The sequence below is a fragment of the Acipenser ruthenus genome, chromosome 17 (assembly GCF_902713425.1).
Source record: "Acipenser ruthenus chromosome 17, fAciRut3.2 maternal haplotype, whole genome shotgun sequence".
Classification (NCBI taxonomy): Eukaryota; Metazoa; Chordata; class Actinopteri; order Acipenseriformes; family Acipenseridae; genus Acipenser; species Acipenser ruthenus.
In genome coordinates, this window is record NC_081205.1 from 19,669,977 (window position 1) to 19,786,420 (window position 116,444).

The window sequence follows — 116,444 nt, forward strand, 5'->3', positions numbered from 1 at the left end:
TTCATTCAGTACAGGTCAGGCATGTCTTCACATTATAAAGGACTGACAAAATGTGCTCTTGTGTGTATATGGACTGGTCACATGGGTACTTATGTTCTTTGGTTGTTTAGACTTCTGTGCACCTACTTCATCAAAAACAAGACGTCTGGGCTTTCCAGTTAGTTTACAAACATTAAAAGGTAGTTTCAGCTGCAGGAACACCTATTCCTGTCTACTAAAACTTGTCATGTTATCAGCTTGCTGTCCTCTGCAAGCTTAGCTGTGTATTACTGTTAAATCAAAAGAAATGATACTTGCTGTATTGTCATTTTCATAGCTTTTGTTTTGATGATTTATTCAAAAGAAAAAAAAACAGTATTTGCCATTTTATTTCTCATACTACACATTTAAACCAGATATTTTGAGATTTCCCCACAAGATATGTTACCTATTACATAGATATGTACTTGTGTTGTTATTATTATTATTATTATTATTATTATTATTATTATTATTTATTTCTTAGCAGACGCCCTTATCCAGGGCGACTTACAATCGTAAGCAAATACATTTCAAGTGTTACAATACAAGTAATACAATAAGAGCAAGAAATACAATAACTTTTGTTCAAGTGTTAAATTAAGAGTGAAATGGAAAATGAAAGACGGTCATGCTTAGAGCGTTTGGTTAATAGCTCAATACAGATTTGTAATTTAAAAAAGGAATTAAACACTAGGGGCTCTTTGAGCCAAAATAAACTTCAATTGACTAAAAAACGACATCCCCCAGAAAGCTTTACAAATGTCGACGTGATTGGGCGGGTGTCCCAAATAGTGTCCAATCGCGTTCCTGTTTTAGGACTGTTATGTTACCGAGGCGACCGGTGATCTATCCAATAGAGTAACGGAGAAGGAACAAAGCAGGTGGCTTTGCTTTCAGGCTGAAGAAAGCACCACATGACACAGCAGTCAGAGAACAGGTTTCCCTTTCACTGTATTAAAATAATGTAAGGATTATATTGTCTTGATATACATTCCATAGGAGAATCTAACTCTTCCCAAATACATCATTCCGTTTCTCTAGCGCTCCCGTGTTACACTTTCCTAATGCACAACATGTTCTGTGTAAATAAACACAAGTTTATCATATATAATAAACTCATAGAAAACTTAATTGGCTGTGATTACTGACGACTTAGTGAACTCAACATGTATGTGCAGCTTCACCAGCCAAATATGCAATGATGTCCAGCTGCAGTTGTCCTGCACTGTCAGGTTTCTGCTGTGTCTCGGGGCGGGGATCCATACAGGAAGGACTCTTGAAAGTTCACGAAATCGTGCGATCTTATTGGTTCTGTCCGAATGCGATCTTTTGCTGAAAAAAATTGTAATTGAGTTGTCCATTGGCCGTGTTCAGCCTGGTTCCTGAGATGCTGTTTTTGATTGGCGGTTTGTTTGTGGTCTCTCAAGTGATTGGTTTACCAGAGCTGTGAGGCTGACTCCTCCTCTTCCGGACTGACGCGCGGTGGTTGTTGAAGAAAGCTGATTGTGGTTAATAGTACTGAGTGAGTTTTGTATTTTATAGTTTTTCTAAATCGCAAAAGCTATTTAAATAAACGCTTAAAATTGTGTTCACGCAGAAATATACGTTGTAGTGTCTTGTTCGCATTTTGTCTGAGTAGAATTTTGATGTGACGAAACCCTACATCTCTTGAGTAAGGTAGGGAATGTGTTATTATTTGTTATTTATTTTCCAGCCTACGGTACATAAATCTATATTTAAAAAAGTAGCCTTTCCGTTCTCAAAATATAAGGTTTTATTGACTTTAACAAGGTTGCAAACAAATCTACTCGTAAGCACTAGGGTTGCTTGGTGTGTTCTGTAGAAAATAAAATGTTTACATTTTCTCCCTTGTTTTTTTTTCTTTACCATGTCGCATTTTTAATGATCGCTGAACTCAAATATTTCATCATACTGCTAATGTTTGCAGTGGTTATTTCAGGGACCATTCCATTTCACTTAAGTACAAAATAAAAATAAAAAAATGCTGCCGGCACTGGCGCCAATGCTGGGTGAAGACTCTTGTTGTGGTTCAATATACAGTATTGCCTTGTAGTATCGGTCTGCCTAGTAAAAATCTAATCCTTTCTTGCTTAGAGGAAATGTTAAACAACCGTCCTCTTTCAGGTTCTAGCCTTTGTAAATTTTGTATTACAAGGACATTTTAATTGGTTCAGAAAACATCGCAAGCCCAAACGAAAATACACAATTTAAAAACACAAACAAAAAAAACGTACGCTGCTTTCTCACCAGCAACCACTTTATGTAGAAGCGCCGGATTGTGTCAGAAAAGCCCCAGTAAATGTAGATGATTGTGAGTAAACGGTGTGAAGGAGTTAGGCATGTTTTGGTTTTATAGGTGTGGCCAGCTCCCCAATAAGAGGCACCCATGCAAAGAGACAATCCCATTCAGTTTTGGTTTGTTTAGGACTGTAATTTAGTCTAATGTGAAATCCAACAGATTGCGTTAAGAATGCTGGTCTGAGATTGTGGATGGTGGCAGATTTAAAAATATTAACAACAAAATGTGTTTTGCATTAATATATAAATTAATGTATACAGAGAAATGGAAAGTGGAACTGCTTGATATGGAACAATATACAATCTGTGCACTGTTTGCCAAAACAGAATTGGGATTTCACAGTAATTCAATAAATGGCTAAAATCATGGTTTTTAACTGAAATCTTGCACTTCAATCTATATATATATATATATATATATATATATATATATATATATAATATATATATATATATAATATATATATATATATATAATATATATATACTGGTGGTTTTACAGACCCTGATAAGCATGTATATTGGACTATCTATATTAGGTAAAGTAGTCTAATGCTTGATTTCCACAGGACTAAAATTCACCACATAAACAGGTGGTTTCGGAATTTTTACTGACAAAGGTGAAATTTAGTTCTGTGCGAACCGTCCATTTATTTTCATCCCAGATAATTCTGAGGTTTATTTATTTATTTTTTAAACAGGACATCGGGACTTCTGTAAAATTTCAGACTCAGGTGTCAAGTGTTTTTACTATCTTGCGATTCGACCATGACGTTGTTGTTGTTGTTGTTGTTGTTAATTTTAGCAGATATCATAGACCGCATTTACACTTGCGATTTAATGTGGCCCAGGGATGCCTTTTCTCATATGTGAACGCTCCAAAAAAAGAAAAGGCTGCCCAGGGCCGGCCTTTACAGTATGAATGCAAAGCAGACCAAGAGGCCGCCTTTTCGTATCACATGACCAATGTGGTTGCATAGCTCAGTAGACACTCCCATACTTTCATGTGTGCGAAAGGTAAATAGAAAGGTGCCAGCTGTGCTAGCCTTGATGGCAGAGGATCAGTATTGAATGGTAATTATTTCTACATCATACAACTTTAATTAAAAAAATATTAAATAAAAAAAAAATAGCGTGTTAATGTTCAGGTTGTTTCTTTAACATATGAGCTGCAGTGCATTTTTAAATAAGCTTAACTTGTCACAATTACCTTTTCTTCCTGTTATTTAGTAACTAAGCGATAAATATAAAAACTGCAGGATTGTACATCTCAGTAATGCAGCGACTTGGCATATTCAGCCACCATTGTTTATTTTGCACGCAAAGATATACATAGCTACAGAAGTGTGGGTCTGTACATTAAAATGACGATCATTTCTTTTACCTGCTTGCTTTTACACATACATACAATACTGTTCTCATCCACAAATATTAAGATCGTTGATGTACCATAACATTAAATCAAAACGGTCTGATATAACATGAAATTGCTACTGTACTGCATTGAAAAAATATATATTAATAAGAAACATCTGCTATAAATCAAGGATTACTGTATATCCCGGTAGCTCTTCCATTCAGAGTGTAGGCTATCATTCCATAAAGAAAAACGAGCAATTCACCACATTTTAGGCCTCCTTTCCAGTCACATATGTGAACATGAAAAAGGTTGCGGACCGAAATATGCGGTGGCCCTGGGCCAGCCCAGTAGTGTGAACGTGGCCATACTAGATTTGTGCTAATTGGGGACTGTGAAACGAGTAGATAGTGATATAGCTCATATGGGAGGTGTTTGGTTGCTGAAGTCAAATACTGGAAACCAAAGAAATTACATTTTTGCCTCAAAGATAATACATCTACGACTAAACTATTTTAAAAGAGAAATACCTTGGTTGCCAGAAGAATATTTAAATTAACCTGTAAGTTTAAGTGTTTTTAAAAATAAGGCTCCTATTACATAGCGGTTTTACCCGTCCCTGGTTTTGCTGTGAGCGTGATTAGCCACAGTATATAGGTAACAAGCTCAGGTGTGTCTTCTTAAACTCATAGTAAAACCATGAATGGATCAAACTGCTATGCTGTTTTCATCCCTGACATCCTTAGCTCTTATTGATGATTCATTTGTGTATCTGTTTTGCAGGTTTTCTGTCACAATCTGAAGATGAGCTCCCAGCAATTTCCAAGGTCTGGAGTTCTAGCTTCTGGTTTGGGGTCAGCACAGACAATAGGGGCCAACACTGGCCTGGCCCCTGGAAACCCTCAGAGCACAGGTAACACCCTCACACCTGCCTTGCTTAACAGGATTGGCTCTCGTCCTGACCAGTTTTGAGTCAAGCTTATCTTGCTCAGGGGTAGGATCAGAACTTCATTCAATATATAGAACACCTCACAGGGACTGAGCATACATTTTGTAATTTGAGATCATGTGATTTTCTAAGTTACAGCTGCATAGAGACAGTACAGGTGGTGTCCAGTGAACAATGCAACATCATTTTCGTTTTTCCATTTGTATTTTATTTTATGGTTCCAGACCACTCAATCTGATACAACATGACCCTAAAGTTATGCTACTGGAAATGCTTTGTTTTTGTTCACAAAAAACATTTGCAGTTTAGATTAGTGGGGGGATGAATGTCACTTACAAACTTGTTTTTTTTTTGCTTCTCTGTCTCAGGGATGGGTGACGAAGGTAGCCGGGATTCAGATCATGGTCCTCGTGATCACTCTTCCACTGGCGGGGGCTCCCTACCGTTCCGAGATGAGAAGCAGGAGACGGTGGTGGTGAGACCCTACCCACAGGTTCAGACTCATGGACAGCCTCTAACACTGGCCCAGCACCACACATTACCAACAGGGACAGCTGTCACCGTCACTGCCCCTCCTGCTCACCTCGCTCAGGCCATGCCCCTGTCCTTCCCTGAGGGGCTCATGAAGGTAAGAGACTTGCTATTATAAACCACTTCTGGGAATCTGGTACCATCTGAATAAAATGACATAACAATTTAATGATTAAGCTTAAAAGAATATTCAAATCCTCTTTTGCTGTCTGACTGAAAGCTAGAAGTTTGAAATATAAACACATCATCTTGGGATTTGGTACATGCATCACTTTTATGTGCAGAGCGTATTCCATATTCAGTATTCAACAAACCGACTCTATAAACTCATTCAGCATAAATTGAACTATGAAAAGTAGTTGGGCTGGACAGTTTACATTTTTAAAATTTTATTATGATGAATAAAAATGCAATTATCGAAACATGATTATTTATACTGATATTTTAGTAATTGCAAATCCTATGACTTTTAAATGGATATTAATGGCTTAATGCCGGTCAATTTATGCAGGCAAGCTGTAATTGATGTTGCACCTGTATTTGTGGCAGGGGATATGAATGTTGCTTGATAGTAGCATAAGCATTCATTGGAAAAACAACATTTGAATGCACTGTTAAATTACAGAACGCCCTGCATTATGCAGTGTTTATCGCAGCATTATATTTTTTAAACATATTGCTGACTTTTTCAAATTAATAACACATCATAGTTCATAAATCAACTGGGGAATACATTTCTGAACATTTACTCGGGCGTGTTCGCTAGGAGGAAAAACAATGTCTTGTAAGGATCGCAGTGTATCCAGATCACACTCCCTCTTGCAGCAATGCTCGTCTTCTGCTCCCACAATAAGCCACTCATTTCAGTTGGAGCACCAGCAGTGTTGCATCCAAATTTGTTGTAGCCTCTGGTCATACCTTAGAAGCCATTTGAGATTCATACTTCATATTCATACTTCTGTTCTTTCAAGTGTACTTGTAAGAAAATGTTTCCTTTTCACACTGGTGACTGTAAGGACCCAAAACCAGACTATTTTGCGGTAAACTGTACATTTAGGACCAAAAATATGACTGAGTAATAATTTGCATGATCATCATAGGCGATCAGTATGGAATATAGTATAATTTTACCAATACAAAATACTGCACAAGCAAGGAAGTAATGTGCAAAACTGGTTTGCTTCACTAGACTGATGTTTAAAAACTTGGGCTCACTTATAATATTGCAAAACATAAAATATTCAAACATGGATATAAAAGAAAAAGTAGTCAAGACTAGAATTACTGTACCTGCTTTCAGTGAATTTATTACTTTGGAATCTAGATTGGAGCATCAGTTTGCTTAACACAAATAACATTCTTCAAAGCACAGCATGTATTCATTCTACATTAAATGCTGAAATTTAAACCCGTGATTAAGTCAAGTAACTTGTTGAGCTAGGATAATATAAAACACACAAAAAACAACCCCATCCCTATTTCTACACTTAAGGGCAATTAATAAAAAATAAAAAATCTACAGTCGATGCAGTATCTAAGTGTAATTTCAATAAAAAAAATTAAAGAAATAATGAGAGGTAGCACGATGTGAACCCTGCATCTCTACCACAGAAAAATGATTTGATAGTATCTCTAGTATTGCACATTGCTACCAGGGAACTCAAAAACCTGGTATCTGTAGATGTTGTAAAATAAATGGGCTTTGAAAAGGAAACAGCAAATAAAAAGTCTGTTAATTGCAGTTCGATAGGAAAAGGTATGAAATTAAGTGGAGATAGACTTAAGATAGAGGTAAGGTGAGGGTATGGAATGGGTTACCTAGTCATGTTGTTGAGGCAGTCTTTTAAGACCCAACTTGACAATGCAGTTTTGCATTTATACTGTCTCTTTATTAATCCAAAAATACCTTTAATTTCAAGTACATTCAAACACACTGTCTGCTAAAACAGTATCTCATTCACAGTAACCCATTATAGCACCTACAGCAACTTGGACAACAAAGTAGCCTTCTAAAAATTCAGTTGCAGTATTTATCGTTCTTATAGGAGGTATTTAAAAAAAAAAATAAATAAAAAAAAATATATATATAATAATAATAATAATAATAATAATAATAATAATAATAATAATAATAATAATAATAATAATAATAATAAAATAAAAAATAAATGCCTAATTCGTCCCTTGTAAAAAAAAACCAAATAGAATAAATAAATAATTATAAGCCGAAATTTAATTAGTGATCAGTTACCTAATCCTCTGGAAGAAGCACGAGATGGTCAGTCGTCAGAAGGACTTGGAGTATTTTTCTTGAATGCATCTTTAAGTGCCTGCTGTGTTAAACGTTCTCTACACCCATTTGCTTGCACACCTTAAGTGCTTTCTTATCTCTGTTTTAGAAACATTTTGACCAGACCACTGCTACTTGCACCAGGTCAGGGAGGTCAGTTCTGTTCATTTTATAACCCCATACCCAGTCGGTAACAGTTTCCCTGATAGCAGCATACACTGCCTACGTAACAGCAACACAGTTGCATCGCAATCATAGTTTTGTATTTCTTTTGATTGAACTCTTTCCTTGCAGCACAATCCAGCAAGCACTGATCATCACTACCCTTCTCATATCCACTTTGACTTCTGACACATCCTTTCCCTTGTGCAGTGCTTCTTTAACCTGTTCTACATGCCAGTCTTGGAAACGACTTTTCATTTAATCCTTTAGTGGCTTGTTCACACTAAGATCTTGTGGCTGTAATTTGTCAGTGGTTTTTGATGGGATGTTGTATTCTTGCAGCTTTACCAATACAGATGGGCTTCTCTGCTTGACACACATCAGTGCTAAAGCTGAGTGTGTTGAGCTTAAATTCAAACTATCTGAGAGAGCTCACATACGGCACAATGTAACAAGGCATGGTTTTTTTGTTACTCCAATGCGCTGGTGTATACCATACATCAAAGTCTGGTGGAAATGTGTAACGTGGGTGGTATCCAATGGTCTTCCCCTTATACAGTAATTGTGGAGGTGGAAATGACCCTGTCATCGAAGATGGAGGTTGAAGTTGATACGCCCTCTACTGGAGGTGGCACTTGAGATTTCATCCAGGCACTTAAGAATTATGAAAGTGGAACTCAAGCCTTCACTGCATTTGCCACTCGTGGTGATAGCCTTGTACAGTCAAGTTACGTTCTTTCACTGAATGCGGCTCGGAATGGTAAACCATTTACTGATGATCTCCACTTAAAGTACTTTGATGGGGAAAAATCATTGAACATGTTCTCAGCTGCTATCATCAAAAATAACAATATTGAAAGCCGAGTGTGTTGGTGACCAATTAAGAGAGTTATGTGCACGAATACCAATGCATGGAACAACTCGTGGATAGGATGTGTGTGATACTAGTATGAAACATTTTGATGAAAGAGTGATAGACATGAAGAAATTGGTATCCTTTTGATGCAGTTTTAATTTTATAATTCAGCAGGAAGCTCTCTGTGCAACGATGGCAGGGAATGATCTACAGCCAGTGATGTATCTTGCGATAAAAATAGTGGACTTTACCTGTGCCAAGGCATTAAACCACAGTGAGTTTCAAGAACTACTGCAAGAAATAGGCAATCTGTTTCTCCACAATAATGTTAGGTGGCTAAGTTGTGGAACCGTCCTTGCAAGTTTCATAAGCTGTTTGGCAGAGATCAAACTTTTCCTGGCTGAAAAACAGCACCCTGAATTGGAGGATCCAAACTAGTATCTGGCTGATATCGCATGAACAGCCTAAACATCCGAATGCAGGAGCTGAGTCAAACTGAACATTCTGTACCAACAAATACAAACTGATTTGATTTTTTGCCAGGATATCGTTGAGAAAAAACTGAAATATTTTCCACATTTTAGAAATCATTTTTTGACCAGGTACTCACAAAGACTTCAACCCTGACTGTAAGAAGCATCTGACTGAGACCTTTGCTGTAGGTTGTTTCTTTGTTAATTCTGCATTCTTGTTGTTTGCTAAGTTTAAAAGGAGGTGTGTAGTGACTACATCCTCTTTACACAGTCAAGTGATCCGTTTCACTTGATCTCGTTTTTATATCATGAGATAATAGTAAGAAACGGTCATGGTTCAGCGTTGCTTTTTTATAGCTTTATTAAAGTTAGAGTGGGAATAGAATTAACTGAACAATAATTAAATGTAGCTTGCTTACTTCAGGAAAGCCCCGCCTTGAGCACAGGACCTTTTTGTTCTAATTTTTTCAGCATAGAAGAATACAGTGCTTTGCCATTTTGCTGTTTTTTTTTTTTTTTCGTTCTCTACATTTTTATGACTGGCAATATGATCTTTAATGGTATGGACTCGTACATGATCAATCGAATGACAGCAGAACTTGCAGAATTTAGCAAAATTCCATTCCCAGTGCCTATTTCCGCGATCACAGAAAACCAGTATCCCTATACAAATCTCACTTAAGTTCCTGTGGGGACTGGCACTGGAGACACTGTAACACTCTCAGTGAGTAGAATTTTGGCACCTCTGCCCCAATATGGTTCCATGTTGAGGTCATGTGACTACGTTTCTTATAGTACAGTTAATTATTGTCTTAATGATTTGGTTCAACAGCTATATTCTTTTGATTTGTTAACATAAACTCCCATTTCTAGTTGTAGTCTCCATACAACACGTTTTAATCATGCCTGAAAACATTTGGCGCTTTCATATTGGTGTTAAATTCTGTTCACAGGTGTGTTCTGATTATCTCGCTCAGCCAAGATCTGAATTTCTTAACCTCACCATATTTTTGAAAAGCTAACCGTGGATATTGAATGCAAATTAGACTACAACACATTTTTCCACATATACATTTCCCCATACACAATAACCCTCAGATGGTTTACTTCCTTACTCACAAAAAACAGTGATGTCTGTATTGTGCGGTATAAATGCATTAGTGGCTGGGGCAGAGGGGTATGTATTTATGTAGACAGACTTAAATATTCAAGTTCTCAGTAAAACCAGGTAATGATTTTGGTTAACCACCAGTCCTAAATTCATTTTTTACATTTTTATTTCTATCACTTACGCACGTTTCAAAATGTTAAATTACGTTGTCCTTCAACAAACTTCAAACATCTATTCCCTTACACCTTCACAATGACATCATTTTGAATCTTTGTACGGGCTCCAAATTGCTGAGGTGAGGATGTTGCTAATTTGTTTTAACATTGTTCTTGCAGTCTCGTTTTTCAAAATGAATTTAAACTGATGATACTAATTTAAAGGGGGCCATGGCACCCACCCCCTGCACACAAGGAACAAGAGTACATTTTCAGTCCTTTTTCTTCATTAGCTTTGGCATACTGGACAAGAGCTGTCTGGGACAAGGACACTGTCGTACGATTCTGTGAGTGTCCCAGTGAATGAGGATGGGCGGTTACCCTATCAGGTGAAATATTCCCTTTGAAAGCAACACTGTCATCACTGTACACATTGTAATGCTGAATTGAGACTATTTATTTAGGAGTCTTATTTTTTGGAATACTGAATACCCTCTGCATGGAAACATAGTTTTAAATCAGGGGTTCTCAAACTGGGAAAAGGGGAGTGCGAAACATCCATAGCACAAGCAGGCTTCCTTTAACACATGCTCAGTTAATTAGAGTTGGGTTCTAATGCAGAATGTTTATTCATGTATTTCCTCGTAATACTATAAATTTTCATCGACATGTATCTCTGGTGTACGTAATGGCTTTTGGCAGAAGTTTGAGAACCACTGTTTCAAACAATGTTTTGATCAGTGTAGCAAACCCAGTAAATGTAGATTTTCTTGGATTCCGTGTGACCCTGTTGAAATGTATTACTAGTAAAAAGAACACAAGTTACACATAGTGGAACACATCGTACAAATGATACAAACCTCTTAAATGTAATACCTACTGGATTTTCATATTACAGGGCTTAGGCCCAAATCTCTAACCCCCACCCAAAACTCCCCCCTGAATTATATTTCAAACCCCTGCCAAATTGTTGTTCCCCCTACATTAGCAATAAATCCCTCTGGTCAAGGCATGTCCCACACTTGTTTGGAGGTCTGGCAGTTCTTGTTGGAGAGAGTTTATTTTGTTTGTTTCAGCCTGCCCTGAAGCCTACAGTGCCTAGCCGCCCCATTGCCCCAGCACCAGCCTCCATTCAGGGTCACCTTACCATGGAGAGCAGCATGCCTCAGGCCTCTGCCATTCCCGTGGCAACCATCAGCGGGCAGCAGGTGAGAGGCAGACAAGAAGGAAAGTGACTGGCGCAAGGAAGGACAGAATCAGCTTTAGTACTGCATGTGTAAATTCAGCTTGTACATTTAACGTATAATGGTGACACACCAACTGAATCAAACACATTCTTGGGGACCTAAAAAGTTATTTGAGCCCAAAAATACTACATTTTAGATCACTTTTTTACTTAATGTATATTTTATTAATCCTGGACACAATTGAACCTTTATCCACTAATCCCTTTCAAGACCTTTTAAACCTTATTACATTAGTGACACTGTTTGGAGACTGCAGAAGATGGCAAGTGTCCTACAGTTGCCATCTTCTGTGATGTTCTGAGAGACCTTTATTTAATTACCCTCTTTTTTTGTGTCCAATGTCCTCTGACACAGGGGTCTCTTGTTTCTTCCCAGGGTCACCCCAGTAACCTGCATCACCTTATGACAGCCAACGTGCAGATGTCCATCATCCGGAGCAGCACCCCTGGACCTCCTCTGCACATCGGACCTTCAGCAACACCCCAGCACACCTTCACCTCCCACTTACCCAGAGGTGAGCACAGTGGGGTATTAGTAACACATACTTTTACAGCACAATTTGGTTTTGCAATACTGTAGTATTTTATTTTTTCTGTGTTATTGTAGCATGTAAAGTAATTTATGAACTTCAGACTTTATCAGTCCTGGGAACTCAGGCTGGGTTTTTGATCCAACCAATGTTAAATAATTAGTTTTAAAATATGTAACAAATTAAAACAATGATGTTCTGGGTTCTAAATGGACTGTGGGAATTATTATGCATTGTAGTAGTTGTGTTTTTTTATTTTTCCTCACCTGTGCCATTTATAGAACCTAGCTCCACCTTTTACCAGTCTTCATTAGCTAAACAATTTCATACCGTTTTTACTTTTATATTTTTCAATGTTCATAAAAATATCTATAAAACACATAAGGACATTTTTCTCTTTACCCTGTGCACTCACACTCGCTGTATCCACTGCGCATTATCAGTAACTAAACTCTGCAAGTGTTGCATTTGTTTTAATTTTTGTTATTATACAATCAATATACAGTAGTACCGTACAAAAACTTGGTGGCCTAAACGTGTACACAATATAAACATGAGCATGGCTTTCTGCTGACTTAATTAAAACAACAATAACGTCAGGGTATACATTTAAAATAGTACAAATGCATTGCACACTTTATAAAGACATTACCATGTGAGGGGACTCCCTCACAATACCGTTAGCTAATTGTTCAGTTGGAAATAAAACAAAAATTAAATAACAAACCTTTATTAGCTTTCTACTGTGCTCGAGCTGCAGTGTCCCTGCACCTGGGCTCTGATTGGTTTGTCTGTCATGTCACTGATCTTGCAAGCAACTAATGCGCAATTTAAAAAAAAAAACAATCACGATTGGATCCGCTGGTTACTATAGCTACCGCTTCAACTGAGTAGGTGTGTACTAAACGGGAAGTAAACTGAGATGGTTTATCAGTCTGTCTGTACAAAGTAACCAAAGGTCTTTCTATATAGAAGATCTTGGAAGTAACTGCTTAAGAAAAAAATAAAATCTTGAGAAGCCGCCGGTAGTCCCGCGGGCTTTGGAAAATTACAGTTCAGTAATTTTCCGGACCCAATTTTTGGTATTTTCACCTGTGCAGGATTCTAAGCTTTTTTCGGGAAAGTATTTAGATACACCCTGATAAACATTAGGCACACATCAAAAATAAATCCAAAAACCAGTCTTAAAACAACAAAAGTATTTTTACAAACAGAGTTCAACACTCCCGAGTTTAGCCACATGCCTTGCTCTTGAAGACCAATATAATAAAATCTGTTTATTGAAATACAGAGACTGGGGCACTTTTCATCATCAAAATATAATCACCACTGATGCCGTTTGACTTATTTGCTGCAATTAATATTGCATTAGTCTGACAGTTTATTATAATGAAAAAACAACATTGGGTTCATTTTTATATCTAACAGTTCACTATGTTTGTATAGCACCTCACAGAAGTTTAGTTTTTATGTGCATTTATTTATTTAAACAAATGTTATTGTACCATGAATAAATGCATAAATGAGAATGTGCATGTATTACACATGCACAGCAGATGCTCGTTAGTAGCAACATAACGGTTCCCTTTACTATGTTGCTGTCACAAGGCTGGCTGGTAGTGACACGTCAGACCCGGAAGAAACACACAGACAGACGGTGGTGATGAGTGAAACTGAGACGCAATGGTAGCGTTCAGAAGGTTTATTGCAAAATAAAGAGGTTTTAAACACACAGAATACAAAACAGGACACGGCACTTACGCCAAAATAAATATATAAACAAAAATGGACTAAACAGTAAACAGACAAACGAACAAACACGGTGAGCAGATACTTTAACTATTCTTTTTATAATTCACAATTACCTCCGTCTCCAATCCCGTTCTCCACTCACCGAACACCCAACCCCGAGTGAATGAAATGTGCATCTATTTATACTGTTGTGCTGGGATTCAATTACTAATTAATTATTCATTTGAATCCCAGCACGTGAATTAATTATGTGCAACCTCGTGCGAGCATATTACTTACTTTAAATGCACGTGCAGTGATGTGCAATCCCGTGCCTAAAGACAATTATACATTTTTAAATACACGTGAAACACAGACCCGTTTATATCCTGTGTACCAATGACTATACACCAACATTAACACACCATATGCAACATACAACACAGAAATGCACACGGGCGGAGCACATTGCCACATATACCCCCCCTTGTGCGCAGCACACATGGCCTCAACGGCCACCTCCCCCCTTAAAAACCCAGCAGTCCAGGACAAAGTCTCGGGCTGGGAAGGGAGGCTTCAGTGGGCCCATGGCTGGCAATGCTGTCAGCACCCCTGCCGGTAGTGGCACGGCTGACAGCATGCTGGTCCACTCCTGCAGCGAAATTGCTGCGGGGGATGCTGGTCTCCTGACCTCTCCTCCTGTCTTTGTAGCCGGTAGCTCCCCTTGGTGGGGTTCCGGCCACAGTACTTCCTGCTGCGATGCGGAGCACCAGGCAGCACCAGGCAGCCCCAGGCGATGCGGAGCACCAGGCAGCCCCAGGCGATGCAAGGCAAGCATCCTTGGGCGAAGCGAGGCTAGCATCCTTGGGCGGTGCGAAACTCAGCTGCAGCTCCTCTTGTGGTGGAGGTGGAAGCAGCAAGCAGTCCTCCCATGTTGGGGAAGGCGGAACCAGCAGGCATTCACCCTCTGCTGGTGGAGGTGGCGGAGGCAGAGGCAGCTCCTGCTCCTCTGCTCCTGGCGGTGGCAGAGGCAGAGGCAGCTCCTGCTCCTCTGCTCCTGGCGGTGGCAGAGGCAGCTCCTGCTCCTCTGCTCCTGGCGGTGGCGGAGGCAGAGGCAGCTCCTGCTCCTCTGCTCCTGGCGGTGGTGGAGGCAGAGGCAGCTCCTGCTGCTCTGCTCCTAGTGGCGGAAGCGGTGGAGGTGGGAGCAGCGTGTAGTCTCCTGGCGACGGAGGTGGGAGCAGCGTGTAGTCTCCTGACGTTGCAGGGGACTGGTGTGGCTCTGCCTCTCTTGCAGGGGACTGGTGCGGCTCTGCCTCTCTTGCAGGGGACACTGGTGGAGGTAGTGGCGATGGGGCTGATGCTGGCCACTCAGAGGGAGGCTGTGGCGGTGCTGGCTCCCTCTGCTGTGGCGGCTGGGCTGGTGTGTGCCGTGCTCCCTTCAGCAGCATAAATAGAGGCTGCTGGGGGACACCAGCATCCTGCCCTTCTCCCCCCCAGAAAAATTCAGGGGGTTGAGCCTGTAACTCCTCCCCTTCTGGCTCTCGGGATGGCAGCGATGGCTCCTCCCCCTCTAGCTCTCGGGACGGCAGCAGCAGGTGAACCAACAGGCATGCTTCCTCTGCTGGTGGACACGGGGACAGCAGGCATTCTTCCTCTGCTGGTGGAGGTGGGACCAGCAGGCATTCTCCCTCTGCTGGCAGCTTGGGTCCTAGGGCTATGGAAGCCCCGACTTCCCTCTCTTTGGGCTGTGGACGCACCGACTCCTCCCTTTTGGGCTGTGGACGCACCGACTCCTCCCTTTTGGGCTGTGGACGTTCGGTCTCCTCCCACTCAGGCGTAGGACGTTCGGGCTCCTCCCACTCAGGCGTAGGACGTTCGGGCTCCTCCCCCATCTCTAGGAAAGTGCAGCTGGCCATGAATCCTCCTGCTGGAGACTCTGCTACCTGGGCTGCTGTTCCACTTATAGCTGCCTCCAGGTAGCTGAGGACCAACTCCACACCTTCCTCCCAGGTGCTTAGGGTGTGTTCCCTCCCATAGGCCTCCAATCGCTCCCTGTCTATCAGCCACAGGATCCGGGTGGCTATGGGCATAGACTGGGCCTCCAGCCCAGCATTGTCCAGGATCCAGTCCTGTAGTTTCCTAGCGTCTTCTGCCATTGTCATTTTTTTTTTTTTCAAAAGAAACTGCGGTACTCTTTCCGGCCTGAGTCTGGGGGGCGCTGTTATCCCACTCTGACACCATATGTCACATGGCTGGCTGGTAGTGACACATCAGACCCGGAAGAAACACACAGACAGACGGTGGTGATGAGTGAAACTGAGACGCAATGGTAGCGTTCAGAAGGTTTATTGCAAAATAAAAAGGTTTTAAACACACAGAACACAAAACAGGACACGGCACTTACGCCAAAATAAATATATAAACAAAAACGGACTAAACAGTAAACAGACAAACGAACAAACACGGTGAGCAGATACTTTAACTATTCTTTTTATAATTCACAATTACCTCCGTCTCCAATCCCGTTCTCCACTCACCGAACACCCAACCCCGAGTGAATGAAATGTGCATCTATTTATACTGTTGTGCTGGGATTCAATTACTAATTAATTATTCACTTGAATCCCAGCACGTGAATTAATTATGTGCAACCTCGTGCGCGCATATTACTTACTTTAAATGCACGTGCAGTGATGTGCAATCCCGTGCCTAAAGACAATTATACATTTTTAAATACACGTGAAACACAGACCCGTTTATATCCTGTGTACCAATGACTATACACCAACATTAACACACCATACGCAACATACAACACAGAAATGCACACAGGGGCGGAGCACATTGCCACAGTTGCTCTTAAGCTGTGGTTGCTGTTAAGGAGTGTGACGTCTGAACAAAGGCAGTCTGCTTTTTCTGATACTTAAAACAGCTACAGTACATGCTACATTCTCTTCAAGTATATTTGTAGCTAAGACACTTTCCAAAGCCTTTCTGGTACATTTGTTTTCTTTACTTTTTTAAATGTAGGCTACATGTTTAGAGATCAAATATTGTCATTATGAAGGAAACAATGGCCAACTGCACAAATAGATACTATATAATAGCATACAATAAGCAAGCTTTGTACAGTACTTACATTCACTTCCCTTGCTCTTTTTTGATGTCTGTTCTTTTGTATGGTCCTTATTCAGATGTATTTTCTTCTAGTTGCGATCACGTTAAAGCAAACAGTTTTTTGTTTTTGTTTTTACACATTGCGGGAAATAAACGCTGGAATGATCAAGCAGTGAACAAATTTGCCTTGTAAAACAATCTGATACGCGCACTGTACAGACTTTTGGGCGCATTCGTGGGCGATTTAATGGAACTTTTACGGTATCTGCATAAGGGCGACTGCTGAGGATGTGACGTCACAACGACATAAATGTTGCTGTTAAGCGGCAGCTATGCTACTGTTACTGAATGGATTTTTAATGGGAAGGAAAGTGTTCCCAGGGAAATGCTGCTGAAGCGGCGGTTGCTCATACCAGGTGTTGCTACTAACAAGCGTCTACCTGGAGACATGTACTGTACAATGTAAAATACTGTACATAAAATAAATTTGCCGATCATGACTAGATATAGGATTAAAAAACTAAAACAAAATCACTACATTTGAGTTTTTATACAATCTTTTGTTTGGTTCTTAATGCTCTTATAACTGAGCGTCTTGCCAACCACGAGTACTGAATGGTGATCAAAGTGCCGGAAACTACAGTGGTGTGTGGGATATGTCGTTTTTAGAGTCTTGCTAGCAATAGCAACTTCGCTTTGACTTGTGACCTAAGGTGGCTTACCGTGTCACCTGATCCTGTGTGGCTAGATTTAATTTAATCAGTGTAGAGATTGTATTCTTTTGTTTGGTACATTGCTGTATTCTTTTATTAACTCTTAGCTTAATTACCGCTGTTGACCAGTAAAAATAAACCATTCACTAGGGTTGGAACAATAATCGATTATCGTGATATTATTGATAATGTTTTTGCATCGATAATTGTATTGCGTTGAAAAATAATTATCAATAGTCATTTTATCGTCCGTTACCCACTATGATATGCTTGTGTGTAACAGTAACTCTGCATTGAAGCATTAAGACAGGACTTAACTGTCTGCGTGAGGCGCAACACGTGATCTGTGCGCGCTGCGTCTGTAATTATAAGATTCACTGAGTAAAGGCAAACGTTTGAGCTAATGGCGATGGCAACTGCAGAAACTACCAAATCTTCCGAAAACATTTTAGAAAAAAGAATCAGCATCAGTCCTGTGTGGCAGTTTTTTGGAGTGACAGAAAGTGATCTGCAAGGTAATAAGCCCGTCTGTAGGCAGTGTGGAAAAGTTGATATTTTTGAATCGCAATTTATAATTTGTTTGGTTTTTTTTAAACCCTTTCTTTAATAAGTAGCCTATATTTTAAAAGTTGAAAAGCAACCAAACAAACATTTGGTTATATTATTTGTGCTTTTTTATAACCAGCCATTGTTTCATAACTTTTATTAAAGATGCTGGTCTTTTTGAAAATGGTCTAGTTTTATTTCTTCTAAACTCGTAGAGGCAGTTGTCATATTGCTCAAGTATATATAGCTTTAAATTTGGTAAATTCCAAGACATTTTACATATGTTATTTTTTCAGCCGATAATCATGATTATCGTGATAATTTACAGCCGATAATTGATAACTGAAAATGTCATTATCGTCCAACCCTACCATTCACTGCCATTTGTTTTAGCCTCTGGACATATCAATGGTACAGATCCTATTATTTTTAAATTTTTTAACAATTATTTTTATTATTTTTTTCCAATTCTTATAATTTTGGAATGTCCAATTATTATTCAACCTGGCTCACCGCCTCAACTCCCAAACAAACTTGGGAGAGACTAAGACGAGCACTCTCGTTCTCCGAAACGAGTGCTGTCAGCCGTCCGCTTTTTTTCACTCTGCAAGCCCGCTGTGCAGCCATATTCAGAACTTACAGCGTCGGAGGACCATGCAGTTCTGAACTACGACCAGGCCTGCAGGCGGCCAGCCAGCCACAGGGGTCGCTGATGTGCGATGAGCCAAGGACTCCCCAGCCGACCTAACCCCTACCCCGCCCGGGCAGCGCTTGGCCAATTGTGTGCCTCCCCCTGGGAACTCCCATCCATGGTCGGCAGTGGCATAGCTTGGATTCGAACCGGCGATCTCCAAGCTATAGGGCGCATCCTGCACCCCGGGCGGAGTGCCTTTACCGATGCGCCACTTGGTAGCCCGATACAGATCTTTCTTCGCATTTCCATTTTGCTTCATGTTTACAAAATTTGAAACGCCCCATTTGTGGTTCACCTTGATGCCCCTATACTACCATTTTGTAAACTGACTTGTTCACCCCTGCGTTTCTGTTCTCAGGAGCGGCAGCTGCAGCAGTAATGTCCAGCTCCAAAGTGACGACAGTGCTGCGACCAGCCTCTGGACCCAGCAGCGGGACAGGACAAGCCACAGTGCAACACATCATCCACCAGCCAATCCAGGTACTGCTAGTTACTCCGCTGGAGCTGTGACACAGTTATTGACCCACCTGTTTGGTGAGGCCGCTGCAGGACCTGTTCAGAAATGTCCTGTTCGAAACCAATACAGATCTGGGATAATACTGAGTGTGTTTAAAAGTATACAGTTATTGGGTCCCCGAGGTGGCTCACCTAGTAAAACACTGTCCGCATGTTGTGCAGGGTGACTCGTATAGTTAGTGTGCAGGTTTGCATCCTGTCACTGGTCTTCCCTGGGGATTCCAGAAGGAGTGTCGTATTGACTGTGGTGCTCCTACAGGTTAGGGTGAACTGTTACTTCTCAATGTGCTGCAGCGGACCCCAGCGGTGCCTGGTGAGCATACCTACAGGGTTGACATCTGCGCTGTAGTTCCAAGGTGTAAAGAGGCAATTGATTTGGTCACGGGGTCTGAGGATGTCCACCGACCTTCAGTTCTCCTGAGCTGTTGTGGAGAATTGCTGCCCACATAAACTAGACGTCTGAGGAGTCTGTTATGTTTTATTTTTAAGGCAAACTATATTAAGGGAACATGCTCTCTGTCTGTTTCAGTCTCGCCCTGCTGTGACCACATCCACAGCAGTGCCACCCACTGTTGTGGCGACAGTCTCTGCGACAAGGGCCCAGTCTCCAGTGATCACTACCGCCGCGGCGCACATAGCCGACACAGGGCATGGGTAAGGAGTTCATCCTCGGTGCCAAACAAAAATCAAGTGGTGACATTCACACTCCTGGTGCCAGACAGCTTGTACAAATTAGTTGCTAAAGTACACCTTTAACAAAAGTCTGTCTCGCTGGCAAAAAAAAAAAAAAAAAAAGTTACACCAATGCTCATGGTCAATTTTTCTATAAATTGCATCATTATTTAAATCTTGTGTGTCCATACTGTATCTCCAAATTCTATTCCCAGTAGATTGTTGGATGATTAAGACCAATACCATATTGTCTTAATATTTCTCTTCAACGATTTGAGCCTTAAAAAAAAAAAAACACTATCTGAGGTTGCGACCTTTGTATTTGCAGGGGGTTGTTGTAGCTAACATGGGTTTTCATTTAAACATGATCTCTGGTACTACACTAGGTTAAAGAAATCTCTGTTTGCAGGCCTCGCTTTCAAATAGAATTGCACTTTCGTGATCATTTCACCTGGAGAGTGAAATCTTCCCACCCTGTCTGGGCTTTCTTTGGTCAGTAGTTACTTGCCCTAATGACTGACGTGCTTTGCAGGCAAGATTTTTTGACCCCAAGGACACTGCTCAGTGAAACGATCTAGGATGTCAAGCAAAAACAGATTTTCTGGAAGGCAAGCAAATAGAGAATTTTTTCACCCAGTGTTGTACCAGATGTAGATGATTATGATTTATTATTATTATTATTATTATTATTATTATTATTATTATTATTATTAGTGGGGCTTGCGAAGCAAGAGTCCCCACTTTAAATATTCGACATACTTCTTATTCTTTGGCACGCTACTCCTCTTACACTGTTTAAGCTAGAGACACCGTTCAAACTTTAAAACGTGTAGACCTGTCTGGAATAGTGTGCTTGTATACAACTTTTTGATATCTTTTATACTTTTTAAACTATTAAGCTTTTTGTCCTTTTTTTGTCCATCTTCATTCACTTTAATGGGACTTTTTTCAACATTCTAAAGCTCCCCATTGTTTAAAAACTCCCAGACTTCCAACATTCTATTTACTGTAAACGATGTAACTTTTGACACAAATCAACTACTTTGACCACTTTCCCAACAAGTAAGACAAAAAGTTATATGGAATCGTCCTCTACTCCTCTGCTATTCAAATCTGAAATTAAAACAGAAATAACTTTTACCAATCAAGAGGTACAGCTGTTTTTGTAACCGCATCAACTACATTTTCTCTAACTTTTTATAAACATCTGAATTTTTGAGCACTTTCCCAACAAGCTAGACAAAAGGTTAGAGGGTATGATATCTTCCTCTACTTCTCTGCTATTCAGATATGAAATCAAAACAGGAATGGTGTCTACCAATCAAGAGGTACAGCTGTTTTAGTAACTGCATCAACTTCTTTCAGTAGGATACTTCCTACTGTTGAATTAACTGTCAAAGAACTTTGAGAAATTTCAAATTCTAGCACATTCTAAGTATGAGACAGTTCGTAAACAATGTGACTTTTGACACAAATCAGCTACTTTGACCACTTCCCCAATAAAGCAAGCCCCACAACTTTACTTGTAAAGTTACCATCTAGTTATTATTATTTATTTATTTATTTATTTATTATTATTATTATTATTTTAATGAAAATACATGTTAGCTAAAAAGTAAACTAAAAGTTCTTATTAGTGAATGGAAGCCCACAACAGCTAGACTTATTTTATAAAATTATTTTGTTAGTGCAGACTTCATGTAAACTTTCACTTTATCACCACTAATTTTTCCACATAATAATTTATTCTTCAATTGCATTAATTACTTCCAGGCGACCATCGCTAACCATTCATCCTCCCCCAGCCACACGCATCACCCTGCCTTCACACCCTGCCCTCGGGGCCCAGAAGCCACAGCTCCACACCATGGCACAGGTAACTGGAACATCTCCCCAACTCCTGACTTCCGTCAAGCAGAGTTTGTGACAGCTTTATGAAGAAGCCCAATAACCAGGCCCTGATGCATTCTCATTTTGACACCATATTAGTTTTCCTCGAGTGTACTGACTGATACAACGTAATGGCTCGGCTCCAAGCTAGATCAGATGTGTTGTGAGACCAGAGCTTCAGTTTGGTTCGAAATAGCGAGTGGAAAAGAGGTATCTGATTTGTTGCTGTAATTGGCTGTTTTGTAGTGGATGGGTGCGAAGTAAAGCCAAGTTCAAAACAAAAGTTTGCCATTCAAGGGCTGTGCGCTATACTGTCAAGCGAGGATCCCCACTTGCGTAGCTTTGTGCATTTCATGTGTGTTTGTTTCTTCCAGCATTACCTATAGGGTAGGAATGGGAATTTTAAACATACCAACTCCTAAAGAAGTGGTTAAACGTTGAATAATGTGCTAGACGTGTAACCGGTGACGTAACATATTTCACCAAGCACATATTTTATAATGTGTTAATTTTAGTAGTTTATCATCCTATACAGCAGTCCATCGCGTGTTTGACTGCTGTGGTGCAACATTAAGTGCGGATATTATAAAAAGGAAGGGGTTTGGCAATTGCCTCCATGTAGTTTTTCTAATTGGTGCAACAGAAAGATTGACACGGGTGGGTTTTATTCTCGGTCGATCTGGTGCTTCATTGGTGCACTGTGTGTTCGTGCTGTAGTGGTAAGAAAAGCGTTTTTTTTCTGACATTTGTAATATATTTAATAAAGTTGCATCTGTAAACAAAGGAACGAGGTAAAGCCACATTTTGGAATTATTTTGAGGAACCGGACTTGAGAACCGTGGTATGTAAATTATGCCAAACAAAATTGCTGTACCTCAAACACAAGTTCAGTGCTTCATCGTTTGAAATAAAAACATTCACAATTACTGTGGATGGAGTTGCTGAATTTTTTTTTTTTTTCAATATTAATTCAGAGAACACATAAGTGTAAATTAATTATGTATAGGCTTTAATTTACCAGTATGCTTTTATGAAAATAATTTGTTAAATAAATAAATAAATAATAAAACAGTTCTTTATCTATGTAATTTGTCTACAGAAGGGGATATTTAATAAATAAATAAAAAGGATTTCCCATTTGTGGCACCGATTCCCTGAACAGTAGCGTTAATATAACAATGTATTGGAATCTGCCTTTGATAGATTCTGTAACACATGTAAGCTGTGTTTTATTATTTTTTTTTTAATTATTATTCTTGGTTTTGTTTTGTTCTTTGAAATATAATGTGAAAAAAAAAGTTTAAATTTAGTATATTCACTTTGTGCCTACAGAGCCAGCACAGGTACATCTCAATAGTGCAATACAAATACAAAGAGACATTTACTAAGATAAACATAATAATACAAATGCCTTTTAAAAAGGCTTTTTTTTTTAATATATAGATTCTATAGATTTTTTTGTATTGCACGCAGGACAGCCGCTATAAGATTGTTATAAAAATGTGCACGGATAAATCTACTGGTTAATCAACTAATTCCCATAAATTAACAGATCAGAAATTTGAATCGAGTAATGGCACTTTGGTGTGTACCTGTTGTGTTTTTTTTATTTTTTTTACTTGTAGTTTAAGTCTCTGCAATGTTAAAACGTTTTTTAACATTGTTTGCTATTTAGGGTTTCTTTGCTTAGAAAATACTAGCATGGGCTGTCAGTATACATCAGAATGTAATGTAAAGTTTGTGTAAGTAGATATGGTTTAAATGGTGACACCTGCATAGCATTTAAACATTTATAAAAATTTACATCCCTACTATAGGGTACAGCAGTTTTGCTTTAAGGTAATCTGAAATGAGACATCAGTGATGCAATCTAGATTTCACTGCTGATTTTGTAGTTTCTCCTGAAGACCTTGATCAACTTCTTCAACTTTTTTTTTTTTTTAAATGTATTTATTTTTTATTTCTAGAAATCCTCAATTTTCAGCACAGTGACTCCAGTTGCTGCAGCTACAGTGGCACCAATTCTTGCAACCAATACTGTTCCATCACCAACAACCGCAGGTAGGTACAGGCAACATCCCTTCTTTTGATACCTTTTATACTGATGCTTCATTTTAATGAATACAATAAGGCCTATAATAATACAAATAAATGCATTAACTTTGCTTGGTGTGAAGGTGTACTACAGTCATTGTAAATCCATGAACACAACCCAATCTCATTTCTTTAAGCCTTGGTCTGTATTGTTTGAACAGTACATCTTTTTGGGAAATGTAGCGACTTTTGGCAATCAATAATAATAATAATTATTATTATTATTATTATTATTATTATTATTATTAATATTAGTATTAGTATTATTATCTATAGCTAATAGGGTCCCCTGATCTTGCCATTTCCTCTGTTCCAGGCTCCATGCCCCACACACAGTCTGCAACCAGTACCATTGTAACCATGACAATGCCCCCTCACTCCTCAAATGCAACAGCAGCCACAACCTCCACAATCCCAGTGGGTAAGTGCAATGCGAGTCAAGATTAAAGTGAATGGAGCCAACAAAATCAGTCCATAAGCCTTACCTGGTGATCCATCATTTGCTACAAAGGTCTCAAATGTGCAGGTTTGAAAGAAAAAAAACACAAGTTATTGCAAACATGTATCTTCATTTTAAAACATGATATTCTGGTATGACATCAGGTTAAATAGATCTGTTTGCAAACCTTAGTCCTCAGGTGGTCATGCACTTCCTGGGTCATTTTCACCTTTGAGAGAGTAATTGTTCTCAACCATTCCCTGTCATTAACCAACCTGTACCCTCCCCTACCGATTGACTTGCTGTTCAGTGAAGAACATGCTTTGATCCCAATGACACTAATGAGGTGAAGGAAGCAAGGAAGTGAAACAGTAACAAACCATGAAACACACAGAACATTCCTTTAACCAAATGGTGCCAGATATCTTTTAAATGAAAATACACGTTTAAAATGTACAGATAATGTTCCGATTTGAAAGTCATTGTAAATGAGATATTTTTTGGCCATTAACTTAAGTGAACAATTGAAAGAAATAAAGCCATTTCTTCATGAAATCAGTTTAGGAGAATTGGCTATAACATTCTTAGTTTTATACACAATAGATCTATTCGGTTTACACCTAGAAATCTATCATTATTTTATCATCAAACTGCTAGACACCCAAATGTTGCCATTTTATATAAAAGAATGCTATAGCGGTGTAATTCTTTCATTTTGGTATGTAACAGTTTGATTTTTAAAAAGTTGAATCCTACTTGATGTACTACAGTGCCTATAGTAAGTATTCACCCCCCTTGAACGTTTTCACAGTTTGTTGTGTTACAACCTGAAATCTTGATGCATTTAAATGGGATTTTTTTTCCTTTTGATTTACACAACCTACTCAACACAAGAGGCAAGAGAATTTTGATTGTGAAACAGTTAATTAAAAATAAAAAAAAATACAAACTGAAATGTCTTGGTTAGATAAGTATTCACCCCCCTGAGTCAATACTTGGTAGAACCACCTTTAGCAGCAATTAAAGCTGTGAGTCTTTTGGGGTAAGTCTCTATAAGGTTTGCACATCTGGATCGTGCAATATTCGCCCATTCTTCTCGGCAAAATTGTTCAAGCTCTGTCAAGTTGGATGGGGATCGTTGGTGGACAGCAATCTTCAAGTCTTGCCACAGATTCTCAATCGGATTCAAGTCCGGGCTTTGACTGGGCAACTCTAGGACATTCACTTTCTTGTTTTTAAGCCACTCCAGTGTCGCTTTGGCTGAGTGCTTGGGGTCATTGTCCTACTGAAAGGTAAATCTCCGTCCCAGTCTCAGGTCTTTTGCAAACTGAAGCAGGTTTTCCCCAAGGATTTGCCTGTATTTAGCTTCATCCATTTTGCCCTCAACCCTGACAAGCTTCCCAGTCCCTGCCGATGAAAAGCATCCCCATAGCATGATGCTGACACCACGATGCTTCACAGTAGGGATGGTGTTACCTGGGTGATGTGCTGTGTTGAGTTTGCGCCAGACATAACGCTTTGCATGTAGGCCAAATAGTTCCATTTTTGTTTCATTGGACCAAATAATCTTTTCCCACATCTTTTCAGAGTCTCTCACATGCCTTTTTGCATGGGCTTTTTTCAGAAATGACTTCCTTCTTGCCACTCTTCCATACAGGCCAGATTTGTGGAGTACCTGAGCTATTGTTGACACATGGACAGTTTCTTCCATCTCAGCCATGGAACGCTGTAGGTCTTTCAGAGCTGCCATTGGCCTCTTGCTGGCTTCTCTGACCAATGCCCTTCTTACTCGGCTGGGAGGACGGCCTGGTGTAAGCAGACTCTGGGTGGTGCCGTATACCTTCTACTTCTTAATGATCGACTTGACTGTGCTTGAAGGGATATTCAATGCCTTTGAAATCTTTTTATACCCCTCCCCTGATCTGTGCCTTTCCACAACTTTATCCCGGAGTTGTTTTGAAAGCTCTTTGGGCTTCATGATAGTATCTTTGCTTTGAATGCACTACCCAACTGTGGGACCTTACAGAGACAGGTGTATTTAATCTGAAATCATGTAAACCACTTTTATTGCACACAGATGGAGTCCATTTCATTTATTGTGTGAATTCTGAAAGCAATTGGTTGCACCTGAGCTTACTTAGAATTGTCATGGCAAAGGGGGTGAATACTTATTTAATGAAGACTTTTCAGGTTTTTATTTTTAATTGATTTTGTTTTTTCACACATTGAAATTGTTGAGTAGGTTGTGTAAATCAAAGGAAAAAAAAATCCCATTTAAATGCATCAAGATTTCAGGTTATAACACAACAAACTGTGAAAACGTCCAAGGGGGGTGAATACTTACTATAGGCACTGTATATCAATTGAATGAATTTCTCTTGTTAACAGCTAAGGTGGTCCCTCAGCCCATTGCTCATACTTCTCCCCGGATCCAGCCTGATTACCAAGGCGAAAGAGGCAACCTCATTCCCATTTCAGGTCATAGGTCATCGCCAAACCCAGTTGCAATGGAGGCCAGAAATGACAACAGGTAGGCTTTTCTTCAATCAATCAATCAATCAATCAATCAATCGACCAATCAATCAACCGACCGACCAAGTCGGTTGAGAACCAATTCTCACTTTCAATGACAACCTGCCCAAGAGGCTTGCAAAGATCCAGCAACTTTAAAAATTAGACAGATACAGAGACAGAAAAGTAAGACGGTATCCAGCATTCCAGACAAATGTTACAGTAAAGCGGGTGGTAATGTGTACATTTTGGCTAAAGAGATCTACAGATACTAAAGTAGTTTTGAAAGGTATTCCAGCCATCTGCAGCAGAGAATCCGAACGACAAAACAAAGTGTTAAATGCAGGTCAATTGAAAAGGTATGAAATGAAGTGGAGATACTTATAAGAGATGGTTCTTCACACAGAGTGGTGAGGGTATGGAATAGGCTACCTGTCCTTTAAGACCCTTCTAGGAACCGGACAAGCTTGGGTGGAACGAATGGCCTCCTCGTTCATAAATGTTCTTTGTCTACCAAAAGCAGTTGGAACCTTGGGAGCAATCCATTTAAAAAATGTGTTGGATCTCAAATGTGAAATATCAAAAAGTAAAGGAGAAAACAGCTTGTGAGAACTCTAATATAAAAGAAATGCTGGCAGAGAGCACATAACATTCATGTTACACATGTCGGCTGCACAAGTCCTGTAGTTTGATGTGTTAACCCTTTACTGCCTAAGGAGACTGGCCATACATGGGCATGAATATGACCACTTTGTTTCAGCACTTAGTTTGGCAAACTTAAATCAGAAATTAAAACCCAGTATATCTACAGAAAGCATTAAGTAGTTGTTTCCAATGATCTTATTTTTTTGTTGTAGAATGTATTATTTTTTTCATATAAGCCACACCTCCCAAAATATTTTTAAACTGCCAATGTAGCGATTACAGGATCTGCGCAATTTTCAAATCAGAAATTAAATCTTGCACAGTTGCAGAGCTACACAAGGTTTTATGATGCATGGTATTTATTTATTTATTTTTTTAATGAAAAACAACCTCTGAAATGGCAAATGCAGACCACCTCCTAAGACTTTCCAAAAACTGAGACTGAAAACATTTTTGCCCTGTTTGTGATAAAAGTATATTTATTTGAGTATAGAGGTCACAAAAATAAAGAAATACCACTCGATGTTGAGTAATAACATTATTTTTTTAAATTTATTAAATAAGAAGCAACTTACAAGTATTGGTACAGTCTTCGACAAAACTTTGATAAGAATAAATAAATCGCACGCAAACAAAGTAAGTTAAATAATAATAATAATAATAATAATAATAATAATAACAATAATAACAATAGCTAAATAATGACTCCATCCTTTTATTCACACAGAAACAAAGACATAGAAAAAGTAAAGTAATAATAGTAAAAATGACCCGACTGCTATTTAGGCATCAGATGCAATTGTTTTGTTTTGCCTCCATCTATCTCCTGAGCAGAAACAATTTCAAAAAAGGAAAACAATAAATATGTGTAATTTAAAAATAATAAAAATAAATGATCTGATGCTGGTATAGTAGTTAGTCTTGTGTAGTGTATCTATATAAAGTCGTCTCCTAGTCATGCGCACACACACAGACAAAAAAAAAAGTTTTTTGAAATGTTTGTTTGTTTTTTTTTAAAGCAGATATAAAGTTTACAAATAAATAACAAGGCGGCTAATTAATCCAAGTACTTACCTTTCAAATAAGCACTCCTGGACTTGTAGAACTGGAGTAACATGTTTTAAATGGACGAGTGTCTATAAGAATCTGCAGTGAACACAGCTAAAATGGTGGTGTCTGTGACACGTCTTCGTAATTAATATTATACGTCCCACCCATCCAAGCCCTAAACCGATTATATAGAGACATAGCCCGTAGTCATGGCTGTGACCCATGTAAAAAAAACAAAACAAGATTGGTGATTGGACGGCCGAGATATGACATGAAATATCTTTTAATGTCGGCAGCAAAGGGTTAAATTGTGGTCTTTTTAATGTGTCCAAAATAAGTCCATACCTGTCTTACTTCAGGGTTTCAAACATTGCTCTCTGTTTTGCAGGCAGCCTATGCCAGTGCCAGTGCCTATGCCAGTGCAGTTCCAATACTTCCAGTACAATCCATCTGCATATCCCCTGGCTCACACCTACACACCCATTACCAGCTCTGTCTCCACCATCCGCCAGTTTCCAGGTAAGGAGACCACCTCCCCTTTGCAAGGGGGATCATTTGTATAAATGTGTAATCAAAACTTCATAACTGTTTAATCTCTTCCCTTTGGTCAGTTTCTGCTCAAGCTCCCAGTTCAGCCATCCCTGCTCAGGCTGGTGTAGGGGTCCACCTCAACCCTGTGCAGCTAATGACAGTTGAAGCTTCCCATCGCTTGGGGCTCCAGGCTGCAGCAATCGGCACACAGGGAATCCAGACTGCAACATTGGGTACACAGGGAATTCAGCCAGCTCCAATAGGAACGCAGGGGCTCCATCCTGCAGCACCAATTGGCACCCAGGGAATCCAGACAGCACCAATCGGCTCGCAGCAGACTGAGGCTAAGTCAGGTAACTTCAAGAACTTATATTGCAAAGAAGTCATCTGGGTAATGGCTGTGATCTATAAGCTGGAAGGCAAACTAGTGTCAAGCAGTGCATTTATCATTTACTACTCCGTTTACTGCAGGAGGTTTGCATGTTATCAGCAATTATAGATGCCTAATCTTGTAGGCCTCTGGAGGACCAGAGTTACCAATGTTCAACGTTCTTTCTTACTTCTTCATCTCTCCATAGTGGTTTTGGCAGATGGTTCCACTCTTGTTGCCAACCCCATCAGCAACACGTTCAGTGCAACTCCAGCAGGCGCCACCACAGTGGTGCAGACTCACCCACAGGGCGGCAGCACTAATGTGCCAACACTGGTTTCCTCCCCGCGCCCCAGCATTCTCCGCAAGAAACCCACCAATGAGGGGTAAGCAGTGCCCTCCCTAGATCAGCTGCAAGGATTCTAAAGCTTCTCTAGTATCAGAATGTGGGTTCAGATCCCTGCTTGCTGTCAGTCTCAGATTTGAAATGGTACGTGTGATCGGCATGAAGGCTAAAAGTTTACATTAGAATTTGTAAAAAAAAAAAAAAATGGAGAATGATTGTATCTCATCTGTAAGACGACCCAGGACCAAGATCTTGCAGAGTCTAAATGTGCCTGCAAGCCTTGAATCCTGTGTCTGGAAATTGAATACTACAAAGCCAATAAAGGTCATGTCGTATTATACAGCTGCTAGCCAGAAGAATGTACCCCCCCTCCCCCCAGTAGGTAATTTTATCACTTTGGCGTAACCACATCTTGAGGGGGATCATTTGAATTCTCCCAGAGTATTAATTGGGCTTGCATAAACAGCGTTAACTTTAAAATTCAAAGCAATAGAATGACAAAAAACCGGTTTATGTTATGTAAACAGTTCTGTGTTGAATGACTGTTTTTAAAGTGCTAAGCATTTAAAAATAAAAAGGGGCTATCAACAGTAAATGCCTTTAATATGCTACAAACACCAATATAAAGTACAGCAGAACCTCAGTGTTACAAACACCTTGAGAAATGGAGGTTGTAGGTCTCAGATGTCTAAAATGAGTTTTCAATGTTTTTAATGAATGTGTACACCTGCTTTCGCTTTCTACACGATCAGTATGGCGAATAATCCAAGGATACAGCACAGTAAAATGCAATACTCATTGTAGTGGTTCTGAAGTCCTATAAATGGAAAATTGTAACTGTAGCAAAAGCACAAAGTCCTGTAAAGGGGAGTGGAGTACCATTTACTCTCAATTCTACGGGGGCAGCGCAGTAGAGGCAGACTGGTATATAAATACATTTTTTTTTTAAACTCGCAGCTTAATTTACTATAGGAGGTAATAACCAGGCTACTGTAAAGCATGCCGTAGTCAAGTCCCCTGCACCTCTGCACTATATTCTGCAAGTATTCTGTGCATGGTAGCCTATACAGTATATGAAATACATGCCTATTTGCTCACTGAATATGTTTGTTCAGTACTGTACTGTATCGGGTAATAAGCAGGGTACTGTAAAGAATGCAGTTATCAAATAGTGCCATTGGAAACTAATGTATTATACACCATATGGACTTGGCTAAACAAACGCATGTTTAGGGATAAATCTGTAATTTTAGAAGCAGTACACTGCTTCTACATCTCCCTCAGCTCTCCCGCAACTCAATCTAATCTGCCAGTAAGAGGGAGCTGTGATAGTGCTATGTGAAAAACCTAGATTTTAGTAACCCAGGAATATGGAACAGGGTGCAAATGCAACACAAAAGGATGTTTTTGGTATTAAAATAAAGGTAAGCGATTTAAGTTTAATCACGTAAGGATATCCCATAGTCTTCAAAGAGTTATGAAATCTGTTCATTTTTAAAGACGCTGGAGTGCATTTTTATCCCGTGCTACTGACGAAGGGATAAAGGAGTTGTACATCTTCAAGGATAGAGGTAGCAAGACAGCAGAATAGAAATGCCTACACTTGTAGGTGCTGAGAATAGTTTGTGATCTGGGTATCGTGACTCGGCAAAATCTGGGGTGAATTTGCGGAGGATAAACTCAACTTCCCACCCTGTTGTACTGTAAAACTTTGTGAAATAGAAAGTGGTTGATATTTGATCTGTTGTTGTTTTCCAGGTCTGCGGTACGTAAAAGCCTGATCCCAGCGCAGGCAGGTGAAGCAACTAGCCCACGGATAGACAGCACTATGAGGAGCGCGTCTGGGTCACCACGACCGGCAGGGTAAGGGATTGGGAGCTGGGGGTTAGTGCTTTTCCTTTTGTCTTTTATGTAAGGCTTCAAAAAGATAACCTGGGATCAAGTTAATGGTATATGACTTGTCTACAATACCAAAAGCCCCTTCTCCAGCACTAAGTGTGTACTACTTTTATATTGAAAAGAAAGATGAACTGTAGTCCATGAAAATCAGTTGACATGATTATTTTAGGATCCACTTGACAAAATGTGGTTTGGCACACATTCTTGAGCACCTGAGATCATTGTGATCTACTTTTTCCTGTGTTCTGGGCTCTGATTTTGTTATACATTACTCAACATATGCTGTAAGTGAAGGTTATATTGATTTATCTTTTTCATGACACTTGCACCTGTAATATGGTGCTTATGTCCTTGACTGTGGGATATTTATCATGGTGACATACTGTCTGTAGTTTTCTTAACTATCTTCACAGCATTTTAAGTACATTTTAAATGTATTCCAAAATATATTTTGTATTTTTGCAGATTAAAATGTATTTACTGAAAAGAAAGGGAAGCTGCAGATTTATTTTGATGGCTCAGGGGTCCTGAAGTGTTTTTGATCTAATTTCTTTGAATTTATTTGCAGAGCAAAACCAAAACCGGAGATCCAAGTAGAGGCTTTGTCCAATCAGAGCAGCGAGCAGCAGACAGTCCCGGCCCCTCCCCAGCACCCCTCGCAGACTATTTCAGCCATCTTGACGGCGGCTGCTCCTCCTTCCCAGCCAACAGCGGCTCTGTCAACACTTCCAGCAGCCATGGCTGTGACCCCGCCCATCCCTGCATCAATGGCCAACGTAGTGACCCCTCCCACCCAACCAGCAGTGAGTAGCACAGCAGCCTCAGCTGTCAGCTGCGCCTTCCCAGAGATCAAAATCAAACAGGAGGTGGAGCCTATGGAGACAGGTAAATTTGAAGTTTTTTTTTTTTAATTGTCTGTTCAATTTGACTTTATGGTATGGATGTGGATGCTGTTTCTCTTGGAAAATTAAATGAATCTAATTTTTTTTATTTTTTTTGTATATATTTTATTTATGTCTCTCTCTGTCTTTGTCTGTGTGTGTGTGTGTGTGTAAAAGTTTACATACCCCAATGGAAACTTATCATTTCTAAATTCCTCAAAACAAAGAATTTCAGGAAAAATCTTTTGTAGCAAAAGTTTTGCTTTTGTGGATGAGGAAAAAGTTACAAGAAATAGATTTATACAATTATTTATTTTAGCAGTTTTTTTGAAAAACTAAAAAAATGCTAATTCAAAAGCATTCATACCCTTTGATATGATAGTATTGTCTACAAGGTGCTAGAAATTTCAATGTGATAATGCAGAACCTAATTCTAGAGAAGTCTAGAAAATGCTGGATTGTAGGTGAACATTCTAGGAGAGTATAAAAGGGTTAGACATAGGATGATTGCTGTCATTACCAATAAGTCAATATGGGGAAAAATAGCTATCTGAAGACCTTAGGCAGAAAATGTATTTATTGTCATAAAGCTTGAGAAGGATACAAGAAGATTTCCAAGCATTTGAGTATCCCAATTTCAACATCAATAAGTACCAGACTCATGGTACTGTCACAACACTCCCTCAGTCTGGAAGAAAGAAGGTTATTTCACCAAGAACAAGTAGAAGAATTGTGAGGAAGGTTAATAACAATCCGAGATTGACTGCCAAAGATATTCAAAGTGAATTGGCTGCAAGTGGGACTGGGGTTTCCATTTCCACCATTGGTCGAGTATTGCATGGTGAAGGTGTCAATGGTCGCAGGCCAAGGGAAAAGCCACTCTTACGAAAATGTCACAAGGACAATCGCTTAAAGTTTGCAAAATGACATTTGAATGCTGGATATGAGTTCTGCCAAAATCATGCCAAAAGCTAATTTGACAAATATCCTAATTGTTTAAAAGAGGTTATTATTTGCTAAAGGTGCCTCAACTAGCTATTAATTTAATTATCCTGTCAGGGTATGAATATTTTTAATTAGCACTTTTGGAGTTTTGCTGAAATAAATAATTGTAGACATTATTTCTTGTAACTTTTTTCCTCATCCCCACAAAAGCAAAACTTTTGCTACAAAAGATTTTTCCTATAATTTGTTTGAGGAAATTTCTAGAAATTTATAAATTTCCATTGGGGTATGTAAACTTTCGATGAATATATATATACAGTGCCTTGCGAAAGTATTCGGCCCCCTTGAACTTTGCGACCTTTTGCCACATTTCAGGCTTCAAACATAAAGATATGAAACTGTAATTTTTTGTGAAGAATCAACAAGTGGGACACAATCATGAAGTGGAACGAAATTTATTGGATATTTCAAACTTTTTTAACAAATAAAAAACTGAATAATTGGGCGTGCAAAATTATTCAGCCCCCTTAAGTTAATACTTTGTAGCGCCACCTTTTGCTGCGATTACAGCTGTAAGTCGCTTGGGGTATGTCTCTATCAGTTTTGCACATCGAGAGACTGAAATTTTTGCCCATTCCTCCTTGCAAAACAGCTCGAGCTCAGTGAGGTTGGATGGAGAGCATTTGTGAACAGCAGTTTTCAGTTCTTTCCACAGATTCTCGATTGGATTCAGGTCTGGACTTTGACTTGGCCATTCTAACACCTGGATATGTTTATTTGTGAACCATTCCATTGTAGATTTTGCTTTATGTTTTGGATCATTGTCTTGTTGGAAGACAAATCTCCATCCCAGTCTCAGGTCTTTTGCAGACTCCATCAGGTTTTCTTCCAGAATGGTCCTGTATTTGGCTCCATCCATCTTCCCATCAATTTTAACCATCTTCCCTGTCCCTGCTGAAGAAAAGCAGGCCCAAACCATGATGCTGCCACCACCATGTTTGACAGTGGGGATGGTGTGTTCAGGGTGATGAGCTGTGTTGCTTTTACGCCAAACATAACGTTTTGCATTGTTGCCAAAAAGTTCGATTTTGGTTTCATCTGACCAGAGCACCTTCTTCCACATGTTTGGTGTGTCTCCCAGGTGGCTGGTGGCAAACTGTAAACAACACTTTTTATGGATATCTTTAAGAAATGGCTTTCTTCTTGCCACTCTTCCATAAAGGCCAGATTTGTGCAGTATACGACTGATTGTTGTCCTATGGACAGAGTCTCCCACCTCAGCTGTAGATCTCTGCAGTTCATCCAGAGTGATCATGGGCCTCTTGGCTGCATCTCTGATCAGTCTTCTCCTTGTATGAGCTGAAAGTTTAGAGGGACGGCCAGGTCTTGGTAGATTTGCAGTGGTCTGATACTCCTTCCATTTCAATATTATCGCTTGCACAGTGCTCCTTGGGATGTTTAAAGCTTGGGAAATCTTTTTGTATCCAAATCCGGCTTTAAACTTCTCCACAACAGTATCTCGGACCTGCCTGGTGTGTTCCTTGTTCTTCATGATGCTCTCTGCGCTTTAAACGGACCTCTGAGACTATCACAGTGCAGGTGCATTTATACGGAGACTTGATTACACACAGGTGGATTCTATTTATCATCATTAGTCATTTAGGTCAACATTGGATCATTCAGAGATCCTCACTGAACTTCTGGAGAGAGTTTGCTGCACTGAAAGTAAAGGGGCTGAATAATTTTGCACGCCCAATTTTTCAGTTTTTTATTTGTTAAAAAAGTTTGAAATATCCAATAAATTTCGTTCCACTTTATGATTGTGTCCCACTTGTTGTTGATTCTTCACAAAAAATTACAGTTTCATATCTTTATGTTTGAAGCCTGAAATGTGGCAAAAGGTCGCAAAGTTCAAGGGGGCCGAATACTTTCGCAAGGCACTGTATATCTATATCTATATCTATATCTATCTATATATATATATATATATATATATATATATATATATATATATATATATATATATATATATATATATCACCTGCATTTTACTTTGGTCCAGAATATTGTTCAATGTTTTGGACATATCACTAGTACACATTTGTGGGGGGCGGGGTTATGCTTTAACACCTACAGCAACAAAGCAAGATGCCTGTTTCAGTTCTAAAGTGCCTGTACTGCAGGTGGACCTAATTTAGATTTGTATAAAATACTACTTTAACTTTGCTTGGAAAAAAATATTAAGCTTGTAACAAACATGCATGCACAGCACAGTCACAAAATGTACAGGTCTGCACTGGACAGCTGTGGCCTTGGCATACACAACAAGTTACCACTTGTAAAAAAAAAACAAAAAAAAAACAAAAAAAGGGATCTGTGGGAAATACACCCTCAATGAAGCACAGAGAAAAGTGCCTGGGATGTCATTTGTTTAATGAATCCTTTATTTATTTATTTTTTTTAATGTAAATAACATTACATTTCATCTCCACTTCCTCTCGAAGTATTACATTGTATGTCATCTCTGTAAACTAGCAAAATGTCTTAAGATCACTTGGTACCTTGTAAGTTAGACAGGTTTTATGATGTACCTGTTTAACACAATGAACTGCATCACACAACACAGCAATCCAACCTCCAAACTCCACAAAAAGCCCAGTTTCACTATCGAGTGGCAGAACTGTCTGCAAAGGGTTACTTTTTTGCTGTGGGTTCCAATTGTTTTGTTTTTACTTACGAAGTGCCCACGCTGCCTCCCACAGTGCCCCCTGCCCTCACCCCATTTGGCAGCTCTCTGGGGCTCCCTTCAGGGGACATACCCCCTGGTGCCTCCCCCAGGAAAAAACCTCGCAAGCAGCAGCATGTCATCACAGAGGAGAGCGAGATGATGGAGACCAACAGCACAGATGAGGAGAAATCCAGTGCCAGGCCCCTTGCAGGCAAGGCTGAGAAACGCAAGTTACCGCCAAAGGAGTACATAGGTAACTGTGGGTCTGCTTCAGCTCAAGAGCTAACGGATTCATTTAGTAGCCTAAACTGTGTTTTTTGAATGCACTGTAACGGATTATTGAATATGAAAGGTTTTAAATTGCTTGCGATTGTAACCCCTCCAGGAACATTAAATGTTTAAACAAGACACTTTGTAACACTTCTGAAGTATGAAATAATACATACGGCAAAGTTGCATGACTGTTTGTGGTTTGATTCTTTTTCAGATGAGGAGGGCGTACGATATGTGCCAGTTCGCACCCGACCACCAGTCACTTTGCTTCGCCACTACCGCAATCCATGGAAGGCTGCCTATCACCACTTCCAGAGATACAGTGACATTAGGGTGAAAGGTCAGTCTGCTGCCGGTTTTGTTTAAGAATCTGGTAACATTTTCTCCACATCAATAGTTATTTAGCATATACCAAGATTGTGAAACCTAAGGTAGAATTATGGATGGATATTCTAACTTGTTCAGATTTACCATGTATATCTGTGGGTATCCTTGCCCCTGGGTGTATTTTATGTTTGTTTTATATAGTTTGGGTTCTGTATCACGGGGGGAGTTAATGTGTGTTATGTGAGCATGCGGATGTGGGTTTGTGTGTGGAATAGTGGTGACAGGGAGGCAGTTAAAATCCTCCCTGTAAAAACACGTGGGAATGTGGCTGGAGCCATGAATTGAAATAAATGATTAATTGAGGCTCCAGCCACAGGTGTATAAGTAGGGTGAGAAAAGGTTAGTGATGGTGAGAATTAATGTTGGTGAAGGTATGTGTTTTGTGTTCTGTGCTGTACTGCATTTACGTCCGTGTTTGTTTATGTTCGTGAGTGTTCTAAATAACCTTTTGTTTTGGCCCTTGTGTCTTTTATTTGTTAAATGTGTTTTGTTTAGAGTTTCTGTCAGTTATTTTTTGTTTGTTTATAATTAAACGTGCGCACCAGCATTTACAACACAAACCTGCGTTCTCTGCCTCCTGAGTCACTCTTCCTGATTACAACAGCCGGGCCAGTGAAGTCATCCTGTCACAAATATCATTTTCTATTTGTCTTTCCATTCTGGTGACTCAGAAGTTAAAAGCACCAATTAGTGTCAATGACTGACATGTGGTACACTAGAGTGTAACCAATAACCCTTCCCCGTGCCTCTAGTGGATGCAAGATATGCATCAGCAAAAAATCTAACTGTGACAGGTTGGCTGAGTGTGTGGTGTAAACAACAGAAAGACCAGTCCAGTTTCGATGCACAAGCCCCGGATTTTATTTCACCAAAAATAATAATAGGGGCGCCGGGACCAACAAAAATATAACGAGGGGTTGCAGTCCCAAACAAAGAGAGAAACAAAGGACCAAAAAAACCCCAATCGAACACAGTCCGTCTTTCCTCAATCCAGGAAGGAAAACAGCGACAACAGGTCCGGCACTTCCGGGTTTGCGCTCCTCCGGCGTAATCCTGGAGCGTCCCGTTAGTGCTCTACAAATAGACAAAATGTGCAGGGGTTAGCAGGTATGCAAAATACAAAACAAAACAAGCTCCTCTTATTTCCCCGTCCCTGTTTAATGTCCTGCTTTATTAGAACTGGCAAAATGTAGATATACACTCTTATTCCTTGCCTTTCCTTTGGTTCCTTTAAATAATAATAATAAAAAAACCTCCCCGCCCACTACGAGGAAGCGTGACAAAAAAAAAAAAAACTAGAGAAGAGACTAGAGGTAGGCCGCATTTCAGGACCGGATTTTTCTAGTTAAATTGTCGATTTAATTTAATGTAAAATAATGCTGTCAGACGTTTTGGAAGTTTTTTACAAAAGAACCAAATGGAAAGGTAAAACGCGCTGTTTGTGGAGTTTATTGAGCTTCTGTGGGAATACCACCAACCTGCAGGATAATTTAGTAAGACCGCACCCGACAAAATACGACAACGGGAACACAAGTAAAAAACAAAAGGAAGCAACACCTTCAGTGACAGCTTATTTTGGAAAGAAAGTTGATCCAAAAAGCGTCAGAGCAAAAGAAATAACAGGCCTGATAGTGGATGTTGTCACACAAGATATCAGACCTGTTAATATAGTAGAGGGAGCTGCGTTTAAAAATCTGATTGTGAATCTTGCTTCGGGCTATGAAATGCCCTGTCGAAAGACAACCTCCAAATTCATTACTCTGGATCATAAACGTGCAAAGGAAAAGCTTAGACAGGATTTAAGTCCAGAGTGTAATTCAATGTTCATCACTACCGATGTATGGAGAAGCATGGCACAAGAAGCATTTTTAACAGTCATCAGTCGGCCAGGGTGTCCTCGGCTCACCGCGCACCAGCGACCCCTGTAGTCTGGCCGGGCGCCTGCGGGCTTGCCTGTAAGCTGCCCAGAGCTGCGTTGTCCTCCGACGCTGTAGCTCTGAGGCGGCTGCACGGTGAGTCTGCAGAGTGTAAAGAAGCGGGCGGCTGACGGCACACGCTTCGGAGGACAGCATGTGTTCATCTTCGCCCCTCCCGAGTCAGCGCAGGGGTGGTAGTGGTGAGCTGAGCCTAAAAATAATTGGGCATTTCAAATTGGGGAGAAAATAATAAAAACTAATTGGCAACGACTAAATTTATTAAAAAAATAAATAATAAAAAAAAATAAATAAATAGAAAACAAACAGAAATGCCGAACACAGAAAAAGCACCACTCAAGTTAATACAGGACGTACAAACAAGGTGGAACACGGCTTATTATATGTTTGGACGCCTTCCTGAATTAAAATGGCCAGTTATTGCTGTTTTGTCAAACCCAGATTTGACCAAAAAGTCTGTCGCAGCTACTTTAGACTGAGCAGTGGAAGCTAATGGCTGAGATACTACCTCTACTACAGCCATTCGAACTGGCTACAATACTTTTGAGCGCAGAGAAAAACATTACGCCTTTGTACCCAGTTGTAACAGGGATAAAACACAGACTGACTGATGTTCCTGATGAAGGGGAGACACCGTCGTCTTCAAATTTAACTGATTTGGTTAGTCCTGTTACACGGAGTTTGAGAGATAAGCTAGTGCGTAATTTGTCTCAGCAATTTTGTTTACATCGGCTGAATGACCCAAGTAATGAGGTTATGCCACTGCTTTTTTGTGTCATGTCTTGACCCCACAATTTCCTAGTGTTTTATATATGTTGAATCTAAACAAGAACAGTCGTTTAGATAACTGGTATTTCACACCCATAACAAGTTGCTTTGCTTTACCACTTCCATTTGTTATGTAGATTTTAAAGAAGCACATGCTATAGCCACATTGTGTTGTAATGTAGTGCAGTTAAATAAATATGCTATTTTTAACCAAATTTCTACAGCATAAGCAGTGGCATCTGTTTCATGATGGTAATGAGCCAGGGTGTGTGAATAATAAATATCAAAGAAATTGCAATTTCTGTTATAGTTTTGTTCCTGGGAAAATAGGCATACCCTGCACATTTTGTGCTTTACTAGTACATTATTATTATTTATTTCTTAGCAGACACCCTTATCCAGGGTGACTTACAATTGTTACAAGATATCACATTATTTTTACATACAATTATCCATTTATACAGTTGGGTTTTTACTGGAGCAATCTAGGTAAAGTACCTTGCTCAAAGGTATAGCAGCAGTGTCCGGTCAAAAGTCCAGAGCCCTAACCACTACTCCAAACAACATGTATGGTGTTTGAAACACTCCTAAATGTGATATGCCAGTCAGTCCTGCCTCAATCTAGCACTGTTTTACAGAAGAGAAAAAGGGCACCATGCAGGAGATTGCCAATCAGAAGGGTGTGGTGTGCAGAGTGCAGGGCTGGAAGATCCACCTGTGTGCAGCACAGCTTCTACAGCTGGTGAGTAAAGGGACAGGGTTCGGGGTACTAGAATGGGGTAGTGCTTCTGTTTTCATACTACAAATTAATACTTTCATACACCTAATCAGGAGTCGTAATTCTGTCATGTCAAGCTCTTCTTCTAATTGTACCCTGCATGAGATGCAGTGTATCAATCTCTGTCACACTTCAGTTTTGCATATATCTAGAGATCTGCTTAGGCAGTTGTCATTAAACTCTATTAATATTTAGCTCAAGTTTATTGTGAGATTCAGATTCTGGGGATTTAGGTGGGTGTCTGTTACACTCCAGATACTCCATATCTGGAGAACCACTTATTTTAATTGTGATTTAAACATTTTATTGCCAATTCCTATTCTACAGTATTGGTTACATACTGTTGCAATGTCATCAACTTTAAGCATACCATTATCTCTAATTTAATTTACAGCAGTGGTGAGGGGTGCATTTTACTGACATACTTGTTCTAATTTTTTTTTTTTAACATCATCAAACTTAAATATCTGGATGAAATTGCATCTAACAGACTTGTATATTTTGAACTTTTAAGTGACATTTTACAGGTGGCATTTTGTCTTTTATATGTGATACGAGGTGTCGCCAACATTGCCGGTTCCTCAAGTTTCCTTTTGAATTCCTTTTTAAAACAGTGTGAATAGTCAGTTTGTTCATTAGAATTCACAGAAAGTAGCATGCTGTATTGTGGGAAGATACAGTGCTGTCAATCTACCATTGTAGTTTGCTACAATGCCATTTGCTAGTTAGGTGAAAGCTGTGGCAGCACGTGGAGACCTGTAGAAAAAAAAGGCCCACTTGAAGTATTTATTTATTGAGATACGACCTGAAGACATCAGCAATGTTTTTGTGTATTTTCAAATAAGTGTGTTTATACAGCAATCTTCCATCGAAGAACTGTACATGGAACACACACTATCTGAATGCCACTGCGGGTAGTAGCTTGAAGTGTTTGTAGTAAGTAATAAATGCATACATGATGCCCTTGCGTGCTGTGCTGTCCCCAGACAAACCTGGAGCATGATGTTTACAGCCGGCTGAGCACGCTGCAGGAGGGGCTCATTCCCAAGAAAAAGGCAGGAGCAGACGATGACCTGCACCGGATCAATGAGCTCATACAGGTGAGTGAGCCCAGCACTTCAAAACACTGTACAGTTATGATGGAACTTGCTAAGGATCTTCTTTAGCACAGGGTATTGAGAGTGTGGTAATCTGGAGATTCAGTCTATTGCATTTACTTCTCGTCAGACACGTAGTTTTTTATTTATTGTTTTTTGTTGAGGGGGTTGGGTGCCTAAATACAATTCTATTTGTAAAAATTTTACTCTGTGACTAGCTGTCTGTATGTGTTTAAAAGCGAACGAGTATGGCTGGTCTCAACTGAGACAAACCAAACAACCACCACTGGATTCATTTTGAGTTTCTTATTTAATATGTTTTTTTTGTTAACTTGGTGCAATCCAAAGCTGTTCATCCTATTGCTGAAACATTTGACTGCCAGTTGAAGGAGCAGGGTAATAGTATTAATACTAGTTCAGTCTGAAACAGTGGAGTTCAAAGAATGCTACAGGTACATTCCTGAGTCCAGCCAGAAGCTGAGGGTAGTCCAAGTATAGAACAATTTAAAATTCCACACAGGATATAAAAATATTAAAAAGGTAACAAGTTAAAAAAATAAAGGGGTACTGTAATCAAATAGTGATCATGTACTACCGGTGAGGCTGTTGTGGATGGAAGGACTCGACGTGCACATTATTACTCAACCCGCTCTTCTGTATTTCCGTGTGTCCATTTCCCTTGGTAGGGTAACATGCAGCGCTGTAAGCTGGTGATGGATCAGATCACAGAGGCCCGTGAAGCCATGATGAAGGTGCTGGACCACAAGGATCGAGTTATGAAGCTGCTGAACAAGAATGGTGGGTCCAAGAAGGCGTCTAAACTGAAGCGCAAGGAGAAAGCTTAGCCCCTCAAAGGGGCTCTTGCAGAGTTCAAGTCTTGTGTTCCTGCTCATTGTCTGACAGGGGCCACAAGAAACTCAAATGAGGGTTTTGGTTAAATGTATACAAATGTTAAATTATATTGGGTTTTGAACAACATTAACAATCTCAAAGTATAATGAATGGTTCTACATTCTCGTTTAAACAAGAAATTTCTAATGTTCAGTGCGTGGTGATTTAATATTCATACACACATTATCCTACAATTCCATGTGGTTTAGAGTCTGCTTTGTTTAAATACTTTGTGCAATATTCCATAGCGTATGGACTTATTTGCAGTCAAACTTGTATATACATTATTTACCAAGGTGAAAATGAAACTAGCAAGCCCTGCAGTTTTAAATAAAACTATACTGCCAGCTTAGATATTTCATTTTTAATGAAGTGTCTGTAAATGTGCTGAATGCACTCCCCCATGTTTCCCTTAGGATCAACTTTGCTGACTGTTACACTCATTCCTCAACACCTGCACAAAGCTCTGCCTTACAGCAGTGTACCAGCACTCGCACAATACAATCCTGCATATAGCATAATCAGCTCTTTTATTGAAACTGCTATTGTATCATTAGAAATATGAGCAGTCTTAAATAGCTATATGGAGAAACCCAAGATCAGAAAACATACTAAAATAACTTGGTGTTCACATGAACATTCAACCAAATGCATTCATAGTTATCATTATCTCTGAATAAAAATAAGATTCACAAAATCATCCCATTTCCAGATGGGGTCAGATTACTTGCCCACAATATTGATTTTAAAAGCTTCATACAGTATAATTAACTCAGGGAGGTTGAATTGGCTCCTACAGCTTGCACCTTGTGTTTCTTGTTCATTCTTATTATCAAAAACAATGGTTTAAACTTAGTAAAGTAGTAAATGCTTTGTAGGTCTCAGATTTCTCCAAACACGAGACCAAACTGCTGTCAAAAATAAATGTCTATCAGAATATTGACCTAAATACAGATACTATTATCAGTAAAGAAATTTTTTCCCTCTACACAAAGATCTCCAAGTAGTCTGGTTGCCATATCTTCAATCAACAAACTGTTTCTTTAACGTCCCTTAATATAGAATATTTGCCCTTGCCCATTCAATAACATGTATGATTTATATATAAAGATAGATGCAATGGGTTTGGGTGGTTTTGCTAGTTGAGTGATATTTGGTTGTATTCTTATAATAATCATGCTTAACCATGTGCAGTATTCATGTATGCTGCTGCTGCATTCTGAGCCTACTCATCCATAATTTTAACCGATAAAAAGAAATTCTGAATTGACTAAATTGCCATTGTTTCAACTGAGCAGGAAATCGCGTGTGTGTATTGATCCGGGGTGTCTTGATGCTACAAAAGCAAGATTGCAAAATCCTCCATAAAGATAGATAGGAAATGTTATATGTGTGGAGGATAATGTTAAAGCTACCCAAATCTTTTGTGTCGAAAGAGTTGATGGTTTTTTTTTTTTTTAATACTCAGAAAATATCATGTTTTTTTCAAGTGTACATTATTATTGTAAATTATAATTACTCAGTTTTCTGTATAGCAGTTTAATTTGTAGTTGTAACGTGTAGTCTGTTGGATTTGAATTGACATGTGGTGCTTTCTCTAGTGTATGTAACACTGCTCTGTTTAGTATCTTTAAAAGATCTGAAGTAAACTCCGTTTTGTACATGCCGATTTTGTTTTTCTTTGTTTTAAATAAGGACCCCATCATAATATGGATTTGTGTGGCATTTGCTGTGTGTTTTTTTTTTTTTTTACCCCACTCAAACCACTTGCTTACAAAATATATTGGTGTCCCTGAATAGATTAGATTATCATCTTCAAACATGTGCAAATTAAAATAAAATTAAGAATATCTATTTTGTATTCCCTTAAAACAAAGTGTGATAATCCGTGTGTGTTTGTGGAAATCTGGAATTCCAGGCTTCATGGATTGCAGACCTATTGTTTTAACTGCAGGATCACTCAATACTGTGCTTGTGGTATACATTGTTTTTCATATTTAATGTGGAAAACTTTAATTAGAAACGGAACTTGGTTGTGGCTACGCCACTGAATACTATGAACGTAAACAAAATGATTTTCATTACCACGTAGCTGATTTTTGTATTCATTTTTTAAACTGGGAATTTTCATAGGGTCTTTGTAAGCTAAATTATAAATGTAAAACATCAGTTTGCAATCACATATAAAATATCTGAAATGTGAGCTTGCCTTGTAGCTATCCGCATGTTCTCATTGCTGTGCTGCAGGTACCCAGCATGTTGTGCACAATGAAACGAGGAAGGTGCCATTGAACAGTCTTTGGCACTGGTAAGATATGAATCATCTCAAACCAGTTTTGTTACTGCTGACTGCACTATAATGTAATTTTCAAGGGGAGCTGAATTCAAGTAAGAAATAAGGTTTACGCCAAACTTTCCCTTAAATATGATTTGCCAGACAAATATTAGGATTTTTTTTATTTTTTTTATTTTATTGGATTTAATGAGCACTTTCAGTTTTACCATAAATTAATAATCTTGCAATGACCCAACAACTTGGATATTCTAGAACAGTGGTGTAAGTATGATGGAATGTTGACGCTGTGGGCCAAGTCCTCAGAAATCAGTCTTGTCCTTGCAGTCCTTGGACCAAAGGCCAAGACCAAAGTAAATGTACACTGAAGAAGGAACTAGTCAAAAAGTTTGTCTACTTAGTTCATTGTAGTTTGGTTAGAAGGGGGCTTACTGGATCAATTAAACAATGCTACATAGGCTATGACAGGCCTTCCTATGTATCCCATCATTCTGTTTCTGTGCATCATCTTTGATGCTAGTGATGGTAAATCCACAGCATCTCATAAAAAGCCCATGCATAGTTTCCAAGACGTGGCCTTTTTAAAACCTCAGGCTGTCTTGCATAGGTACTGTGAAAAAGTAGGTTACAAAGTTCTAGCAGCCAATTTCATCCAGGCATTGTTTTTTCACTCCATTCCATTGTTTCGTTAAATTCGATTTCATTTTAATGAATGTAAAATGTACCCTTCCAACATGGCATCCTACTTTTATGATTACTACAACACTTAATGGGACCTGACTCAGCACTCAGCTGATGCTTTTAAAAATGTGTTTTTACACTAGCCCCATCTCTAAACGTTTAAAAAATATTTTACACACCAGTCTAAATGCACCTTTGAAAAATGACCTCACACTTTTTGACTTGTAACGCTGTACAGTGCACTAGAAAAAACTGCTACATTTGGTTTTGAAAAATTGAGGGTTAACCAACAGGCTATAAATATAAACAACAACATACTTTAACAAAACAAACTTGGTTTCCAGAATGTTAGCAAAGGTATATTACCCTGAGCCGCTGTGGGATACACTAGCATTTAATATCCCCGACACTGGTCTGTGTTTTCTGTGCATTACTCATTTTCTCACTTGTGTGGTTGGGATATTGGAGGACTGTAATGTCACGACTCGGTCCTCCAGGTAGTCGTCCCCCCACCCCCGGTCTCTGTGGTACAGTACTTTACTCGCGTCTCTACATTCCTCCCCCTGCTCCATTCTTGGTCTGCTGTAGTAGAGGATTCTCAATTTCCTGACGGTCTCAGCAGCTTTTCACAAACTCATCATGGATTCATAGAGAATACGGGAGAGGACGGAGGATTTCTGCAGCCCAGCTGTCCCTCTGGAGACGTGCTTGATTGATCTCAGCTGGTTGAAAGGTTTGACAATTTCATTCATAAAATCCGCGTTCTTCACATAAATGCTTGTAAAATAAAAATAACCGTGTGTGATTACTGGTTAGCAAAACTAAATAAAAAATTAACCATAAGGCCTATACCGTTTTTTTATATGTCAGAAGTGAGCTTTATTTTGTTGCATTTGGCCTTCGTAGACTATATTGCTTTTTTTTTTTTTTTTTTTTTTTTAAATACATCTTTTAAGTTGAGTTGTGTGTGTGTCATTATATAATATATATATATATATATATATATATGTGTGTATATATATATATGTGTGTATATATATATATATATATATATATATATATATATATATATATATATATATATATATTCGTGTTTTATACAGTAAATACAAATACATGTTTATCATATTTTTACATTGATATATATATATATATATATATATATATATATATATATATATATATATATATATATATATATCCGATTTAAAAAAAAAGAGATGATTTCTTCACAAAGAAATAATGCACTATAATAGGCTGAAATGTAATATTTTGCTAGAAAGTCGACAGCCTTTGATAATTTAATTCCATCTTCTTTTTCAAATGCAGGGAAATGCTAAGATCAGCATGTTTTTAATTAAAACTTTCTATTTGGTGATTCAGTGAATGCAGTTTACGTGGGTGGTCTAGGGTTCTGGGATGCATTTTAAGTCATTCTCTGTATCCTTCAGGTGGTTTTCCCTAGTATTCTTTCGTTATACAGATACAATTTTTATTTAATGGCTGGATAGCTTCTAATTAAAGGAGTCCTCGAGTGACCCTCCTTCCACAAGCGGATGGGATACATTTTAATATTATGGAAATTCCACACACATCTGTCGTGTGGCGCCACCTTTTGTAAAATACACGATGCACTCCCTCCAACAAATATTGGGACAGATTAGCAAAAGAATGAGAGTAAACAAAGGCGTTGTGTTGATACAAATATGCTTGTCCTATTGTAGAACTCAAATATAGTATTAGTAGATATTGCATGGATTACAACAGTTTGTCTATTTGGATGATTTACTTACCCATAGTGATATTACAGTGAGGTAGAAGTCAGTGGTGTGACAGTTAAATGTGCATTAACCGGAGTGTGATCAAAGTGATCTTATCAGGAGCTTGTCCCCATTGACTCCCATTATATTCAGCCTGGGATATTTCATCAATGTGGTGATAGTAAGCAGAGGGTGACATTAGCAGGAGTCATATTGATCTGATAACAACATAATTCCATCAATCATACCTGCTCTGCCTTCCATCAGCTATGTAGGCCTCAAATGGGCAGTACTGAAAGAAACGCATGTTCCAGTAAACATGTTTTTTTTTTTTTTTTTTTTAATATGCTAATGGCTCTACACTTGGTTAAAGAAACCTGTTTGCAAGCTATACTTTCAGCCAGTGTTGCTCTTGTTCAGAGGGAGAAATGAACCCCACCCCTTCAATGGCTGCTTCCCTGATTTTGACTGACATCCTTTCAGCCAGTAATATGCTCTGACACGGTTGAGGTGAAATGACCCAGAAAGTGCAATTGTAACAGTAATCCTGAGAATAAAACACAGAAGCTGAGAGCTTCCCTTAACCTAAAGTTGTATTGGATCCTATGTTTTAAAACGAAAATACATGTGTGCTATAGCATGTGTCCCGTAACGTGTGCTATAGCATGTGTCCTGTAACACGTGTCCTATAGCATGTGTCCTATAACGTGTGCAATAACATGTGCTGTAACATGTGTCCTATAACATGTGTGCTGTAATGTGTCCTATAGCATGTGTGCAATAACATGTGTGCTATAACATGTGTCATTCAAAACTGAAACTTTTGTTGGTACACATGTGTATTCTATGATTCCCTCAATAAAGTTGTATTACAGGTGGTCTCCAGTAGAAATTAACCATTTCACTGCCACATTATTTTAATTACTGGACAGTATAGCTTGATCCTTTTCACCTATCCATTTTACTTCATAATTCAAAGCCATGAAATTCCCCCCTGGGGTGGTTTGTTTTTGTTTACGAGCGCTCTCATTTCTATTTTTTTAATATAGCTTTTTTTTCCCTTTTCTGGGATGCAGCCGATGTTTTCTGGTTAATTTCAAATCAGACAGAAGATTGTTTGTTTTATTTGTTAGTTATTTTTATAAAAGAATCATGTATCATTTTTCTGTCCTTCTGGGGATCTCGTAAATTGTGTCGGTACTAGCTGTAAAATTTCTAAATAAATGAGTTCAGCATCACTCTTGTTAACAAAACCCACACACCTGTAAAGAAAATACATTAAATGTATTTCTGCGTGAAGGAGCACACACAACAAGCATTCAAGCAGAATACAACAAGTTTTCTTTATTGGTCCCAAACACTTTACAGCATAATCATTATCATTAGACACAATAATGAGGCCACTAGTTATTAACAGAAGTTAAGCAATGATGTCAGTTACCAATATCTGGAAGAAGATTCGAACACGGCACTGGTGTGTGTTCATGAAGGGTTTTGATGCTTCTCAAACGCACCTCCAAGTGCCTGCTGTTTTATACAGCTTTGACACCCCTTTGCGTGCAAAGCTTAGTTGCTGGTTTAACTTGGTGTGCCAGCAACATTTTGACCTCGCACCAGGTCAGCTGCACTCAGAGTCATGGTTTGTACTCTTTCCACACCTGTAGCAGTGTTGTGTGCTTGTTTGCAGGTGCTAGAGGCTGGAACAGGACTGAAGGGAATGGAATACCTTCAAAGCTCCAAATAAACCCCTTTTCACAGCTCGCTGTCCCATTGAAAACCTTTCGATTTGCAGTAAGTATAGCGCTTAGTACTGGGACTGCACTGGTCCATAGCTTGGTGAAAATAGCTATACTTTATGTTGAAAGCGTCACAAAATGTTAATTTAGTTATTTCAAAACTAAGAAATGAATTTAGCATTTCTGCATCCCTGGTGATTACAGTATATGGATTGTGGCTGCTTTTATCTGGCTTTGTTTGTTTCACCAGATTTACGCAACTTTACACATCTTGATTTTAGTCTCAACTTAGCAATGACTGTCATTTGATGTGTCTAATGCTCAGGTATATATTTAAAAGTGTAGTGGTCACATCAAAGGGGATTATGATGCGGTTGTATAAAGCACTGGTGGGACTGCACTTTGAGTACTGTGTCCAGTTCTGGTCACCAGAAGTTTAAAGGGAGAGAGTCCAACCAAGAGAACCAGACTAATCCCAGCACTGTGAATATAGCTGAACCTGAATCTACTTAGCCTAGAACAAAGCAGAATTAGGAGGGACATGACTGAAGTCTCTACAATATTAAAAGGAACTGACAAAGTTAACCCAAACCATTATTTTTAGTGCAGCACAGAAACCAGGACCAGAGGAAACAGTTGGAAATTAAGTGGCGATAGACCGAGAACAGAGGGTAAGAGACACTTCTTCACACGCAGAGTGGTGAGGGTATGGAATGGGCTACCTAGTCATGTTGTTGAGGCAGAATCACTGGGGCCCTTTAAGACCCAACTTGACAAAGTTTTGAGATCAATCAGCTCCTGGGAACCAGATGAGCATAGATGGGCCGAATGGCCTTTCCTGTTTTCTTATATTCATAAATTTTATTGGCTAACTCAGTGAGTGGATGCACTATGTTGTGACATAAGGAGATGCTTTGTTTTCACAAATACACACATTTCTTATTTTTTATAATAATGTTAGTGCTTGTCAATTAGATACTTTACAAGCGAAGTGACAGGCTAGTCAGGCACTGTGCTGGCAGGTACGAACGGAGCTTTGTTTCTGAGCCCTGCTATTCAGTGCTAGACCCCTCAAGCCAAGCAAGTCACTGTGTACTGGATATGGTGTTGACAAATGTCCACTGGGGGCTACGACACAACCGAACAATAACCTGAACCACTGAACTAGAAGAGCCCCCCACGAGATTTACCAAATCCACACCACAGAAAGGAGGGAGTTCAGAGAAGAGCAAAGAGACTAACCCACTGCTGAAGAGTGTGACTTATGAGGTTAAGGAAAGACATGATCAGTGTTTTACAAACCTTAAAAAGGGTCAACAGATTCAACACTGGGATTCAGCATTGCTTTACTAAACTTTTAGGACTGTTTTAAGAACTGTGTTTACAAATTGAATGTAAAAGTTGACAGGGTGTATGTTAAGAAAATTGTCCACATATGTTAAGTGATTAATAAGCAATGCAAAAATATTAGTCAGGTCCTTACTTTGGTCCATAATAAACGATAGTCAAAATTAACCATGTCCATATTAAGCATAGTGGAATGAATTTGTAAAAGAATTATGACAAAACAGTTGTACATGTAAATATGTAAGAAGAACAATATTTTCACAATAATTTGTACACATAATGTAAAATAATTAAGAAACCAACCCAAAATATATTAATGAACAAAAAAAAGAAGATACACTTCTTTTCCAAAGTATCGTAATGTGTGCATTACAAAAAAAAGATGTCAAGGCACAGACGGGACTAGGCTGATGTCAGGACTAACTACCTCTGAGGACAGGTTAAAACAATTAAAACCCTTCAGCCTAGAAAAGACAGGTGGTCACTCTAGGCAAATTGCCCATGTAATTAATTTACTATGATTGGCTCATAATGGAAAATATAGGCCAGGGAGTTTGAAAAAAAAGAAAAAGAGCCGTAGGTTCATTTCAAGTTACTGTTTCAGACATAATGGGAGGAGACACCCTGAGATAATAATAAATGAGTGGAAGTTACCAGGTGAAGCTGTAACTGAACCGGTAGGTTACGACTGGATTCTGTCCTAGTCCTTATAGTGTGGAGAAGCAGACATACCTAAAAGAGCAAAAGGCACTCCTTTCACACTCCAGCTGTAAATATCACTTGCTCTTTCCTCTATCCAGGGTTGTGTGAGGACCGAGGCATAGAGAGGATGGGTAAGAGGCGCTGTGTTCCCCCACTGGAGGCCAAGCTGGCGTCCAGCTGCTGCAGGGTGAAGAAGCCCAAGCTGTGTGGGAGTAGCCATGGGACACCCCCAGGCTCCAGCTCCAGCATGGGCCCCAACCCCCAGCACGGAGTGGAGGTAGGAGTGGGTGGAGGTGGAGGAGGCGGGAGCTTGAACTTGGGGAACCAGACTCCCCCGCTGGCCCGGATTAACCCGGGTCCGGTGGTGCTGAGCCCGCTGGTCCGCAGGAACGGAGTGGGAGGCTATGGGCGCACCCTGGTGGTGAGTGCCGAGATGTGTTTCTACTGCTTCGACGTGCTGCACTGCCACCTGCTCGGGTACCCCCAGTCCTGCCTGCCCCGCTTCACCAACGAGTCCTAGTGAGTATCACACTGCCTCTCTTACTGCTGTGTATTCAGGCCAGCTTCATTTCCATGTTTATTGTTCAGGAGCTCACAAGGTACCATAATACATCACTTACCTTTTGGAGTACGTATTTGACTGAGGTTCTTCATTGGAACACCATGAAACTTCTTAATTATACAACAGTTTTCGGTACTTTCAGTTTCTGAGTCGTTTCTGACAAGCTGGACTGACGACGTGCCGTGAGTGAGAGGGGTGGACATACTGGCATCCAAAGTCAACAGGAGGAAAGTTTCCAGTGTGATTGACACTGGCTTAATTTGCTATGATTGGTCAGCTGCTGGTCAGAGACACAGAATAAAGTGACAATTATCTCAAGTAGCGAAACCTCTGAAACTTGTTGCACAATTAATCTGTTTCATGATGTTTCAAAATCAGCTAAAAAAAAAAAAAATGTTACTCCAAAAAGGTGAGCGATTTATTAGGATATTTTTTGAGCCTCATTGAAAATGAGAAAGCACTATCAGCAAGTAAATGAAAAAAGAGCAAGTTCAGGTATGATATTAGGACGTTGAAGCTTTCTGGTAATAGGCTAGTAAGAGGATGTTTTTAGTAATCTGAGTATAGGATTAAAGTCTGTCAAGGTGGAACCGTGGGAGGGGGAAAAATCATTACAATGCAAGAGATGCCAGTGCCAATAAGGAAAGGGATCTTGAAGCCTTGGTTATAACTACTTTCAGCTGATAGCTAATTGAATGAAAGTTTGTTCTGTTAAAAAAAGCACAGATGTGGCGCATCCAGTAAAGGCACTCCACGTGAGTGCGGGATGCGCTCTATAGCCTGCAAGTCGCGAGTTCGAATCCAGGCTATTCCTTTGCCGATCGAGGACGGGAGCTCCCAAAAGGGCGGCGCACAATTGGCCGAGCGTTGCCCGGGGGGAGGGAGGGTTAGGTCGGTCAGGGTGTCCTCGGCTCACCGCGCACTAGCGACCCCTGTAGTCTGGCCGGGCGCCTGCGGGCTTGCCTGTAGCTGCCCGAGAGCTGCGTTGTCCTCCGACGCTGTAGCTCTTGGGTGGCTGCATGGTGAGTCTGCAGTGTGAAAAAAAGTGGTCGGCTTGCCGGCACACGCTTCGGAGGACAGCGTGTGTTCATCTTCGCCCTCCCGAGTCAGCGCAAGGGTGGTAGCGGTGAGGCGACCGTAATAAATAATTGGCCATTCCAAATTGGGAGAAAATAAAAATAAATTGGCAACGACTACATTTATTAAAAAAAAAAAAAAAAAAGCACAGATGACTGACACCTGTCTTTGTGCAGCCCCCTGTTTGTGACGTGGAAGACGGGCAGGGACAAGCGTCTCCGCGGCTGCATCGGGACCTTCTCCGCTATGAGCTTGCACTCAGGACTCAGGGAATACACTCTAACTAGGTATGAAGTTCAAGGCTGGTGTAGCGCCCCCCTCCAATACACGTTCACCAAGGATAACCCCCTCGGTTATCCCTATAATTAAATTGACTATCTTAAATAACCAATTAAGTAGAATTAATGACTACGCCAATTTGAAGTTAATATAACTCCAAATAAATAACAGGTTCTTTAAAAATCAAGACAGCACAGTGTGTAAAGTGAGGACAACAAGGTATAAAAACAAGAATTTTATTTAAACAAAATCACAGCTTTTACCTATAGCAGCAGATTTGATAGCAACCTTTAAACTATAGCAGCAGATTATTAACCAAGAGCGATCCCATTAGACCCTAAGCACTAGGATACTTTAATAATGACAACTAAATAATGTCACACCAACACTTGTAAATAAAGAAAATTCACAGCACAATAACACTTTTAAATAACAGCCTTCAAAGCAAATAGTGGTTTCCACAAACAATTCCAAACAATAAAACAAACCTTAAATAACAGTTTAAAAAAAAACTAATAATCAGTGATTTTCATAGAACAGAAAACGTCATGCAACCTAAAAAATGCCTAATGCTTAAACACTCCAATAGCCGCTATTTTAGTTAATACACAAGTTGATAAAGTGCAGGTGTGCAATCAACAGTTAACAGGCCTTTTATAACTATACATTGTAAACACATACACAATTACAGTTAGGATGATCAGGACAAAGAGGCTACTCTAAAAGTCTAAAACAACTAATAACACAGAAAAAAAAGTTTGTATGCAGCGCTCAAATGTTACATCAAAATTCACAGGATCGTAATTACCAGAATACACACAATACACATTCTCTTTTGTAATCAACCCCATACAATTGCAACCGACGTCTAAGAGCACGGGGGATACTTCACTGAAACCACTCCAATATAGAGCGGATCAAACTATTCAATATGAATAGTTTACCATTAACTTCTAGCGCTTCAGCCAATTCACAGCACCTCAGTATTACACTTGGAAAGTTACAATCCTTACCAAACAGTAGTTCCCCGACCCGTGCTGTCAGCTCACAAATCTCTCAAACCCGGTTGCTCTCTGCTGATTAACTCCACCTGTTTTTATACAGCTGGGCCCCATTACAAATTAGCACTGCAATTACTATGGAGACCAGTAGTCTCCCTGGAGTTTAAAGGGACAGTGCAACAGTAAAAATAATAAAAATCACACAATAAAACTCAATCTTATTACATTAAAAAAAATAAACAATACATCCATTGCACATCCGTTACACTGGCCTCTTGGATGTGCCAGGATTTAAACAAGCCATTTTTTTGTGTATTTTCCTTTGGCTGTGTTGCTACTTTAAGATTTGAGAGATAGCTGTTCTGTTTCTGTGTTTAAGTCAACACTAAAAGCACACTTGTTCACTCTGGCTGATGGCCTTGGTGGGCTTTGTTTTTTTTCTCTTTGAAAAAGTTTCATCAGAACATTGTTTTATTCTTTTTATGGTTTTCTTGTTAAGTAGACTTGGGATCATTTATGATGAAAGGTGCTGTATAGGTTTTCTACAACATTGGAGTGTGTGGATTTTAACTTGTAAAATTTACAACACTAAAGAAATGTCATTTTATACTAGGCTTGTAACGATAACGTTAATTATTATTATTATTATTATTATTTATTTATTTCTTAGCAGACGCCCTTATCCAGGGCGACTTACAATTGTTACAAGATATCACATTATACATTATTTCACATTATACAGATATCACATTATTTTTACATACAATTACCCATTTATACAGTTGGGTTTTTACTGGAGCAATCTAGGTAAAGTACCTTGCTCAAGGGTACAACAGCAGTGTCCCCCACTGGGGATTGAACCCACAACCCTCCGGTCAGGAGTCCAGAGCCCTAACCCTAATCGAATCATCTATTGATTGGGACCCTGCGATAACAAATTGATAATATTTTAACGAAATCGAATATTCCATGAAATTAAAAACTTGTCTATATATTAACTTACTGTCAAGAACATAATCTGTGTTGTTGCTTCTCTAAATCACTGAGAATATGCGTCTAATGCGTCAAATATAGGACAATGATGCAGAGATCAAGAGTAACCTACTTTTATTAATTTATTGTATACATATTATTTTGTTTTAAATCCGTCCCAACTGTAGCCGTCTGAGCAAAACTAATAATATTTAACATTACTACGTTGTCACGTGCCGCTGCACTATCCATAATGTTTTTGATTGCTGTTTCAGTCTAAATGCCGCTGGATCGTAGCTTGATGTATGTGATCCAATGAAACATTGCAGGTTGTACAAAATAGCTTGACACCAGTAGAGTGCAAAATTATTGTACATGATCTGCTGCAGTAATTACTGTAATTTTTTTTAATTAATTTTGGACACTCGCTTAACAATACCATTTGAGATCTCCTAGGATACTAAACCCGCCCCGGATGCCCATATCTACCAATCAGTGAGGAGATCCCAGAGTGGTTATTGGCTGCTGTTAAGTGTCAATCAATAAATCCTGTCGAGTTTGAAATTGAAACAAGCTTATAATCACATCAGGAACCTGGACCGATACACATAACTTAATTGGATTTAAGTGCAGGGTAAAAGTACACAGAATAGGCAGTTTTCACGGTGAAGAATGAATTTAACGGTCTGTGTCATGTTTTTCACGGCCGTGAAATAGTTAGGGCTTGGTAATGCATGTAAGCAAATCCACGTGGGCGAAACGTTGCGACGTGGTAAATCAATTAATAAATCCACATAAGTGTATGAAAGAGAGATTCTACATATTCAAGTATGGAGATGCAAAATAAAATGATCAACCGGAGAATGTGTCGCTGTGGAAAGTTCCGTTGTAGAAAGGGTAGGCTACCTCTAATGTAATGTTTGGAAAAACGACGATATAGTTGTATTCACTGAAGGTAATGCAAATCTAAGTGTAATGGCTATGCATTGTCATGTACAGTTTTGATTAAAATATGACAGCAACAAGTGAAATTCATCTCTGCAGCCGCTGCACTGGCTGGGACTGAAGCTGGGCTACGTAATTCATAAATTGTAACCCCAACAGCAAATTTAAAGAAAAAAAAAAATTGAGAGTATTATTTCCATGTGAATAGACCACAATGTTAACGTAGTTTTCAAACCTTTTTTTTCTCCTTTGGACAGTAGGATTGTGTTTTTTTTCTTCTTAATTTACCGTTATGTTTACACTGGAAATTTGTCAGATTTTGTTTTTTAAAATGTATTTATTTATTTTTTAAAGAATTTTAATTGTAATTATCGGTAATCGTCGTTAGAATTTGCACGATAATCGATGTCAGCGTCAGGGTTCAATTTACAACACTATTTTATACCAAAAGATTGTTCTGTCTCCATTCTGCAGTGCCCTTAAAGACAGCCGCTTCCCTCCGATGACCCGCGAGGAGCTGCCCAAACTCTTCTGCTCCGTGTCTCTGCTCACCAACTTTGAGGACGCGGCCGACTACCTTGACTGGGAGGTGAGACAGGCTGGGCCGGGCCCTGTCTGTACTAAGCACAATACCAACTGTACAGATTGAAACTATCCATGCCTGGTAGAGGCACTGTAGAAACATGCATTGTCTCAACATATCCCTTTAAAAGAGTTCATAAGGCCAGAGTAATGTACATTTTGGATCCCACTTGTGTTTTTACAGCGTATCCCTTATAATCCACCAGTGAGGGAGATGTAGTGGAGGTACATGATGAAACCTGGTTAGAAATATTCTTTTAAAATGTCTTACTGTATGTGACAAAGTGCAAGTTTCTGAAAAGCAGCATGCTTTTTCTTGTGCAAGTTTAACCCCCACTGCCATGTTTTAACTGTTGCAGGTGGGAGAGCATGGAATCCGGATTGAGTTTGTGAATGAGAAGGGGATGAAACGCACAGCCACATACCTTCCTGAGGTGGCCAAGGAACAGGGTGGGTAAGAGAGGCAAGTTCAAACACAGACGGGCTGACTTGAGTACAGACTGAGGGAGCTCTCACTTGTACCATACCAACCTACAACATTATATATGTCAGTATCTCTGGTAGCAAATGGTTTATTTAATGGTATTGTCAAGATATTTAAAATATGAAGCCTAGTGTTTCTCCATAGAGAGGAGGATTGCAGTAAATATTTTACCAAATGTCTATCTTGTTGGTAACTTCTGTTTTAATTGCACCAAACTACACTCGCAGTCTGTCTTGCATACAGAACAGCTTATGCTAGTGATTAAACTTGGAAAGAGTATTCTTTAGCTATCTATGCCACGGTAGTTATTGGTCTGCCCATTTCTTCCATGTTTATATCTGATACTCATCTAGAGAATAGCTTATCCAGTTGTGATCAAATGTGGTATCTACATTTGATCACAGCACGTAAAAACAGCATTCTTTAGCACCTGTGATGCTTTGGAAAATCAGACACTGCTGTCCCTGTTTCACCAGTTTAGCAGTGCAATTCAACAACCAGTCACGCATGTGGGCTTATGTTTTCTGATTTAAATGCAGTTAATCCTTTGGTTTCATATATATGCCTATCTATTATACAAGTGTCCTGTAGTAAAAGCACAGTACAACAAAGACTTGCATATCATTTCCTATTCATTTGAATGCATTATTATACATTGTTCAGATATACAAAACTCTCACCTTAACTTTCTGACTTCTAATCCAGTTGTATGTTATGAAGGGATTTCTACTATATTCACATTACGTATATTTAACACATGATCATATTGTAAATGTGATTGCAAATAAAGTGAATGGCAATTGTTTTCAGTTGTTGTGAGATGCAATGTCCCTTGTAAAAGTTTCCCTTATTAAAAGCAAAGCAAAGTGTATTAAAGCGTAGTGATAGCACGGTAAAGCAGAGGTAAGCATTGCAAATGCCAGCGAGGTGTGATATTACAAAACATGGCAAAACAGGGTCAACTATTGTAAAGGCATGGTATAACCATGGGAAAAATAATTGCATAAGTGCATACTGTGGTAAACCTTCATAAGGGAAGCCAAGAAAAAGCACCCCAAAGCTGAATTGGACACCAGCATGTCGAATTGTGATACCAACATGGATAAAGCATTGTCAGTGGATGTTTGTACAATACACGGTACTGAGTGTTTTCACGTTATTCAATCCCTTCGATAACAGCCTGTCTTTCTCTGCAGACTGGGACCAGATCCAGACTATAGACTCTCTGCTGAGGAAGGGAGGCTTCAAAGCAGCCATAACCAACGAACTGAGGAAAACTATTAAACTGACACGGTAGGATATCATATTCTTTAGTGGGTTCATTGATATGGTCAGACACCTTTTAAATAGAGTTTAATAACCACACATAATTTTATACATTGACACCAAAACATTATTCATACAGCCAAAAAAAATAAGAGGTGACATTTTAACAAGTAATAACATAAATGTTTAGGATCAAAATCAACTGACTGGTGTGCCCTGACTTACAGTAATAAGTGGGTATATATGATGTGTTACAGTTCCTGAAAATAGTTCTATTGAAAGAGCTGACAAAGACAAGGTTCTGGGATCAGTCAGCTAGTAGGAACCTAGATGGGCCCTGTTGTCCATAACTTTTCTTCTGTTTGACTCAATCCCATGCCATATGTAAGCTGAGTTAGCAAGATAGCATAGCAAGCAGCTGAAAGCAAGCATAACCCTCCCCAGAGGGACCGGTGAGAGGCGATGGATACTCAAGGGAGAGGGATGGAGCACACAAGGGAGAGGGATGGAGCACACAAGGGAGAGGGATGGAGCACACAAGGGAGAGGGATGGGGCACACAAGGGAGAGGGATGGGGCACACAAGGGAGAGGGATGGAGCACACAAGGGAGAGCGATGGTACAGGTGTGTACTCATAGCAGAGAAAGGTTCCTTCATTCTATGAAAGGGGGGTGGGTGCCCTGCCCTGTCCTTATTGAAAGCTTGTATTTAATTGTTCTTTGGATGTAATAACGTAGCCCTTTCTCCTCTCAGGTATCGCAGTGAGAAGATGACCATCTCGTACTCAGAGTACCTTGCCTCCCGTCAGCACTGCTATCAGAACGGCGCTCTCCACTCCTCGTCACTCTTCAACCATTACTCCTGACACCAGTCCACCAGCTCAGCCCCGCCCACTGGGCGCCACTGCTGCCTACGACATCATCGTTGCTGATGGAGGCAATAATGCCTATGACGTCATTGGTGGCGCAACCAGCACCTCAACTTGGTCCAGCTATTTTTATTACTGCACTATATTGTGATGCCAGTTGGCGACTTGAGGAGGGAGAAAAAATACCCTCACACAGCAGATCTCACAGAAACAAATATGGCAGAGAGAAGCTGGGACGCATGTGACCCCACTAATACTAAATTAGAACCTGTCTTGACGTCATTTTGATAGCGTGTATGAGCATCACTGATTTAGAGTCTGCATATCTCCTTCTATCAGTACCAGTGGTGTGCTGATGAGTCAGTTTGGCTATACCCGTGAAATCTTACAACACTGCAATGGAACCCTTAATATTTTACCCATCTGTCACAATCTTGATTGGAAATCACTATACCAGTACTGCATAAAGACTTCCCCAAAGCAAACTAGTAAAAATGAGAACTATTATCACATTAGGAAAGCCAAAAATCTTAATAGCTGGTTTTAGTTTAGAAAACCAAAAACACCCAGAGCTCTCCCTTTTATAACGCGATCGTCGGAAGCCATAGATATGAGGCCATGCTGTTTGTGTTGCACCTTAATAATGAGAATGAAAGTGCTAGTGGAATGGCATTATGGGACAAATGGGGCCCACCACAGTGCTGCCCGGTTCTGTGTTATAAAGAGCTGCCTTATAAAGGGAAACCACTGGAATAGTAACTCTGAATGATTTGCACATTCTTTATCTGTACCCTTCTGTACGTAACTCCCAACATTCACGAAGGATTTCCTCAGTTTGCATCAGTTTGTTCTAAATGGATCAAACTGTTTGCAAAACTTTAAATAAATAACCTTGTATTCATTCAAGGACCCCTATGTACAGCAGTTATTTCTTGATAGGTTTGCAGACGCTGCGCTGGACTAATACCTCTTGACCTATCTTTCCTACTCCGATAGTCATTTTAACCGAGCTCCGAACCTCAATCTGTACCTCCAGAACTGGCCACTCGCCCTCAATCTGTTCCCCTCTGTACCTCACTGTAAGAGACCCCTCCTTTTCATCAACGTGTCCCCTCTGTACCTCATCATAAAGTATTAACAGTGAGCTGAAGACCGCACGGTCTCCACGTTAAAGAGCTACTTCTTTCTGTATTAAAATAGCCAGTGCTGAAACCTGTTCAAATCTGCTGATTCTGACTGAGTGGTTTCACAAGCATGCTAGTCCTCAATGGAGCATGGAGAGTTACTGATGTGTTAAACTATGTTTTAAGATGTTTAGAAATTGTAAGATTTTGAAACATTACAACCGAGTCCTACTATAGTTGATTTTTTTTTTTTTTTTTTACCTGGAAAATGTTATATTTTTATATTTTACTGTTTAGTTCCGTGAGGAAATATAATCCATATATAGAGCCTTTATAATCCTGTTGAGGTCTATCACTGGGATTCTGGTAGTTAGGTGTGGGGTTTATTGTGATTCCTTACAGAATTACTTGTGTGTTTCTTTTTTCCTGTATTTCCATTGTCCTGAATTCTCTACCGAGACTCTGTTCTGGTAATTGTCCACCTTGTTGCCCCCTGGGTTTATTCCAGTCTTGGCAGAGAAGGAAAGGAAGTGTGGTTCTCTACTGGTCTACCCATGTTTCCTTGTCAATCGTGGTTTTAGCCATGTCCTGTTAGAGATGGAGCAGATTACTTTTAATTGTGGACTGAACCAGATCCCGTCTGAGCATTCTTCTAAGCATAGTAACTATAGGAGTGCAAAATAACTGAAGCTTTTCCTCCCCTTCAGGTGTGAATTTACACAACCGATTTGTAACTCAAAACTACCGGTTCAAAGGCAGTTTTAATTGGGATTTTACATCTCTGTTGTTTTTGATGATGTTTGAGTGGATCCGAGTTCTGTTGCTTCAGTATTGAGACTTGGTCATTTTTCTCTAGCACTAACAATACCTGCCTTTGAGCTTGCTTGATGATTCTTAGTTGCCTCCAAGTTCAATGCACTTCCTAATTCCTGAATAACCATGTGAGACCATGACCCCTGAACCAAATGCCACGATTTGTCTGGAATGAGGAAGTATGCAATAAGACGGTAACTAGGACTTTCTAAGCAGCCGTGAAATCCAGGTAGAGATCTATAGAGAAAACTGAGTGAAACACAACACTGAAAAAAAACAGAGCCACTCCGAATGATTGCAAACATAAGGAAGGGTCTTTACAAGTGACATAAGAAACGTTATGGATGCTTGATCTCAAAACGTTGTCAAGTCGGGTCTTAATGGATCCCAATGATTCTGCATCAACGCCATGGCTAGGTATCCTCACCACTCTGTGTAAAGAAGCGTTACCAAGTCTTTTTTAGTACTTCCATTATCGGTTTTATTTATACAGCATGTGGTCTGCTCATTCAGACTACCCTGATGGAACTTCCAGTAGACCTGAGCAGGTGGTTTACTGGTTTTCAGCTGGTTCAGGAGACTTAGTTCTGGTAGAGAAGCTGGTTAAACTGGTCCCAGGAATATATAGGTCCATTAAAAATCTCTTTACTGTAATGTTCCAAAGTCAACATTGTGTTGTCTACACTACACAATGATATAAACCTTGTCTAAGAGTGTATATCGCTGCTGGGGACCCAGGGTGACTGTTCTAACTCTTAGCTGATTGCCATATCACCAGCCGCGGCTGAATGTTCAGATTGGCAGAGTCACCATTCCCCTGCCCTCTGCTCTTGCCTTCTAACCACTTTCTTTTTGTTTGTTTGTTTCATTAGTTTTTAACAAATGACAAAACTGATAAACCAAAGTTACACACATTTTTAAAATCCTGTTAAAATGTCAAGTTTTAATTTTCCCTTGGGGTGCATAGCAGTTTGAGCCATTTCATGTTTTACCGCAATTCGGTAATGTAGTGCCTATTTTGTTTAATTAACTGTTTATTATTTAATAAGAATTTTAAAAAAATCTATGAAAAAAACAAAACAAAAAAAAGAAATATACAAAAATGTAAAAATCATATACAAATCAGCTGATTTCAATTTAAAATATGCTCTGTGTGTGTACGCTGTTTGTGCTTCATGTTTTACTCTGTTTTCAATGAATATTGCTGCATTCTCAACCTGCAGCACCACAATATCTGTGGTGCATTCCCATTGTCCCATACATACCTTATGTTGGGAGCCAAGGTATCTGTACCACTGATTCTCAGCTCCCTCTCAGATGTATTTGTAAATGCTTTCTTTAATCCATGAAAACATAGTGAAACATGTAATGGCTTAAGTTGCAATGACTGCCTCCTTTCCACCTTACCTTGCACTGTCCCTTAAACAGTGGCCTCAAACACAGCAAACCATTCAGACAAACTTAACAGTAAACTCCATTCCAGGTTTTAGTTCCAACCAAAAAGAATAGCCCTATTACAACAGACTATAAAATGTTCTATAAAATGCAGTGCACAATGTGAAAAGCTTCACATTTTATCTGTTTATACATTTTGAAATGAGTCAAAGATTTATGCAACAAATATTTGCAGGTTGTCCAAGCCTGAATGCTAGCTGCTAAACAGGTTTTATTGACGCTTTTAAAGTTTTGATAGTACCAATCCAATCCACTTTGTGCAATATTGTAATCTGTAATATGTGTGAGATATAATTGAAAATTGTGACTGTGCATGAGAAAACCTGGCTAAACAGAATTTTGCAAAGTGATGTACACAAGCTACCGAGGTGAAGGTTTTTCATTTTGTAGTTACTCTGCCTGAATATTTCACTAATGTCTTTTCATGATGCGGCTTACACAACTATTCAACCATGATGGTCATGTTTCAAAGGCACAAAATACTGTACAAATATGACTTGCCTCTAGAGCTCCACTGCCAGTCCCGACAAGGCGGGTGTGAGACATGATCAGCACCAGCTTGTCTGCTTGCCATCTTAGATGCCCCTGAAACACTCAAGTCAGGCTGTGTTTCAGCTGGTCAGGAACAGCAAATCAATTAAATATTATCTCACGAAGCAACAAAACCTCCACCTTTACCTGAGTCAGCTCAAAATAAATACAGAACCAGAGTCGGCGCAAAATAAATACATTCAACTAAAAAGCAAGTGCTGTATTATGGTATTTTGTGTGCTAAAAAAAAAAACACCAAAGCGCCCTGATTTGAACCTGAATGTCTTCTGTCACACTAACATGTTCTTATCAACACCATGGGTCTTCTTTCCAGGCAGGGTTCTGCCCCACTCAACACAGCTCTAGTTCCCTCATCACTTCAGTCTCAGTGAAATTCTTCACACCTCTCATCTTGTAAACCAGTCGCTGAAGTTTGGCTCCAGACCAGTTCACCTGTTACTATATTCTAGCCAATAACTCAGTCATCAGATCAGTTTGCTGTCTCTGAATCATTGTCCACATTTGTTCTGAATTTAAGACTGGAACATAAAAAGTGGTCTATATACAGTATGTTTCTAAATGTTACTTCAAACAGTTACAGTTTTTATTTGTAGGCTGCAACTGCTGTACCACCCTGAGCCCTCCCCAGGTCAAAGGAAATAATCCATATTGCCTTTAAAAATATATCCAAACTGGTTTCATTATTTTGTAAATCATTTGTCAAAGGATAATCACACAGTGTATGTATTTTAATGGAAACAACACACTACGGACACAGCATTGAAAGGTCAGGCATAAGCATGTGTTATGAGATAATACCTATTGCTGTTCTTGGTTCAGTCAAATGCCTTTTCCATCGGCCACAGGGACTGGCATGAAAGTGATTTGAAATCAGACTTCTTGATTCCATGAACAGCATATGGTAATCAAATCGATTTGATCCCATTAAGTACCAAATCAAATGTTAAAATCAGAATACAAGGTGTATTTATGTAATCTGATACATTCTACAGCAATATTTCTTCACAGAAAAAAAAATGAAATCCTTCGTTTTGGCTACAAACAGCTGCGTCCTATTTTGAGACCAGTGACATTTTACGCCATGAAGCCCAACATGGAGCTTTATCATCACTGTGGGTAGGAAAACACCAAGAAATGTATCATTTTAAGGCTTTAGTTTCTTGTTTTGTATTGAAGTGTCATACAGGCACCTGAAGGGCTATTTTTGCAGAATTAACAGCTACTTGTACATTTAGACTTAAGTTTTGTGGTTAACAAAATAAGAGTAAGTTATAATGATATAGTTAAAGAGAACGGGTAGATGCCAGTCCAAAATGCTCCAAACATTACAAAGTAGCCTGTCCTCAAATGAGGACAATGGCACTTAATGGGATAACTGGGACTCAGTCCCAGTTAGGATTGCAGGCTGTCAGATCTCTCCAGCTCGCACTGATGTGCAAGTTACCTAATAAGGGTTCCAACATTCCCTGTGCTGTAATGCAGCAACAAAATCCTCCCAATCTTCTCCTGTTTCTTGACTTCGTTTTACACAATATGAACTGCATAGGTTAGTCCAGGACTAAGCAACAGAAGGCTCTTGATCCATAGATAGCTAATTGAAATTTACAATACAATTTGGAATAGGGTTAAAAATACTACAAGGAAAGTCAAAATTCAGCATTTTTTAATATGCTTATTACTGTTTCCAAAGTGCAACTAAGTGTATTTTAATAGCTTATCAAAACAATGCACAGCAGACAAGGTAAAATATAATGATCAGCTGGAACTTTAGTGCATGAATGAACACAATCACGTTGAGAAAGAACTTTTGTTTTTAGAAAAAAGGAACAGTTCGATACAATCTATTGCTATCGAAATGCTATCCTTTTAGGATGACATCATGGGCAGGGTCAATTCCATTTCCAATTCCTTCGAAGGAAATTGAATTGATATTTTAGAGACATAATTGTTGTGATTGTTCAACTGCTTTCATTTGAAGTCAATTTAAATGACTAACAAGTGACTTCAATTGAAGTAATGTGTTGCCACTGTGAGAAGCTCATTTTAACAGAATACTGCTCATGAAATTTTGATCAATGATGTGTTTAGAATTGATTAAAAGGGAATTGGAATTGGGAATTCATTTTAAAAAGGAAATGGAATTGGAATTGAAAAACAGGAAATGACCCTCAACCCTGATCATGGGTTACATTTTAGCACTGGTTCACAGTTTTTTCTCATTCAGGGCAAAAGTGCACTGGTCTGTTGAACCTGTCTGCCACCGACGTTAATCCTGCCTTGCCTGTGCTTCATGAGAAATGCACACCATGACAGAGGCTATCTTCCCTCAATGGGATTACACAGCAGGAGTGAGTGACCTCAATCACAATGATGTAGAGAGAGGAAGTGAAAGACTGCGAGAGAGGGAATGACAGCGGCACAGTCATGGGTCAGAGTGAGCGAGAGGCAAGGACCTTCTGCTAAAAGCAATATGGAGCAGAGCTAATCATGCAGGGCTTCAGGCTCGGAGATGCACAGTCATGGGACTGAGTGAGCGAGAGGTTAGGACCTTCTGCTAAAAGCAATATGGAGCAGAGCTAATCATGCAGGGCTTCAGGCTCAGAGATGCAGAGTCATGGGACCGAGTGAGCGAGAGGTAAGGACCTTCTGCTAAAAGCAATATGGAGCAGAGCTAATCATGAAGGGCTTCAGGCTCAGAGATGCACAGTCATGGGACCGAGTGAGCGAGAGGTAAGGACCTTCTGCTAAAAGCAATATGGAGCAGAGCTAATCATGCAGGGCTTCAGGCTCAGAGATGCACAGTCATGGGACCGAGTGAGCGAGAGGTAAGGACCTTCTGCTAAAAGCAATATGGAGCAGAGCTAATCATGCAGGGCTTCAGGCTCAGAGATGCACAGTCATGGGACCGAGTGAACGAGAGGTAAGGACCTTCTGCTAAAAGCAATATGGAGCAGAGCTAATCATACAGGGCTTCAGGCTCAGAGATGCACAGTCATGGGACCGAGTGAACGAGAGGTAAGGACCTTCTGCTAAAAGCAATATGGAGCAGAGCTAATCATGCAGGGCTTCAGGCTCAGAGATGCAGAGTCATGGGACCGAGTGAGCGAGAGGTAAGGACCTTCTGCTAAAAGCAATATGGAGCAGAGCTAATCATGCAGGGCTTCAGGCTCGGAGATGCACAGTCATGGGACTGAGTGAGCGAGAGGTTAGGACCTTCTGCTAAAAGCAATATGGAGCAGAGCTAATCATGCAGGGCTTCAGGCTCAGAGATGCAGAGTCATGGGACCGAGTGAGCGAGAGGTAAGGACCTTCTGCTAAAAGCAATATGGAGCAGAGCTAATCATGAAGGGCTTCAGGCTCAGAGATGCACAGTCATGGGACCGAGTGAGCGAGAGGTAAGGACCTTCTGCTAAAAGCAATATGGAGCAGAGCTAATCATGCAGGGCTTCAGGCTCAGAGATGCACAGTCATGGGACCGAGTGAGCGAGAGGTAAGGACCTTCTGCTAAAAGCAATATGGAGCAGAGCTAATCATGCAGGGCTTCAGGCTCAGAGATGCACAGTCATGGGACCGAGTGAACGAGAGGTAAGGACCTTCTGCTAAAAGCAATATGGAGCAGAGCTAATCATACAGGGCTTCAGGCTCAGAGATGCAAAGTCATGGGACCGAGTGAGCGAGAGGTAAGGACCTTCTGCTAAAAGCAATATGGAGCAGAGCTAATCATGAAGGGCTTCAGGCTCAGAGTTGCACAGTAATATCTTTTATTTTTCGTTGAAAAATGTTATTGTTGGGATTTCGTGAAAGTTACAAAATGTTGGAGTCCCGGAGTTTACTCACTATACATCACTATACAGTAGTCTCCGCGTATAGGAACACCTCCTAAAAGAACACTTCACCTAAGGGAACACCCTTGTGGTGAAACAGATTTTTCCCATTGTAAATGCCTCGGCTAAAGGAACATGAACTTTACTTAAAAGAACACCTTGGCACCAATAGCAATTTGTTCACAACGGATACAGTACTGTTTTGGAACCTGATAACTCAGTCATCAAATTTAAATTAAAATGGTTTATTCAGTCTTTTCAAAAGCGACTTGTCATTGTGAGAGTGTCTTGAGGCACACTAATTGGTTTATTAAATCTTTCCAGAACCACTGTCATATCTGCAAGTCAGAAAGTCGGGACATTGGCCAGCAGCATTGGTAAACCGTATTTATTATTATTTTTGTAGTAGGTTTTATTTTTTAATGGTTAAAGGGTAAAGTCATGTGAATTGATTAACCATTTCCACAGATTTATTTATTTTTTTGTATCGGGAGGGTTTTATCGGTTAAAACCGAAAATCAGAAGCCCAAATTATAATCTATTTTTTTGGCTTTGCCTTCTTCAGATTGCATATATATATATATATATATATATATATATATATATATATATATATATATATATATATATATATGAATTGTAAGCCTTTTTCTGATAATTTTATTAATATATTATGTAGCCTATTATGTAAAATTACATATCTAATAATAATAATAATAATAATAACAATAATTGCATTTCAAAGGACAATGTGCTGTGTGACAAAGACCATCCAAATGTTTAAAGTACAAATTATTAGTGGTAATAAGTGGTAAGCTTGTACCAATCATGATGAAGGACTGAGCTACGAAGACAGACTGAAAGAACTGAATCTATTTAGTCTGGAATAAAGAAAGATTAGGAGGGACATGACTGAAGTCTTTAAACACTTAAAAGGAGTTAACATAGTTAACCCTGACTAACCAGGACCAGAGGACACAGTTGAGAATTAAGTGGAGATAGACTTAGGACAGAGGGAAGGAGACACTTCATACAGAGAGTGGTGAGGGTATGGAATGGGCTACCTAGTCATGTTGTTGAGGCAGAATCACTGTGATCCTTTAAGATCAATCAGCCACTAGGAACCGGACAAGATTAGATGAATGATCTCCTATTATGTTCTTCTGATTTATGTGTGAATAGCCACTATTTGCAATGTGTGTATCGTGCCGTTAGTCTGAGCAAGCCCATATCCGAACCCATTTTGCAGTGACAGCGACAGTGCTGATGTCCAGGCTTTGTCAGTTCAGGCTTATGAGCTGGTAGAGCTCCGTCTCTCTAAGAAAAAAAGTTTTCTCATGACACTGAGTACTTTACAGCTCTGGTGGAAAAAGGCTTTGCTGAAGTCATGGTTTAACAATCCAGTCAGATTTCTACACTGATGATCATTAAGTCCACTGAGGTACTTCCTGCTGATCAGTTTGCTGCCGTGCGAGAAACTAGAGTGGTAGTTTGTGTTTATGAGTTTATTGCCTATTCGTCAGGTGACTGGCAGGATTTACAGATGACTATCTAAGCATATCCAAGGTGATTATCAATTAGATGCTTAGACGCTGTAAACGTTTATTAACTGTCAGGTTAACGGCAATCCTGCAGGATTCAATGAAATTATCAAAAGTCTCAAAGTAATTTTATTGAATGAGACATCACCAGTCCACTGCCATACAGACCCCATGTACCACTGTCTTCTTCAACTAGATCATACTGCTCCCAGTTCACCGGTACAAAAGCTGCCTTTACACTAGCCTTCTGACTTTAACTAAGGTGTAATGCTTGATTACACAACAATGAGCAGCAGTTAAGTTATTAGTCAAAAAAATGGCACGCAAGATAAAGGGCGGTTCTAACTGATTTGGTAACAACAGCGCTTTGTCATCACAGGTAATGGAAATCAATATTAGGTGCCGCAACATTAGAAAGAGATTTCTTATGGGTTTGCTCTGTTAGGGGGGGTAGTGGAGGTAGGCATAAGTACATATGTATCGCCTACACAACGACTGTGGGTGAGGATTTTAATGCCCGTTTTTCCTCGCTCAGACCCTTAAAACTAAATGCGGTAACACATAATATATCTGGAAACTGGTAGACAGAGGACTAAAGAAGTTTGTTTTCTGCTATCTAACAAGCACTTGACCTGGGCCTAAACAAAACGTTCTACTTAAAAATGTGTTAATTATCCTTAAACCTGCTGTAAGTGGGAAAGACGGGCCCTGTGAATGCAGCTAAGGAACATATCATGTCAGTGCCAGTTAGCAGGCCTTGTGCAAGGGGCTAGATTGACTGTAGACAATACAAGGCATGGTCAAATCCTAGAGGCAATTAGCAACATTTCTTAAGTGAAGCCATTAAGTGAGCAAGCTGCTGAAAGTAGTTCCGGAGGTATGCTCAATTTGCTGTAAGTGATTGCCATTTATATAAACCCTGTCAGTCAATCAGACAGCAGGGGGTTCTGTCCATTGTGATTGAATCAACAATAACCGATGCATTGAGAACACTATATTATTCAAAAGCAAGAATCCAAACAAATCTTGCAAACTTTCATAACAGAGTGGAGGCTGGGTGCGAACCAGCAATCACGCACACCACAGGAGTCTGAACCACTATTCAACAGAGCCAGGTTCGTCTGCTTTTAACCTTATCTCATCTCACCGACGGGACAGAATCCGTCACGACAGTGTATCACACAACACTGCCCGGTACACTTACTGGGTAGCTAGCTACAGGAAGCTGGATACGTGAGTCTCCAAATGTCCGTCTTCCTCCTAAGAAATGCAACGTTACCAGGCTGTTGCCTTTCTGGTTTAAACTGACCTTGGGGTCGAGACATCATTTATTTGCTAGGGCACCACAGAGTGTACCACACCTTCCGAGATTATCACCATGGAGCCACATTAGCAGGTGTATCCCAGCTGCACGATTCTACATGGCACATGAGTATTATATTAAACACAATATTCATGTGTCAATTAGAAATTGAGCTGTATATCAAAAACCAACACACAAGGTTTGTGGAGAACTCGGTTCAGGTTTTACAGGTGAATGCTAAATTACAGTAGGTAATTTATATATGATAGTTTTTTTTACTCGCCTCATTTAACCGTATTTGTTTAAGCATATAGAGCAATTATTATATACAGCATGTCTTTTCCTGAAAACAGTGATTCATTGAATGAAAAATAGTTTAATCTGTGGAGGCAAATTTCAATGAAGTGGTTCCTGACCTCGGATGTTGTTGCATTGTACAGTCTTTCTGTCTCCATTCTGTTATTTTAAACACAACCTTTTATCATCATTACTCACTTTCACTGGACTTTTATAGACTTTTAAGATATTTACTTGCAAACATGGGCTGCGTTTACACCTTTGCTCTCTCGTTTGAAATCCTGAAAGTTTGCTAAGAATATTCAAAGCTAAAAAACACTGCAGTATGTACGTTCCAGCACTACAATTAAAACAATGACTATTCAAAACTTGCATTTAAGCTTCGATATCAAGGTTATTATTATAGAGTTAATAATGGCTAGTGTCAGTGTGTGGTTATATTGTAGCTCTTGGCTGTAAACAGACCTGCGCTTCCAGCCTCGGTCAGATCCCATATACCCATGTGGATATTTCCTTATGACCATCATCCACCAAGTTTGAGCAAAGCAGTATGGTACTCTCAAATTACCTGTGAACCCAACAATATGGCCCCGGATGATAATGTTAATACAGCATCCCTTGTCCAAGAGGTAAGACAAATGTAGATAATTACGATTAACTATGTCTCTTAGTTAACCCAGACCCAATACTTCAGAACTTCAAATATATGATGAAGGTGTATCAGTAACAATATATAACAACTTTGGTAAAGTAATGCAGTTTATTAAATACAGAATAACTAGATGAATAAAGAAGTTACCGGTATGGTGTTCAAAATGTTACTGAATGGCATCAATCAATGGAAATAAATAAAATGGTTAAATCAAACAATCAATGAGAAATCAATTAGTTTAACATCTTGAGGAACAGGTCCTTAAACAGTGGCGTGAGGAACAGTCGTGAGGTTGTCTGTGCATCTCTGTATCTTCACTTTTTAAACTGCAGTCACCAGCAGGAGTCTGTGAGATTGTTATTGTATCCAAGGTCGCAGGCCAGCAGCTTGAACACAAATCCACAGCTGCTCTAAGACGGAACACAAAAGGCTGAGAAAGTTTTGTTGCCTCCAGTCCACTTTCACTGGTCCCCTTGTCTTTGTAGATCAAGCGTCTTCTTTTGAAAGCACAGGCAGGGTCCTTTCAGCAAGATGCTCAACTTTGCATCCTTTTAACCTGATACTTCTTCATAGTTACAAACACTGTCCATTTCGTTTCCAGTATTTGTTAACAAGGTCCCACACTCATTCTCTCTTGGGTTAATTATTCCAATTAACCAACATCTTTCTTTCAATTTAAGCTTTACATCAGCGCTTTCCCCTTTGTTAATGGTGGGGTCACAAAGGTAACCTTATTGTCCAATAAAGTTACAGGTTTCCAGATGATGATTTACACAGTCACTGCAATACTTAGGGCCTCATTCACTAAATGGCGGTGTGTTGGACATTACACTGCAGTGGACTAATCTTCTAATTAGCATACACCTTGTAACACACTGTATATACCTCGCAGTATGGGCTAAACGGAGTGCCAATTCACAACAAGTTAAGGTGCCTCTGTATGAGATATCCAACTCTAAATACAATAGAACCCTATTCTCCATTTAAACACTTAAACGAGTATAAATGTAAGATGTTCCATGTAAAAACAAATAGATCAATTAGATTAAAACACATTTTTATTTCAAAGCTGCACATGAATGAATGAATGAATGAATACATACATAAATAAATAATATTCATTTGGTATTGATGACCGATGTGCTTTCCCACAATACTTTTTACTTCCAGTAATTAAATGGTTGGTGTGTAGCTCCCGACGTCTCATATACTCAGAAACCATAATCAATCTACAGTAATGCCTGCAATAGTAATGTTAACCTGATTTCATTAAATTATTTATTATTATTATTATTATTATTATTATTATTATTATTATTTCTTAGCCGACGCCTTTACCCAGGGCAACTTACAGTTGTCACAAAATATACACATTTCAACTAAATAATTTCCGACGTACCTTTTAGAAATAGGCTCAGTTTTTAAACACAGTTCCTGTCTCAATGAAAAGTTAATTACTGTTCCTTCCCTGAAAGCAAGTTGTGCTGTCTGTCTGTTTCTTGCCTAACAGCCTTCTATACAGTAGGCTATCAACGATTCTATACAGATAGTTAGATTTGCATCTCTGGAGAGATTGAAATGGTGACACAGAGAAATGGAGACTGTTACTCGTATGTCAAATGTGCATTTAAAATGGCTTTATACTGCAAGTACTACCACCAAAATACTGTAAGGTAGAAATACAGCATAGCTACAACATCACAGTACAATACAATAGATCATCGTATCCCACTTCATTCTGGTGTGTTTACATTTATATTAAAAGTGGGAAAAGTTAATAAAAGAGAATTCATTTTGATGTGCCTGTCACAAGGCTGGGTGTACTGATTTCTACAAGGACATGTAGAGGCATAATACACTAGGATTAAATGAGCTTCTCAAATGCCAGTTTCAGTTTTCTAGTCTCAAATAGATTGCAACACTAAAGTGCTCCACTGTGAATGTTATTTACAACTTAATTGATTTAGAGGTATAATAAAAAGGAGTGCCACATTGTTTTTCATCTCTTATGACTGAAAGACCAAAGGCTATTACATGTTTAGGGTGTAAGCTAAACTTGTTTTTCATACTTTCGAAATGGGGGAGTCTAATTGTTAGCTAACTGGAGCCCACCCAGTACTTTAAGTGAGGTTCCAGGGGGTGTGGGGAGTGTTCAGTAAGGGTACTTGTGACTCCCTACTCTCCTTTTGACCCTGAGGACCTCAACCACTGGTCTGCTTCCCCCAGGTTTCGAATTGCTGGTCTGGTTTAAATGTATGGAACTCTGTGCCCAGATGAATTCAGTACTGTTTCCCAGCCCTTATCACTCAGATGTGTTGCTAGGCCCATTACAATGTTTCCCGTTTAGCTCATAATAAACGTGCAGTTAACAGAACAACAAAGCATGATTTCTATTGAATAAAAGGTAATTGTTGCACCTATAACTGCAAATTGTAGACCATGCCTCAGTGATGAAAAACGGTTGTGTTATTAGTAGTGTAATATGAAATACTTTCTGGCCGGTCGGAAGATTTGCAGTGCAGATTTCTTCTCTCTCCGTCACAGTGTGTTTTATTTAAATGGGTCAAAGATGGTGTGACAGGGAGAACCCTGTCCCTGGTTCTTGCGCGGATGTATGCAGCTCTGATGCGTAACAGGAGATGCGTTGCTAGGCAACCAATTGAGCAGTTAGGCTGGATCAGGAGGTCCAGATTTGCTGGGGGGCGCGCCCAGGGAGGCTCTGTGCAGCTCAAAAGGCGTCAGCGCTACAGCTCAAGGCGACTGCACTGCCATGCTACACAGAGGGGCGCTTTGTTGACATCAAGGAGGAAAGCGTCCGCTCTGTAGGATTAACTACTACAGAACCACTCAACTTTAAGATGGTGCCTGTGAAGGCTCTGCTCAGCCAGGACCATCACAAACTTTTATTTTTAGCTTTGGGCTAAAACACTAGGGCTACCATTGCTGGCACGCTAACAGCATCTGTGTGCCAGTGTGGCGTGTCAACAGCAATGCTTTGTGTCTGACTCATGATTATTCAGTGACGACCCACATACGTAACACTTCCCCCTGTTACTGATGGGCTTTAACTTGTTGGGCTGCTGATTATTGCCCGGCCTGTTGTCATGGTGAAGACAGATTGCTTCCAGTCATTGGGGGCAAAGTCCTGCCATAAAGAAAGGATGAGTGCTTAAGTGGCTTCCTCATTTACAGAGAGTCACCAAACCAAGGACTGTAAGGGAGAGACGCTAACGCTTGGAGGCTACTGAAAAGCAGGCTTCAAAAACGATTCACAAAACCACCCTCAGGATCTTCCTAAAAAGGTAAAAGAACTTGCTTCTCCTTTATTAAAGCCTTATATTCTCAAAATGTTATTTAGAGGGCTTTTTGTCTCGGGGTACACTGTTACGTTTTCACTCAGACAGTAACACTTTAGTAAAGTTTTATAATGATATCAGCCATTTCTAGTTTTATTGTGTTTTATAAAGATTTAAATCTTGATAGACACAAGATCATATTTTTATTGAATTCCTTTTTTTATTATCTTATTTTTCTATTAAATTATTCTTGTATAGTCCTGCTGGTTTTTACTATTTGTATCCTGAAAATGCAGGCTCTGAATGCCTTTATATTCCATATGGTTATGAATAGAATATAAGGGGAATGTTCAATTTATTGAAATGGTAATGTATCGAAACTAGTGATAGCCCTAATAGGTTGAAAGACTGTTGAACATGATCATATCTTGAATGACTGGGTACACCCAGTTATGAAGTTAAAGTCCAAAGATGTTCAAACTGGCCTAAGATTATACAAAGCTTACCTCACAGAGGGACTCATTTAATAACTTTTAGCTAGGGGAAAATTATATATGAAAAATATAAATACAAACAACTAAGGTTATTTTATTCTGCTTTATTATTAATGATGTGTTCTTCTCAAAAAGGCCTCAAAATGCCCTTGTTGCATTAATTTTTATTCAAATGCCCCCCCAACGAGACATGTAGCTGTATCCTTGTTATGCGAGTGCAGACCTGGTCCACTTAATACAGAAAAATACATTACTTAATTTGAGTGGTTTAATTGAGGTTAATAAAGTCCTAAATGGTAGAGTGTAATCATAACTACGCTAATTCAAATATAGGGCACAAAGGGATGTTGACTAAAAGTCCTCAATGGAAGGTAGGAAACAGAAGCACTTTTTATCTAAAGAATAATAAATGTGTATTTTATGTTGACGTGGAAACAGAAGGCTATATTGAAAAAATATATATCCATGTACATACGTTGGTATGTGCAAAAAATATATTCCTGTAATATACATGTTCCTAAGAAACAACCCGGCGCCATTATCTCTCTCGCTACAACAAGCACAATGTAACGGAGAAGAAAAAATAAAAAAATAAAAGACATGGACATCAACCAAACAATGACGAGAACTCCTCAGAAACAATGAAGTGCAGACCAATAACAGAACAGAAGAGTTTCACGAGTTTTAAAAGAGCAAGAAAATGAAAATACAAGGAAACTTTTTTTTTTTTTCTTCTTTGAATTGGTTTTGGGCTGGTAATGCACTTGTGACTGGGCCCAAAACTGCCTTATAATGAGAATGCAAGTACTAGCGGAATGGCAATATGGGGCAAGTGTGGCCATGACCACACTGCCTGTTTATCAGTTCTATAATATGAAGTGACACACTGTATTGTCAAATACAGTGTGTTGTTAAATACGTGACTTAAATGTGTTGTTAAATACATGACTTAATATCTTCAAATGTCTTTTTAATTGTTTGGCTCCAGGTTTTGTGGCTTGAATTTCAATCATTTTTCTCTAAATGTGCCTTACCTTGCTACACATGTAGAAAAGATGGGGCTGGTACAATTGATTAAAACAATATGAGGAAGTCTGTTTTTTCCTGAAAGCCAGATAATTCTAGATTTATAGAAAAATGAAATCTCAATATTGGGGCCGTCCCTTTTGGAGTGCCGGCTCTAGATATTAAGAAACTGACACAGACTGTCAGACAATAGTTGCATTGCGGCCAAACCTTGCACTCGGTGCTTTCTTTTAGATGACCAGTATTTGTACGGAATAATAAAAAAGAAATGGCGAAGTATCCCAGCTAAGTAAAGAAGGATCCAAAGTCTAATTTCTATGCAAAATACCAATTTAATAAGCTGGAGAATACCCCCATTATGGGAACACACATTACATGGATCCGGATCGTTTAAGATAAGATGAGGAATCATGTCATTTACGATATACATTTTATTGGCTTGGACTTTATTCATTTTCAGTGTTTGTGTAAGATGAGTTTCTTCCTTATTACAGGGCTTGGCTGGAAATTTCCTTCAGGCTCTTTGGGTGTGCATGATCAGCTTTATTATTATTATTTATTTCTTAGCAGACGCCCTTATCCAGGGCGACTTACAATTGTTACAAGATATTACATTATACAGATATCACATTATTTTACATACAATTACCCATTCATACAGTTGGGTTTTTTACTGGAGCAATCTAGGTAAAGTACCTTGCTCAAGGGTACAACAGCAGTGCCCCCACCGGGGATTGAACCCACGACCCTCCGGTCAAGAGTCCAGAGCCCTAACCACTACTCCACACTGCTGCCAGTAAGGTTGCCAATACTGTTTACACACTAGGCTTAATGCAGTAGCAAGTGAAACCCTGGGCTGGACTTGCTGATGTTTGCCTTCACCCTTAAAGGGAATTTGGGGAGTGAGTTCACCTGACCTCCAAATGAACTACCCCAGAGGAAATTTCAATAACTAATCCCGACGTAGTGTGTGGGTTCTTTCCCAGCATATACTGAACCATGGTTGAAGTTGTGACAAAAGTGAGGGTTTCAATGTGCTGTTGTTCCCTATAGACAGTATCAGGAGGTCATGGAGATTACAGCTTACTATTTCCTCTACAAACGTCCGTGTTTCTGGTATTTGTAATCCTGTGTAGATCAAATGGAGCTGATGCGCAGTAAAAAGAAAGCTCTACGTTTACATGATTGACATTGAGGTAGTTCCTTAGTTCCGCAGTCATTGTTCCTTAGTTCCGCAGTGACTGTGCAGGTTTCAAGTAGTTAGTGAAAGTGTCTGGTTGGTTAATGAAAAAAAAGACAGAAGAAAATTAGAGCATAAGAACAAGAGGCAGCCATTCAATGCCCACTAATGCTCCTCCAATTCTTAGTAGATGATTGATCCCAAAACTGTCAAGTCAGTTCTTAAATTGACCCAATCACTCGGCATCGACATTGAGGCTTGGTAACCAATTCCACAGCATCCCCACTCTCTTCGACCCTTGATCTGGCATAAAATGTGAAGACCGGTTGAGGGAACTAAATCTATTTAATCTAGATTAAAGAAGAGTTAGAAAAGGAATAGGCAAAGTTAAACTTTGTCAATATTTTAAGAGCAGTAGAGAGATCAGGACCAGAGTACACAATTTGAAATTGAGTGGAAGCAGACTTAGGAAACAGGGTAGGAAGCACGTTTTTTTTACACTGAGAGGGCCGAGTGTATGGAACGGGTTATCAAGTCATGTTGTGGCTGCTGAATCATCAGGACCCTTTCCAATCTGACTTTCTGCGATCAATCATCTACTAAGAACATCTTGCTGTAACGTTTCTCATGCTATGATCATTGTGTCGTTTTACACATCATATAAAGTATTATAGCATGTATGGTTATTGTATTGTTTATTTTGACATTAGTTACATCCCAAAGAGGAAAAAGAAAAATCCCTTAAAATGCTGGTGTATGGACATTGAACCTCAAATAAATGCTATGACTGCTGTAATAAGATGATAAGTAATGTGTTCAGAGCCTTCAAATCATTAACTTTCAACACACTGTACTCTGGCTAAGGGTTTAAACATGTCCCTCAATTACATTGGCACAGGCCACACTGCAGCTATAAATCTTTGAGGTGATATAATGATCTTCTTCTCTTTGTTTTCATGTTTGCAGGTTTCAGGGAAGGAAAGATATATCACCATGGTTGTTCTAAGACAGGTAAGACACCTTACACGAGCCAGGTTCTCTGGGAAATATGTATTTATCATTAAATCATTTGTATACATTTCTGTATGAAGATAATACGAATGAATTGTCAGGGAATAAGAGGCCATAGATGTATGCATCACAGTCCAGCTAGAGCATTTCATTTCAGGGGCACTTTTATTAGGGCAACCCATAAACAGTAGCCATTGAAGCAGAGCACTGCTTTTCTTGCTGATCCATCCATCCATTCATCAATCCTTCACCTATACCTGGTATAAGTACAAGCCTGAACTCCCACCCTCTGCTTCCTGCAGAAGCCCACACATGCTTCATAATGAAGCAACCCAACAGCAACCCAAAACATAGGCTTCAGTTTAGCAGGGGTTCAGGTCATATGAGCTGGCATGCACCTCCTGTTAATCTGCATAAGCCTCCACAAACAGTCAGAGACCAGCATAGGAATACTAGGACCAAGCAACCCTGTGCGTTTGGAAGTTGGAAGTTCAACCATATTTGATTACCCTGTTGTGTGTTATAGATTTCTTACAGGCTCCTCAGTGTAAAGATATTGAAATAGTGTCAATACTGTTATGTACCACTGTAAAGCCATCAGCTGACCGCTCTGCTACACAGAACTCCTAGAGAGGCAGGTGCATTTCTCTTTACAATGCCTAAGTGATATCTTCATGGGCCCACAGGGAGATTATGTTTGGCTGGACTGCGGCTCCGGGGTACTGATTGGAGCGGAGGTGAAGCTCTCTGATACTGGACAGATGCTGCTGGTCGACGATGAAGGAAAGGTCAGTCACAAACCTCCCAAAACTGTTGTTTGCTTAAAAAATTGGTGTATGTTGTTTTTCAAATTTGAGATTTATTGTAGGAAAAAAATAGTTTATTAAAAGAATAGTTTATTGATATTGCTCCAACCTCACCTTGGATCTTGTCCTTCGTTCTTTATACCTGTAACCTATTTGGAGCATTAAGACAAGGTCTTATTATGCAAGTTGGAAGACACAGTACCCACTGGTAAAAACAAATGCACCACAAACCTCAGTGATGAAGGAAAGTACCTCTCTTTATTTTAAGCTTTACCTCAAAATTTATGAATGCATGTTTGAGAAGTGATGGATGACTATATACAAGTATTGGGACATATTGTGACTGCCTGTACCTTTTAATGAAGTATATTCAGCTTTGCTGTCATTGCCTATGTTTGTCTGAGTTGGATCTTTGACAGACGATGGATAAAGGTACAGTAGCTGGTGCTTTAACAGTGCCCCTGTTTCAGGAACGCTGGGTCAACTCCAAAACTCAAAGCTCCATTAAGCCAATGCACCCAACTTCAATTCGTGGAGTTGACGATATGATCCGCTTGGGAGACCTCAACGAAGCTGGGATTCTGAGGAATCTCATGATCCGGCACAAGGAGAACACCATCTATGTAAGTTTCGTACGCAGTTCTGATAAAGGCTTGGTTTTGTGTGCATTTTGTATAATTTTTTATTGCTGTTTCTAATTCGATTGTTATTGACCAGGCTATTTCAACCACTGGGGCTGCTTCTGAAAATGCTGGGTTTCCGTCAGGTGGTGTTAGTGTGCAAATGTCATTTCTGCTGCTCTGCAACTATGGCAAATTTGAGCAAATGGAGAATATCTATACAATAATTAGTAAGCATAGTAAAAGATGATATATGCCAAAACAACAATAGAGAATGGTAGACCGTGTGCGATAACAAGCTTGCACAAGATTGAGACGTTATTTTATTTGGGACCTGTTTCACTGTTATGGTCCTCTCCAATGAAGAGATAGCAGGCTACACAGAGTCTGTGTAATGTACAGTAGATATGGGCCTCTCTAATGAAGAGCCAGCAGGCTACATAGACTTTGTAATACAGTAGATATGGTCCTCTCTAAAGAAAAGCCAGCAGGCTACACAGACTCTGTAATACAATAGATATGGTCCTCTCCAAAGAAGAGACAGCAGGCTACACTGACTTTGTTTAATATACTGTAGATATGCTAGATGTCAAGATCCCTATCTGTCTCTCCAGACATACACAGGCTCTATCCTGGTGGCAGTGAATCCCTACCAGCTGCTGCCCCTGTACACTGCAGAGCAGGTACGCCTCTACACCAACAAGCGGCTGGGAGAGCTGCCCCCCCACATCTTCTCCATCGCAGACAGCTGCTACTTCAACATGCGACGCCACCGCAAGGACCAGTGCTGCATCATCAGGTGACATCTGGGAGCAAGGAGGCAATCAGACAATGATCAGTTACCTAATGTTCTGGGAGATAGCTCAGGTCCGGAGATGGTCTGTCATCAGGAGAGGATTCAGGTCGCTTGTCTCACTCATACTAATGAGTGCCTGTCTTTCACTTGAAATAGTGTGTTGGGTAAACTTTGCTGATACCTTTTAGGATTTTAAAAACTTCTTCTATGGTAAATAGATTCAGTTCCCTCAGCCTATCCTGGGATTGGTCTGTCCAATTCTGTTTGCAGTCTAAACCATTCTGGATTTCCTAGGCAACTGCATACCTGCTGAACACTCAACTTAGCTTTACAAATGTTACAAGCTTGCTAATTATCCGATGTCATTCATGCAGATAAGAAAGAGCAGGGGTCCAAGCACTGGTCCATACTAACAGTTACCCTCCTTACAAATATTCTCTATTTCCTGCATTTTAACCAGTTATTATTCCATGTGCATGTACTACCTTTGTTTAAAACCGTTTGAGCTTAAAGTAATTGTAGCTAGAAAATAGTTACATACCTATTCTCCAGCATGAACATCTGTTTATTTGTCTTTGAATGAAACTCATGTTTTAGGAAACATGTACTTGAATTTTAAAGCATGTATTTGAATTTTAAAACATGATAATGAGACTGCATTAGGTTAAATATATATTTTTCTACAAGACATGCTTTTAGATTGTATTGCACTTCCTGAGTCATTTCATGCACACCCAAAAGTCCCCACCCCTTTATTGGCTTATTTCCTGTCAATATCCAATCAACTGCTTCCCCTATTGACTGGCATACTTTCAGCCAGTAACATGCTTTGACGCAGAAGACACTGCTGGGGTGAAATTAACAAGGACGTAAAGCAATAACAGACTGGAAAAAATAGAAACAATTTTCAATTAAAATAGATTTATTATTTACAATATTTCATGTATGAAAGGATTTGCTGCAATTTTGAAAGTCCTGATAAATGATCTAATTTACTCGGCTTGCATTAACGTCTTCAAATATGTATAGGAGGTTATGAGTATGTATCCTTTCTGAATCCATGTTGGCTGTCTCCTACACTCCGCAAACACATAATCAATATATTAAAATATGGGAAATTGCATATGGCACCTCCTTAGTGTTATACTGATTCTGAGCTCCTGTTCTGTTTTGATAGCGGGGAGTCAGGAGCTGGGAAGACAGAGAGCACTAAACTGATGCTGCAGTTCCTGGCAGCTGTCAGTGGCCAGCATTCCTGGATCGAGCAACAGGTCCTTGAAGCAAACCCCATCCTGGAGGGTAAGCCAGATATTCTTTCATTATCTCTGAGCCAAACAGCAAATTACAACTGGACATTTTTTGGGGTTATTTTTATTGTTGTTTTCCTTCCTCAGCTTTTGGGAATGCGAAGACCATCCGGAATGATAACTCCAGTCGCTTTGGGAAGTACGTTGATATCTACTTCAACAAGAATGGAGCAATTGAGGGGGCCCGAGTGGATCAGTACCTCCTTGAAAAGTCTCGTGTCTGTCACCAGGTACAGCATGTTGGAACTGTGGCCTTGGTCGCGTTGTTTACTCTTTACTGTTTACGCCAACGCTGTGGATAGCACTGTATCCAAAAAGTGATGGTTGAGCTCTCGTGTCAGAACAATATTCTTATTCTCCTAATGGTCTTCTTGATAGGACCATGAAAAGCTTGAGGTATTTAGAACATGTTCGGCCCATCTATTCTCATCCAGTTCCCAGTAGCTGATTGATCTCAAAACCTTGTCAAGTTCTGTTAAAGATTCTGCCTCAATAACATGTCTAGGTAGCTCATTCCATACCCTCACCACTCTCTGTGTGAAGAAGTGTCTCCTTCCCTCTAAGTCTATCTCCACTTAGTATCTCCACTCTGATCCTGGTTTCTGTGCCCTGGTTTGTTTTCGTTAGTATTTGAATATACAGTATGCATTATATTAGTAAGATATTTGTACAGCTTTAGTATACACATACTGGTTTACCTCGTGCCTAGGTTGTTGTTGTAATATTATAAACGTACTTGTTATCACTATAAAACATCTCAAATGTGCAGGTTTGAAAGAAACACACATTTTAGCAAAATGTATTTTCATTTTTAAACATCAGATACTAGACTAGGTAAAAGAAAGTTCTCAGTTTGCTTGCCTTCCCTTCCAGGAAATCAATTACAGCTTCACTTCCTAGGTCACTTTATGTCAGCATTGTCTTATCAGGGGTCAAAGCATCTTACTGGCTGCAAAACATGTCAGTCATGAGAGGAAGCAGCAGGTTGGTTACTGACAGGAAATAAGGCCTTGAAAGGGTCAAATGGTCAAGACAGTGCAAGACTAGCCTGCAAACAGAGATTACTTTAGCCTAGTGTAGTACCAGATATCACATTTTAAAACGAGATGCATGTTTTCTAAAGCATAGATTTTGGGCTGAATATGTGGAAAAAGTATGAAATTATTTTGTTAGCTACAGTCACGTTAAATATTTACAGAATGTGTTTCATGTTCATTAATTTGAGAATTTTGGTGATGTTTTGGTATACTTTATGCAATGTTACTGCAGGCCCCACAGGAGAGGAACTATCACATCTTCTACTGCATGCTGATGGGGATGAATGAGGAGCAGAAGACAACCCTGTCCCTAGGAACAGCAGCCGAATACCACTACTTAATTATGGTAACTCCATACCTCTCCTGCATGCTCACCAGAGCCCATCTGCACCACAAAACACATTGATCATGAACAAGGGGCTTCAGTGTCCTCTATGTAAATGCCAAACCACTAGTTGTTTTTAGTGTCTTTTATATCTGCTGACAGTTGGCCATGTGGTCATTTATAAATCAGATTTACAAAATACAGCAGAAAAAGTGAAGATTGAGCTTCATGGATAGAAGTCGCTGATGGTAGATAGTGACCCATCTAATGTACCAGGAGGGTATGCTGATCTGGGGTACTGTGTCTCTGTAGGGTGACTGCACATTCTGTGAGGGACGGGATGATATAAAGGAGTATGCCCACATCCGCTCGGCCATGAAGATCCTGATGTTCAAAGATTCAGACCACTGGGACATCATGAAGCTGCTGGCAGCCATACTGCACCTGGGCAACCTGAACTTTGAAGGTACTGGGCTGAGGGGTTAAGGAGGATAGCACTGCTTGTTACATAAGTTGCAGTCTGTCTGTTATTTAATGGTGTATGTGGTTGCATTTTAGCAAACTTACTATGAAGACAGATAATGATATGTGCTATGCCATGGAACCAAAACAAGAAGTTGGATAAATTTAAGTATGCACCATTATAAAAGTTTACTACAGTAAATTTGCATGGTAATTTTGCAGTTTTCCCATGCTTTTCCCATGGGTATACAATGCATTTAACATAGTTTACCAAGGTTTGCCATGTTTCTTAAATATGCTTTGCATGCTTACCTCTGCTTTACCATGCTTTCACTGTGCTTTATCACACTTAGCTGTGCTTTTACCATGATAAACCTTTGAAAGAGTAGCGACAGGCTGTGAGTTTTCACCAAATCATGCTGGCTATTGAAGAGAAACAAAATACAATATGTTAACATCTTCCCTGAAACATAACTTAATTACTGCAAATCTACAGCGTAATGCTTTTAAAAACCTAGCTGGGCAGCCATCAAGACAGCCATTGCCCAGTCACCAGCCAGCAAGCAAGCATTTAGAGTATCCAGCAGAGAGAAGAGGTAGAACAATAGAGAATCACTACAACTTTTGCATGGATTTGTTACAAGAACATATTCCATATACTGTGACTGCCCACATGTAGCTTACAACACAGTTGAAGAAACTTCTGGGGCTATGTTGATTAAACACTGGCATAGAGTATGATCTCAGAAGCAAAGCCAAGAGAAGTGGTGAAAAGACAAGAACAGGAATGACACAGTCATGATACATTCCAGCTCAAGTCAAAACTCTGGTGAAAACCCAGTTACCGAACAAGTCATCCCCTGAACTGCTAGAATAGCCACAAAATTCATTCTGAAAAAATCTTGCACATGGTGAATTTCTTATATCCCTTTGGACTTTGCTTATTGATAGCAAGCACTTTGCCCTGCAATAATGCAATGCCAACTGGCAGTGAGATAACTGCACTGTGTTCCTTCAAATCTCAGATATAGTTTGCTGCTCTTACACTAATAAAGAGTTTATGTGCTGGTACAAAGTATTTACAAAGTATTTACAACCAATGCAGAATCACTGGATGTTTTTCCTTTCACAGCAAAATTGAGCTTTTGCAATGACTCAACCAGGATTATGAGGATCTGAGTTGCAGTTCACACATCTCTGTTTCTTTTTTTTTCTTCAGTGAAATCAATTTTAATTGTTCCTTTTTTTCAGCTACTGTCTATGATACTATGGATAGCTGTGATGTGCTGTCATCTCCCCATCTCGCCATAGCCTCAAAGTTACTGGAGGTAAACATATAGTACCAGTCAAAAGTTTGAGTACACTTGCAGGAAACTAGGTTTTTTTCATAATTGACAATGTTTTACGTCGTATACGTTTCTGTAAATACTTGAAAATGAAAACACATGTTACAATATACAAAACAAAACAAAAAGCAATGTTCAAGAAAATTGAAAATTGTCTCTAAATCTTGGATTCCTCAAAATAGCCACCCTTTGCCTTAATAACAGCCTCACAAACACGAGGCATTTGGTTAACAAGTTTCAGCAGGAAATCATCTGACATGCCTTCCCAGCTGTTCTGCAGCAATTCCCAGAGATGTAGGGCACTTATGGGTAGCTTTGCTTCGACTCTTCTGTCCAGTTCGTCCCATACAAGTTCTATGGGATTGAGGTCTGGAGACTGGGCTGGCCAGGTCATTAGATTGAGTTGTCCTTCACTTTCCTTCTTCGCCAGATAGTTCTTGCATAACTTTGAGGTGTGTTTCGGGTCATTATCTTGCTGAAGAATGAAGGACTGCCCAACTAGCCGTAATCCTGATGGAATGGCATGCCTCTGAAGTATGCTATGATAGCCATGCTGGTTGAGCTTGCCACGGACTTGGTAAAGATTACCAACTCTGTCACCAGCAAAGCAACCCCAGACCACGACACTGCCTCCCCCATGCTTGACAGTGGGAACCACACATGCAGAACTCATGCGCTCACCCTCTCTGCGTCTTACAAATACTCGGCGGTTGGACCCAAATATTTCAAATTTTGACTCATCGGTCCATAAGACCAACTTCCACTTCTCAAATGTCGAGTTTCTGTGTTTTTTGGACCAGGCAAGTCTCTTCCTCTTATTCTGCAATCTTAACAATGGTTTCTTTGCAGCAATTCTTCCAGTTAGGCCAGCTTCACGCAATCTCCTCTGAACAGTTGATGTTGAAACATCTGTACTTCTAGTAGCATTTAGCTGAGCTTGTATTTCAGGGGCAGTTAATCGCCGGTTTCGCAGACTTGTGACTCGAATGAACTTGTTCTCTGATTCTGAGGTCACCCTTGGCCTGCCTGACCTTGTTCGGTCCTCATGAGTGCCAGTTTCTTCAAATCGTTTGATGGTCTTGGCCACAGCAGTTACAGACACTTGCAAAGTTCTTGCGATTTGTCTTAAAGATTGACCTTCATTTCTTAAAGTAATTACAGACTGTCTTTTTTCTTTGCTTAACTGAGCGTATTTTGCCATTTTTTGCTCCCTTACATTCAGGAATGACAAACTTGTGCCTATGCTACCTATATTGATAGTAATCATGGACCCTCACCTGTTAACAATAATTGGTGACAAAAGGTTAATTAGGTAACATGCTAGTTAACTCGGAGAACATCTAACAAAGACACTCTTATACTTAGGCCAGTGTTCTAACACCGTGTTATACACATTTCAGACTTTTCACTGACTTGGGCTTCAGACTGAAATCCCCTTGCTTTGGGTGACCATTTCATTGAAATTGACAAGATTTACATTTTCATTTAAAAATAAAATTTTTGAATGCAATTCACTTATGATTATCAGCTTATATAAGTATATATAATGAAATATTAAGTGTTTATAGACAAGTTTATACAGTTAAAAGCATAGATAATCATGAAAAACCTGGTTTCAAGCAGGTGTACTCAAACTTTTGACTGGAATATATATATATATATATATATATATATATATATATATATATATATATATATATAATATTCTTTTTTGTTTAATTTAAACATGTATGTATCTCTTCCTTGATGGTATCCAGTATCTAGTACTATTATTTGCAGCTGGGTTACAAAGTAGCAGATCTAGCAACGTTAGTTCAAGTGACGTGAAAATAAAAAAATAAAAAATGGAGTCTACTCAAACTCCAGCTTCCAGACTGCTTCTAACAATGAATTCCTAAACATAATGTCTGATTCTCCCAGAAGGGAGACATGTAAGAGAATGGTAAAAGTGTTTGCTTGTTGCCAGGTGGAAGCAAAAGAGCTTGAAGACAGCCTGACCAAGCGGTCCATGGTGATCCGTGGGGAGAGCGTCTCCACTCCACTCAGCTTCAAACAGGCCAAGGACAGCAGGGATGCCTTCGTCAAGGTACACAGCCAGGCAGAGAGACAACAAGGAGGACAGGACAGGACAGGACAGGACAAGAGAGAAATGCCTACTGTCGCATAGACTGAGAGTTACACAGACAAAGTATATTGAAATGCATATAGACTAGTGAGACAGATTGAGAAACACATGTTTATTACTAAAATAGATGTAGCATGCTATTATAATTGAGCTATTACTCATGAAAAAAACATCCACCTCACCCTGTTCGTTTTTACCACAACATGGGTTTACAACAAACTTCAAACATCTGTGCAGGTGGGTGTCATTTTATGGTAATTTGATCCTAATATTTTGGATGTCATGCATCATAAGAACCATACTATTAATTAAACACGCATTGCTTTAAAAGCATGCTGACAACAACTAAGTATAACACAATTTAATCACATTTGGCTATTCTCAGTTTTGGATAACCATTTGTTTTTGTTTTTTTGTGACATTGTTTTGAGGTTGTGCAAAAAAAAACTTTAAGCCAATATTTCCAAAATTATCAGGAAGTGTACTTTTGTTTCAGTAAAATGAATATTCTTCTATTTGTACCTTAAAACTGGCAGACTGTTGAAAAGGTAAAATGTTTAATGGAACCAAAATACTGCACTCCTCTCTTTAAATGTGTTTCCAAAATCTAGACAAATGTGGTAAAATGATGATACTGTAGTATCTATGTTAATTTACCTGGAATTCTCAAACTAAAGCTTATGGTTTAATTACATCGATACTATTTTATGTTTTAATAAATTGTATGGCTCTACAGTGTATATTTCTTTAGGTCACTCCACTGAAATCACATATCAGTTTTAAAAATTGTATCCTGAAAAATGTGTAACCCGAGTCCTGACTTCTCTCTGCGTTTCATTTCTTCCTAGGCGATTTACGGCAGGTTGTTTGTGTGGATTGTGAATAAAATCAATGATGCCATTTACAAACCCCCCTCTGCGGACCCCAGAAACATCCGCCGGTCCATAGGCCTGCTGGACATCTTTGGGTTTGAGAACTTCAAAACAAACAGGTAGACTGTCTCAGACTTTAGAAATGGAGCTCTGTGATTGTTAGGCAAGAATATGCTGAACGTGTGGAAAGCTTATGCATGTATTACAAACTCCAGAGTTGTCCAGATTTTGTTATGTTCTTTTTTTTTGTTTTTTTTTTTACTGATATATATTTTTGTTGGCCTGTCACACCTATAACACAGCTGCTGTTTGTAGGAAGACTCCCATCCTCTTACACACAGTTAAATGCATCTCATTTTCTGTTTATCCCACTTAAAAACATAAGAAGTTGGATATTTGATGAATAATGATAGTCCTTAATTTAAAATGGTTCTAGCCGTCTTTCATTGTATGGCTGTTCTTTTAAGGGCATAACAATAGTTATTAGCAACCTTAAAGGTAAGTGCTTTTCAAAGTAATGTAGCTATGGGCTGTTTGCATGTCAGACTCAATAAAATGTCAAGTTTATCTCTGTTTTGTGCAGTTTCGAGCAGCTGTGTATAAACTTTGCCAATGAGCAGCTGCAGCAGTTCTTTGTGAAGCATGTGTTCAAGCTGGAGCAGGAGGAGTACTCCCACGAGGACATTGGCTGGCAGCACATCGATTTCAATGACAACCAGCGTGCCCTGGATGTGCTGGCCGTCAAGCCCCTCAATGTGATTGCACTCATTGAAGAGGAGAGCCACTTCCCCAAGGTAACACCCTCTCTTAGTCCAATCCACACAGCCCGCTAGACACACAGAAAGGAGAACTTCTGATGTTATTTTAGCAGGGCAGGACCTCCAACATTAGGAATATCAGGAATTCTACAAATCCTATCAAATGTTTTGACTTGACCATTTTGTTACGTCTGGTGGTGTGATGGTTTGCACTGTATGGATCCCCAATAGAATCAAGAAGAAGATTAGCACTAATTTGGCACTAGTTTACTTAAGGAGTTATTAGGTAGTCCACGATTAATGCTAATTGTGGTCTTGAAACCAGACACACATTTTTAAAATACATTTTTAAACTGATAGCTAGATTGTGGAGATTACATTTTCAGACTAAGAGTGGAAGATGCACATACTGTAACATAGACAATTAGGTAATAGGATATGGTAATATGATTTTAATATTATCTCTCTGATTTGGAATATGGGGGCTTATTTTATATATGTTATGTATTTGGATTTATCCGAACTCCAAATGACATCACATCAACAGCACAGCCAGTGTTTTTAGGAAGTCCCCAATCAAGCATCGTCTGAACTTTTTGATCTGCTTAGTTTCTAAGATGTATTGCTCTGAGGTTCATAGTTGAAGGTATAGCAAGATCACTGACCATATACCTTAACCCATCTAAACCTGGCTGCTTTCTCAATCTTAAAGCAATATAGAGATCCTCTTATACCATTATTCCTGGTTGCATCTTAATGTTGAATTCCCATTGGCTCACTTTCCTGTCCTGTCGGTGTTTCTCCCAGGGTACTGACATCACCATGCTGAACAAGATGAACTCACATCACAGCAAGAGTAACATCTACCTGCCCCCCAAGAGCTCCCACGAAACCACGTTTGGCATCAAGCATTTCGCTGGGATTGTGTACTATGAAGCCAAAGGTAGGGCTTTGTGGGCTGAGCGCAGGCTGTCTATGGGATCCTTTCTTTTCCCTCTATTAGTGGCATGTTGGGCTTATTGGACTCAAGAGACCATACCCTTCAGACAGGTGGAGTCACTGAACTGCCCAGTGTACCCTCTTAGCCCACAGTCATGGGAATGGTGGGGTCATCAAGACATCTAGTGGAACCACCCTTCAATCAGGTGGTAATGGGATCAATTATGTTTAGTGAGGTGGTTATCGAAGTACCTCCATGCCCATAAAAAAGAACGATTGTTCCTCTGACCCTCCTCAGGTTTCCTGGAGAAAAACCGTGACACATTAAATTCTGACTTCATCCAACTTGTGCACAAGTCCTCCAACAAACTCCTCAAACAGACCTTTGAGATAGAACTAGAGTCCACCACGCTCAAGACCAGCAACCCCAGAATCCACACTCCTCCGAGCTCTTTGAAGGCCAGAATCTACACTCCTCCCTCTCTTAAGGTCAGCTCTACCTTACAGCAGTGGCAGACCTGTTTTCAGCAGCATTTTAGCTAAAAAAAAATAAATTCCATAAAACTTACCTGCTGTGCACTTCAATTCATTATACAGGTTCAAATATCTAGTTTTGAAAGAAACCCATAGTTAAATTTGTATTTTAAAGTGTAGATCATATATCCTGAGAATAAGGCATGCTAACTGAGAAATTTCTTTAACCTAAAGTAATGTCAGATATCATGCTTTAAAATGAAAATACATGTCTGCTATAACATGTTTCTTTCAAAACTGCAAGAAATATAATTTTGTTAGCTACTGTATAATTACTGGAAATATGGAAAGTATTATTTTGTGAATGTTACATTCGTGAGGTAAGAACATATTTTTAAAACCTTGCTTATTCTCTAAGGTTTGGGGAGTGATACCAAACAGTGTGAATATCTGTAAGTCTGTGGAGAATAGAGTGTAGAGCTGGTATCTGTTTTCTCTGTCAGGCCTCAGATCCCCGGAAGCGGGTGCCCACTCTGAGCGGTCAGTTCCGCCAGTCTCTGGAGTCCCTGATGAAGACCCTGACTGTCTGCCAGCCCTACTTCATCCGCTGCATCAAACCCAACGACTTCAAGAAGGCACTGGTATGCGAGAAAAGAAACTGCGCTAAATAGGGAGCACCAACTGTCATTTTATTCTTATTGGTTAATTGGTTGTGTAAGCAATCAATGTATCGATTCATCTCAAATATTGAAAACAGCAGTACAAAAATATGGCTCTGACTTACCTTTTATTGACTGCATGCAATTGCTGTAGACAAACACATTTTCAAAATTGTGTTTACACACGCACTGTCATCTTCAAAAACCTTTAAATAAATATGCACTCATTTTATTTTACAGGCTAACTTTATTTCTTATATTTAATCCAATTCGTTAACACAATTAAATACAATGATTTTCATTGCTGCTTTTTACTGTGAGTAGCTGCCTGTTCCATACTGCCACAATAAATGTAACTAGCCAATTTTACAAAGATCTTTATGCCTGGTATAACTTTTTGGTTTGTTAAATACTGTATGTGTTCAAGATTACAGTGTCCATTTTCTCTTACTGTTCGCATGCAGATTTTTGACCGAGACCTGTGTATCCGCCAGTTGAGATATTCCGGGATGATGGAGACTATCCGTATCAGGAAATCCGGGTATCCTATACGCTACACCTTCTCAGAATTCATGGATAGGTACCGTGTTCTGATGCCAACTGACATCTGCAACCCAAAACAGGTGATGTAAGGGTTTTCACTGTTAACTGGTTTAGACTGAAGGGCAGCAGCCAGTAATAATGCAGAGTATTAGGGGGGTTGTGCAATAGCATTCCTTCGAGGTTCATTGTCCTCTCCTCTCCTGTTTCAGATCCAGGAAGACCCTGAGCAGTGCTGCTGCTACATCGCAGAAGCAGTCATTGGCCCAGAAGGAGACTGGAAAATTGGGAAAACCAAGATCTTTCTAAAGGTAGCGTAGAGCTAACCAAACCCCACACACTTGCTTTTCCACTTGCAAAGAGGAACATTGCAGGCTGCTCAGAGGAAACGTAAAGGTTCTAAAAAAAAAAAAAAAGGTCTTTAAAGTAATTGTAGCTAACAAAACAATTCCATAAATCTTAGCCAGCTTGCACTACTGTTAATTATATAGGTCTCAAAGGAAGCACTCAGTTTCTATGCCTTATTCTTGTGTTATCTGTCTGCACTTGCACTTCCTCTGTCATTTCACTTCAGCAGTGTCTTCTGGGTCAAAGAATGTTACAGCATGTCAGTCAATAGGAGAAGCAGCTGATTGATTATTGACAAGTAAGAGGCCAGTAAAGGGGTGGGGACAATTTCGCTCTGCAGCTGAAATGACCCAGGATGTGCAAGACAGTCTAAACATAGCTTGCAAACAGAAATTTCTGTGTAGTACCAGATATCTTGTTTTATAATGAAAAGACATTTTGCTAAAACATATGTTCCTCTCAAAACTGCACGTATGATACCGTGTAAGGTTTTTCATGGTCTAAAAATAGATATTTTACAATTAAACATTGTATTTATTAAAGCAGAAAATATTGCATTGTCACATTCAAAATTGATCATTTTCTCTACAGTTATTATACAACAAATGTTCCTAAATATTTAAATACTCAGTCAATGCTAAATTGTAAAATATTTTGTTTTTATGTCCACCTTTTTAAAGATATTCTATTTTCACCATCAGTAAATTATCAAACAAAATAAAAACAGAAATGTCAATCAGAGCAATCTTTAGCATTGTTGATGTGGCTGGTGACATTGTAAAGCAATCGTGCAGCTCTATGCAGTGTGTTCAGTCATTTACTGGAAGCAAACTAAACCGACTGCCAGGTTTCTAAATGCAGCTCTTCAACAGTTTCTAAATGTTGAATCTCTTCTCTGTCCCTCCAGGATTTTCACGACATGACGTTGGAGTTAGGGAGAGACAAGGCCCTCAATGAAAAAGCCCTCCTCATTCAGAGAGTCCTTCGAGGCTTCAAACACAGGTACTTACAGCAAAGAAAGATGGGAAAAGCTAACTCTGCCTCACAAGTAAATAGGAGACAGGGGTTTTAATTTAAACATTTTAATAAAATACCTTCTTATTATTTTTAATTGAATCAGAACTCCAATGAATAGTGCATCTTTTCAACAAAATATGGATTGAGATTCTATTATGAACATGTTAGGGGTGCGTAAGAGCAAACTCACTGGTTTCCCAAATAAATGGCATCAATTTAAATATCCCCCTAAACCTTAAAGAACTGAAGAGTTTTACTGTGAGACATGTTATATTAAACAGACACAGATATTCACTGTCTGGGTTCATGGAACATGACAGGCTTCTACAGATAACGGATTGAATGTAATACCTTCAGTAAAGAGACGTTCTTCTGCCTCCTACAGGAAGCAGTTTCTAAGGCAGAGGAAGTCAGCTGTGGTTATGCAGAGTGCATGGCGAGGCTACTGGTGCAGGAAACATTACAGAGTGGTAAGACATTAAATACATGAATTCACTGGCACACTGGTTATGGACTGGGTATATGTAATACACATTAGAGACTGGGTATACTGCTTTTTTTAACCTAGGAAAGGTAAGATTGTTGGACATATTAGCATTGTAGTGTGCAATGAAGACTGTAACTGATGGGTTCTGGACTGAATCCTGTACAGCACTAATAGGCCGCTTCATCTCACTTCCCCACAATCAGCCTTGAGAAATCTTTTCAGAACCTATTTTGCTGGAACAGTTACTAAGCCTGTCACAAAATGATTTAAATACACACAACGATAGAGAACAGGTAAGCAATAAAATACTGTGCAAATTATTGTTTCAAAGCTTTGAAGTAAACCAGTGTTTGATCTGCCTATTAACTAGATCTTAAGCCAGTTATTATTATTATTTATTTCTTAGCAGATGCCCTTATCTAGGGCAACTTACAATTATTACAAGATATCACATTAGTTTTACATCCAATTACCCATTTATACAGTTGGGTTTTTACTGGAGCAATTTAGGTAAAGTACCTTGCTCAAGGGTACAACAGCAGTGTCCCCACCTGGGATTTAACCCATGACCCTCCGGTCAAGAGTCCAGAGCCCTAACCACTACTCCACTGCTCCGGCCCATGCCCTTGACTGAGCTCTGAGGAAGGTAATCCCCAACCTACAATAAAGGAAAAGGTCTGGCCACTCATTGACAGACGAATCACTTGTAAACCCAATATGAATAAATAGGATTGTTGATCCTTGGAATGAAGTTGGCCTGACGAATTTCATACCTGATCACATATCTGTAATGCCACCCCTGAAATAACCATGGTTTGAATTGAGGTGAATGCTGGTGTATTTTTCTTACGCATGTTCTTAATCTTTTCCTGTCTTCGCAGGTCCAGCTTGGGTTTGCCCGACTTCAGGCAAAGTGCCGTAGTCGCCACATCGCTCACCGCTACCAGAAAACGCGGAGCTTCGTGATGCTGTTCCAGGCCCATTGCCGCGGTTACCTGCTACGCCGGGAGAAGTTTAAGAAGCTGCAGGCAGTCAAGCTGCTGCAGGCACACACTCGGGGCATGCTGGCCAGGCAAGCAGTCACCAGGCTGAAGAGAGAGGTGAGTCACAGAGGGAAGCTGACGTGTGCATGTGATTTGTCATTCAGTATATTATTAATGTTATTATTATATTTATAGAGGTCTGTAGCCTGGCACGGCTATTTTTTAACCTTTATTTGAATTTAGCCTGAACACCAGAGTAATAAATTAATATATTTGAATTGTCTTCGGTATGTATGGCTTCAAACAGTATTTTTTTTTGCTTAACAGAATGTGTTTTTATTTCATAATAACCAAGTTAGTACCAGTTTGTGTATGACCAGAGAAGGTTTATGTTGCTAGATGTATACTGTATAGTGTATAATACAGGCGTTAAATCATACACTAATAGAGAACAGAGGCATTTGGGCTTGCAGTGTGGAGTTGAAGTTTATACTGCTCCATTTCTGTTCAACAATACGTGGAAACTCTTGTGCTTGATCATGCTTTTGTAATGTTTACTGTACTGTTAGATGTTGGCATTAGTTTTTAAATGAGTAAATGATCACTCCGAATGATAGTGACTCAGCCATGGAGCAACGGAATCACTCTGCATGATCACAAACACCATGAAATAGTAAGAGCAATGTAAAAATGACAAGCTACTGACTGGTAAAGCGTTCTGTCCCCTCGCCTGCAGATACATCTCTCTGCCCGGGAGAAGGCAGCCCAGGAGGTTGAGAGAAGACGTCAACAGGAAGCCATCCTCCAAAAAAAAAGGGAGGCCAGCTCTCTCTCAGATTCCATCAGTGACCAGGAAATGGTGGACAACATCTTCGGTTTCCTACCCAGTATGGTGGGGGGGCAGGAAGGGAATGCTCCTGCCGGCTTTGAGGTCAGAGTTCACCTCACAGCATTAATAATAATATCATAATAAAAAAAACTGACAAAACCCCTAACTGAGAACAACCGTTTGTCCAAAAATATGTGAAATTTGCTATTTCAAGTGATTTTATTAGTAATCGTACACAATATGTTTTTGCAAAAGAAAAATCTGATTTTAGGTCCAAAAAGTTTTCTCATTCGCCACCTCTGCAGAAGACTCTTTGTCACTGGCTGGCATCCTGCCTTTATCACAAAAGCAATAAGGTGATTATACTCCAGGCACCTTACACCAAAACCATGCTTGTGACTGCAATATCATTGATCATTCCTGGGTGTTACAGAAAAAAAACTGTGTAATTGTAATCTCCATCCTGTCATCAACAACAGCAATGTGTTTTATTATGCATGTTCATAGGACCTGGAGGAGAAGCGGGCCGTTCTACAAGAAGTAGACCTGGATGAACTCCCCATAGAGGCCCCCCCTGAAGAGGAGCTGGATGAACGGGAGCTGGAGGAATACTCCTTCTCCAAGTTTGCAGCAATGTACTTCCAGGGCTCTGCCACGCACACCCACATCAGGAATCGACTACGCCACCCCCTGCTTTACCATGAAGATGAAAGCGATGCTCTGGTACACATGCACTAAGCTTCATAGAGGAGTAACTGAGGAAAGATGGGGGTAGCTGAAAAGGGGAAGGACATGCGGGGTAACAAAAGATATAGAAGGGTGACTATTTATAGAGATGGAGGAACTAGAGGGCAGCATAGATGTATCTATTTTGTTCACTTCTTACTTCCTCTCACCCACTTTATTTGGCCCTTCTCTGGCCATACATCTCTTCTCTGTCTAACCTGTCCTTGTGTCCCACAGGCCTCTCTGGCAGTGTGGTGGGTAATCCTGCGCTTTATGGGCGACATTCCCGAGCCTCGAGTCTACGTTAAGGAGCAGCAGGGTCCAGTCGAGAGTGAGATCCCGCAGAACCAGGGCCAGCGACAAGGGCGCCGCCTCAGCACCCTGGCAGGGTTAGAGCAGGTAACTCTACATGACTTATTTAACAGGTCAGAGACAGACAGGAAGCATTATTTTAGTATGCAGAACTGTGCCTGTATACTGTGGTAATTGGGGTCTTCAATCATTCATAATGCCCACATGCAGCATTCCCAGTGTTATTCATCAATAGGTCACATGGAGATACTCATTTCATTCAAATATGTTTTATTACAAAGTATACTATGCACGATTTTTCTTTCAGAAACTACTAAAAAGAAAGAAACACTCCAAGCCTGGAGCTGGGACCCTGAAGAAGATCCCTGCAATCCCTGAAGAGAGAGAGGTGAGAGCCATCATTTAATCTGCCATATCGCTGCTGAGTCCCACAATGCAATAGTCAGAGTGACCATTCAGATTCATCATAGGATCAGTTTTTAATGATTCTGTCCCCCTAAACTGGATCTTTCTCAAACGTATTTGTTTTGTAAGTAGTAATGTTCATTATTTTTGTCTATGAATCATCCCTGAGTGGACCCCCCAGCTTGATTAATATAGCAGCTGCTTTGATCATTAAAACAGACACCACTATTATCTCATTGCTTTACTGCAGGTGCCTGTACGGTCAAAGGAAGAAGATGTGTTTATTGGAGAGGGCCCCCTCTTAGACAAGCCAATGTCAGCCCTGGAGAAGCTGCATTTCATTGTTGGGAATGCCATCCTGAGGCCAGATATCAGGTAGATAATATAGTAGACTAACCTGCATGAATATAGAAACTCTATTATCTCCCTGGTAGGGATTTCCTTGATGTTTGCGTTATAAAACTTTGTAGAAATGTCTTTGAGGTGCAGATGCAATCTAAGCACCAGTGTGATATAATCCAGGACCTAGAAGCAAAAAAATTTTCCTCAGCTTTTTTTTTTTTGGTAATTCTTCTTGCTTTTCGTTTTCATAATTGTATGTTGGAGAATAAGACCACTTTTGATACACACCCTTTGCAATCAATGGGGATTTGGTATATGTAAGATGGGATCCTCAGTGTCTTCCCTGTGTTTAAATGTAAATAATCAAGGACAATATGCAAAGCCTGCACGTTGCCTTGTCTTGATCACTAGTTTGAATGCAAATGTATACAGTCCCTCCTTGAAAGTGAATTAATTTCAATTTAAGATATGCAAACTAATGCAGGTTCTAAACCCAGTGCAGTGAAGTTGAAATGTTTTTTGATGGGAATAGAACTGGTAAAATACTTTCAGCTGTAATGGTGGACTGCAGTGCCAGATTCACAAAGCTTTTGTGCACTTTCTCAATGCAAAATTATACTTGTAATGTCTGTGTGTGTATATACTGCAGGTGCCTGTACTGCAGGTGCAGCACAGGGAATAAGACTCCCATTCGCAATGTGATCTATCCCAGGTTGTATTTTGACCTTAATTAGGCATAGTGTAGGTAACAAGCATATCTAATCAAAGTAATTGTAACTAACAAACAGGTCCATACATGCACATTCATTCAGCAGCAGTTTTGAAAGAAACACATGTATTTTCATTTTAAAACCTGATATTTTGTACAGCACTAAGTTAAAGAAATCTGTTTGCAAGCCATACTTAGACTGGGTAATTTTGCTTGCTTTGACCCAGAAAACACTCCCCTGACAGTCTTCCATGAAAGGCAGGGCAAGCAAACTGAGAAATTGGTCTAGTACCAGATCTCTGTTTTAAAATGAAACCTTTAAGCTCGCATTAGAACCTGCTCAGTCTCTCCATTCCCAAGCCTGTATTGTATGCGCTAGTTAGACTGGAGGCTTTCTGTGTTTCAGGGATGAGATCTACAGCCAGATCTGTAAGCAGCTCTCAGAGAATGGGAGTCGGAACAGTTATTACCGGGGATGGATCCTGCTGTCCATCTGTCTCGGCATCTTCCCACCCACGGAGCGTTTTAGCAAGGTACCCTGACCTTTCTGCAATATCCACAACCCTTTTTCCTCAGCTGCCTCACTGCAGCCTTTTTAAATAGAATTAGTGTGACTGAATTCACTCAAGGTTATCCCTACCCAACCACAACAAAGTCGTACATTGTATTGTGACAGGGGACACCGCACCCTGTCACGATGAAAAAGATGCAGTTGAAGCCAGTAGAATATCCCTGTAGTTCTTATATAACAAAAGTAATACAGAGTAAGCTTAGTCCCCTTGCTATCTAACTGCAGAATGAATATGGAATATGCAGTAGTCCATAGAAAAAGAACACACTTGGCATAGCTAAAGTTGTCCTTCACGAGAGTGTAGTCACCTCTAGCAATATGAGCCTATGAAATATGTATTTGAGATGGGAATGCCTGCAGCGTAAGCCCTCAGAACACAATATTTTAGGACACCAAACCCGCCCAGCCTATTGACACAGAGTGGTTAGGATATACGAATATCAAAAGAATGTCTGATGTTAAAATGAAACACCCCACTTGCAGGATAGCCGGTCATGTTGTCATCATGTGTGTGTCTTTCTTTCTGCTGCAGTTCCTCAATAACTTCATCAGGATTGGGCCGGTGGGGTACGCCCCCTATTGCGTGGAGAGGCTGCGCCGAACCACAGCTAACGGGGTTCGCTGCGAGCCGCCGAGCTGGCTGGAGCTACAGGTAAGGGAGGGGTCAAGCTGGGATGGAAATCTGCAGAAAAGTCAGTTCTCCATAAAGACCCAGCCTACACTGTCATTCTAGTTTTTGCTTTTAAAACTATGAGACCACAGTAAAACAACTGCACACTCAATATTTCCAGCTGAAGAATGTCTTCATAAAGATGTTTTGTTCCTGCAGTTGCGCACCTCAGATGTGATGCACTTTCCCCTGGTATTTTGAGGTTTGGCAGGACAGTATGGACAATAAAGATTAAACTGTTCTCTCATGCCTTTAATGGGGTTCCCTTTATTTCAATACTACAGTATAGTACTATGGTTCTTTTGTTCACTTTACACTTTTATCAGCATTACCACATTTGGCCATGGTAGCCAATTTACCATACTTGGCTTTAATGAGGGTGCTCATGAACACTTAATTCTGATTGTTTGTCTGCAGGCGACCAAGACAAAGAAACCAATGACAGTGTCTGTGACTCTGATGGATGGCCGGAACCTCAGTGTGCCCCTGGACTCTGCGTCCACTGCAGCAGAGGTCTGCCAGTCCCTGGCCAAGAAAATCAATTTGCATGATATCTTTGGATTCTCAATCTACATAGCACTCTATGAAAAGGTAACACATCCTAGTGAAAGATACTGCTTATAATGTAAACTGTACTTCACTGGAATGCATTCAGCAAGAGTTTACTACTACTATTATTTCTGCTAGGGGGCCTACTGTAACACTGTGCAATTTTACTGTACCAGAAACATGTAAAAAAACATGCAGCAAGACTAGTGTTGTCGATATTTCTGTAACTTGATAAACCACTTAAAAAATATGTCTGAGTTTAATTAGCGACTGGTTTTAAGGTTAGTATATTGGATTTAGTCATATGAACAGATTTTGGAGACTTAACATTTTATGAGTAGTATGAAATGTCTATTTTTATCATTTCACTTTATTTGAATCTACAGCTATTTAAAAAAAAACCTGCAATAGAAGTCACTGAAAGGGCTTCTTTCATACTTCAAAAGCAGCGTTAATATGTACTTGTAAATGCTGCCAATAGATGAGAAGGTGTGATTTACAGTGTGTGTTTGTTCCAGGTGTGGTCGCTAGGCGGTGGCAAAGACCATATTCTAGATGCCATTTCACAGTGTGAGCAGGTGGTAAAGGGACAGGGGGGGCAGGAGCAGCACGCCCCTTGGCGTCTCTACTTCCGCAAGGAGATCTTTGTGCCTTGGCACGACTGCAGACTGGACATGGTCAGCACTGACCTCATCTACAGGCAGATCATTCGGGGCCTCAAGTTCGGAGAGTACACCTGTGAAAAGGTAACCTCTCAATCCAGGCAGCCTGACACCAAGCTTGGAAGTGGGGCCAGAGTCAAACAAGCTGGGGGCTAGTATAATAAAACAGCCTGCAACAGGAAAAGCTATGGTACACTAAGTGCAAGGAATAGAATAATGCACAAATGATATGTAGGGCAGCGGGATACCAAAGCTTCTTGTAAAATCTGCAAGCTTGTAAAATTTGTAGATGATGAAAAGCTTGTGGGAGTGGCCGACACATTTTCAGACACCAACTCCAAAAGGAGTTAGACCGCACACAAAACTGGACAGAAACGTGGCAAATTAAATGTGTTACCCATAGGTTACAAAAGCGTAGAATCCAAATACCAAATGGGTCTTATAAAACTAGAACAGGCACACCAAGAGAAAGACCTCAGTGTTATAATAGTCTCATTGATTGTATGGAATGGGGTTACCTAGCTATGTTTTTTGATGTTGAATCATTGGGATCTTTCAGACCCAACTTGACAAAGTTTTGAGGTCAATCAGCTACTAGGAATTGAATATACATTAAAGGTTGGAAGGTTCTTATGTATAGGAGACAGTAAATTAAACTGACAGCCTTAAAGCATGCCTCTTTCTGTTCTGTCTGTTGCCATTAGGATGATGATGTGGTCCAGCTGGCTGCAAAGCACTATTACATCCAGTATAAGACTAACAACTTGGAGGAGAACTCCAGGAGGGTGGTCCAGGATTGCATCACTAACACACAATTGGAAGCCAAATCCGAGTCCAAATGGATACAGATGGTTAGCGCTGCACACAGCAAGGTGAGTAGGGACCTCCGCGTTTTTAAACAACCATGATCTTTACCTGCTATTCTTTCACTGGCGCTTAATCAATCCCTGTGCTATTCCTCCAACAGACTGATAGTGTTGAGTTCAGTCTTGCTTGCCCACCGTCACTTTAAAGGCTGGTTCATACTTTAATCGTGCAACTGAGAGCGATTTCCAGTCTCTCTAGTCATGCCATTGTCCATTCAAAAGGGACAGGTCCCAGGGTTTCATTTTTCTCAACTCTAATTGGTCATTTCACATCTCTGGTAATTGCAATGCTGAAGTATAAACCAGCCTTTAGGCACTCTCCCTATGCTTTACATGCCATGGGGACAGATACGCAGGCTGGCAGGTTGAAGGCATCAGTTCTTCACTTTTCACATGCATGAAGTTCAGCGTCACACTCTGCACACCAGCTTGATGGACAGACATATTTACACAAAGCTGTTTATTTTCCTTGAAGGGTCCCTTTATTCAAGCAAAGATTGATCCTGGCATTGTTAAATGCGAGTTAGTGGATTTTGCTCGCAATACTTGGCATCTGCTATTCTCCAGGTTCTTTGAAGTTTCCAAATTTGCAGGTAAGTCTTAAAACCTTTTCTGAAACTAACCTTTATAATGACTTAGATATTATGGAGTCAGAGGCAGTTAAGAGTGTCATAGCCACTGACTATTTTAGTGCATGCTACAGTATGCATGACAGGATGTTTTTGTTCAGGTTGAATCCCACAAATGCAGAAGTTTAGGCCAGTCTATTTACCTTGCAAGATCAAGGGAGCTGAATGAGACCAGTATTTCTAATATTTATAAAATTATTGTCACTGAAATTAATAATTTTACCTGTACAGTAAAACCTGTCTAATCTGACATCGCTTGAGACAGGAAAATTTATGAAATTATAAAAATGTTATTAATAAAATCTAAGGCATACTATATATGGCAAACAGTCCATGTATATCCTCTAATTCATGGAGTGCATTCATTTTATTTTCTCCATTAAGTAAATAAGGATTTTACTGTACCAGCAGGGCATGTGTATAATTATAAATGAATCACATGACTTGGTGCACAGCCAAATTTCCATTGATTTTAGGCATATAAGACTTGCAAATCATGTCAGATTCCAGAACCGTAGAGCGTACCACACCATGCATTTCAACAGGGATTTGGTTAGGACACACAAATTCTGCCAAGTTATGCAGAATGCTGGTTTGTGGAGGGGCTGGATTAGACAGGTTTTACTGTACATAATGGCTGTTGTCCACTGGGGAGATTAACATCTTATAAATTATTGCACATTTTGATTAATTTACAGTGCTGGCATGAAAAAGAAATGCAATTTGAACAGGTTCAATTATTTAAATGGTGAATTCATGAGCAAGTGTCATTGACCAACATGGAGATAATGCATGCCCATTCTCATTACACAGTTGCTTGAAAAATGGATGGAATGGAGGGTAGCTAGTGTGGGAAAACAGTATGTGATATTAAAACTCAGCACTGTTTACATTATTGAAACAAGCACTTAAGTTGGCATGTACACAGCACCTCAGCATAGTCCCATTGGAAAACAACCTCTTTATTTTCTCTGAATAAATCACAGGTCCCCCTTTACCCAAAAACAAATTCATCATTGTGATTAACTGGAAAGGAATATCCTTCATCGATGAAAAGGAGAAGAGACTCTTGGATCTCTCCTACCCAGAGGTGACAGGGATCAGCACAAGCAGGTACCTCTCTATTTATTGTATCCGTTTTACAAGCGGGATAACACACTCCAGGGCTTCGCTTCGTGCCTCCAACCCTACAGTCGTATGTTAATGCAACACGAAGCACGTCCTGTCGTGTGTTATCCCTTACTTTAGAAGCTGCTGTGCTGAGTGCACATGAGCGCAATACACAAAAACTCCCTAGTAAAGAGTACATTTTAGATACTCCAAAACTATGACGGAGAGTTTAGACCTTTTTTTTAACGCCATGTACGCAATTTCGTCCTGCTTCTGTAGATGTTTTTAAGGTTTTGTGTTTGCAATGGGATCTGTAAACTATGCTGCCGCTTCCTTACTGTAATTATGTAACCTTTCCATGGACCACCATTGGCTAATCCATCAGTGTGCAGTTACAATCAATTACACTTAACTGCAAGCATAGCCACTTGTAATCGCAAGAATGTAGCTAAACAGGGCCTCATCTAAAGTTAAACCTGGTAAAAACCCTTATGAATACAGCCAAGTGTTTTAGTGTTGATTATTAGTGTGCAGGTTGACAGGAGCAGGTTCTAATGTAGTCTAGTCCTCAGGGATACAGCACCAGAGCACCAGTATCTGAGATGCCAGAGCGTGGTGAGATTGTTAGGAGACCTATGCAGTAGCAGAATGAATATTCAGTTGGCGTGTTGTGCTTTGATTTTTACACCCGAGCAGTAGCAGAATGAATATTCAGTTGGTGTGTTGTACTTTGATTTTTACACCCGAGCAGTAGCAGAATGAATATTCAGTTGGTATGTTGTGCTTTGTTTCGCAGTGCTGCCAAGGCATATGGGCAGAGTGTCTCTCTGAGCACGTTGAGAGGGGAAGACTACGTCCTCACTTCCGCCAACACCGTGGACATTACTGATCTGATACTCAATTTCCTGAAGGGACTGAAAGAGAGGTCGCAATATGCAGTGGCACTGCAGGACATCGGCAAACAGGGTACAGAACAAAACAGCACCTATCTATATCTATCTATCTATCTATCTATCTATCTATCTATCTCTCTCTCTCTCTCTCTATCTATCTATTTATCTATCTATCTATCTATCTTCATAATATGGAGTTTTAGCCTCTTCATTTGGTCATGTTTTATCTAGTACTGCTTCAAATAGATTAATATCTAAAGGGAAATGAAGAGCTCCCTGACCCTCTTCATTGGAGAAGAGATGTATTTTTGGTCATGGTTGTACCCTGGCAAACAAAATCTCAACAGAAGAACAATCAGCTTGCAGTACATTATTTTATAATGAAGGCAAAACTAACTTTGGCTTGATTAGGCAGAGGCAGCTCTGAGAAGCATTAGGTACACTGTTACTGCTTGGGAATCTGTCAGCTTAACTGTTGAAAAAAGATTACTGTAAATCAACCAAACAGTACATGATGATTTCTAAGGCACAATGTCATCTGAATGAAACCAGATGTGAGATACGATGCCATTAATCTGCATGCCAAAATTCCAGTGTAATTATTGATTATATACCCGTCCTGCTCTTTGGTTTAAGTCAGCTGCTGACCGTATCTGTTGAAACAGCAACACCTGAGTCTGTTGTTAGCAGTCTGTGTATTAGTGTGTTGATGGGCGGGCAGTGTGTGTGCTTGCTTTTGTGTTGTAATTTGATGGCTGTGTCTCACTAGATGACGCCACCTTCCTCAGCTGTAAGAAAGGGGACCTCATTGTGCTGTTGAAGGATAAAGACTTTGCTACAGACCGCGGCTGGGTCAAAGGTCAGAATGACCGCACAAACCAGATTGGCGCCATCGCCACTGACAGCGTCTTTATCCTCCCTACCCTGGAAAAGCCCTCCGAAGAAGTGCTGGTAATGATTTATTTCCAGACCCATTTATCCAAGATGTTTTCTCTACACTGTTAAGTGCCTGCCCCAGATAGTGGACAGCCTGTGGTGATGGTTTCTGTGTCTTTGTGTTGCAGAATCTGATTACACTCTCTCCAGAGCAAAGAAAATCAATCGCACAGAACCTCCAGAAGGAAACTGCAGCGGCCGAACCCCGAATCGCACCCTACTCTCTCAAAGAGTACTCCTATGAGCATTTCAGGTACTCGCCTATACTGGATACCTCCATCTCATCAAACAAATGTTTTACCATTTAACAGTCAAGCCCATTTGATGTCACCCTCCACTTATTATCACCACATTGAAATGTCCCGAGCTGGATATAAAGGGAGTGAATGGGTCAAGCACCTGATAATATCACTTTGGTTAATGTCACACTGTGGTACATATCATGCACATTGTTGTTGAGGCTGAATTCCTTGGATCCTTTAAGACCCAACTTGACAAAGTGTTAGAACATAAGAAATTCTAGAACGAGAAAAGGCCATTCGGCCCACCTATGCTCGTTAGCTTAATGAAAGCGTGGTCTGTTAACACTCAGGAGAGGAAAAACAAAAAACCCTAACCATTTAATGTTAGGGGAAATCAAACCTCTGGGAATCCATGGCTAAGCGGACCACCCTTCCTCCAGGAAACTAGCTAAAGGTCTTATTATGGTCACAAAAAGGGTTATAAGGTAATGTTCATGACAGCATCCAGTCTATTCTTGAAGGATCTGATAGTCTCTGCTTCAACAACTCTGTCCGGTAGCCTGTTCCAATGGTTCACCACCCTTTCCGTGAAAAAGCTCTTTCTTCAGCTTCTACTTGTGACCACTGGTTCTGCTCTCTCTCTCTCTGACCTGTGAAAAATAATTCTCAGCAGTTACTTTGTTAAACCCCTTGACAATTTTAAACACCTCTATTAAGTTGCCTCTGGCTTTCCTTCTTTCTAGGCTATACAGATTCAGCTCTTTCAGTCTTTCATATGACATACCTTTCAATCATGGAATTAATCGTGTTGCTGTCCTCTGTACTCTCTCCAATGTCTCAATATCTTTCTTATGATATGGGGACCAGAACTGTACACAGCATTCTAGGTGTGGTCGTACTAGTGCATTGTATAATTTTATTATAACTTCTCTTGATTTTAATTCAACTGTCTTGACTATATAACCTAATATTCTATTTGCATTTTTTATAGCTTCTCTGCACTGTCCAGTTGGCTTCAGAGATTCATCCACTATAACCCCCAAGTTCTTTTCATACATAGCCTCCTCTATTTCGTTACTGTTCATGTTGTACTTGCCTCTAACGTTTTTGTTCCCTATGTGCAAAACTTTACATTAATTCACATTAAATTTAATCTGCCATGTGTCAGCCCACACTTGAATCTTGTCTAAATCTATTTGTATTATTGAAATTGTTGATTGGGAGTTGGCTACCCCTCCCAGTTTTGTGTCATCTGCAAATTTGCACAGTTTACTGATTTATGTCTTGGTCCAAGTCATTTGTATATAGATGAAGAATAACAATGGTCCTAATACTGATCCCTGTGGTACCCCACTTGTTACGTTACTCCAGTTTGATGCCTGGCCTCTAATTTTAACTCTCTGCTTTCTATCTTGTAAGTTATGAATCCATGCTGCTACTTTACCATTTATATCTACTGATTTAATCTTTATATATAATCTTTTGTGCGGCACTTTGTCAAATGCTTTTTGAAAATCTAAGTAGATGATGTCATAAGCACTATCCTTGTACACTCTAGTAGTCACCTCCTGAAAGAAATCTAGTAAATTAGTTAAACAAGATCTACCCTTCCTAAAGCCATGCTGGCTATCTCCTATAATGTTGTTACAATATAAATATTCCTCCATTTTGGTCCTTATTATAGTTTCCATAATTTTACATATGATTGATGTTAAATCTATAGGTCTGTAGTTCTCAGGGTTAAATTTATCTCCTTTTTTAAAAATAGGAACAACATTGCCAATTTTCCAGTTCAGTGGGATGGCTCCATTATTTATAAATGTATTGAATATATATAATATAATATAATATAATATATTCAGATTCCGTTGGGCCCTGAGGATTTGTTTATTTTAAGTGCTGCTAGCTCCCTTAGTACTTCATTCTCTTCTATAACAAACACTGGTAATTGTGTATATCCTGTTAACCTTGGTATATTACATAAATCCCCCTTTGTAAATACTTGTACAAAGTATTGATTAAGTACATCTGGGATTTGGTAGTCTTCAGTCACTAAATCACCACTGCTGTCATGGAAACTACTGACTTTTCTCCATTTCCATCCTCTCTCCCTCACCCTTGTCCTCGTTCATGTGTACCCATGCAGGTCCTCCCAGAAGGATACGGTTAGCGGGGCTGCATTCTCAAAGATGAGTGGGAAGGAGAAGCTGTGGGCATGCTCCCGGGAGCCTATCAAACAGCCCCTGCTGCAGAGACTAGCTGGGGAAACAGAACTGTGCCACCAGGCCTGCCTCACGTATATAGATATCCTTTCATAACAAATTACTCAATGCAACCAATTTTTCATGTTTTTGTAAGAGAAGGACCTCAGTGTATCATCTACACTGGTACAAAATAATTCAGAAAATGTAAGAAAATGTACTTAGGAGATGAGAAAAAAATCTTGCATGGCTCCCAAGTAATTGTAACAGCCATTACACGACCCACTCATTTTTAGTAACTGTACTATAGTTAACTGTAGATTGTTATTTAATATAGTGTGTCACATGCAATATTTCTAAAATAATGGATCTTTCAAAATAAAAATGAATCCAGTAAGTCTGTAATGACACTACTCCTAGCAGCTAATGAGTTAATAATACTGACATCCGCATAAGACACGTACTTCGCTCTCGACTACTGAACTTGCTCTTTAGTTGAATGGTAAAACATTCATCTTTGAACTGTATGGTTCACGTTTCATATCCAGCCCTTGCCTTTACATTTGAGATGTCAAGCCATTATAGTGTTAAGCTGACATTATTATGGAACCATAAAATAATACTCAAAAGAGTTTTCTGTAAGCCTTACAATAGATAATATTATTGAATTTGAACAGAAAGAGATGAAGAAAGAAATATTACTATGAAGAACATATTTAAGTAAATACACACAGCCCAAGCTCTCTACTATGCTGTTCCTACGTGTGGATGCAAAGTAAAGAGGTTTGTTTACAAAGTGTATTTTTCTGTGCAATCATTTTTAGGAATATTACACATACCAATAGTATCATACCACAGTGTTACAACTCCTGGGGTGGGGGTATATGTGAAGGTTACATTTGCATCCATGTGCTTTTTCTTAGCCTTTTCTTTACCTATTTTGAAGTATATGGGCGATTACCCCACCAAGCATGCCCGATATCCCCTAGAGCTCACTGATCAAATATTTGGACCAGCCACACAGTTAGAGGACCTGAGAGACGAGGTCTACTGCCAAATCCTAAAACAGATGACTGACAACAGCAACAGGTTTGTATGAGGGCAACACTTTAAAATGCTAATACATGACATTGCAATTTCAAGCAAAACTCGGTGCGAATTAAAAAAAACATATTCAAACAATATGCGAATTTTGTTCCCCAAATATCGTGGTTTTATTCTTTCAGCACCGTGTAACTTAACAGAAAAAATACTCTACAATAACTCATTTATTAGTTTCAGAATCTTGAACTTCACTTTTCCTGGCTCAATTAAGACAATTATCTGTTTGAGCAAGGAGTCTGAGTTAGATAAAATGGGCAAAAAATGAACAGTTTTTTTGTAACTGGGCCCCAGTACATGCATTTACAGCTATCCCTACAAGTCTAAATAGCTACCATTCTTCATTAATATTTGTGCGTTTTTCTGTTCACACAAACGTTATACCTCTTATAGCATGCCTACTGTTTAATAAAAAGGAGGTAGCCAAGTAACTTGGCACATTCTTGGACAGACGCTACTCTGCCCTGCTCAGAGAAGACTGTTTGTAACTGTTCCCTGGTCATGTTCTCTAGGTACAGCCTGGAGAACGGCTGGCAGCTAATGTGGATGTGCTGCGGTTTGTTTACCCCGAGCCCGGTCCTGATGAAACACACCCAGCGCTTCCTGGAGTCCCGACGCCGGGAGCCCCTGGCTGCTGACTGCCTCCAGCGCCTGCAGGTGGCCCTCAGGTAAGAGGATCCGGAGACAGCGGGGTCCGAATGAATCAAAATGGGCCTTAAAAATGTAAAAACATATTTGATTATAGGCTCATAGCTCAATGTATATTGAAAGAATTAAAAATAACACAAAAAATCAAAGGTTGCAATCATAGGAAGAAACATTTATAAAACCTCAAAGGGACTGATTTGAAGGCAGACACCACATAAATCATCTACATGGGTTTTTGTTCAACCATAAAGTTCAGGAGATGAACAGAATCGCTTTGAAATTGAAACATTTCAGTTTGCAGATTTCACACAGGGGTTTGTCTTGCAGGATGGGGGCTAGGAAGCTGCCCCCCCACCAGGTGGAGGTAGATGCCATCCAGCAGATGAGCACCCAGATATTCCACAAAGTGCACTTCCCCAACGACACAGAGGAGGTACAGTAACCTCATCACCAGTGCACTACCCAGGATGCAGCCAGGACCCCATGGGCAAAGGGAGTGGGGTGCTGAGGGGACTGTTCAGGGCTTTGGTTGGTGGTTAGAGTTCTATAGTCCCTTACTGTATATACAGAGATTGTAATTGCAATGTTATGGAAACTCCTGTGACCTGATATGAGTGCCACATTGTGGTCATGTGACTTTTTGGTTTCTGAAACACCTTTATTAGCAACCAGACAAGCATTGAAGGGACAAATGGCCTTCTCTCATTTGTAAAATGTATGTTTTACGGCTTGGGGCTCGTACTCAGCACACAACTGTATTCGACGACACTCCAGGTCACGTTTATTTGTGGATATTGTATAAGAAAAAACAACCCTTTGTGACACATTGTGAAAAAACCTAATATATTGGATGTTCATCCTGACATTGACCTCTGACCTTAAATGGCTGCCATATTTTTCTATAATCCTGTACTAATATGTCTGTGTAAAATACAATTCTCTCTAATGTATAGAATCTTTCTACATTCTTTTTCAGATCTTCGAGGTGGGATCAAGCACCAGGATTCGTGATCTCTGCCAGAGCATTGCTATGCACCTCAAACTCATATCAGCAGAGGGTTTCAGCCTCTTCCTGAAAACACCAGACAAGGTGCGCCACACTTTGTGTTACATGACAGAGGATAAAACATATTCCACTCCTCTTTACAGTACCGAGACTGTAGTGTGCTCCTGCATTGTATTTACTCCATGTGCAGGTCCTAATTCTCCCTTTTTTCTAACTGGTCCGCAGGTGCTAAGTTTGAATGACGGGGATTTCTTCTTTGACAGCCTGAGACAGATTACAGACTGGACCAAGAAAGCTAAAAGAGTTAAAGATAGTAAGTCATGACTGCTATTTGTAGTTTACCATTGGTTTTTTTAACCAGTCCCAAATGTTAAACCCCACCTCATGTCCCATTGGTAAAGATCCTCCATGCCCTTCAAACAATAGGGAGTTATTATGAGGAGAGAGAAGGATACCATATTTTCACCAAATGCCCCCCATTAATACACCTTGTGCTTGCCTTGCAGACACGCCTGGGACTGTGAACTATGTGGTGTTTTTCATGAGGAAGCTCTGGTTCAATGTGTTACCAGGAAGAGACTTACAAGCAGACATCATCTTCCATTACCCACAGGTAACAGTAGTACAGTAATGGGAGACAGAGAGTTTTAAGGGAGACAGTGTGGTCTTATGGTCAGAGATGTTGATTGATATCCTGTTTCAAAGAGAAAACAGGGGTTACATTATGATACTAGCCCTTTAAGAACAGTTCTCCATTAGAGGTGTCCCTCAGACCCTTTCTCTGTGTCTCCACAGGAGCTGCCCAAATACCTGCGCGGATACCACAAGTGTGCCAAGGAAGATGTCATCACCCTGGCAGGACTCGTCTTTAAAATCAAGTTCAACAGTGACAAGTCCTATTTTGTGACGATCCCCAAGATTCTGAAGGACCTGGTTCCTGTAGACCATCTCAAACTGATGTCTACAGAAGAATGGAAGAAGGTAGGGAGAGACCATGGCCTCAGGGTTATTGTATCCTTTTTCAAATTTATTATGGTATGTACTGCGGATAGAGTTTCGAATGCTCTCTAAATTTACAGATGGTCCTCGATAAACACAATCAAGTGGTTATTTTTTATTATTATAAATCACAAAGTCACTCTAAGCCAATCAAAACATTTCAGAGGTAGACTACCAACTGACAAAAATGATAGACAGGTTTGCATCATTAACTATAATTTTTTAAAATGTAAACACGATTTATAGTAAATCAATATATACAGTCGACCCTGTCATTTTTGCTATGAGTCTTTTCATTTTTCACTTTGGGTGACAATTTCACTTTGTGGTCCTCACACCCCAAATGACAGGGGTTATTTTGTCTATTAGGAATTCCGTTTTTATTGTTTTGTTTTGACGTAACCCAGCTCTGTATCTGAACTACTAGAATTGAAAGAGATGGGGAGTATAGTATTTCTAGAAGAACCTCAAAAGGGATGATATTTGTCCCATTACTGGCAATTCAAGCCAATTCTGAATCTAAGAGTTTTGTTGCCATTGTTTTAATCTGTTTTAGAATATCATTGCTTCCTACAACAAGTATGCTGGCAAGACAGTGGATGAAGCTAAACTGTCATTCCTAAAGATCATTCACCGATGGCCCACATTTGGATGCGCTTTCTTCGAAGTGAAGGTAGGGTTGACCAGAAGAAGATGAATAGCTGATACAACAGGGGATCTGACCACCCCACTTTATACATGGGATTCCAAATCGGTCACAGTAAACCTACTCAGTAGCACCAAATAGAAATAGAAAAATCACACAGAAACTGGTAGTGGACTAATCGCAAGTCAGCTGATAGTGAAGTAATTATAAAGTATGCGGTTTTAGATGGTGCATGGTCCATTAACATGGCAGTGAACATTAATAAAGACTTTTTAAAACTCCAAGCAGTTTTAAAATAATTCTCAGACAGCAAAGTGTTACAAAGTAGTACATTCACAAATAGCACCAGCTATTTCTACCTCAACTATTAGTCTCTGTTAAATCAGTTCCTGATCTACGCCTTCTACTCGGTCCATGATCCTGTAACAATAAAGGTTCTCACATAGCAATAAATGCTAAGCGGTAGTGACACAGAAGGCCTTCATTCATTATTATATTATCAAAAACAATATCTTGATCTATTCATTTATTTTATTATTCCTTTAACAACAATGAAGGGAATTGTAGACGCTAGTTACAATTCCCATTTGGCAAAGCACAAAATATTATCATTTCATGTCATACGGTTTAATGATATGATCATGCCGTTGCTAAGATTCTGCTATGGTATTGTTTTTCAAAGAACATCATCAGTGAAACTCTTTAGCTTTATTTTTTTCTCATTCCTCTTTTGTATGTTAATATGTTTTACATGGAAGTATATAAAGAGATTCTTAATAGCAGAGTGTTTATAATGATTCATCTGTTCCTTTTCCAGCAAACTTCCGAGCCTACATTCCCAGATATCGTCATGATTGCGATAAGCAAGCAGGGAGTAACTCTCATCCATCCCAAAACTAAGGTAAGGAGCTTTTGCAAAAAAAAAGACACAACCAACTTGTATGTAACCTTGTGTAAAAATAGTATAGCAGCGATACTGAACAAATCACCACCTGTGTGCTGAAACCACAAACCAAATCTTTCAAATAGGGATTCCAATATATGCTTGTTTTTTGTTCACGTTGTAGGATGTGCTGGCTAATTACCCATTCAACAGAATAGCCAACTGGTGCAGCGGCAGTACCTACTTCCACATGACCATTGGCAGCCTTGTCAAGGGGAATAAGATTCTCTGTGAGACTTCTCTGGTAAGAAATATCAACTACTGGCCATCATTCTTTAAAATACTAGATGGCGGGGGCTCCCGAGTGGCGCATCCAGTAAAGGCGCTCCGCGCGGAGTGCAGGATGTGCCCTATAGTCTGGAGATCGCAGGTTCGAATCCAGGCTATGTCACAGCTGACCGTGACCAGGAGTTCCTAGGGGGCGGCGCACAATTTGGCTGAGCGCTGCCCGGGTAGGGAGGGCTTAGGTCGGCAGGGGAATCCACGGCTCACCGCGCATCAGCGACCCCTGTGGCCGATAGGGCGCCTGTGGCTCTGCAGCGGAGCCGCCAGATCTGTGTTGTCCTCCGGCACTATAGGTCTGGTGGCATTGCTGTGGATCTGCAGTGCGAAAAATGACGGCTTGGCAGGAGCACGTTTCGGAGGACGCGTGTTCCATCCTCCGTTTCCCGAGTCGGCGCGGGGGTTGTGAGTGGTGAGCCGGGGATACAGATAATAATTGGGCATGCTAAATTGGGGTGAAAATCGGGGTAAAATAATTGACGACGACTAAATAAAAGGAATGCACTTTCTTAGTGAAGTGCAAAATGCAGTCTGAAATGACACAGATTATTCAATCTCAGCAAGTGCCATTATTATTATTATTATTATTATTATTATTATTATTATTATTTTATTATTATTATTATTATTATTATTATTATTAATACTGTTACCTACACTGTCACAGTAACACAGTGCTCTAAATATTTGAGGCTTATTCCATGGGCCTCTGTCATTTGTTCAGTGATAAAGAAATCATTTTGAAGGCCTGTGTTCAAGTCTTAAAAGTAAAATTGTTAGGGTTTGCAAATGTGCATAATGCTTATCCACATATCATTCATGTTGTTTGATTTTCATTTCTGTCTACCTTCAGTTATAACATCCATGAAAGCAGTGCTCTTTTTTTTTTTTGTTTAAGCTCGCTAAGGGGGCAAGTTGATAAAAAATGTTGCCTGCATAGATGTACAAGCCAGAATTCTGCAAAGATCTAACCAATCAAATCAAATAAAAAAAAATGCAAACCAGCAATGTAGGAAAAAAAAACTCTGCTGAAGCCCAGTGTGACTGTGACACTGGCAACTGTGCAGCCCACACTCTGGGGACATGGGTCCAGACAGAGGCATTCTATAACACAAACTTTTATTTAGAACTGTCATAACAAGTCAAGCACAAAAAGGCTGTAAATTACATTACATTTTTAGCAACTTAATCACAAGTATGTGTAAGCAGGAACAGATCCTGGGCATGCATTATTCATGTAAGATGTCCATTTAGCAGCACTTTTTTACATATGATATCTGCCAATGCATTGGGTTTCTGGTGTGTAATTTTACAAAAAAATAGATATATTGATGAAAATATGTTAATTACAAGATTTACAATTCTCAACTCTGCACAAATGTAAACAAAGGCTGTCACTGCTATATTGTATAAGTAATACTTTTAAAAAGAACCCACACTGGATCATTGTATCTCAGGGATCTGAGAAAAGTTACCTACCAACGGGTCACTGATGTTGGTTTAGAATCAGAACATTACTGTCCAGCACATGAGCACGGTACACTTACTGAAGCAGGTGTATGTATAGAGTGGCTAACCATGGTCCTGCTTGCTGTCCATATTTCATTGTGGTGTGTTTTTTTCTTGTTTGCTTATTTGTATATCTAGAGCAATATAAATAAATGTAGGACATGCTTTCAAGTGTGACAATTTTAATGATAAATGCTTATATTATTAGTTATCATTATTAGAGCTCCGTTTTTGTCTCCTAATACCAGACCTAAAATAGAAGTTTTTCATCAAAGCTGAATATTTGCAGATAAATGTACTATTTTATTATTACATTAGTTAATATGTGTACAGTTGACCCGGTCTCTTATGGTATCAGTGTCCTCTGGGTAGGAAAGAGGACTGCCAATAGCATATCTGTGTAGCAAGTGTGTGATTTGGCAAGGCTTTACAGCTTACAAAGTTCAGTGTTAAATATATACATGTTTTTTTATTCTTTGTAGGGTTACAAAATGGATGACCTTCTGACCTCATACGTCAATTTGTACCTGAATGCTGTCAACAAGCAGAGGAATTCCCGCCTCCCAGTCTGAACAGATGGACAACCAGCCAGTAACAGCTAGTGCCTTGCATTTACATTGGCCTCTTCTACCCTCTCCCCCAACACACACGCTAAGGCAGTCAGGAAAACAACATACAAACACAAAAATGGACTGAGACATACAGTAGAATAAACACACACAGTACAAAGTCAGACACACACAAAATATGTACGTTTGTTTCTGCCATTTGTCCTATAGTATAAACCATACATGGTTCGATATCATAGGAGCTCGTTTTGAGTTGAGTATAAGACCACATATACAGAACAAACACACGTACACGTCCTTCTAAAAACTCTAAGAATCTGGCAGTCATATTTAAACATAAATTAACATGAGTTGTATGAGATTAATCACTGGTTTTAATCCAATCATTTTTATTTAATTATTTATTTTTATTAAAGATCAGTTTGAAAAGCATAAATGTATTTAGAACATATATTGTCCTGTTTTTAGAACTGCATTTTAATGTTAGAAATCTTTTTTTCTACCATTCCATATTGCACTGGATTAATGGAACGTAAAAAATAAATCATTTAAAAGTCAAGATTAAAACCACTAGTTTCCCAATACCTACATATTTACAACTAGTCAGTATAATCCTGAGTAAGTATTTAAGAAACCATGTATGGTTTTTATTAGTGTATTGTGATATCCATTATAGTGCATTCACCACTGTAGCAAGTTCCAGGTCTTAAGATATTTGAGATTTGACAGTTAACAAATATATCTCTTATATATCTGTTCTGCATTCAGCAAAAATCAATTATTTTAATTTATTGCATTGTCCTGTAGTCAAATATATTTGAACATATTTCTTTAATAAATAATCAACAAACATGCACTGTTGGTGTCGAGTTGTTTCTTAATAAAATCTCTAGTTATATACTGTAGCTTCCCGTGTCCCATAACATCCCACTTGGTCTGTAATACAACAGTGTATTACCTCTTGATACAGACGTGCTCAAATTTGTTGGTACCCCTCCACAAAAAACGAAGAATGCACAATTTTCTCTGAAATAACTTGAAACTAACAAAAGTAATTGGCATCCACCATTGTTTATTCCATATTTAATAGAAATCAGACTTTGCTTTTGATTTTTTATTCAACATAATATTGTAAATAAGAAAACAAATGAAAATAGCATGGACAAAAATGATGGGACCGCTAACCTAATATTTTGTTGCACAACCTTTAGAGGCAATCACTGCAATCAAACATTTTCTGTAGCTCTCAATGAGACTTCTGCACCTGTTAACAGGTAGTTTGGCCCACTCTTCCTGAGCAAACTGCTCCACCTGTCTCAGGTTTGATGGGTGCCTTCTCCAGACTGCAAGTTTCAGCTCTTTCCATAGATGTTCAATAGGATTCAGATCAGGACTCATAGAAGGCCACTTCAGAATAGTCCAATGTTTTGTTCTTATCCATTCTTGGGTGCTTTTAGCTGTGTGTTTTGGGTCATTATCCTGTTGGAGGACCCATGACCTGCGACTGAGACAGAGCTTTCTGACACTGGGCAGTACGTTTCGCTCCAGAATGCCTTGATAGTCTTGAGATTTCATTGTGCCCTGCACAGATTCAAGGTACCCTGTGCCAGGCGCAGCAAAGCAGCCCCAAAACATAACCGAGCCTCCTCCATGTTTCACTGTAGGTATGGTGTTCTTTTCTTTGAAAGCTTCATTTTTTCGTCTGTGAACATAGAGCTGATGTGACTTGCCAAAAAGCTCCAGTTTTGACTCATCTGTCCAAAGGACATTCTCCCAGAAGGATTGTGGCTTGTCAATATGCATTTTAGCAAATTCCAGTCTGGCTTTTTTATGTTTTTCTTTCAAAAGTGGAGTCCTCCTGGGTCTTCTTCCATGGAGCCCACTTTCGCTCAAAAAGCGACGGATGGTGCGATCAGAAACTGATGTACCTTCACCTTGGAGTTCAGCTTGTATCTCTTTGGCAGTTATCCTTGGTTCTTTTTCTACCATTCGCACTATCCTTCTGTTCAATCTGGGGTCGATTTTCCTCTTGCGGCCGCACCCAGGGAGGTTGGCTACAGTTCCAGGGACCTTAAACTTCTTAATAATATTTGCAACTGTTGTCACAGGAACATCAAGCTGCTTGGAGATGGTCTTGTAGCCTTTACCTTTACCATGCTTGTCTTATTTTCTTTCTGATCTCCTCAGACAACTCTCTCCTTTGCTTTCTCTGGTCCATGTTCAGTGTGGTGCACACAATGATACCAAACAGCACAGTGACTACTTTTCTCCATTTAAATAGGCTGAATGACTGATTACAAGATTGGAGACATGTATGATACTAATTAAAGAAACTAATTAGTTTGAAATATCACTATAATCCAATTATTTATTATCTTTTCTAAGGGGTACCAACAAATGTGTCCAGGCCATTTTAGAATATCTTTGTAGAATAAGCAATAATTCATCTCTTTTCACAGCTTCTTTGCTTTATTCTATGACATACCAAAGGCATGCAAGTATACATGATAAAATAGCTTTTAATTTCATCACTTTTCAGGAGGAATGAAGCATTATTTCAATGAGCTGTAAGGGTACCAACAAATTTGAGCACGTCTGTATATTTAAGAAGCTTTGGCC

The 116,444-nt window shown here is 39.6% G+C and overlaps 3 protein-coding genes across 11 annotated transcripts; all 3 read left to right on the top strand.

Moving 5' to 3' along the window:
- The first annotated feature begins 1,396 nt into the window (after nt 1-1,396).
- Nucleotides 1,397-44,218, top strand: LOC117423318 (histone deacetylase complex subunit SAP130-like). Of its 6 annotated transcripts, none has more exons than XM_058990058.1 (22): nt 1,397-1,543; nt 4,481-4,610; nt 5,015-5,274; nt 10,518-10,613; nt 11,301-11,432; nt 11,826-11,985; nt 19,160-19,281; nt 19,847-19,971; nt 21,763-21,865; nt 23,847-23,940; nt 24,290-24,394; nt 26,801-26,942; nt 29,007-29,137; nt 29,230-29,502; nt 29,728-29,905; nt 31,624-31,728; nt 32,333-32,649; nt 36,353-36,529; nt 36,806-36,931; nt 40,319-40,422; nt 41,445-41,558; nt 42,242-44,218. In XM_058990058.1, exons 2-22 carry the CDS (start codon nt 4,502-4,504, stop codon nt 42,398-42,400), a joined length of 3,132 nt encoding a protein of 1,043 aa, XP_058846041.1. In that variant the 5' UTR covers nt 1,397-1,543; nt 4,481-4,501; the 3' UTR covers nt 42,401-44,218. The 6 variants fall into 6 exon arrangements, with proteins under 6 accessions (XP_058846041.1, XP_033894756.3, XP_058846040.1 ...); XM_034038865.3 differs by having other exon boundaries at nt 1,398-1,543; nt 36,353-36,571; XM_058990057.1 differs by having other exon boundaries at nt 1,398-1,543; nt 11,847-11,985; nt 36,353-36,571.
- A 1,530-nt stretch (nt 44,219-45,748) lies between these two features.
- Nucleotides 45,749-60,217, top strand: LOC117423319 (AMMECR1-like protein). Of its 4 annotated transcripts, none has more exons than XM_034038871.3 (9): nt 45,768-46,153; nt 48,868-48,971; nt 49,526-49,587; nt 51,064-51,484; nt 52,781-52,891; nt 56,276-56,390; nt 56,743-56,833; nt 58,064-58,160; nt 58,887-60,217. In XM_034038871.3, the coding sequence occupies exons 4-9, from the start codon at nt 51,093-51,095 to the stop codon at nt 58,996-58,998; spliced, it is 918 nt and encodes a 305-aa protein (XP_033894762.1). In that variant the 5' UTR covers nt 45,768-46,153; nt 48,868-48,971; nt 49,526-49,587; nt 51,064-51,092; the 3' UTR covers nt 58,999-60,217. The 4 variants fall into 4 exon arrangements, with proteins under 4 accessions (XP_058846045.1, XP_033894763.1, XP_033894762.1 ...); XM_034038870.3 differs by having other exon boundaries at nt 45,770-46,153; nt 49,521-49,587; XM_058990062.1 differs by lacking the exon at nt 52,781-52,891 and having other exon boundaries at nt 45,749-46,153; nt 49,521-49,587.
- A 13,561-nt stretch (nt 60,218-73,778) lies between these two features.
- Nucleotides 73,779-114,677, top strand: LOC117423655 (unconventional myosin-VIIa). The gene is made up of 48 exons (XM_058990063.1): nt 73,779-73,864; nt 77,525-77,569; nt 78,256-78,357; nt 78,846-78,998; nt 79,610-79,794; nt 80,969-81,090; nt 81,186-81,328; nt 82,368-82,481; nt 82,773-82,926; nt 84,174-84,250; nt 86,235-86,354; nt 87,242-87,384; nt 87,849-88,059; nt 88,831-88,966; nt 89,261-89,451; nt 89,940-90,077; nt 90,560-90,718; nt 90,848-90,946; nt 91,891-91,985; nt 92,386-92,470; nt 93,369-93,587; nt 94,207-94,401; nt 94,807-95,022; nt 95,263-95,424; nt 95,645-95,725; nt 95,993-96,117; nt 97,200-97,326; nt 97,897-98,016; nt 98,452-98,625; nt 99,102-99,329; nt 99,950-100,117; nt 100,587-100,704; nt 101,727-101,853; nt 102,647-102,816; nt 103,513-103,694; nt 103,808-103,932; nt 106,068-106,225; nt 107,058-107,211; nt 107,736-107,891; nt 108,199-108,304; nt 108,848-108,961; nt 109,103-109,190; nt 109,384-109,490; nt 109,673-109,858; nt 110,433-110,549; nt 111,340-111,423; nt 111,590-111,709; nt 113,739-114,677. Exons 2-48 carry the CDS (start codon nt 77,552-77,554, stop codon nt 113,826-113,828), a joined length of 6,462 nt encoding a protein of 2,153 aa, XP_058846046.1. The 5' UTR covers nt 73,779-73,864; nt 77,525-77,551; the 3' UTR covers nt 113,829-114,677.
- Nucleotides 114,678-116,444: the final 1,767 nt, after the last annotated feature.

Excerpts from the sequence above, each read along its gene's own strand:
- LOC117423318 (XM_034038865.3), top strand. The coding sequence starts at position 4,502 with ATGAGCTCCCAGCAATTTCCAAGGTCTGGAGTTCTAGCTTCTGGTTTG. Across the intron at positions 24,395-26,800 it reads AACCTCCACAATCCCAGTGG|CTAAGGTGGTCCCTCAGCCC; the intron begins GTAAGTGCAATG and ends TCTTGTTAACAG. Across the intron at positions 29,503-29,727 it reads GCAGACTGAGGCTAAGTCAG|TGGTTTTGGCAGATGGTTCC; the intron begins GTAACTTCAAGA and ends ATCTCTCCATAG.
- LOC117423319 (XM_034038872.3), top strand. The coding sequence starts at position 51,093 with ATGGGTAAGAGGCGCTGTGTTCCCCCACTGGAGGCCAAGCTGGCGTCC. Across the intron at positions 51,485-52,780 it reads CGCTTCACCAACGAGTCCTA|CCCCCTGTTTGTGACGTGGA; the intron begins GTGAGTATCACA and ends GTCTTTGTGCAG. Across the intron at positions 52,892-56,275 it reads AGGGAATACACTCTAACTAG|TGCCCTTAAAGACAGCCGCT; the intron begins GTATGAAGTTCA and ends TCCATTCTGCAG.
- LOC117423655 (XM_058990063.1), top strand. Across the intron at positions 86,355-87,241 it reads GCAGGGATGCCTTCGTCAAG|GCGATTTACGGCAGGTTGTT; the intron begins GTACACAGCCAG and ends ATTTCTTCCTAG. Across the intron at positions 108,305-108,847 it reads TCCCCAACGACACAGAGGAG|ATCTTCGAGGTGGGATCAAG; the intron begins GTACAGTAACCT and ends ATTCTTTTTCAG.